This window comes from Sorghum bicolor, chromosome 6 (assembly GCF_000003195.3).
Source record: "Sorghum bicolor cultivar BTx623 chromosome 6, Sorghum_bicolor_NCBIv3, whole genome shotgun sequence".
Taxonomy (NCBI): domain Eukaryota; kingdom Viridiplantae; phylum Streptophyta; class Magnoliopsida; order Poales; family Poaceae; genus Sorghum; species Sorghum bicolor.
Window position 1 is genome coordinate 46,651,260 of NC_012875.2, and position 137,761 is coordinate 46,789,020.

Genomic DNA, 137,761 nt, shown 5'->3' on the forward strand with positions numbered 1-137,761 from the left:
AGGGTGTTTAAAGGGGATATCAAAGACATAAATTGTCCTCTAAACTATACATGAGTTTTTTCTCATGAAAAGATTTTTTCATATTAGTTTACGATGAGGCAATCAACATTATGTGTTATAACTTTCTCCTTTTTCCAAGCGATTTTACGAAACTTTTGATACATATCTACTAGTATTTTTTTCTCGTCTTTATTCTATAGAAATTTTTAGAGGAAGAATACCATTCATTGATCTCAAGGATCAAGGGAGAGTGTTACAAATATCTCAACAGGATGATCTCAACCGACTTCTTGGATTCCCCCTTAGCCTTATCTCCATGACTCTGTATGTGGGGAAGTCTTCCCCGTGAAGACCGCATCTCTAACGGGACGTTCCTCCACTACCGTGAACATGCGTCGACGGCCTTGTTTAGTTCCAAAATTTTTTTTGCAAAACAGGTACTGTAGCATTTTTGTTTGTTTGTGACAAATATTGTCCAATCATGGATTAACTAGGTTCAAAAGATTTATCTCATCAGTTCCAACCAAACTATGCAATTAGTTTTTATTTTCGTCTATATTTAATACTCCATACATGCATCTAAAGATTCGATGTGACAGGGAAATCTGAAAAATTTTGCAAAATTTTTTAGAACTAAACAAGGCCGTGGTTGTGTGAGGGGAGAGTTTCCCCTCTCTGATACTGTGTATATATACCTCTGTAATTAATGAAATAAACATCGAGTTCATTACATTCGCTCCTTACAATTACTTGAAACAAGCAACAACGCTTGGCACAAATGCCTGTTAGAGATGTACACAGTGGAAAAGAAAGGCGCAGCCTTCCTAAGGGCGTCCGCAATGGTCTTCAAATTGCTAACTATTTGATCTCTAGGAAGAATGTTAATGGCTCTCAATGGCAATTTGCAAATAGCTAGCTTAGGAAGTCACTAGCTATTAGAAAGTTGCTAGCTATTGTAGAGAGTATTGTGAAAGAGTTATTTCTAGAAGATCGTGCTAGATTAGCTATTTATGAGTCGCTAGCTATTAAGAAGTCGCTAGCTATTTGATCTCTCTCCTCGATAGCCAATGAGAGTGCTACTTTTTTATTATTTTTATACATCATCTCGTTAGCTATTTGTAAAGTGCTATTAAGAGCCAATAGAATTCCTCCTAGCTAGCTATTTGATAACCATTGCGGATGACCTAAGCGCTTACGTGTACCTGGCCTACACGGTGGCAAAAAAATGCTAGAAGGCAGGCGTCTGCAATGATGCTAGCTACATAGCTAGCTGACGTAGAGGTGAGTGACAAAAACAAAAACTATTTTATACATATTATTTTTTATGTACTATTAAATTCACATGTTTTTTTCTCAAATTTTTGAATTATGTAAATGGAGTAGTGTATTTGTATGTTTTTTATTTTATTAAATGGTTAAATAGATGTAGCCACAACAAACGGTGTGTGCATGCAAATATTATAAATACATAAATCTTCATTAAGGTAAGGCAGGGGCAAAATTGGCATTTGAAACTTCGATTTGTACTCACAATGGCAATGAAATTGGATGGCAATGAAGGAAAGAATAGATGTCCAGGTGACAGTAATGGCAATGAGAGAATAAAATTAAGAAATAGATGGCAATGAAGGGAATTCATTATTTTTTATGATAATAAAGGAATTGATATAAATTTTGATGGCGAATTCTCTCTAATAATAATAGGTCTGTTTAGATTGGTGATGAAAATTTTTTAGGTGTCACATTGGATGTGTCGGAAGGATGTTGGGAGGGGTTTTTAGAAACTAATAAAAAAACAAATTACATAACTCGTCAGGAAACTTAAAACCCCTCCCGACATCCTTCTGACACATCCAATGTGACAACCAAAAAATTTTCATCTCCAATGCCCTAAATACGGCCAGCTAGCGAGTGTTTCGTCGACTATCTGGCACGGCTCCCAAAGCGGTTACAGTCTCTGCTCTCCAGACCAGACTCAGCTTCTGTGTTTTTTTAGGCCTTGTTTAGTTCGTAAAAATTTTCAAGATTTTCCGTCACATCGAATCTTATGGCACATGCATGAAGCATTAAATATAGACGAAAACAAAAACTAATTACACAGTTTGCCTGTAAATCGCGAGACGAATCTTTTCACCCTATTTAGTCTATGATTGGACAATATTTTACCATAAACAAACGAAAGTGCTACAGTAGCGAAATCCAAAAATTTTGGCGAACTGAACCAGGCCTAATGTTTCTGATGCCAAGTCAGCTGACGAAATCGCGATTCGCGGACGCCACTGCTGACGCCCTACCAAACGTAACAACGTCAAAACTCTAGACTAGTCCGATGGGTACATGGACCTTCCCCCGTTTGCAATAAAAGGCGAAGGAAAACGAGAGTTGAGGTCGCCTGTCCGCCACCACGTCCACGTCCACGATTAATTGCAATACTCGTACATAAATCGACACGGCACGGGCTCTCCTGTCCTTGTTCCGCACCGAGACGTGTAACCGCAGCGCACCACTCTGACCTGCAGGCGCATCATGAGCATGGCAGCATCCACGGCGGCGGCGGTGGCGGTGCCGGAGGTGTCCCTGCGGTCGGGCGACGCGAGGCCGATGCCGATGGTCGGCATGGGCACGGCGCAGTTCCCCGTGGTGAACGAGGCCACCAGGAACGCCGTGCTGGCGGCCATCGAGGTGGGTTTCCGCCACTTCGACACGGCCTTCTTGTACGGCACCGAGGAGCCGCTCGGCGAGGCCGCGGCCGAGGCCATCCGCCGCGGCCTCGTCCGGTCCCGGGAGGACCTGTTCGTGACGTCCAAGCTGTGGTGCACGCAGAACCACCCGCACCTCGTCCTGCCGTCCCTCCGGGAAACTCTCAAGTAAGTCCCAATAATTGCTCTACTATCATGTAGCCGGCCGGCCGGTTCCAATTTGTAAATGAAATTTCTTTGTCAACAACAAGAAACGATTATTCGTGCCGTGGCCGTGGGAGCACAGGAACCTGCAGATGGAGTACGTGGACCTGTATCTGATCCACTGGCCGGTGTGCATCAAGCCCGGGCCGCCCAAGTTCCCGAACAAGAAGGAGGACGCGGTGCCGGTGGACTTCGAGGGCGTGTGGCGCGCCATGGAGGAGTGCCAGCGGCTGGGGCTCGCGAGAGCCATCGGCGTCAGCAACTTCACCACCAAGCACCTCGACAGGGTCCTGGCCGTCGCCACGATCCCGCCGGCGGTGAACCAGGTGGAGCTGAACCCGGCGTGGCAGCAGCGGACGCTGAGGGCGTACTGCGCCGACAGGGGCATCCACGTCGCCGCCTACTCGCCGCTGGGCGGGCAGAACTGGGACGGCCAGGGCAACGCCGTGCTGGACTCCGAGGTGCTCGCCGAGATAGCCAAGGCCAGAGGGAAAACCGTCGCGCAGGTACGTACGCTAGCTGCTAATAGTACGTGCTGGCCGGCCGCCGGCTGAATTTTCTTCCTTTTCCATCCACCCACCGCCGGCGGCGAGGTGTGTCACCATTGAGATTGAGACCAGTGATCGTGACTGCCTGACGTCTGCTATATATCTGCCGCTCTCCCCGCATTATATTCAATGGTGCCTTGTCTTCACGTACTTGTTAGGTGGCGTTGCGATGGATACATGAGCAGGGAGTGACGTCCATCGCCAAGAGCTACAACAAGGAGAGGCTGAAGCAGAACCTTGAGATATTCGACTGGGAGCTGACCGAGGAGGACAGGCTCAAGATCAGCCAGATCCCGCAGAGGAAGGTTGTCCAGGCTACCAGCTTGTTCTCGGAAGAGGGTGAGTTCACGTCTGTTGATCCTGAAGAAATGAATATTGCAGAGGAATAGCAACTGAAAAAAATGTTCGGCCTCGATCGGTGTTGCTGCGTAGTAGAGGAGTACTTCGTACTAGTCCAGATATGAATAAGGCAATGTTTCATCCTCAGTGTGTTTCTGTGTGTTGATGATGTTTTCCATCCCCGTTCAGTTCAGTAAATATTGTAATCATAACATTCAGATGTTGCATACTCCAAGTCCAATTCGAGGTTATCATAATTTCGCATACACAAATGATCGGTGGCCATCGTGCTACTGACGCCATTGTTGTCTTTCTCAGTTGTTATTTGTCTTGTCATTTGACACATCACGATGGATGGCGACTCTTCAGTTTGCTTGCTTTGACAGACAAGGGATGCGCAGCTTTCAGGGGCCTGTTCTGTTCGGGGATGCACACGCAAGCTCGCAGCATCCATCTGCTTAAATCAGAAGCACTATTTTAGCCGAGGCCCAAAACCAGCCCAACCAATTTGGGCTAGTTATACCTAGTTATACTGAGCTAGGCCTGAGATGGGTTTCTTCTCAAGCAAAAAATGTAAGTTGGCTTAGTCCTTGTTTAGTTTCCAAAAAATTTTGGTTCAGGGCACTGTAGCATTTTCGTTTGTTTGTAGCAAATTTTCTCTAATTATGGATTAACTAGGCTCAAAAGATTCATCTCGTGATTTACAGATAAACTGTGTAATTAGTTTTTATTTTTGACTATATTTAATGCTTCATGCATGTACCGCAGATTCGATGTGATGGAGAATCTTGAAAAGTTTTTGGTTTTGGGGTGATTAGAGCTATAATTAACTTGCTAAACATATATTTAGCGAGTTAATAACATAAGTAGCAACCTTAATTTATTTCTCTATCGAATAGTTTTCTATATTAGCTTCCTAAACAATTTTGCATTGGCAAGCCCAAACTATTTCTAATCAATCAAACATCTTTTAATAGTTTCTTTTTCTCAGCTGGAACCCTTTATTTTCTTCATTTACTCAGCTGAGAAAAAACATAGGATGAAAAGCGAATACATAGTTCCTTTTGACTGCAGGAACTTACGAGTGGAGAGAATATTTGATATTTTTTTATTTTAAATTAAGGAGCTCTTAGTTGAAGAGGATATTTGATATTTTTTTATTTTAAGGAGCTCTTCTACCAAACTATTGGAGATTTTTTTCCCCTTTTGACATGGAAGGCAGAGACTTGCAGCCTGTACATCGGCAAGAGGAGTGACGGAAACATTTGTACTACTGATGCATGTAATTTCTTCAGATCAACCTACGGGACTTTTTTTTAGGGTAGCACCAAGTTCAAGTATATATGTTAGCAAATACTTAACCCTTGGCGCCTCCTAGTGTATAGTGTTTCATTTGGTCGCCCTGCTGAAAGCACTTAGCAAGTTATGGCCCTAGCCATGAGCATCGAAAATATAAAATGTGACAATTGAATAAACCAAACTAAAACACCCCTGATGTTGAGGGCAGACATATATTGGGTACTTTCTCTTTTAGGTTAGCTTACATGATGGCTTCCTTTGAGGGCAACACCAAGTTGAAACCCTAGTAAAGTCTTTGGAAATCTTGGGTGCCTCCGATCCTAGAGTGAATTACTATTTTATACTCCTAACTCCAAAGTTCGGCTGAGAGAAACCAACCAGTAGCAATTCTATTATCATGCATGTCGTTTCTGATCGTTATGCCATTGCTCCCATTTCCTCGTTCTCTTAATTTTGCATCTCTCTCTCTCTCTCTCTCTCTCTCTCTCTCTCTCTCTCTCTCTCTGCTTTTTGGTAACATAACATCATGGTAGTCCACCAGATGGTTAAACCATGGAGAAGCCAAGTTTTAGTACGAAAATCATTTACGGAGCCGGCCATCAAGTCATCTTTTATGATTTCCTAGAAAGTGAGAGCCAGGTGGAAAGCCATCATATGCATGATGCACCGGGCATATGTACATTCTCTCCGGGATCTACTAATCGAACAATCAAGCAGCCTCCGGAGGCAAGTGAGGCCAGCAAGTAAAGCAGCAGCAGGCAAGCAAGCAAGCAAGGGCAAGACGTGGAAGCGAAGCAGAGTCGCCCCGCAGCAAATAACATTGGACATGGACAAGCAACGCACAAAACACGCTCAAGCTTCCCGTCCTCTTGCAGTCTTTATATAGCGTGTTCATCGATCGTACACAGAGAGAACAGACGAGCAACAATATCTCCTGTTCCTCTTGCAAGGAGAAAAATCAGGAGGAGCAAAGTAACGGCGCTGATTGACATGGTTCTGACGCACGTTCACGACCTCGACGACGCAGCGGCCGCGTCGGCCGTCGTGTTCGCCTCGAGATACGTTCAGGACCCGCTTCCAAGGTCGGATGTCGATTTCTTTCCACGTTTTCTCTACTACCGATCGACCAGAATCAGAATTCAGAAGCGATTAAACGACTCTGATCGATGCATGGGTCGATCCATGGCGCTGGCTCTGAGCATTTCCCGTGTCCGTGTCCACCGGCAGGTACGAGCTGGGGGAGAAGTCCATCTCCAAGGACGCGGCGTACCAGATCATCCACGACGAGCTGCTGCTGGACAGCAGCCCGCGGCTGAACCTGGCGTCGTTCGTGACCACGTGGATGGAGCCCGAGTGCGACAGGCTCATCCTGGAGGGCATCAACAAGAACTACGCCGACATGGACGAGTACCCCGTCACCACCGAGCTCCAGAACCGGTGCGTCAACATCATCGCGCGGCTGTTCCACGCGCCCGCGGTGGGCGCCAGCAGCGACGGCAAGGCCGTCGGCGTCGGCACGGTGGGTTCCTCGGAGGCCATCATGCTGGCCGGTCTGGCCTTCAAGCGGCGGTGGCAGAACCGGCGGAAGGCGGCGGGCAAGCCCTACGACAAGCCCAACATCGTCACCGGTGCCAACGTGCAGGTGTGCTGGGAGAAGTTCGCCAGGTACTTCGAGGTGGAGCTCAAGGAGGTGAAGCTCCGGGAAGGCTGCTACGTCATGGACCCCGACGAGGCCGTGCGGATGGTGGACGAGAACACCATCTGCGTCGCCGCCATCCTCGGCTCCACGCTCACCGGCGAGTTCGAGGACGTCAAGATGCTCAACGACCTGCTCGCGGCCAAGAACGCCGAGACAGGGTGGGACACCCCGATCCACGTGGACGCCGCCAGCGGCGGCTTCATCGCGCCGTTCCTGTACCCGGAGCTGGAGTGGGACTTCCGGCTGCCGCTGGTGAAGAGCATCAACGTCAGCGGCCACAAGTACGGCCTCGTCTACGCCGGCGTCGGCTGGGTCATCTGGAGGAGCAAGGAGGACCTGCCCGAGGACCTCATCTTCCACATCAACTACCTCGGCGCCGACCAGCCCACCTTCACGCTCAACTTCTCCAAAGGCACGGCCATGGAGATCAGTCTCTGTCACAAACATTATAAGATGCTGGACTCTGACATGTTAACTTTGCGCAGGGTCTAGTCAAATCATCGCGCAATATTACCAATTTCTTCGATTAGGCTTCGAGGTACGTACCAGTACCACTTTCATGCTTTGCACCATATAGTTTTATGAATCTTTTTTTTTTCTTTTGGAGGGGAAAATAGTTTTATGATGAATCGATCGATTCCCGGAAAAATGAGCTACTCTGTTACTGCAGGGGTACCGCAACGTGATGGAGAACTGCATGGAGAGCGCTCAGACGCTGCGGGAGGGGCTGGAGCAGATGGGCCGCTTCACCATCATCTCCAAGGAGCAGGGCGTGCCGCTGGTGGCCTTCACGTTCAAGAGCAAGGACGAGACCTCGCTGGCGTTCAAGCTGTCGTCGGAGCTGCGCCGGTACGGGTGGATCGTCCCGGCGTACACGATGCCGGCGAACCTGGAGCACATGGCCGTGCTCCGCGTCGTGGTCTGGGAGGACTTCGGCCGGCCGCTGGCGGAGCGGTTCCTGTCCCACGTGCGGATGGCGCTGGAGGAGCTCGACCACGCGGCCAAGGGCGGGCCCGTGCCCAGGATGCGGGTCACCATCGAGCTCGGACCTCCCGACAGGGGCTCCGGCGAGGAGGCGTCCGCCAGGGTTGTCAAGCGGGAGGCCGTCGTGGTGCCGGTGCACCGCAGCGTGTCGCTCTCCGGCGGGAAGACCAAGGGCGTCTGCTAGAGCGGCAGATCGATGGCCCCAACTCTCGGAGTCTCGGTAGTGGTTTGGGCGGAGTACTGAATAACTACTTGTGTCGACAAAAGGCAATCTCTCGAGCACCCCATGATCGATTGCAAAGCTAAAATTTATCGCCGGTTCTCGTTTCAATGCACTATTTCCAAAATAAATCGGCTGACAGAGCATCAATGAAACGAATAATGAAACAACCTTCACAATGCATGAGTTTCACTTTGACGTTTCCTAGGCTGGGCAAAGCATTTAATTACTACAAAATGATTGGATCACATGCAAGATGGTGAAACAATTTAATCCTCAGTGGGGATTTCATCCCGTTTCACCGCGTGGAAAACAACGTCCGCAGAGTTTCACCATGATGAAACTATTTCCTTCTCTCTCCTCTTCGTTTCATGCAAAAAGTACAGTTTTGCTGACATGGCGCTCTAATAAATGTGCATGACATCCTAGTGAAACCCCCACTGAGACTGGCTTTATGTAAGGTTGGGTCCATTGGAAATTTGGAGTAAAAAAGAAGTCTGTTAAATATAACTCCGACCTCTCGTTGTTGTCTTCTTTTCTGTTTAAACTTTAAAATTAGACGTCTTATTTCTGAACTCTTGAAACCATTCAATTTTTACATCAACTATCCTGATTTGAAGTGGTTTGTATGTGTTTATGTCATTTTTTAAGTTAAAAATGGATAAATACTTGATAAGGTTTAAAAAAAAAAAAACTAGAAGGATTCACCGCGCGTTGCCACGAGTATAAAGAAAGAATATAAATAGATTAGAATGTCAATCACTAAGAATCAGAAGCGTGTTGCCATAGAAAATGTTGATGATTTGAAATAAAATTACTTATACAATGAAATCAACAATTATAAGTTAATGTTAGTGGATGTCGTGGCATGCTGATGTGGACAACTAAATACATGTTAGCGGATGACATGTCATGCTAACATGTAGATCATAATTGCAAATGCTAGTTGGTCGTAAATATATCCGATAGTGGACTGATTAGGTGGACAAGTTGCATGTTTAGAGAAATAGCTAGTGGAGTTTAACTTTATAGAGTTTTATAGATGTCTCTATGTTTTTAAAATATTTTGAAAAAACTAGAGATAAACCGGCGTTGTGCGCTACCTGTCGTCATGTAAAAAGGCTCGGCGTCTATTTGTCTAAGGACATACATGTAAATTCATGAACCAAAGAGGGTAGAGAGAGAGTACCTCCTCCCACTTTATTTATAAATAGAACCCAAGCGCTAAGGACAAGCGTCTCGCACCTGCAGATTCCAGAACCTTAGTTTTCTTCCCCTTCCACTCACTCTTTTCATGTGTGTGCAACTAGAACTCGAGCAAAACAAGTACTAGAAAAAACTATCTAGAACCCGAGCAAAATAAGTACTAGCGAAAACAAAACAAGGACTAGCGAAAACTATCTAGAACATATTTTAGAAGATGTGTGAGGGACAAGAACCATGATAAAACATGGACTTCAGCAAAAACTATCTAGAGCAAAACGGGGACCAAAACCCGAGCAAAACATATTTTAGAGCTCACTAAAATATGTCTAGTTGCTTTAAAAATAGATTTAGTTATAGAAAAATAAAAAATTATTCAGAAAAATATAAAAAAATCTTTGAGGGTATGCTTCGACTCGTTCAGTTTATTGCAGATGAAGATGAGATGGTTTGGCAATTTTCCTCTGAGTTTATTCTTCTCAGTCTCTTTACAAGATAATTAACTTTAGAGGTATTGAGCAAGTTCATGTGTCTGCTGTTTGGAGTCTTAAGATTCCACCTAGAGTCCACATGTTTTTGTGATTGCTCATTAACAATAGATCTCTGACCAGAGACAATTTAGCTAAAAGAAGAAAGGTTGAAGATGAAAGTTGTCTGTTTTGTTCTGAGAAATAAACTTGTCAGCATCTCTTTTTTTTATTGTGTTGTACCTAGTCATTGCTGGTATCTGTTCTCTGAGATCTTACATTTATCTGTGGGAAATAGCATAGTGGATATCGGAAAATATTGGCTTAGTTCTGAAAGATATGTTGTTGTTAACATGGTTACTACGGCTATTCTTTGGTCAATTTGGAAACTCAGGAATGACTTTTGTTTTCAGAAAATAGGTTGGAAAAGCATGGAAGTGCTTCTTTTCAAGATTTTGGGTACTCTCAAGAGCTGGGCAGTACTGTGTCCTGGAGAAAAGAAAGAAATCCTTTCTGGCTACATGGAGGAGATCAAGGAGATGGCAAGAAGAGTGAGATGGCTCGCAGACTTCCAAAAGAGAGATGTTGGATGAGTCAAGCCACGAGTGATACTGGAGTTGAATCTAGAAGGCCCTGGGATGACCAACTGACCTTGAAGAAGACCTTCAATCCAATCTCTTGGTGGAAGGCCCTGCAAGATTATTTGAGAGAGTTGTAAAAGCTCCTTGGTCTGTGAGAAGAGTAACTTTTGTTGTGCTTGTAGCTAGTAGCTTCTTTTTCGGTTCTTTCTTTAGCTCTGTACCTTGGAGTCTTAAGTGGGTCCTTTTGTTTGGCCAGCTCAAGCTGGACTGGAATTTGGATCTTTCTTCTGCGTTGTAACTGAATTAGGTCTTTTGATATCAATTAAAAGGTCGGGGCAGCTGCCCTAGAACTCTAAAAAAATATAAAAAAATATTTAGATGCTTAAAAAATATCTTAGAGGCTGTGTGAGGTTTATTCAATTTTGGTGATTAGGTATGGCATGTATGAGAAGGGAACAATGCCTTATTTAGTTGCAATTTTTTTTGCAAAATGAACACCGTAGAATTTTCATTTGTATTTGACAAAATCTCCAATCATGGACAAAGTAGCGTCAAAAGATTCGTCTCACAAATTACAGACAAATTGTGCAATTAGTTATTTTTATCTAAATTTAATACTCCATGCATGTGCCGAAAGATTCGATATGACGAAAAATTTAAAAAAAAATTGCAAAATTTTTGGGAAGTAAACAAGGCTGAAGTTCTGGAAAGTCGTGGCTTTAATTGGGGGATAGAGGCTATGTATATTTTCATATAAGAATTCAAGACATGAAGAGGTAGGTGGGATGTATTAGGGATGGGGCATTTATCTAGCGGAAGGAGTCAAAACTCTAAACAGGGAAGAGGATGATCGACATCTAGCAGAGAAAGTTCAAACAGTGAAAGTGAAGGGGTGGTATGATTTTTAGACTCATCTTTTGATTATCACTAAATGATGCAATATTTATTCATATATTGATTACGCTTTCTATTTTTTATTGCAATAAATTTTTAAAGACTTTTATACATTGATTACAGTATTTTGAAAAATTTTCTAAGTATTTTTTATCTATTCATGAGCTCTAAATTTTTTAGTTGAATTTTTGGAATGTTTAAAAGTTAGAGATATTTTCTGTGGTTTAGAAACCTTATCATGCATTTACTGAATTTTTTAATCACTAAAGAAAAAAACTTATTCGAGGTGGCTAGATAGTTCCTGATTATTCTAACTTCGGAAGAAGATCTTCTCACGTAAATTGAGAAAAACCATAAACATCTATCTCACCTATATACAGCAACAGCTCAGCTCTATGAGATGAGCTGCCATAGACCTTTACTTTTGATGTAGGGAAGACAAAGGAGTTCTTTCCTCACGAGACTCGAACTTTGATGATAAAATGTTAAAAAAAACTAAAAGAACTCTGACAATAAAATGTCTAGTTTCAAAATTCAATAGTTTAGGAAGGTATACAATATACTTTTTTCAAGTTGGAATGGGAATCACGGGCCAAAGATCCTGGTCACACAAAAGAGACCCCCTTGCGGGATAACAATATCCACGTGGCCTGTCCAAATTGAGTATTGCGTGCAATCTAGCACTGCTAGTTATCAACTTCTCAACCTCGACTTGTGTGCGCGGAAAGGGTCTTTAGGGCACTCACAATGCAAGAGTCCAAAACACTTAATTATTACATATTATTTATGATATTTTGTTGATGTTGCAGGTAATAAATAAATTTAGACTCTATAATAAAGTCTGCATTGTAAGTGCCTTTTACTTGAGTTAATCACCTTGATCCGAAGGTGGGGATCAATGACAGCGCAGCTGTGAGATTAATTGCTGTATGATGGCCGCAAAGCCCCTTGGATAGCTTCACGAGGCCGACAATCTTGAGCACGCAGCAACTGCCCGAAGCACAGCAACTAGCGTCTACCGGTACAAAAGCAAGGAATAAAGCATGTCGATCGCAATGACGACCACACTAGTTTATTCATGGTCCTTCATTTCTTTGCGATCAGATCCTATATAAACACAAATAAATATCATGGAAATGATACGTGCCGAACTCTTGTGAGCTCTTTCCTTATTTTCCTATTCTAATAAAAACCTTCTTTCCATTTCCTCCCGTAAACTAATTAACTCGAAATGATTGTGTGCATAAAGTGTCTGAAATTTTGCCATACCAAAGCTGTCCCTAGAAAGGAAACTAAACGTGCATATAACTACATATATCTCACAAATATAAACTGAGTTTATGACGCGTAAAGGTTTTTTTTAAGAATATACTCCATCTATCCTGAAATATAAAGGATCCAGAGTTCAAATTTTATATGAAAATATAAGGAATTCTACTGCTTAACCACCTCTCTATTCTTTTTGCAAGAAATGTTAAACTTGGTCTCAACCAAAACAAACAACCAATAATTGAACTACTCCCGCAATCCTAGTTAGTGAGGGATGAAAGGCCTTGTTTGGCACGGCTCCACTTCACTAATAAAACTGTTTTTGAGGGCTTCAGCTCCATGAATAGCTTTATCAGTGGAGCTGGAGCCATTTTGATAAACTGTTTGGCAAAACCGCTCTTTTCTTAAAATGTGCTCTCACAGAACGTCATGTAGGATGAGGTAAAGCCGGAAGAAGCCACTATTTTGGCTTCTTCACACCCTAAAGCTCAGAGCACGTTTTTAGGAGCTTCATTGGTGGAGCCATTCTATTTTATCCCGTTTGGCATAAAACGGCTTCAAACGGCTCCTGAAGCCGCTAGAGAAGTCGTATCAAATGGGGCCGAATGGTCTTTTGTTAGGTTTTTATTTTATCTAAAAACTTCTTTCTAAATGTTTTATATTTCTGGACGGAGAAGTAACGTTTTGCACTCCTTTCGTTGTTACATAAAACATTAACTTTGTCGCAAGTCACATATTAATATCTTTGATCATCTATTTCAAAAAAGATCTTTATAGTTTCACAGGATACGAATATATTATGAAAGTATTTCTTATAAGAGCAACTTCAAGAGCTTGACTATTTTTATTGTGCACAGGGTATTTCTATATTCCATTTGTCAAGAAGAAAAGAAAAGATGATGTTGAGCCTATACTTTTTACTTCCTCAATTCTATATACAATGCATTCTAATAAGAAAATTAAGACAACTTAAAAAAATACTTGAATACCATATTTACTCATGGATTGAACCCAATTGAAAAGCTTCTCATCAAATTATGGCTTCAGTATTAATAAACTTTATTAAATCTAAGTATGGACACAAGTACACAACATAGAATACCTTAAAATTTAGTATAAATTTTAAAAGCTATAATATATTTTATATTTTATGACGGAAGTAACTACTGCACGTTGCAATCAAGTACCAAGCTTACGATTGAGATGGAACACAGCCCAATATATACGCAGCAAATTACTGAGAACATACAGATCATATCTGTGCAATGTGCTCACTATTGCACCAACATTCTTTGGACAAAGAACAGGGGAAAGGAACACACTTATTACACTCTACAATAATACAGTCACGCATGCATGCTTCCCCGTTTGGTGCTTTAGGATAGATGGCTGGTTAATTACACGCATGCATGGCAGCCAAATCACAAAAGCCACGCACTTCGACCAACTTGCTCGTTCAACCCAGCTGCTTGCAAGAGAAGAGTGCCGAGCAAACCTCGTGGAAGGCCTGGAGGATGGCGGCGCGGTGCTCGCGCGCGTTCACCGAGACGTAGCAGTTGAGCAGCGCCCGCAGCTCCGCGGGCTCGGCCATCCGCTTCGCCGCGATCACCTCGGCGATGGACCGCCGGAACTCCTCCCGCGGGTCGTGCGTCCTCCGGTCCTCCGCGAGCAGCACGACGCATGTCCGCCTGGTGGCCGCCGCCTGCTCCCGGACGACGCTCTTCTCGTAGCAGCAGCCGCCGCCGCCGCCGTGGGCCCACGCCCGCGGGAGGCCGCGGCGCCGATGCCGCTCGGCGGAGAGCTCATCCGGCTGGCGGCGCGCAGCCGGCGGCCGACCGCCGGTCTCGGCGGCTGCGGCGTCGATCATGGACTGCAGCCGCGCCTGGACCATCCCGTGCGCGAGCCTGGACAGGCCGCGCGGCTGCGCCGGCGGCGGCAGGGGAAGCGGCTCCGGCGCCGCGTCGGCGGACGAGCACGACGCCGACGACGACGACACGCTGAGCCGGGACGCGCCGCAGCACAGCGCGCGGCACTTGCCGCCACCCTTGCTGTGCCGCGTCGTCGTCCCCCCCGCCACGGCGTGGCACTTGCCGCCTCCGCCGACCTTATTGTGCTCCTGCTTGCTCCGGCCAGAGAAAAGCTGCATGGCTGATCGATCTCGCGCCGCCGCCCCTGCTGGTCAGGCTCGGCTCCTGCTACGGCACGCGAGTGTGAGACTGGGAGAGGGACGGTGGCGGCACGCAACTGATGGCAAGGTGATGCAGAGCAGCTCGCGTGGGGGGTGGTGCACTAGAAGAGGACAGTGCGCCATTGTAAAGCGATCAAAGGCGGGCGGGCGCCGCCTTTTTGGTTCTCTGATTGATCAAATTTTCAAGTCGTGGGAAGGGAAAGAGATGATGGTAGGAATGGCTACGTAGCTCGCTTTAGGATGTAGCCGGATCATGCTGTCCCCCTTGGTAGCAGCAACTTGGCATCTCCAGTATGCGGTCATCGCCTTTGATGCCCAATTCTCAATTCGGATTAGCTAGCTTGTCAAGTTAAAAACGTGATTGGGTGCATATTAAAAAAAACCCTAGCTAGGCGTCAATCATGTATCGTAGTCGCCATTGCTTAGTGCCAACACATCATAATTACGGCGACACGCGGTTGGGTTCTTTTAATCGGATGAGTTCAGAGCTGAGCTTTTCGGTGAAGAGAGGATTTAGTGCTGGATTGCATCCAACCAACCTACAATACAACCATGTTTACAGGACTGGATGATAATCTGTTATTAGGCGCTTATTAGCAGCTCAAATGCCGACCTCCAAAGTGCTTAACCCTGCATCAGAATTCAGGAAATCTTTCAAATCTGCCCAACAAATTTCTGGTCTTGCTGACAATGGTAGCTAGTTCGCTCAACTCTGCAACACTAGTTTCCTTAAAAAAAAAAAAAAAAAAACTCTGAACACTAGCAAAGTGTCCAAGAGAAAAATAAGGTTCACCAAATCAATCCCAAAAGGGGAGACAAAGAAGCCTAAAGAATCAAAAAGCAAGGACAGGATTCCAGCTGGTGTAGTGGCCGTCATGTGGCTATCATCCATGGTCAGAAAGCTCTCGTGTCCCCTTTTCTTATCGTGTTCTTAGCATTTCTTTTCCTGTTTCCTTTTTTGGCAAGTTAGTTGGTTGTGTGTCGCCAACCATGCAAAATCAAAATGTACTGCCTTTGCGCCCAAATATTTGCTCGCTTTTCAAAATTCTACTTCCTCCGTTTCAAAATGTAGGTTGTTTTAGTTTATTCTAAGTCAAACTTCTGTAGTTTTAATTACATTTATAAAACTATATAAACATCTAAAATATCAAATAAATGCACCGATAAGACATGGGATATGGTGATTAATGAAATTATTAGTTTAATATTACATATGTTGGAGCATTTTCTATAAACTAAAAGAGTTTGATTTAACAAAACTAAAGTGATATACATTTTGAAACGAATGGACTATCCAAAATCATATATGTGTTTCATGCTAGAAAGTATTCACGTGGGAAGTAGACGCACGAACGATAGCTCATGCCTATAAACCATAGGCACCCTGAGGAGGGGCGGGCCCAGACCTAGGGCCAGTAGGGCCATTGCCCTAGTTGTGGCTTAGAAATTTTAGAAGCAACTCTTTTCCTCCCTCCTCTAGTCCTCTTGCTCGGCGTCGGTGGCCCGACCTGTAGAGTAGTAGGCAGGGGCAGGGCGCCAGTGCACCACCGTCATAGGGCGGTAGGGATTGAGGGCAGGTATTGCGCAAAGGTAAAATGTTATGGGAAGCAAAAAGGATGGTAAGGCTCCGTTTGGATTGAGGGAATTCCAAAGGAAATTTATAAGAATATACAGGATGGAGGAAAGGGACTCAATGTATGCGTTTGGAACACAGGAAGAGCAAATTCCTTTCCTTTGGAATATTGTAGGTAGATACTCATTTCACACGAATCCAAACATCCACTACGATCTCTGGTTTTCTTTTCCTTTGTTTGATGCCCGAGATGGTGCATACAAATAAAGAGATAGACCTGTAGAGGTTAATGATTAAAAATGGGGAGTGAGTACAGAGAGCCGAAAGCAGGAGTCGAGTAGAATAGTGCAAAGTGCTAGTGCATGACTTTTTACTATAGAGTGAGTAGATAAGGACCATGGGTAGAAAAATATTTAAATAAAAATACTTAATATTACCTTTTATGTTGGTTTCCTTTGATATTCATAGACTAATTTAATTATGCATATTTACAGTCTCCTTTCGATTCTAATTCCTAAGTTCCAAACAGCTGCTCCTTCAACTTTCATTTGTTTTTCGTTCCACTGTTTTACATCCTCATTCCTTTCATGTTCCTATGTTTTCTATCTCCTATGTTTATTGTTCCTAAGTTCCAAACACGCCTTGTATATCTTTTAGGCTGTCTTCGGAACAAAGGAAAAATGGAGAAAGTTTGGAGCAAAGGATTTAGTTCGTAGGAATCCTATGACATTCCTATGGAACGGTTTGTTTCATAGGAATTATGGAGAAATTTTACCAAGAAGTTGAACCTCATGGAAAATTTTCTTTGTATCTCTCTCTCTCTCTCTCTCTCTCTCATCGAATTCCTGTGTTTTTTCCTGCAACTCCATCCAAACGTTTAATCTTGCAATTTTGTGTGTTTTCTCAATCCATGAGATTTAAGATGTCACTATTCCTATGTTTTTCACATTCATGTGTTTCTAGAATCCTGCGTTCCAAAGAGGCTTAATCTATTTCATGTTTAGTAACTAAGTGAGGGGGTGGGGTTGTAACTAGGTTTGAGCCCTCTTTCTTTTACTTTAAGTGCATATTTTCTTTTAAAAACCTTGAGCCTTATATCTTCAGTGTACTACACACATGTCCTCACATGCTGTGGATCTGTGTGGATTTTTCTAAGTGCGAATGGACAAACTCAAGCTATGTTTAGACCTTAGACGCACCTCCTAGTTAATAGTTAGCTGCTCGAGTGCTCGGTTGGATCTAAACGGACACAGCTAACTGTTGACTCACTACTACGTAAATGATTTTTAGAACCACATCTAAGAACTGATTCTAAAAGTAGTTTTTGAGCCGAGATCTGCGCCACTAGAAATCGATTTTTAAGAAATGTCTAGCTACATGTAGAAATTCCCTATATTTTTAAAAGGCTACTGGAAAGTCCAACCACCTTTAATTAAAATGGAATTTCTAGAGGAGACGCTAGAAACGGCTAGAATTCCACCTATCTCGAGAAATAGATTTCTTGATAGGTCAGCAATTTGACCCGCCTCTAAAATTAGGTGCAGTACAGTAAAATTTATAACTTTTTTCAAATCAAATTGGATGAAGAAAAAATCTATATCAAAATCATAGTACTCGAAAATATCATTTAGAGCCCAAATATTTTGTTTTAAATGAACAAATTTTCAAAGTTCATATTTCCTAGAGTTTATCAAATAACGTCAGATAGACAAATGACCTACACCAAAATTGTAGTACTCCAAAAGATATAACTTTTTAGTTTAAACTTTTTGAATTTAAATTCATTTAGGGAATCAAATATGCATTATAACATTTTGTAAAGTAATACAAAAGAATCAAATAAGTGACTCATAAGGAAGCAATGTACTCTCTTTGTCCCAAAATAGATGTCAAACATTTTTAACTTTGATCAAATATATCTAAAAGATTATTAATATTTATAATACATAATTATATTATTAGATAGATTGTTGAATATATTTTCATAATAAACTTATTTGGATATATAAATGTTGCATGTATTTTCTACAAAATTAGTCAAAGTTAAGAAAAATTGATCTGCGCATATCTCATAGCGACATCTATTTTCCCATATTTATTTTGGGACAGATGGAGTAGGAGGCTAGTGGTCTTTAGTTTAATCCCCCATGGCCGCACGTGTACAAAAATCGCATGACTTGTGAAACATAGCTTAGGAGGTTGGCAAGTGTGCTTCTCCTGAGATTAATACTTTATTTTGCTATTTTTCCCCCGAGTTGTAATTCTTTAAAACATTTTCTAGACACGGTTGAATACCAGTCTCTAAAAATCATTGAATTCTAGAGACACATTTCTGGGGCCAAGCAGCTGCCTAGACAAATAACCACCCCTAAAAAAATTTCGTAGTAGTGATTGAGACCCTAGCTAACAACTATCGCAACTCAGCTAATAAATTGTAAAAAGACAATTTTGACATCCACGTACGCTACCAATAACAAATAGAAAATAAAGAGCATTATAGACAAAGCAGCAAATTATGAGCCCAAATAGTACCAACCAACTACAGCTATCTCAAAATAGATCATTTCATAGAAGTGCCATAAGTCAAACTATCTCAAGTTTTATCAACATTATAAAAAAGAGTAATAGCATCTATGACACTAGGTAATTATATTATAAACTTTATTTTATTATGCATCTAATAATACTGATTTAAAGTTTTAAATATTCATGTTTTTATAAATTTGGTTAAACTTAAAATAGTTTGGCTTAGAACAATTCTAAAAAATACATGTCAATGAATTCAAATAGGACCTCAGAAACATATGCACATAAGTACATGGTACAAAAAGAAAAAAAAACTTTATTTTAAATTACAAGACATTTTAGCTTTTTAGATATATAAATTTTGCTATGCACTTATTTTTGCAAAGGGAAGGGACTTAAATTAAATCTTATCACTGTACATCCCTAAATTACACATGAAAACATCTAAAATAAAAATACATAATATTCTATCTAGATTCTTCGGTCATCTTCTTCCTCAATGACTTCTCTCGAACACCAAAGCCAATCATTATGCTGAATCCAATGATCAGCCCCAAAACAATAGATATGCCGCAAGATCCATTAAATCGCTGAAAGAATATTGGCAGCTGCATCGTTGGGTATGACATAGGATGTACATTCATCACCTCTATATCTTGAAATCCTCTCTGTTGCCATTAGAGCAACTCCAGTCCAAGTCCTCAAATTAGGTCTCTAAAACTCTATTTGTAGACTGGACTAAAAAAATAAGAACCCAGAATTGCATCCAACTCCAGTCCAACACCCTATCCTCCGCTCGCACCCTATCCTCTGTTGGGGGACGCGACGAACCCTCGCTGTCGGCGAGGCCGCAGCAGCAGGGGAACGCGGACACCCCGCCTGTCCTCACACCGTTGCTGGGGTCGCCAGACGGCGGCGTGCGGCCGTCGACGCTGGCCAACCGGTGCTTCGCCATGGTGTTCATGGTCTTCGTCCCGATGTACTTGTCCGCCAGCCCCTCCCGGTTGCCGCCGTCGCCAATGGTGACGTACACGGGCGTGCAGGGGTCCTCCTTGCCGGCGTAGACGCGCTTGAACCTCTCGTACGCGTGGACGTGTCCGGCGAACACGGCGTCGACACGGGCGCCGTACAGGAGCACCTCCATGGTGTCCCGCATGTTGTCGCCTTCCCCCTGGTGCGCCTCGTTGCTGTTGTACCACGGCGCGTGCACGAGCGCGAGCACAAACGCCGGCGGCCTGCCGCCGCGGCGGCGGCGGTCGAGCGCCGCGAGGTCGGCGCGGAACCACCGGAGCTGCGCGCTTCCGGCGCCGTAGTCGGTGTAGGAGCCGAGCATGACGGCGCGCACGGCGCCGCCAGCGACGTCGAAGGAGTAGTAGAGGTTGTCGCCCGCGGCGGCGCGGCACCGGCGCCGGGGGAGACGGAGACGTCGTACGCCATGCGGTGGCGCGGAGCCGGGCGGCGGCGGCGGCGCGGTTCCGCCGTGCGCTCCCGCGTGCCGGCCGGGGTGGGGAGGGGGAAAAGTGGGGTGGGTCCCACGGGTAGAGGGCTGGTAGATCTAGGGGGGCTCAAACTAAAATTTGGGGGACTTGTAAAATAAGAGCTTAAGTATGGACTCCATTGGAGTTGATTTTTTTGTTAAAACCCCTAAAATTTAGAGTAGGGATTCAAGTAGGACCTGGTCGGAGTTGCTCTTAACGATGAGATCGATGGCCTAGAGTAAACTGTCCTCGTAGGGGCTCCCAAAAGCAACGCTTCCCTTGTAGATAAAGGCCACCAATTGGTCGTCTACCGATGAAATCGACGCCTGCAATGGAGATCTTGTCGTGGCAATTACCGAAGTCATCGCAGGAAACACGATCCTTTTCAGAAATCATCTAATTTCACCGAAAAATTATTTGAACTAAACCCTAAGCAACTAGATATGAAAATTATGGAGAAAAAAGATGGATCCCCTCCCCTTATCCTCAGCAGATGCACCAAAGAGGAAGAAGGAGACAGGCCCTGCGGCGGCGAAAGCGAGCGACTTGGTGGCGGCGGTGTGTAACCTTGGCCTGTTTAAGCTTAAGTTGTGGAAGACGCGTCTAAACGCTTAGACTTAATTTCGCTATACACTTAGATATACAATATACCTAAATATTATAAAAAAATATCTATAAAAGCTAAAAACATCTCGCGGCTCTGAACAGAGGGAGTACTTCGCAGCAACTATGGTCGTACTGCTACAACTTTGATGCTTCATACTTTCAGAACTCGATGACCACTGCAGACTCTTTCCGGCGCTTACTAGCTGTAACGGTAAGTAGCTAGCTAGGTAGAATCGACCTCGCTGTCACTCTTCCAAATACACAACCGAATTCCATTTTTGCAATTCAAGTGACAATGCGGGGAGCTAGGGACAGGTGAACGTGGATGTAAGTATCTCACTGCTCAATGCATACCTGCGTCATGTTTACACCCAGGCGAATGGCTTTGGACGCATTGCAAATTTTGGGACCAGCAGCCATGTGCTGACAGGCCTCTCTCGCGTGTGAGTTTCGCGTGAATTGTGATGTGCCCTGCATGATATTGCTACTGGAACTGCACCGAACAGCATGGTACTCCATGTTCCCATGCTGAAAATAATCGAAACAGAGAACAGTCAAGATGATGTTAGTCTCATGCATGATCGATTCAGCAAATGAACTCAGATGAGAAAAGTTAGTAACGGAAGAAGAAGTGCTGAATTTGAAAGTCGAATTTTTGGCATGGTTTCACAGCGACGGAATTGGTCCGATTCTCTCATAGATACGAAGATATTTTCCATTCAGAACTCAACAGTTTGCGTGTGCAACCATGAAACGGGCCGATGCATGGTTGATGAAAAAGCTCCAGTGCTAGCTGTGCTGCCCGACATTTATGGAAGTTAGATCATGGAAACATTTAAGAAAAAAATGTTATAGGCGTACAACGCATGCCAAAGCCAAATTGACAGCTACAAACATTTCCAAAATTTTGAGGTTCCAGTTAGGGCCTCCACCTCCAGGTGTTCATCAGCTCGTCGATCGCAGCTAGCAACAGCCAGCAAGATTCATCATCACGTCTTACGAAATCTCTTCGGCCTCCATAAATCACTCTTCACAGGCATGCGCCAGCATTAGCAAATCCTTCCTCCCCGAAACACCAGGGCGACCATCGAAACGCGAGAGCCATTGGAGGAATAGGAGGAGGTAGCGACGAGGAAAACGCGAGGTCGTCCAAGAAACTGCGGCTAGCGATGGCGGACGCGCCGTCGCCGTCGCCGACGCCGACGGCGGCCGCCGCGGCGGAGGCGGGGTCCGCGTCGACGCCGCTGCTGCGGCGGCGGGGCTCGTACGCGCGGTCCATGTCGCACGCGCGCGACGAGCTCAGCAGCTTCCGCTCGGGCCTGCGGTGGATGTGCGTCGACCCCTCGGAAGCCGGCGCCGGCCCCGCGGTCTCCTGGCTCGTCTTCGCCGCGCTCGGCGTGGCCGTCCCGGCCGCCGCGCACGCCGCGACGACGCCCGGGCACGCCTACGACACGCAGGTGCAGGTGTCGCTCACGCTCTCCGCCGCGCTCGCCTACGCCACGCTCTACTCCCTCGTCCGCCGCCGTGGGCTGCGCCGGCTGCTCTACCTCGACCGCCTCCGCCACGACTCGCAGGACGTCCGCGCCGGGTACATCGTCCAGCTCGCGGGCTCGTTCCGCCTCCTCGCCTGCTTCGTGCTCCCCTGCTTCCTCGCCGACGCCGGGTACAAGGTGTTCTGGTACTGCGCCAACGCACCCTTCCCGCCCTGGTGGTCGGCCGCGGCGTGCGCGCTGGAGATGGCGTCGTGGATGTACCGCACCGCCATGTTCTTCATGGCGTGCGTGCTGTTCCGCACCATCTGCTACCTGCAGATCCTTCGCATGACCGGGTTCGCGCGGGACTTCGGCCAGTGCGCCGACGTCGCCGCCGTGCTGAGGCAGCACCGCCGGATACGCGTCCAGCTGCAGCGGATCAGCCACCGCTACCGAAGGTTCATACTCTACTCCCTCATCCTCGTCACCGCCAGCCAGTTCACTGCGCTGCTCGCCGCCACCAGACCCCACGCGCAAGTCAACTTCGCCACCGCCGGCGAGCTCGCGGTGAGTGCCATCGACGATGTTTGCGCCCCCTGCATGCTCTGCTCACTCAGGTGTTCTTTCTTTATCCTCACAATGCTGCTCATCCTCATCCATGCGTCTGCTGCTGCTGCAGCTCTGCTCCGTGAGCCTCGTCACGGGCCTGCTCGTCTGCCTCCACAGCGCGGCCAAGATCACGCACAAGACGCAGGCGATCACCAGCGTCGCCGCGGCGTGGCACGCCGACGCCACCATCAACAGCCTGGACCGTGACCAGGAGAACCCCAGGACGCCCAGCAAGGGGTGCCTGCAGCAGCAGCAGCAGGCGCCCACGAGCCCCTTCCCGATGGGGAACGCGTCGTCCGGCGAAGAGTCCGACGACGACGAGTGGCGGAGCGAGGACAGCGTGGACACCTCAAGGTTCACGTCTTTCCACGCCACCAACATCTCCTTCCAGAAGAGGCAGGCGCTAGGTAAGCATGCGTTGCGCACGTGCACGAGCTCTGGATGGACTCTGGTTGTGTGTGTGTTCAGAGTTGCCTGGTGACTGTAGCTGATCATGGCGTTTTCGCAGTGACGTACTTGGAGAACAACCGGGCGGGGATCACGGTGTTCGGTTTCGTCGTCGATCGGACATGGCTGCACGCGCTGTTTATGATCGAGTTCTCGCTGGTAATGTGGCTGCTAGGGAAGACGATCGGCATATCTTGATTCTTGAGGAGATGTATTTACTTGTGATGAATGATACAATCAAGAATTTATCAATCTGCCCTCTACTGTAAAGTCGAATTTAACCCTCTGCCCTTTACTGTAAAGTTCCAAGTAGATTGTGTCATTCTGAATTGTACAGAATTGAGCTCAGATGGTAGTTTTTTGTTTGGTCCCCAAGAATATCGACTCGAGCAGTTACTTACAAGTTACAAGCGTTTTACAAAACCTTGGCTTCTGACAATCTGCTTCGTGGTAGCAACAAAGAGCGCAGAGAACGCAAGCAGTTTAAAAACTAAGTAAAATGCCCACTGGGACAATTGTAAAAACATATATAGTGACCGTTTAAAGATAAATGAGACTGATATTTACAGAGTGGTTTTGTTCAATTCTCTAGCAAAATGACGCCGACTTGACCAGACTTCTTCCATAAACATAACCTATACCTAATTTTACTTTATGGAAAGGAGAATGCCAACCAAATGATCCATCACACACCCTGTGCTCCCTTCATCCTAAATATGCAAGGGCACATCAAAGAAAGGAACATGGTCCAAAAAACCAACAAAAGAACTCAACCCATGTTTCACAGATCTGCAGAATAACAAACTAGAACAAATCTATATCATCAGCTCCATGAATTGATCCAATATCCTGATATTAACTGTTGCGTCGCTGACTCAAAGATCTGTGGACAAAACCAACCCGCAGTGGCCTCCGAGGAGGCAGTCCCCCAACATATGTGAGACTGCGACTTGGTCTTTCCCCATTTCTCCTATAAGCTCTGTCTCTGCGTACAGGATCACTATCATAAAAACCTTGGTCATCACTATCTGAGGATGTGGAGTCACCGAAATCATCTAGAGAGTTGTCACTGTAAGGATCGCTGATATCACTATCTGGATCAATGATGTAGTCCCCCATGATAACGGATCCTGGATTCAAAGCACTGACAATGCTAATCGCATCTTGCCTCTCCTTTTCATTTTCAAACTCCTCCCATTCAGCCAAGCGTGCAGGGTCAACTTCACGAGGCTTTGATGAACGATGCTTGGACTTCACATGTTTTTTGAGTCTCTTATACGTCCCGACAAATGAGCAATCCTCATGCATACAAGCTCTCCTTTTGCGGTTCAGAAATCGCCGCGCAGGTTTGACCACTGTCCACCCTTTAACTTCCCCACGGCAGATAGGGCACGCAAGCAGCATTGTCTTTGGCTTCTGGTTAGTTAGTTCCACTGCAGTTGACACTTCACATGCTGATTTCTCCCTTGAATAAGCATTTTTAAACAGCTCAAGACAATTGGAATGTTTATAATTGGTACCACACATGTATGGTCGACAACCCTTGTTATGAGACGAACAAAGGAGCAGGACAGCATCATGAGGACGTTCCAAGCATATTGAGCATGTGGCATTTTTCCAGTACTTTTCCTCTGGCGTTGATCGCAGTTCATTTTTCCTGCCTGATCTTTTCGTTTTCTTGTAGTTCTTAGGTACAGCATGAGAGGCTGACCTAACATCATGAGCTGCCAGCTTACGCTTTCTTGGACTCCTTGCCATGTCTTCAGAACTCTGGGGAAAAAGACCTGGAAGAATGGTAAAAATTATATTACATTAAGCTAAGATCTTCAGGACAGAAATCTCATTGCATTCTCAGGAAACATGTAGGATTAATCCATACTTCTATGCAAATCACATTGTAATACAAATGGAGCAATACTCTTTTGGATGTTTTATGATGTATCTTAGTCTTGTGGCTCTGTAACAAACATGAATCCAAACAAAATGGTTTTGCAAGCTTGCATGTTTCTATGTGACGAAGGTGAAGGCTGACAAATTATTTTGCAAAATTCTAGGTTTTGTTTCTCCACCATTAATTAGCTTAAGGATACCTTAGAGGCTTTGAAAGTTGAAATCTGTGATGCCGAAGATGATTCAGATTCTTTACTGAGTATTTGTTTCTCCACCATTAATTAGCTTAAGGATCTTTCAAGCATAAGTTAACATTTACATAGCATGACAAAGATCAAGTGAAAAATTCAAGTGTGTGATTTTATCTGCCGTAAGTTCTCCAACTCCATTTACTGAGTATTGCCATATTCAAACATGTAAAATACTAACAATTCATAATTTTGCACAGATGCTAGATAAGACTTTGTTTGCCATTGAGATGGCCTTTCAAAACCACTTCTTCCCTTAGTATTAAATGTGCCAATTAGTTAAGCAATTCTTTAGATGCTTACCCAAAAATCTGCTGAAATTAGTGAATGCTCTTAGCATAGTACAGCAACTGCGCAGACCCTTAATAAGGACAGAAAAGGAACCTGTGAAGTATTGGGGCTAAGCATCAGAATCCTAATTTAAATGAGCAGAAATTAAAAGCATGCATATCACAATAATTATGGGATCACCACAGTTTCAGTACAAATTACGTATAACTATATAAGCATCAAGAGCATAATACATTCCGTGGGCAAATACTAAGACTGGATAGTTCGGTAAAGCAAACAATATCAGACAGCCAAGCATGCTATATATGATTAGGCAAAAGTCAGCAAGAGCAGCTGTGGCAACTAATAACATTTTAGCATACATAAAAACTGCAACAGAGACTGAAAAAATCTCTGATTTCCGATTAGATATCACACCAAATTAAAATCTCTCACTTATAAATGCAACTCAGGATTGATTGACAAAATTCAACTCATCAACTCTAAGGAGGGTATTCTTTACAGTGAGAACAACACTGAGGTCAATTCTGTGTGCATACATAAACACAAAAAACAACATGCAAGCAGCAAAGCTAGTGGAAGTGACTTAGTCTATCGTTAGTCACTTATGAGAATTTTGCTAGCCTCCTTGGTCACATCCAACAAGGTAGAATGTGAAACAAACCATGTCAGAAGTATTCTCTATGTAATTCTATAGTGGAAGCTAAGAACACTAACCACAATGTGAAGGACATGGCTTAGTCCAAATGCTGACATCACAAAATTTGGACTACCATTTAAGGGGAGTTTGCGTCTAGATCTAGAAGACCCCTGCCAACCAAGCATTCTGCTAAGTGCTAAGCATTCAGAGACGCTATTTGTGTCTCTATAAGAAAATACAGAAACTTTGTGATGGACGTGTGACCACGGGCATATATAAGATAGTGTACGCAATGATATGGTAACACAGCCAAACCAAGGCGACATTTCTTATCACAGCATCCAGCTGATCATGTATTCGGGTGCAAACTTAAGTCTTAACGCAAGGAATGGGGAGCGGTGATTAGGTTACACCCCAGGTTTGGATGACCAGCCGGACCAACACCTCGGGTCCAGTCGTATATATACCTCAACTGAGATCAAACTTCTCCCCAAAATAAAGGCACTAACTGAACCACATCAAAATGACCGACAAATAGATGGATTCAGGGGCGGATAAAGTATAGAACATGGGTGTACATATCTACACCCGATATTTTTTTTTTTTTTTGCACAAAAGGAAAATCGAAGTTACTGGGCATATGAATGGAATATAATTGGGACAGAACCAGATACAGATAGCTTACAATAGGGTTTGGGGTGCTCGGTTTTGCACAGCGGGAAGGGAAGGGAAGGGAATGGCGTACCAGGTGCATACTCGCCGCCGGCGAAGGGCCCGGCGAAGAGGGCGGCACCGCTCGGCCAGCTGTCGCCGCCAGGAGAAAAGCCAGAGAGCAGAGAGGTGTAATTAGGTAACCGGCTGTGGCCGGTGGAGGCGAATGGGTGGATGCTCCCTAGGGGAGAGATCTAGCCTATATAGGCCCAGCAGAGAAGCAACGGGCCTACGGATGAAAACAGCCCAGCTCGTGGGAAGGAACAAGCCCGCTTTCTTTTTTTTTCTTCTATTCTTGATTTCCTTCATGTTTTATTTATTTACAAGCAAACGTGTCTGTATGTTGCAACGCGAAGAACAAAAAAAGATTTACGAAAACAACGGCGTGATACATATTCATTTATGTTGTACCATTTTTTTAACATTTAAAAGCTATAACCTATTTTATAATGACCATAGCATCCATCCATAATATAAGTTAATGTGGCAATAATATGAAATACCATACGGAGTTTTAAAAACTTTGGCCTTGGTCTTAATTTCTAAAAATTATAAAATGAATTGGATCTCCCCAGAGTTTTTTCTTTAAAATAATAATATGAAAAATACTCTATTAGACATGTATTAATTGATATGTTGCTATAGTTAATAAGAAGTTTAGTCTTTATTAGTGATTGCAGAGTTATATTTATTTATAATGGATTTGAACAACAAGTTGTTTAAAATTTTCGTTTATGATTTAACTAGTAATCTAGATTCTAATACGATTAAGTTTTTTTGAGAGGTAGTGCTGTCCGCACTTGCCACGTGCTGTGATTAAACTACAAAACAACCTAGTGCTTAAAATCTTTGTTTCATAAAAAGTACAATTGGTTTAATGGTTGAAAGGCCCACAAGTTATATTATATTATTAATTTTTATGTTTATAAGAAAAACAAAAAAGACATAAAAATACAATAGGATGTATAAAAAAGAAACAGTTAAAAAAGCACAGAGGAACAACTAAAAAAGAACTTGCGGAGAACATTTGTTGGATGAAGACATGACTCGTGTTGAAAGCTGGTAGCACATGCAAGGATCAAATTAATGGGTAGATGCATGCATTCAAGTAATTAGGCCTTGTTTAGATACATCAAAAACCCAAAATTTTACAAGATTCCCCATCACATCGAATCTTGCGGTACATGTATGGAACATTAAATATAGATAAAAAAAGATAACTAATTGCACAGTTTATCTGTAAATCACGAGACGAATCTTTTAAGCCTAGTTGCTCCATGATTGGATAATGTTTGTCAAATAAAAATGAAAGTGCTACAGTGTCAAAATCTAAAAAAAATTGATCTAAACAAGGCCTTAATTGTGTGCTGAAAGGATGAAGAGTGATGTAAAAGAGGATGCATGCACACCGGTAGACACTTGATGTATCCTAGTCACAGCCATAAGGGCATGTACAACGCGTCGTTTTGAGTCGTCTGCGTCCTGTATTTTTTGCAAAAACAACCTTGACAGACGCTAGATACAGTGAGCCCGTCGTCTCGCGAGGCGACGACGCGGGCTCGTGCTCCTATGCCAAATCGACACCCTTGACACCCACTGTACGCATTGCGTCGATGTAGCAGGCAGCCTCGGCCAGATTTTTTGCGGCGTCTGGTTGATTTGGCGGGAGAGAAAGAACGCCAGCGCAAGAGAAGACAGGCGTGCGCCGGCACCAGAGCAAATAAGCACGACGGCCGGAGGTAGAGAACAGCTAGAGGTGGAGCGGAGCTAGACCTACCAGTTGCAGAACCTACTGCTCAGCTTCGACCTTGAGAACCATAGGAGGCTGGGAGCCTCACCAAGCTAGAGGTCTAGATCTAGCCGTGCTGCTCCACCCCTGGGCCTCTCTCTGCCCCGCGGCCAGAGATGAACTCCATGCTGGCTATGGCACCGTGGAGTTCGACGAACTCTTTTCTCTTCCCTGGCGCTACTGCTCCTGTGTCTTGCCGCCCCGCCGTGGCCGTCGGCCAAAGGCTGCAGATATGAGGAATGGATAAGGAATGGTCGCCCGTCCGCACATGACCAGAAGTGGTCTATTCTATTCATTTACTTTTATTTTATTACTATTTTAATATTTATTTAGTGATAGTATACTTACTTAGGAGAGAGTAGAAAACTTGCAATGTTTTACCGGTCTACTTTTTCTGTGAGTTCAATTATATATCAATATACATGCATCATTGATATATGTATCTATACATTTTATATAATTTTGAAGAGATTAATATATTTTATTATATTCATAGCTCTTAAGAAATATTATAATTATCTTCATCTTATTTATATATGATCTTTTTTTATCAAAAATCAAGATGCAACAAAATGATGTATACAGATCGTTTCTTTCGTGATCATGGTTGTGTGCATGTATTAAATAGTTTATAGACAACCAAATAGATAATCTGTTGTACGAGTTGTCTGTTTAATTGTCTATGTACGTATTTCAAAAACTTATAGACAACTTTCTGTCTATGAGTTGTACATGCCCTAACCTGGTCAGTTTGAGATATCTCGTTATCAATTTAATTAATGTATGTAGAAGGTCCACACCCTAAGATTTAATACAATATAATTATGGCAATATGCAATATGTTACTCGACGCCGCATGTCCGGCTAGGATTTTAACTCACGACCATATCTTGGTTGGTTTGAGATATCTCAATACCAATTTAATTAATTTAATATATCCAATACGTGGTAGTTAAGGAAAGACAGACCAAAAAATAGGGGTGAGAAATTTTGCCTCTTTATTATTATGTATAGATATGTTATATATATGGAAAATCCTTTTTACTTCCCACGTGAGATTTTTTTAAAAAAAAACTCTCATGTGTGCATCTCAACATCAAGTTGTATATGAACCGATAAAATACGTGTACACAAAGTATGTGATCGTACTAGACCATTTAGAACAATATGTATGTAGGTATGCAAGTATACATAGAGTATATTGTTCTTCTTTCATCTCTACAATATTTGAAGGCATCCTAACGGTTTTTGCCGATTCTAGGACAATTTTGCCTTGATAAGTTCTGTTTTGTACCAATATTTCTGGATCTTAAAGGGATCGAAACGCCTAAGACGAGGTAAATTGAGTCACTTAAAACTAAGACTAAAACTTTTTAAAAAAAACCTAGACAAGTTCAATCTAGATGTCTACTAGATTTTTCTAAATGTTTCTATCTCTAGCACAAGAAAAATCTCCACTCTAAGTTTAAATCCTATCAACTAATCGAACAGGCTAGAATAGGAAGGCAAAGCACGTGCACACGCATCAATGAATACAAAGTAAACTGGAAACGTAAATTGAGTTGAAAAATGCAAACTCTTGCATAACGTTTTTCCCCCAAGACATTGAAAAAAGGTCATGCTTTTCGTTAGTCTTTGTCGGAGTCTCTCGCAAGGGCTAAGCTATCAATTAGGTTAACTCCGCATATAGTTCGCAAGCTTTTCCCACATTAAAAAGAAACTAGCAAGGCCTAGAAGGGGGAGTGAATATAGATCCAGTTCTAAAAAACATAGCTAATTCGAAACTGAGTAGTATCCTTGCGGAGGTTCCGAGCATATATGCGATGGTTTTGCTTGGTAGAGTGCAAAACAAATTACATTGGAATATAAATATATGAAACTTGAATCTACTTTTACACTGGCCTTCCTGGAGTTTGTGTTGAGCTATCTGACAAGAGTACAACATAGGGGTATGCCAAGTCCTCGCAACAAGGGACGACAGTCCAAGTGACCCCTCACTGACTCTCTGAGTCACTTGTAGGCTATATCCATAACGTACCCTCTAGTGAATAAGGATAGCTCGTCAGGCCGTGGATCAACCTTCCCCAAGAAGACCCACGGTTAGAAGGGCAAGCCTGGGCAAGACTAGGCAACCATCGCTTGGGGCTCAGGAGCTTAGCCACAACATTGGGTTGGCCATTGGGGAGCCTGAGTCGAGCCCACCCGCTCCAGCAACCACCTGAGCCTTATCTCGGGGCAAACCCATGTCTCGAGAAGACCAAAAGCTAGCTTCGAAATCTATAAAGTTGTTGAAATCCGAAACTTCACGTCTTTTCTTCGCTTATTTACCTTCTTCGCACCGCTAAGTCTTGTTTTTTGTCACTTATATGTCCTCATCACTTTTGTCGCTACTAGTACTTGAAATCCAAAACGATTCTAGTATTCATTGTCGGTTTTCTACTAGACATGTCAACCTTTTACGAGTTAGATGTAACAACAGTTGTTATCCATATATATACTGCTCAATAATATGTTAAGGATCATATGACTAGAATAAGAAAAAAGTTGTTTTGCATGACTATCAAGCAAAGCAACATAATATCCACTGATTTTATTACGGAGCCTAGAGAAAAATATAAATTATACTTCCTCCATTCCAATTCCAAATTATAAGCCGCTTTTGACTTTCTTGGTTCATCCACTTTGCTATGTATCTAGATATGAATATACCAAAAAAAGTTTATAAATAAAGAGAGTATTTCATTGTTTTGTTCATTAGTATAACATTAGTACACATTAGTATGCCGACACTGTACAAACATCCCTTTTTAAGAAAATATATAGTCATAGTAGGGCCTTTTCAGAGTAATATAGCCTATCATCATCCATCTCTAAAGCTAATAAAGCTAGCATCTAGAATTTCATTTCAATCAACAATATTCTACCAAAAAAACTCGACTACCAAAAATGTACAGGTCGTCCACTATCTCGAGAAGAAGAAGATGATGAAGAGATAAACCCAAATGGAATGGACCACCAGAAACGAGCAACCGTCATCGAACTCGTAGGGAGAGACGGAGCGACACGAGACTACTACGAGAGGAGGGCCGGAGCCGGACCGGAGGGGCGCTGAAAGCCACAGTTTGCTTAGGGTTTCTCTCCCCCCCCCACGCCGAGACAGACAAGTACACCACCACACACACACGCGCCCCCCTCCCTCCCCCACGAAATTCACAAAACCACCGGAGGCACAGAAAATTTTCCCAGGGAAAGGAAAAATCCCGTCCGAAATCCAGCGCTCCAAATCCGTTCGTCCCCTAGGCGCTCCCCCGAACCCGTCCCGAATCCCGCAAATCCTCGCTGAAATTCCCCAATCCTCCGTGCTCGCCCCGCCGCCGCCGCCGCCGCCCGCCGCCGCCGCCTCCTCCCTGCGACCCAGGCCCGCCCCGCCTCCTGTCGCAGCCGCAGCCGCTGCCGCGGATTTCCTCCACCCCGAGGGTTTCGTCTCGCTCTCGCTCTCTCCGCGCTACTGCCGCCACAGATTGGCGCGACCGACCCGTCATCCAGGACCGACCTTCTTCCGCCCGCGAGGCCGGGGGGGCTCCTCCCGCGGAAATTCACTCTCGTCCAGAGGCGGCGGCGCCCTCCTATTCATCGCCGCCCCCGCCCCCGCCCCCGCGCCCTGCTGGTACTCGAGTGGCGTGGGGTGGAGATCCACCAGGGCGTGGATCGGTTCCTCTTCGTTTCTTCGTTCGGTGGTGAGTAACCCTAGCTTGGATTGTTCAAAGGATTTCCTTTCCTTTGTTTTCATGTACCCTAAGGATTTGTTCTCGACGTGATAGCCGGCTAATACAATCTAATCCGTGCATGGCTTGATTATTAGGTTTTTATCCTTCAGGCGCGGAATATCAATCTATATAGGCGCAGTAGGAGTTTATATATATCCCCAATTTTTCGGGGGTTCAACTGAACCCCCATGCCCCACGCTAAGTCCGCCCCTGGTGGTGGTGGACTGGATTGGTGGACGCTACTGATTTTGTCGTGGGCATGGAGCGAAGTGAGCCCTCGTTGAAGCCGGAATGGCTGCTACGGCCCACAGTACCTGCCACGGCTCATAAGCCGGCGACTTCGCCCCGCGCAGGTGAGCTTGTCATGTAAATCTCAATTGTTTATTTATTGATATGGATAGCATCCATGTGCGATTCATTGCAGTTCACATTTATGGATGTTACAGCGAGAAGTTGCAACGGATAGGTTTATATAGTATAGTGACACCGGATAGTATAGTATTACAGTGGCAGTTATCCCATCGGTGCCTACATTTATACGTGCCAATTGGTGCCCTCTTTTGTGCATGCTAGCAACTAGCTCAATTCTATGTCGAGAATTTGCTACCCCAAATTCCATGCTAGTTGCTTCAAAACAAGCTTTCCATATACTGTTTTATTCTTTCATTGCGGTATATCAGCAATATGTGCCTGGCAACTGTTCTATTCATTATGCTGCACGTAAATCAGGATGGTTCGTGGGTGCATGTTATATTAAATTTTTGCTAACTATGGTAACTATTGAGGGAAGCTTTTAGGGAGTCATTGCTTTGGATATCATTATCAGCCTTACCTTGTATACTGTGAAACTGATGTTTCTCAGTTTTTTGTGACAATGTAACTGTACTGACTTTTGTGAAGTTTGGGTTTCTTTGTAAGGAAATTTATGTTAGGAGTAGTTTGGGGTGTTCGTTATAATCTTGGAGGTGGTTCCAAGCATTGTTTTTTCGCTTGTCCATTAGCCCTGTTTTGGTGATGCTTTTGTGGTTCGGGTAGTGGCAATCCATCAACCTCTTCTTTGGTGTGACGAAGGGTTACGGTCAGCTGACACACACAATTCTGCCTCTGTGAGAACACACTTGAGCTCCAACCATCAGTATTGTAAATCACTTTAGCAGCCTGCAAGATGATGATCATCTCGTGCTTTCTGTATCTGGATTTTCTTCATATATTCTTGTCTGTTGTATACTCGTATTATGTAGTGCCCCTTTATATATGCAATTACATTTACTCAGCGAAATCAAGGTTTCATAGGGGCTAAGAGAAGTTTCATAGGTGGGTTAGACATGCCTGCTGGGTTTGCTCATTTACTTCAAAAATACGTTATGGACCAGGTTAGGATGGAGGACCTAGACAGCTTTCAATCAATCATTAGATGCTGGGTGTATGGGTGAGCAGTGCAAGATTAGAAGCTAGGGTGCTTGGTGTAGAGCTGTAGAAATAGAGAAGATCAGGGATTTCCAAGTCTGATGCCTTTACTTTCCACCTGCAATGCAACACTAAGCAAACGGCGAGCATCTGGATTAAACATAAATTGATAACTAGGTAAGCCAGTTCACACCATCTCATGCTTTACACAATTGAGAGCAACTCCAAGAGCCTCTCTATGCCCGATTCATAGGAATGCAGATCTTGGTGAAAAAGTGGTCTCCAACAGCTTCTTTAGTTAGATCTCCAAATATTGCCATCCTCTCATTTATCGCTAGCCAAAGATGGAGAGTGGGGTTGGCTCTCTAGAGTGCGCACAAGATATAGAGAACCTATTGGAGGGTGAAAAGATATAGAGAGCATTTTTTGTTCGAATAGCTCTCCAAATGATAGCTTAGAGAGTGAGTTTAGGAAGTGCTCTTTGAGATGCTCCGATTCGAGCAATTAGCCAATTACATATGGGCCTGGTCTGCATGAAGTGAGGCTAAAGTTTGGAGCATGTTTGCCTGGAGACATGCTTCAACTTAACAAAGAGTGATTGATTGTCCTCCTGCAAGGATGCAGAGGGCTCAAGGTTTCTGGTTACAAGGTGAAATAATGGGTCCTGGGGCGGATGTGTGCACACCCTTTAAATTATAACTAGTGTGTTGTTTGAGCTTTATCCTCATGCGCCTGTATGTTTATTTTTCTGCTTGTGACTTGGCTGCTTATTGGTGATCATCATAGTATAAAGATTATATCTTTATGTTTTTGTGCCGATTAAAAAATGATTCTGCTTATGGAATCTCTTGTCCTTGCGCATAAGGAGAACTCTTCATGTACTTATGATATGTCTTTTGTTCTTACCAAGTATTGTTTTCAATGCGACAATGCTGTCTTACCATGTAAACTATTTAGTAGTTTATTAATGCTCAGTTCACAATTTGCGTTTATGTGCATGAATTGTTCTTTACTTGTCAGTGACACTAATGCACATCATGATACTTCTCTTTTGCCTTATGTACTAAGAAGCTCTTTCTTGGATGATTTTAGATGATCATGGCAGGGGTGCTTCATCAAGAAATCGTTCATCAGGGCGAGATCGTGATCGGAGCTCCCAACAGTCCTCGTCTCGGAGAGGTTCAAACTCTAGTGGTTCAAGGCGGAATGATCGAGATGGTACTGGGAAATCAAGAGGCTATGGTAATTTTGGAAAGCACAGCAAGGAAAGGATACAAGAAAAGGACCTGGACTTTCGTGATCGGGAGAGTAGGTTGGTTCAGCCAGATGATCCTTTACGTGATGGGTTTGAGTCCTTTAGCTCATGCAGATCTGAAAAGGACAGGCTTAACCGTACTCGTTCAAAGGTGGCCATATCAAATCGGGCAGTAGGAGTAAGTTTAGACAATGGTAATGTATCTAAAAAGGATAATGGTGTCATCTCCTTTGAGAGAGAATTCCCACACCTTGGTTCTGAGGACAAAAATGGAAAGCAAGACATAGGTCGAGTTCCGTCTCCTGGAATTAGCACCCCAATTCAGAACATACCATTGGTAGTGTCTGATGGCTGGAATTCAGTGCTTGCAGAAGTACCTATGGTAGGGGATCCAATCATTAACTCTGTTTCCTCTTCTTCATCACCCGCTGGTTCTAGTAAACAGATTGAAGTGTCCAACTCTGGTAGTGCATTAAGCATGGCTGAAACAGTGATGCAGTCGCCGTTAAAGATTTCTACCACACCTCAGGTTGTTAGTCAGTATGAGGTTTATGTTTTCCCATTTGCATTTGATTTAATTTTCTTGTTTTGAATATTGTTTATGGCTTTTTTGTGCCATATTGATTGTTCTTTTTATCCAGTTATCAATTGATGCTCAGAAGATTGAAGAAAGAACTATGAGGCAGTGCATTCTAAGACCCCTTACACCATCATCAAACAAAATATCTGTGAGTACCCTGTTTATTGCCTTTGCCCCAATGAATGCTTAATATCTGTTGTGCTTGCCACTTCATGGATATGTTATAAGCTCATTAGACTGTTCCATCTTGTTTGATCACTATCATGCCCTTTTGAGGAAAGCAATTTACGTAGTACAGTTATGTGCAAAGATTTCTTGAACTCTTAACACTTTCCTTTTTATTTAGTGATTTAACCTTTGATATTTATGTCTGTACAGCAGAATATCAAGTTATGCAGCTTACTATCATGTGATCATATTTTGTTTGTGCTATTAGTTAACAATCATAGTCAAAAAATAGTGTTTGACCCCTGGCCCATTTGATTGCCAGATGTTTTATTTTTGAACTAAGATTTCCCAATGTATTATCTAATCTTCAGTTCACCCATGACATAGTTGTTGGCAATTACCTTAGGAGCTCTTAGAGCTGTCTTTTTTACCAGTCACTTATGCAAACAAAGTTACTGGAGAACTGATTGCTTCGTTGTTTAAACAGACATTGTTAGGGATTGGATCTTTCCTGTTTTAAAAATATAAAATCCTGAATATATTATGACATCTGTTAATTAAATTTGCCAAATTTCATATGAACTATATTTTGCAAGGAACATACTTCACAAATCACTTCTATCAAAATTAGAAAGCTTTTTTTTGTCTGTTCAGCTGTTGCATTAGGTCATCAAACTGCATTAGGTCCTCAAAACTGTGTTGAGCTGCTTTGCCAATTTCACTCGGACAATTAAAGGTCATAAGGGAAACCAGAAATATACTTTGAAACATGTGTGCTCCTGATTATTGATTAATCACAACTCCCCGATATATACTGTCACAGTCCATCCTGACATGGACTTCGTGTTGTGCTCGCAACATTTTCATTGGCACCAATTAACTAACATCTGAAAAGTTTTGAGTGGTGAAATTCTGTATGTTGTGTCGCAATGAATACAAGAAACAAAGCTACTTAGTTTTCAGTTGTAGTTGGTACTCTTTTGATTAAAGCAATGCTTTTGTGATTTGAGCTTAATATTACTATTCTCAGAAGCTGTGATCCGTTTCTACAAGCATTTGATCTCTTGTAACTACTTATTGTGACTATTCCACCTAGTCTAAGCTGGCTATAATTCATCTTGTAGCTACTTATTATGACTATTCAACCTATAGTCTATAATTTATCAAAATCTTCTGAAACGATCTAATTTGGAGCAGGATCCAAGTCTTATGAAAGGAGTTAATTTGAAGCAGGATCTTGTTTCCATATTTTTTTGTGCTATCAATAGTCTGTAGTTGTGGATGCTTTAAGTTACTGTGCATATTATTAAATTTATTGGGCAACTGAATCACTTGGCTAAATGATTTTGACAAAGAGATTATTAGATCAAATTCTAAAATCTGAAGCAGTTGGTCAATATTATTGCTTATCTGAAAACCATCTGTTTATTATTGTATTTCATCATTGGCATTGGAATGTGAATATATTTCCTATCTTCACTCACATGCGGAAGATAGCTATGTTTGGGTGAATATCTGTGTTTGTTTGTTTCACATATTTGTCAAGTAATGTTCTGTTTTGCTGAACAAGGTTATGTTCGTTTGAACTAATTTGCTCAGAACACTGTACAGGCATCTAATTCTTTGGATAAGTTATTAAAATCCAAAGGTGCAAGAGCTGGAGAGTCCAATGGTCCGATCAAGGTTGCTCCACAACTGTCAATACAGCCATCTAGCAGCTCTGTTCGCACTCCAGCCAAAACTGAGCTCGTAAAGCAATCTCAATCAGGCAGCCTTCAAGTCCTTAGTCGTGAGCAGAATGGTACTGTAAATACTGCTGCCAAAGACAGCACCAGCAATCCCGTGAGCCCTGTTCTGGGTCGATCTTCTTCAATGGAACCTATGAGAAAGTCTATTGTCAACCCAAAGCTTAAGGTTGGCAGTAATGGCCGTTCTTTGCATCCACTGCAAGGTTCATTTGCTGACAGAAAAGCAAGTGCAAAAGACAAGTACAAATTTTTTGAGTTGTTGCGGAGCAAGTCTGTAAATGGTTCAGGCACTGCTATTGAGTCTCCATCTGGCCTGACTGATGATCAGCAGAACTCTAGTCTTGATTCGCCTTTCAAGTTTATTGAAAATGGGAGCAGTTCCTGTGAAGAAGCAAATTCTTGTGAGGGTTCTCAGCGACACTTGTCGGACAATGAGGAAATCATTCCACCTTCAGAATCTCATGATGTTTTAGATGAGGGATCTCTGGGGATTCAGGTTGACGACAGGGATGCCAGCTCTTCACCAGTACTTGGTGACATAGAAGATATAGCTTCTAAGAAGCCCCAGCAAGACAATGTTGCTATTATGCCCATCATACCTGCTTATGTAAATGATGGTTCTGTGATGCCCAATTCTGTTGACAATGAAGCAAGTTTGTCGTTGGAGGAAGCCAATCCTGCTCAAGTGTTACAGCACATTGGAGTAAGAGAGGAGAATCCTTGTCCTGCTCAAGAGTTCGAGTCCTTTGGGGCAGGTGGGGAGGAAGAGTTGAACCTCCTGAGATCTATGGGCTGGGATGAGAACGAAGATGTTCAGCCTCTTCAGCAGGAGGAGATTGCTGATTGTGTAAGTGTTTGATACATTCTCTAAACCATCGAGCAAAATTTATTATTATGACATATTGGTTGCAGAGTTTAGGAGGCCCTATCTCATAGTTGATATGGTACTCCTTAGTGCATATTACTGAAGTGATGATGAATGCAGCTGTAACTCTTACCATTTCCCTCACCTTTCTCTTTTGTAGCTAAGGCAGAACGCCAGGCTGCAGCAGAAGCTTCAGGAATGCAGGGGCTGATCGCGGAATCAATGGAGCAACGTCACTGTGCTGTCACCATACTGAGACGATGCTGGTGTGGAGCTGCGTTTTGGTACCTTCCGGTCAACTGATCAGGGAATGATTGTCTCTAGCTTAGCAAATGGAGAGTTTTGTTTTTGTTAATGCTTGTTCAGCATTGCGGGGGGAGGTTTCATGGTAGAGCTGATAATTTTCCCCCATTGAAAAGAGGTTTTAGGGTTTTTCTTCCTCATTTTCCCAGAAGGAATACACCAAATGGAAGTCTTGTCTGGTGTTGGAGGCACATAGGTGTGCGTTGCTCTGAAAGAAGAATAGGTTGTCTTTCTTACTTTTCGTCGCCATCTTTTTGTTTTTTTTTTTGGAAAAAGAAGGGGAAAAAAGAATGATCGAGCTTAACATGAAAAAGGTGCACAGGAATTACCTTATGTTAAATCTTGCGTCCCCCCTTTTTTTATTAGGCTTCGTTTTGCTCTCATTGTATCGACCTCTTCGATTTAGTCCCGTACTCCCGTGACATTACATTTAGCCCCGTTACCTTAGGTTAGCACTGTGACCGGGAGGTTTTATGCGAAATTTTGACTTGGAACAAATTTTGTCAAGGCTATTGCTCTAATCTAATGGGAGGTTAAGCTCCTAGTGTGATAGGGTCTTGTTTGTTCGTTATGGTAGCGCTTGTACACGTTGCTCTCTGTCCACAAGCCTTCACGTTTGTCAATAGCGTTCTCGTGATCCAGTCGTCTGTCATAAGATTCTACGGTGACACGGAATCGTACATCATATGTTTTGAGCACCTGCCCCAGCTAGAGGAGGGGGTGCCAGCAAGATGGACGGCACTGATCTACGTAGCAGATTCGTAGGACCAGTCGTCACGACTCAAAAGAAATTATATATATGGAATACTCTATTTGTTTGCAGGTAAAATGTTGCTGTCTCACCTACACCCATGGACGACTCTCAAAAGGATAGCAAGCAGCTCAGAATTGCTCACCGAACCACAGAACAGCTTCGTGATAAGAAGCTCCCATAAAAAGTTGGCCACTCTTTATTCACCTCTCATCTGCGAAATTTCTGGGAACGTTGATTTCGGGATGTGCTTCATGTAAGACTGGTTTTTACGTGTGGCAAGTTTGGCTGCTGGTTCATACTAAAAACCAGTTGTAGCATAGCATGATCGGTCAATTTTTTATGTTTTGAAAATTGGGTGATTGATGTCTACTGTACTTACGGGCTAGTATGGCAGTATTCAGAAAAAGGCAGTCGTATTCGTACGGATGTGACTCGTCGAGTCTAAAATGATGTTTTCAAGCTGATTTGGACGATTGGGCGTAAGCGTAATTGCGTATGCATTACAGTATTACCACCATAGTGTCGATGCATATATTCTTGGAAAGAGAAGTATACACGGGACATATGATAATTGTATGATCTCTGTGTGTGTGTGTGTGCCTAATCACCCACAAACAAGTGCCATCACAATCATGATTTACTTGCAAGGGAAACAAACCAATCGGGGTAGGCCACTCCTAATAGAAGATGAACATGGTTAGGGGCCAAGCAAGAAGCGAATAATAATAATCTAAAAGTCCCAATTGCACCCGCTCGGTTGCTCACCAACTTGGGCTGTTAGGCTAGGCATCATACCCACGTATATATGTTGGCTACCTAGCCCCTTCCTTTTTGAAAGGAGTCAAACAATGCCATATACAGTATATACTTTTCTTTTTCATTGCAAAAAGCTTAGACCTATCGTATATACACGCATTTCTACCATGAAGCGTTTTTGCTTCTAGAGAGCATGTGTAGAAGCAAAAACTTGCAGGAGCGAACGTTGTAAAAGTTCAAGCGTACGGATCAAATTCGTAACAGTTTGGACCTAAAAGGCCACGCAGGTGCATCCTCTCGAAAGTCTCGACCAGCAAAAGGAAAAATGTCACCGAGTACGAACCAAACTAGCGCAAAGGAGAAGCTTGCTGTGCGATAAAGCAGGCACCTCCAATTAGGTCCAAATCCACACATAACAGTCTCCTTCACGGCTGCTTCATCACTGATGGGCTTCCACACCTTCTCTTTCGTATTCGTATCTATCTCTGTCCTGTTACTCTTGTTTTCTCTTCAGAGCTTGTATTTCTACACTTGTTTATTTTGCATAATATATGGTGGTCACAGAGAGTAAACCTAACTATAACTACCAAATCATCTTTATATATTCGTAGTGACAAATATAAGTATGACACACTCGTCGATCTCACCAAATAGAAGCTCAAGAATTAAGCGCACACACACACGCTAGCCTTCGTCTCTCGCTGCTGCCCATCCAAATTCCAAACTCCAAGTCTCCCTGCCAAAGGATAGGACAGATGGAGTCAGTAGCACGGTTGCTTCTCGTGGTGGCCGTGGTGGTGGCCGCGGCGGCCAGTGGTGGCGCCCTGGCCGCGACGGCGACGCCGCCGCACCACCTCAAGCTCAAGGGCGGCCTGCGGGTGCGCCTGACGCACGTCGACGCGCACGGCAACTACTCGAGGCTGCAGCTGCTGCAGCGGGCCGCGCGCCGGAGCCACCACCGCATGTCGCGCCTCGTCGCGCGTGCCACCGGCGTGAAGGCCGTCGCCGGGGGAGGGGACCTTCAGGTGCCCGTCCACGCGGGGAACGGCGAGTTCCTGATGGACGTGGCGATCGGCACCCCGGCGCTGTCGTACGCGGCGATCGTGGACACCGGCAGCGACCTGGTGTGGACGCAGTGCAAGCCGTGCGTGGACTGCTTCAAGCAGAGCACGCCGGTGTTCGACCCGTCGTCGTCCTCCACCTACGCCACCGTGCCGTGCTCCAGCGCCCTGTGCAGCGACCTGCCCACCTCCACCTGCACGTCGGCGTCCAAGTGCGGCTACACCTACACCTACGGCGACGCGTCGTCGACGCAGGGCGTGCTGGCGAGCGAGACCTTCACGCTGGGGAAGGAGAAGAAGAAGCTCCCCGGCGTGGCGTTCGGGTGCGGCGACACGAACGAGGGCGACGGGTTCACGCAGGGCGCCGGGCTCGTGGGGCTCGGCCGCGGCCCGCTCTCGCTCGTCTCCCAGCTCGGCCTCGACAAGTTCTCCTACTGCCTCACCTCGCTCGACGACGGCGACGGCAAGAGCCCGCTGCTGCTGGGCGGCTCCGCGGCGGCCATCTCGGAGAGCGCGGCGACGGCGCCCGTGCAGACCACCCCGCTGGTGAAGAACCCGAGCCAGCCGTCCTTCTACTACGTGTCCCTGACGGGGCTCACCGTGGGGTCCACGCGCATCACGCTCCCGGCCTCGGCGTTCGCGATCCAGGACGACGGCACGGGCGGCGTCATCGTCGACTCCGGTACCTCCATCACGTACCTGGAGCTGCAGGGCTACCGCGCGCTGAAAAAGGCGTTCGTGGCCCAGATGGCGCTGCCCACCGTGGACGGCTCCGAGATCGGGCTGGACCTGTGCTTCCAGGGCCCCGCCAAGGGAGTGGACGAGGTGCAGGTGCCCAAGCTGGTGCTCCACTTCGACGGCGGCGCCGACCTCGACCTCCCCGCCGAGAACTACATGGTGCTCGACTCCGCCTCCGGCGCGCTCTGCCTCACGGTGGCGCCGTCGAGGGGGCTCTCCATCATCGGCAACTTCCAGCAGCAGAACTTCCAGTTCGTGTACGACGTCGCCGGCGACACGCTCTCGTTCGCGCCCGTGCAGTGCAACAAGTTGTGATGATCATCATCACTCGTGTAGTAGGCGATTGTGTATTGGATTGGTCGTCTTCATGTGACGACGCCCGGCCGGGTGGTTACTGGTCAGTGATCAATATATTGACGTGTAGACGGAGACCTATTTGGTCCATGTCCTGGCTTGCGAATGAAATCCCTGCGTTCTCACTTCTCAGGCGTTCAGCAGCGTTTAGAATTACAACTGGCGAAGAAGGAGAGGTAGTGTTCTCTCTTCTCTGCCTGCTTTGGTTTCTTGTACCAGGCTACATATCACTCTCGGAGCTTTACCGCTTCTGAGATCGATTGATCTTCTGGGAGACGTATCGGACCCTGATATGACTCTCAACTGCTTTATAGCCTTCATTCAATAGGGAAACCAAAATCCATTCGACCTCTCCGACTCGTCGAAGTCCATTTGACATTTTAGCTACTCCAATCAGAAAACCGTTTCGTTTTGTTCATCCCTAATTCTGCAAATGTAGCATCACGTTCGGTCATCTTTCCCTATCCGTAGAATGGAAAACTTTTATTTTGTTTTCGCGCCAATCTTGACCAAATGTTTTAAGGCCTGAAACTAAAAACATTCTACTCTTTATTCCGGCCATGAAATATAGAATTAGAATACTGCTTTTTTTTAACTTACTTTAGTCCTTTGGTTTTAAGAAAATAAACAGGGGTATCCTTCTTTTATTTCATATTTGGTGTCAAATGGATCCTGTAAGAATTATTTTACATTGCGTCACGTCAATCACAAAAGTAAATTGAATATAATATAGTATTGATAGTTTGGGGATCAATTAGATTTTATTAAAAAAGTATATTTTGTTGAAAAATGTATAAAAAGTACATTTTAACATCTTAAAATTCAATTAAATATTAGAAAATACATATGAAATTTATTTGAGCTAGAAGAAATATGAAATCAATCTCATGTGTTCTTTTCTTCTTACTGCTTATGTTGGGATTTATTTGAATCTTATATAGTCATTTTTAGAGTTTATTTATTAATAGATGCTCTTGTTATTTATCATAATTAGTCTATGTTGACAACATAAAAGTTTACACGTGTCATGTAATGCCCTCATATTCGATCATATTTAATATGAACACATGCACACTCATAATATGGAAGCACACACAACAATCCCTTGTGAGCACAATTCTTGAGATTAGCAAGTCGTCAGCACATACATCTTAATGTTGATAGTTCATAATATTTTGTTAATTTATTTTCACATAATTCTCTTTGTATAGTCGTGTCATTATTTTGCTACTATTTCAAATCTAACCAAACATAATTCATTTACATATTTATAAACAAGAAAAATAAGGTGGTATGTAGCTAATGGGGCATGCCAAGTTAACGTAGGATAATTAAACAAATAACTAGAGCATCTAGTAGTAAATAAACATTAAAACGAAGATTCAAATAATTCTAAGCTAATATCATAAGACAGAACATGGTTTTAGAAAAAATAAAACTAATTTTATTTTGTTTCTAAGCAAAAACATTTTTCTACTATTAGATTTGGATTTTAGTTGCCTATTTTAATTAAATATTTAGATTTAGAAAAATATACTACCTCCGTCCTGAAAAGAATGCAACTATAGGTTGTGTGCCACAAAAATTATTCACGTTTGACCAAGTTTTTAATAAATAATATTCATATGTATGGCTTTAAATTAATTTATAATGGAAATATATTTCTTGTTTAATCTAATGGTATTTATTTGGTATCATATACTTTTTTATTTATAATTAGTAAAACTTAAGGTATTGAAATATGACGCTATATTAGAATTGTATTCTTTTAAGGACAGAGGTAGTAATTTTTTTGATAGATTCTAATTGACCTCATGAACTATCAAAGTAGTTCGTTTCAGTTTCCTTGTGGCTAACGTGATGTCATATAATGATGGTTGATGTGGTGCCACATCGGCTAAAATTGTTTCTAAAACCGCCATAGAGAAAATTCGGATGTCTTCAAAAGTACGGCATGTTAAAAACTAGTTTTCCGATGAGGAGACAAATCGGACTCGAATAATAATTGAGGTCTGAGGTCAAATGGCCTAGCTAACTGCGCCAAGCCGACCCTGCAGCCAAGAGGCTACGTGCTGCAGCCCACGCACGGCCCAAAGGTCGCAAACCCGCTGGCACAGCCCATGCTGCTCACCGCGGTCATGTCGAGAGCCTCCGCGGTCCGCGCATTTCGGCCGTGCGCTCTCCACTTTCGTTTCGTCCTCGTGTTTTGAGCTCGTTTCTCTCTGGGAATTTGGGGGAAACATCTAACCCAAAAGCCGAATGTTGTAGCAGTAGCATTCAAAAAAAAAAAAAAAAAAAACTCTCGTGTTCTTTGAGAAATGGCAGCGCGTACGTATACGGTACAAAAGAACACAAAGATGTCATGCCGTGGCCGTGCGACGCGATGCTAACAGCAACCAGCTCGCCTTTGCCGCACCACCTTTGTGTGCCCGAGGAAACCGGCCGCCGTCGTCGCTCGTCTACTTAACCCATTTCCCCGTCAAGCAAAGCACACGTGCTGCGCTCGTTCGAGGACCTGGCTGGCTTGTGCGCCGCCCGGCCTCAACCGCGCCGCCATGGAGCTGCTGGTGCTCCTGCTCTTCCTCGCCCTCCCCGTCCTCCCGGCGCGCGGCGGCGGCGGCTCGTCGTCGGTGCCTCCGCGGCGTTCGCTCCACCTCGAGCTGGCGCGCGTGGACGACGCCGCGGCGGCCGCCAACCTCACGGACCACGAGCTCATCCGGCGCGCCGTGCAGCGCAGCCTCGACCGGCCGGGGGTCGCGGCGCGCAACCGCAAGGCGGTCGTGGGCGAGGCCCCTCTGGTGCCGCGGGGCGGCGAGTACCTGGTCAAGCTCGGGATCGGCACGCCGCAGCACTACTTCTCGGCGGCCATCGACACGGCCAGCGACCTCGTCTGGCTGCAGTGCCAGCCCTGCGTCAGCTGCTACCGCCAGCTCGACCCCATCTTCAACCCCAGGCTCTCCTCCTCCTACGCCGTCGTGCCATGCAGCAGCGACACCTGCTCCCAGCTGGACGGCCACAGGTACGTACGTATACTCGGTACTCGATCAACGACGCACACACTGCACCAAGACGACGACGAGCTGATCGACACGCAAATGCATGTGTGCAGATGTGACGAGGACGACGACCAAGCGTGCCGGTACAACTACAAGTACAGCGGGAACGCGGTGACGAACGGCACCCTGGCCATAGACAAGCTGGCCGTCGGCGGCAACGTGTTCCACGCCGTCGTCCTGGGCTGCAGCGACTCCAGCGTCGGGGGACCTCCGCCGCAGGCCTCGGGGCTGGTCGGCCTCGCCCGCGGCCCGCTCTCGCTGCTGTCCCAGCTCTCGGTCCGTCGGTTCATGTACTGCCTGCCGCCGCCCATGTCCAGGACACCGGGGAAGCTCGTGCTCGGCGCCGGCGCCGGCGCCGACGCCGTCCGGAACGTGTCGGACCGGGTCACCGTCACCATGTCGTCCAGCACGCGCTACCCGTCCTACTACTACCTCAACTTCGACGGGCTGGCCGTGGGCGACCAGACCCCGGGCACGATCAGGAGGCCGACGTCGCCGCCGGCCACGGGTGGAGGAGTAGGCGGCGGCGGCGGCGATGGCGGCAGTGGGGCGAACGCGTACGGGATGATCGTGGACGTGGCGTCGACGATCTCGTTCCTGGAGGCGTCGCTGTACGACGAGCTGGCGGACGACCTGGAGGAGGAGATACGGCTGCCCCGCGCCACGCCGTCGACGCGCCTGGGGCTGGACCTCTGCTTCATCCTGCCGGAAGGGGTGGGGATAGACCGGGTGTACGTGCCGACGGTGTCCATGTCGTTCGACGGACGGTGGCTGGAGCTGGAAAGGGACCGGCTGTTCCTGGAGGACGGCAGGATGATGTGCCTGATGATCGGCAGGACGAGCGGGGTGTCCATCCTTGGAAACTACCAGCAGCAGAACATGCACGTCCTCTACAACCTGCGCCGGGGCAAGATCACCTTCGCCAAGGCCAGCTGCGACTCCTTGCCATAGATAGGCTCAGCATGGACTGGAATCTTGGTCTCATGATCTTGTACTCCGTGCCCGGATTTTAGAGAATTTGCACGTTGGAGATTAGATACTGGTGCTCTGTATTAGCATTCGTCAGAATTTTCTGAACTTTATATGCAGAAACGCGTAACCATTGAGTAATCAGAGTTGCAAAAGGAGTGAACAGCGCTCGAGGAGAAACTCTAAAACTGCTGATGAGATTTTTCTGGTCGAATATGAAATCCGTTTATTAGCATTGACAGTGAGATAAAGTCTACAAGGATGTATAGATTGTGCATCGTTTCTTTGGTTCATTCATCTTTTTTTCTGGTCTCCTTTTATTGCTCATTGCTAGAAGTAGACAGCAAAGCAAAGGATTGCTCTCCTTCTAGCTCAGAAAAAGTGAATAGAAGGGGAAACCAACATTTTTTTTTTTTTTTTTGCAAAGCACAAGTGCACAGGAATATAATCAAAATGTAGCCACTCAAAAAGCAGCTTACAAGAATATATCAATGTTTGGGCATGAATGGATTCTAACTTTATTCATAAATCTTTACCCTCCAAACAAGGGGTAAATGTGATTTTTCACTTAGATAACTCGGTGTCAGAATACTCACGCACAGCATTCGCCAGTTCTTGGACATGTTGGTCTACAACTCCTGACAAGAAATATTTGAACTTTGTAGTCCATGCCATGTTGTGCTATTGTCAATAAAATTTCTATAAAAGAGATGAAACAGAATGTAACCTTACCTAATTTGTTTAAAGCATCCTCAAGTTTGAACACATACTCTCTGTTAGGTCCAGATGGGCCTTGAGCAAGGCAAATTTGCCTAAATACGGCAAGAGTTTTCTTAGGGAACTAAACAGGGCACAGGTTATATACCATAAGCTAACAATAGTTTGCGTTGCACCATCTAGTAATGCAAAAGTTAATGGGATGACATACCTGGCCATTTCATCCAGAGGTGCAGGACCAAGGTAGTTTTCATTGGTCTCCTTATTAGCGGTGGCGAAGTATCTGTTATCCATGTACTTATTCAGTTCTGTCAGTGAAATTTTGGCATGTTGAAATGTTTATTTAAAATTACAGGACCACTTACACCATCACATTTTCGACAGCTGGTACTTTGGGCGATGAATCCTGAAAGTTATTACAACTTAATACTCCTATAGTTACATGCGGAACATTATCAAAAGGGAAATAGATCCAGCCCTCTGTATCATCTTACAGTATACAAGTCCAGGTAAACCTTCTCATCATATTGCTTCTCCCTGACTTCAAGGTACTGCAATTCAAATCTGAAGATAAATGCCAATAGAAGCAATATAAAGCTGTAAGCAACACAATATCAGTTGTGCAGAAACTTGCTGCTACATATACCATCACGATAAACACATATAAGTTCATATATAGAGAAATCTCATAAGCCATTCATGACCTAATCATCATAGTATCTAGATCTAATCAGGCTTTAGGAAAGAATATATGAGTTTTGGTCCATCGACCAATCTCTACATTTCCATAATGACAAGTACGTAGCACCAGCAATATCCCAATCATCAAACATCAAACAATCGAATCAGCATTAGTGAACAAAAGTACAAAACATATCTGCCTGGCTTTCAATAAACATACCTCCATAGCTATCTCCTTATCTTCCTCCTTTATACTATAAGCAACTCCCCACTAAAAGATGTAAAACAGACAGATTAGCTCGCAAAATCAACCGCGTGAACTGTGAAGGAGTTTGCGCATCCTAGTAATCAGGCCGTTCTTAGCAGTTACAATAACAGAGGAGGGTGAACATGAGAAGGGGCGTACGCAGGTCGCTCCGGGCTGGTGCTCGAGGGTGACGGTCCTCCCGGGGAACTGCGGCGTGCCCCTGTGGTCCGTGCTCCCTGTCCACTCGCCGCGCCAAAGGAAGGAAGAGTAATTTGAGGGCGCGGCCGTGAAGACGGACAGATTGCAGGTAAGCAGGGTATGGAGGTTACCCTGGTAGAAGACGCGGCGGTAGTCCCTGACGAAGCCGACGACGCGGGCGTCGTAGGCGAAGCCGGGGTTCCAGATCAGCGAGCCGTACCCGAACACCCAGATCGGAGACATGGCCGCCACGCCTCCTCCCCCCTTCTCCCGGCGTTTCCTTTCCCTCCGGTGGAATCGAGGATGTTGCGCACGGCCACGGCCCACGGGGAAGCGCGGCAGGCCCCGAGTCGCCGCTGCGTGCTGGCTCCTCTGGTTGGTGCGTGCGCGAGTAGCAGCAGTGAGCAGGAAGGCAGGCAGGCGAATCACGCAGAAATCGAGAGGCAGACGACAACTTGCTAGTCATATTCTCTCTTTTATTTATTCCCTTCTCATTTTGTCCCAAAGTGACAAGTGGCTAGAAATGATGTTTTGTTGGTCACGTTTGTGTTACGTCATGGTCTGCTCGCACCTTGTGGATTTGTATCTACTAAAAAAATCCATTTTTTCCCAAGAAAATTCGCACAGCATGATAAACCTCTTCACGTAATAGACTGAAAACACAACCTTCAAGAAACAAGATGACCATTTCGGCCACGCCTGTATGGGTAACAAAGCATAGCAGATACAGCAGATACGCAGGTAAATAATCCATAAACAACTCATCAGTAAAGCTTCCTCATGCAAAATGCCATCAGGCACAAGACAGAAACACAGGAGGCAGATGCTGCTGGTGAGAAACACATGGCATGGTAAAGGCGTTCAAAAAAGGAAACACATGGGAAAGCCAGAAGCATCTTTATGGACCCAATCAATCAGCAAACGTAGTAAGCGAATTGGTAGAAGAAAGTTATGCACAACATATTTGAATAGATGTTTCAGATGAAGAATGCGCTACCAAGTAGTAAGCCAATAACAGAATTCAGTAGACAGTGTCATCAATTTCTCTAGTTTCAATCCGGCGAAATATAAGTATTTGAATAGATGTTTCAGATGACAAAAGCTACCACAAGAGCATTCAGAAATTGTCTCATGTCAGCAACCACCTTTATTTTCTCGAGTACCCCTATATTTTAGTACTCTTCTACTCTTAACTATACCTTATTTACTTCTCTGCATAAGCATAAGCAGAGTAACTATAATGTAGGTTACTAATTAGTAATTAGCAATGGCCATGAAGGATAGACATGCCGGTGGGCATCAAACTACAATACTTAAACTACCTCAGAATCATCAAGCGAAACCTGAATTGATCACAGCTTCAAGCCCCATTGAAGTTCTGAACAGAACTCTGTCAGTCATCACTATCAGTATCATCGAACTCGTAGTCACCTCCACTGCTTGAGTCAGTACCATACTCAGGCTCCCATGGCTCCCTGAATGACTCGAGTGCACAACACCTCTCCTCGATGTCGCCTTCAAGCCTGACATTCCAGCAGCCAAGTATGTCCAGGGTCCGCAGCAGCTGACACTTGGTAAGAATGGCGTTGAGCGCAAGGTCACTGAACAGGCCATAGGCAAGCTCAAGCTGCTCTAGCATCGGCATGGTGTTCGCGACTGCCAGTGCCTCTTCTTCAACCACCTTATTAGCTGCGGTGTTGAAACCTTGAGGAAGGTCTGGAGGGGGCATGTTCCTCTTCAGCTGAACGAGCAACTTGCAGTGCCGGCCTAGTGCCTGGATTCCTTTGGGAGTGATATTCAGGCAGTTACTGATGTCCAGCACTTTAAGTGCAGGAAAGCATTCTGCATGCTTCTCCACGGCTTGATCAGTGATCTCGCTCATTGGGATCCGGAGGACATTGAGCAACTTCCCCCTGTTCAACAGCAGCAAACACTAAACATCATATTACTAACACTAAACTATGTCGATTCAGATACCATATTAACAGGGTACAAAGAACTAAAAAAAGTAATAACTATAAATAACTAAATGCACATGAATAGAGAAAACACAATATCACAAAAACAGTGTTTTCTCACAATTTGATATCCCAGTATATGATGATAAGATATCCTACAGTCTTTCTAAAGTCCTTAGTGAAGCAGTACACCCACAAGGCCACAAGCAATCCATAGATCAAGTAATACGCATCATCAATCAAGAAGTGAAGATGCTGGAAAGCATCGACATGTTAAGACTCCTATGAAAGCCAGAGCTGGCATGCCCAGTTTGGTTCTCACACCACTTAGGCCTTGTTTAGTTCACATAAAAACCCAAAACTTTTTAAAATTTCCGGTCACGTTGAATCTTGCAGCACATGCATGGAGCATTAAATATAGATGAAAATAAAAACTAATTACACAGTTTGTCTGTAAATTGCGAGACGAATCTTTTAAGCCTAGTTAGAGCATCTCCAACAATTTGGTATAATTGACTTGCCAAATCTTGAGTTTTAGCAAGTTGGTAATTTGTTTGGTAAGTGAAAAAAAGATGTATCTCCAACAAGTTGCTATTCTTCACTTGTTAAAATAGAGGATGACATATTGGACCCGTCTGTCATTGCTTGCTCTGTTGCTGGCTTGCTGCTCGTCTGGCCTCCTCCGGCGAACCCAACCACCGCCTGGCCACACACGGGCTGCGCCCTCACGCGACGCCTCCCGCACGCCGTGGGCGAAATTAAGTACGTAGCTAATCGTGTCGCCGTTGTCGTCGGAGTCGTGGATCAGCACAAGACCATTGCAGTGGTCGTCTACGTAGCCCCAGGAATCGGTTGATTTCTGAGGCAGGTAGTCGTGCTTGCCGGAGATGCAGGGCCCGTCCGAGATGGGCGAGAAGAACTCAGAGATGCTGTAGGTGTTGAAGTTCAAGAAGAACCCACCCAGCGACAACGGGAGGAGATCCGCCCGCAGCAGGCGGAGGGCGTCGACGACGGCGGGCTACGCCTTGCAGACACACCTGGACACGGCGAGTCCACGCGGCGGGAGGCGGCGGAGCACGTCCGCTAGCACGTCGTCGGGGAGCAGCGCCAGCGGGCACGTCTTATCCTCCGCCGCAGCCTCGCCCTGCTGGTCCCGGCGATCCATCGATTGATCCGCGCGACGCACACTGGGAAGCAGCGATAGCAACTCAAGTACGCGTGCGGAAGAATACGCGCGCGAGGACGGAGAATAGCAAGTTGGGATAAATACCAAGTTGGTTTAAGGAGTTGTTGGAGAGAGTTTTTTATGTTTTTGCCAAGGAGTTGTTGGAGATGCTCTTACTTCTTGATTGAACAATGTTTGTCAAATAAAAACGAAATTGCTACAGTGTCATTTTCTAAAAAAAAATTAGAACTAAACAAGGCCTTAAACACACAATAAAATGATTTGGTATTAAAGCTGAAAAATGTCAGATAATAAGTTTCACAGAGGACAGCAACAGAGCCTACATTACATTATGACTATAAAAATATTGACTGAACACAAGGTCATGTGAACCTACAGAGTCGATCATTTCATAAATATCCATGATAAGCAGCATTCAAATTAATAAATATGAGCTACAAGCCTACAACCACCAAATGCTCTCCATTAAAGGAATTTTTATATGAATCAAATATTACAGTGCGATGCTCAAAATGGACATCGTCTGGTAGCAGAATCTACCAAATAATAGCCGCAGGCAGTGCTGATTTCTATCCACTAGTAGTACTGTAGTAGGCAGTAAACATTACAATGAGGAAAACTTAAAAGCTTCCATAGAGATCATTATCACACTATGTTTGTACTAAATGTGATGTCAGTGTGTGGTTCACTCGTGTCAGGTGATTAGACAGTGATTAGTGAAATCATTTCAGGGTTCATGTGGCAGGGGGCTGCATGTCAACACAGCATTCTAGTAAACTTTCTGAAGCCAAGAACGAACATCCCAGGCACAGCAAACCAACGATCAGAATGGGCAGCGTGACTTACGAGGCTGCGACATAGGTGAGCGCGGCGTCCCCGACGCGGTAGGCAGAGAGCCTCCGAAGCGTGCCCTGCGCACGGGCGACGAGTTGGCGCACGGCGGCGTCGGCCCTGGCGCGGCAGTTGACGCGGCGGCACCAGGCCTCGATGTCCACGTCCCCCCACATGTCCGGCGACGCCGCGGCCTGCCTCCACGCCCTGCAAACTTGCGCCGCGCCGCGGGCCACGTCGTCCGCGGCGACCCGCCCGCGGAGCACCAGCGCCAGGATCTCCGGGCTCACCGCCTCCGTCCACCTCCACTCGTACGCCGCCACCTCCTCATCGCCTCCCGCGTCTCCTTCCCCGTCGCCGCGAGGCTTCGCCCTTTTCGCTTCTGGCTCCGGCCAGTCCCAGACCTGCGCTCTCTTCCCCCCGCCGGCGGACGTACGCGGCTCCTTCGCCGCCTCCGACCAGCTCGTCCAAAACCCTCCTCTGCTCCCGCAGCTCAGGCTACCAAGCCCCGGCGCCTTTCCAGGACCCAGGATCCCCCTCGACGGCCCTCCTCCACCACCAGCGACGCCGACGACAGCGTCGCCTCCACCGGAGGACCTCTTCTTCATGGCCTCCGCGTGTGACCACCTGACCACGGGCGCTCCCCCGCCGCGCGAGCCGCCGTCAGGCCTCGCCCTTTTCGCCTTCCACCCCTGGCCTACTCCTCCGCTGAAGCTTCCCCAGAATTTTGGGTTTTTGCGCTTCATGTCCGGTGATCGCCGCCGGCCAGGCACGATCGCTGGGGTTTTCCTTCTTGGGAATTGTGGGAGGGGAGGGAGGGGAAGGGACGGGGGTTTTCTGTCGCACACAGTGGAGGAGGAGACGAGAAGCGAAGGAGAGCTAGCTGCTAGCCTTTATAACCAACTTCGTGCTGCGGAGGAATCGGGTGCATCACGCATTCACGCGTGCCTCATCGCCTCATCGGGCGGTTGGAGGTAGTCCGCCTTAATTTTCCACGTCGTCCTGAAACTATGGTTACAAACGTACAGTTATAATTTTGAATCAGGAATTTCGAACCATTTCTAAATCACTCTAAACTTTTATATCCTCTCTCTCGTATGTATGTTTAGATCACGCTCGTTCTATTGATCTTGCCAATAAAAATAGTTTTTTTAGATAATAGATATTGTATACCGGCTTCTTCTATCAAATTATAGAATCAGGCTAATTATTATATAGTTCTGCCAGTGGCACAAACACTTATGCAGTCTACTAGCGGAAAACTAAAACAAAATAAGGTTTAAACTAAAATATGACCAATATATTTTGAGGACAAACATCCATTAAAACTAAAAAAATTGCAAAGCTGATATACCTGCAAGAAAGTTTTTAGGGAACTGTCCAACTTGGACCAGTTGGTCTCTCTGATCATCATGTCGCTGTTGGCTTGCTCACTGTCGGAGCCAATACGTTTCTTGAAGAGTACCTGCAAGAAAGTTTTTAGTCTACATTTATCAAAAACCACTTTGTTTCTAGTTAACCAAATTGCCCAATAAAGTGCAGCTGAGACGGTTAGTAACAATGAGTTGTACTTTTTGTGTCTATTTTTTGACCAAACAAAAAAAAGATCACTCATATCTGTTGGAGGCGTTAAACCAAAAAGTATATGTATAGCACGCCATAAGAATTTGGCGTAAACATAATCAAAAAGAGATAGTTTATTGTTTTCGAAAGATGACAAAAACAACAATAGTTGTCACCCTTTCAGTCTCATCTAAATAAATTATCCTCAGTTGGTATGGTATTTTATAATAAAAAAGAGAAACAAAGTTTCATGATGTCGTTGACCGCCTTAATACATGGAAGGGAATTTGAATCTAGTTTTTCTTTTGATAAGTTAATTTGAATGTAGTTGTCTAAGTATATGGGCACATTGGACACAACTGAAAGTCCAAGTTTGGTTTTGGTAATTAATGACATCAAGTTGCTAATGCCTTATGTTTAAGTGATTTGAGTTAGGCATAGCAACACATGTGATGAAGGTGCATGGTGGCATGGAAAGGTGGCCACATGATCACAAAGGAATGAAGCATGAAGTGAAGATCATGGTGATAGACGAGGAGCAAAGTCGTCAAGGCAAAGGTATAAACATAGGGTTTTACTTTTGCCGGTCTAAGATGAGTAGAGAAGTGATTGACCGGGTTTAGGATAGATAGCCGACTCTCAAGAAGGAAAATCACGGTCATCTCTCTAATCAAGTGCTACTAGGTCCATATCTTGAGCATATGCATTAGGATCTAGTAAAGTGCTAAAGTAACTCATTTGGTGAAAATGTTTGTGAAAAGCTAACACACATGCACTTTGGTGGTGGACACTTGTTGGTGTTAGCACATTTACAAAGGAGGTGGAGTTCCTAGGGTTGAGAGGGGTGTGGGTTCCTCTCGATTCGGCGCTTTTGAGAAAAATAAGTGTATATTTTTTATTGCGCCGATGGGAAATTTGGAGAAGTCGCGGGAGTGTTTTCTCACTGAGAAACACTCACTGGACGCTGGCCTCAGAGTCCGGTGTGCTTGACCCTGCTAGGGTGGAGCACCGGACGCTCTCTGAGTGCGTCCGGTGGTGTGCGTCCGGTGTGAGGAGGTTTTGCAACCCTCTCTGCGCTTTAGTCCGGTGAGCACCGGGCGCTACCAATGGTTAGTGTCCGGTGACCCTACAAGTTTGCGGAACTCTCTGTGCATGAGTTCGGTGTGCACCGGACGCGTTCGGTGTGGACTTGCAGAGCGTCCGGTGCTTTGCAGGTAGCCGTTAGAGACTGACACGCGAGATTCAAGAAGGACACGTGGCCGACCTCAGTGCACCGGACGTAGGGGGTCGAGCGTCCGATGCTCACTTAGTAGCGTCCGGTGCCCCCGTTTTCAGCCCAGTGAAAGTGGTCAACGACTAGTTCTTTGAGGGGACTTATAAATAGAAGGTGGCCCGCTTTGGGAGAAAAACCCTTGCACATTTGATTACTTGAGACATACATTGAGCTAGAGAATACTCCCTCCACTCATCTCCTTGCTTGATTGCTAATTCTAGTGAGATTGAGTGAGATTCAAGTGCATTGCTTTGAGAGTTGCATTTAGTGGCACTTGATTCTTGAGTTTGCTGCGGATTTCTTGTTACTCTTGGGTGTTTCCCGACGCCCTAGACGGCTTGGAGCAGTGGTGGTATTGAGCTCATGATTGGAGATTGTTTCGAGCCTCACCAAGTGATTTGTGAGGGGTTCTTGAGGCTTCCCCGCGGGAGATCGCAATTGGCTACTCTAGTGGATTGCTCGTGGCTTGGAGGATCCCCATCTTGTGAGTGGATGTGCGGCACCCGCTGAGGGTTTGGCTTTGGATTGCCAATTAGCTCATGATCCATCAAGTGGGTGTATCGCCACAACGATGACTAGCTTGCCGGGAAGCAAGTGAACCTCAGTAAAAAATCTTGTGTCATCTCTTGCCGAGGATTCTCTTGTGATTGTGAGTGATTGATTGGATATATCTCTACTCTACAACGTTGGTATAACAATCACTCTCCACTACTTACTTGTATACCTTGCTAGTTGTTTAGCTTGTTTAGTTTAGTCTTCTTGTTTAGGAGTGCAACTAGCCTTCTCTTGTTGTTGTACTTTAGTGTTTAGCTTTGTACTAGTTTGTATAGGTGGCTTGCATAGCTTAGTTGAGCTAGTGCTAGAATTGCTTCGCCATTTGTTTTACTAACTCACTTGCTTAGTGAAGTTTGTAGAAATTTTAAACAGGCTATTCACCCCCCCTCTAGCCATTTGGACCTTTCAACAGCTTCATGAGCCGCTTAAAGTTTTTTTTTGCCAAATTGGTCTTTTGTAAGGCTATCTTCAACAGAGCTGACTCAAACCAAAACATATTCATCCATTTGGGTCACGCACAACGAATGAGCAACGCATCCACAACTGCCATACTCCAACAGCAAACCTAAGCCAAGACCTATTTCTCCACCCTAAGCGTCGGCAGCCTCCTCCCCGTCGAGTGCCGTTGGCATCTCTGCACGCACCACTGGCATCTCTGCACGCGTCGCCGCTCCTTCTCTCCCTCTTTACCCCGGTGCCACATTCTGTCTCTCCCCTCCATTATTGAGCACGACGCCTCTCCCTCCACTCCCTCCGGATCCGGTGGCCGCGAGCGAGGAGGAGCCCAGATCTAGCCGCCGCAGGCGAGGAAGAGCTCGGATCCACTGCCGCGGGCTCCTCATCGTGTTCCTGCTTGGCTAATTCAACATCAGACTCTGCCTGCCTCCCACCCCACCAAGCTCCACCCGCCTCCTCGTCGAGCATCGCTTGCGTCTTGGCCAAGCACATCCGTGGCTCTGCTTGTCTTCGTCCCCGTCAAGCACCGCCGCCTGCCTCCCACCCCGCCTCCTTGTCATCGGGCCCACCACTATGAGCGCGTTCATTTGCGTCGTCTTCCAGAGAGGATGCTTTTTTGCATGTCAATTCGGTCGGTAGGCAAAATAGATCATCTGTTTGAAGGTGTTTTTGGGTAGGCAAAACACTGTGGAGGACCTATTTTAGGTATATGTTGCATTGTTGGAGAAAGTCTAAATAGATTCACCAATGAAGCTCCTTAAACTATGCTCTCACATAGAAATAGGATAGTATGAAGCTGAAAATAGTAGCTTTTCATAGCTAAACCTCACATTTGTGGGGCATGTGTGTGATTCTATAAGAGCATGTGTTTAAGAAAAATTACATAGCTGCTATGTCAAATGATTCACCAAAATAACTTTAGCTTTATCAGTAAGGCTGCTCATAAAGCTAAAGAAAAAAAAACAAACCTAGCTAATTCATTAGTGAAGTTGAATTGTGCCAAGCCAAAGCTTAAATTAGCTAACGTTCACTGAACTTAAACCAGCCAACGAAAGTAACCACACGATTTCTCTTTTTGAATACACTGTTCTTGGATTTTTTTTATAAAAATGTATAGTTATATTCATAACTGTGTGTAATATAGTTTATATAGCATAACTTATGTCCACAACTTCTAATCATAATTTTTCAATATATATTTTGAGATTTTATTTTGACTGAGGTATTAAAGTTTAATAGGTACTGTGGTATTTTTGTCTTACTTGACAATTAGTGTCCAATCATAGATTAATTAGACTCAAAAGATTTATCTTACAAATTACTCTCTAGCTATGATTTTAGTTTCATAAATAATTTATATTTAATACTTTATGTATGTGTATAAGAGACGATAAAACTTACCCAGAAAACAACTTATCGCGACGACTTTCTTGCATGACCTTTGGAACCCAATTTCTCGCTTGTCCAAGGATCGAACTACGCAGGTTACGTGGTGGAGACTGGAGAGTGACCTCGCTCAGCTTCCGTATCCTTCAGACCTGTACCCGTATCTGTACTTGTTTTTCCTTGCCTAATACATGTAGTACTTTTTTTTTTTGATGAGGGGAATACAGGTACGATTCCTAAAAAAAGTTAATGTGATGGGCAACATTTGTCCTCCGGGCCTCGCATTTTAACTGGGCTGGATGAGTTACGTCTCGGCTCAATATTGGGCTACCCACTTGGGCCCATCGAAACACATTTTCATCCGCGTCTCTTTATAAAAGCCCGCCCCTCGCTGGTGGCGGAGAGGTGATTGTTGCCCTAGCAACCCGGGCAGCCACCGGATGTCTTCCTCCCCGGAGCAAGTGGCGGCGGGCCGCACGCCCGCGCGTACAAACGCCGCGCTCGCTCGCGCTGCCGCGATGAGCATCCATCTCACCGAGCCCCCACCCCCAGGCTTAGCCGCGCACCCCCCAGCCGTAAGGAAATCGCTCGGACCGAACCCTGAGCCTGCCCCGGCGCCATGGCGGTCTCCGAGAGCTCGCGGAATGCGCTGCTCCCTAGCTTTCTCTACGCGGCCCCGGCCGCTGCCTCCCCCTTCGCCGCCGCCGCTAGCGTGGGCGGGCGCACGGTCGCCGCGCCGTCTGCGGCGGCGGCGGCGCGGCCCGCTATTTGGGCCCGGGCGCCGAGCGAGCCGGGCCGGAGGATTGAGATGTACTCGCCGGCATTCTACGCGGCGTGCACGGCCGGCGGCGTCGCCAGCTGCGGGCTCACGCACATGACCGTCACGCCCCTCGACCTCGTCAAGTGCAACATGCAGGTGAGCGTTCTCGATGCTGGCTCGATTTGGACAGATGAGTTACTTATGCGAGGTTTCCCATTTCGATTGGTAGGACTATTCGTGATGCGATCTCTCTCTCTCTCTCTCTCTAAAACTATGCGATCTCTATTTTTAGAGTTATTAGACGGTTTTTTGATGCTAGCACATCATTCTCGAACCCTGCTACCGTGCATTAAGTATGCTATCACATTTTCATTGTCGTAGTAGCCTGCACTGAAAGGGTTAAACCTCACAATGATTACATTCCTGCTACTTGTTTATGTTCATTTTCAGTGAATAGTTGTTGTTGTGAACTGATTGCTAATGAAAACCTTTATTGTCTGATTTCTCAGATCGATCCAGCCAAATACAAGAGCATCACATCTGGTTTTGGTGTTTTGTTGAAAGAGCAAGGGCCAAAGGGTTTTTTCAGGGGCTGGGTACCTACCCTACTTGGATACAGTGCTCAGGGAGCTTGCAAGTTTGGTTTCTATGAGTTTTTCAAGAAGTATTACTCGGACATTGCTGGCCCTGAGTATGCCGCCAAGTACAAGACTTTGATATACCTGGCGGGTTCTGCTTCGGCTGAACTCATTGCAGATATTGCCCTCTGCCCCATGGAAGCTGTTAAGGTGCGTGTGCAGACGCAGCCTGGCTTTGCAAGAGGTTTATCAGATGGCCTTCCGAAGTTTGTGAAAGCGGAAGGCTATTCTGGGTGAGTTGAGGTTTGCCTACTTTATTTCTGTATCCATGTCTTCATTTTTTTAACACTGTCAAATTTTCCAGACTGTATAAAGGAATTGTTCCACTCTGGGGCCGACAAATTCCTTGTAAGTACCTACTTCCTGCTTGTTGTCAACTGTCACATAAATTTGAATTGCTTTCCTTTCTACTTTTTTAGTATACTATGTTTGTGCCCCTTTAGAATCGACTGTTGAAATAAATGGTATGTAAGCTTTGAAAAAATAGATTTTGTATTGCTAAGATGATGATCAAACTTATCTTGTTTCTCAAAAGGGTTGCCACTCTAGCGATAAGCATGTTTTGTGATTGTAATCTCAACTGTGATGTTAATAATGCAGTGAAATAAATGGATGATATCTTCTTTAGTATTGGTGATGCAACTTCACTCATGCTACGTGATTCGTGTACATATTTAACTCACCGAGTGTGTAACAAATTTAGTGTTGTAGAATTCATGGAATGACTATCTTCATTATCATTCATATTTGATGATGTCTTTGTTTTTTTATTAGCACAAAAAATTAGTTTTGCTAGAATATTAGTTCTGGTGCACATAGTTCTTCTTGAAATCACATGATGATTTTCAAGATTTTATGTGTGCATATATTGATATTCCACGCTGCTTGAGTCATCTCCACTGTGACATGGACCTAGACTCCAATGAGATGGTGTATATTTGATATTTCTTAGTTCCTAAATGGATTTATGCTTTTGGAGTCACACTGACCATCAGTTTTGAAAATGGTGCCCTTTCTTACTCATCATAAGTCTTATAATCTCACTTGTTGACATTTTGTTTTCTTATTATGGTGTAAATGTTAGTTTTACTAGAATGTAGTTCTGGTGCACATAGTTCTTCTTGAGATCGTGTAATGATTTCCAAGATTTTATGTGTGCATATATAGATATTTCCACACTGCTTGAGTCATCTCCATTATAACTGGACCTAGACTCCAATGAGATGGTGTATATTGGTTAGTTGCTCAAAGGATTTTCATGCATTTGAAATCATTGACTATCAGCTGTAAATAATAATATCATTTCTTTAGGATGACAAGTCTTGTCGGCACCCAATTGTTTATATCTCTCTTTATTTATGTATAAAATATGGTCGCTATAGTATTAGTTTCGATGCATGTAGTTCTTGAAATCATGTATGGCTTCAAGAATTTATGTGTGCAGTGAAATTATCCGCACTGCTTGTGTTTTCTCTTCCATTAGGCTCCAATTTTGTGTGCATTAAAAAACATACCAGGTTTATGTTGTAGAGGATAGAGGATTTGACACTAATTATTTTTAAATTTGTGTATTTGATAGTCAGCTATGAGCATTTGGCGCTTATAGCCAACTAATATCACACATTTTCTTTACACATAATTATCTCTTGTTGTGTTTAACTTATGTACCTGCATGCTAAGGCATGCATTTTCATGCACATAGTTCTTCTTGAAATCACACTATGATTTTCAAGATTTTATGTGTGCGTATATTAATTTACCACACTGCTTGAGCTATCTCTATTGCTATGGAGCTAGACTCCAATGAAGTGGTGTACACTAGTTCATTAATCAAATGCTTACAGCTAGTACTCCCTGACCCTGAGTGCATACCCCCCAAAGGGAAAACGTGACCATACTGCACACATGATTCTTGGGTACTGGTTGTTGTGGATGCCTAGTCTGCTTGTCTCCATTATAGTGGGAGCTAAACTCTAATTACTTGTGGGGAATTGACATGACAATTTTTTATTAGGCCCCTATTTTGCTTGTTGCTACATCAATGACTACATCATATTCGATTTCCTTCACGTGTATGGTGTGAACTAATTTTGGAACATATTAGGACTGTCCAGCATCTTATGGTTTTACTAAATGCAGACACTATGATGAAATTTGCCTCTTTTGAGACTGTTGTTGAGATGATCTACAAGTATGCCATTCCTGCCCCCAAAAACGAATGCAGCAAGAATCTCCAGCTCGGAGTGAGCTTTGCTGGTGGCTACATTGCTGGGGTGTTCTGCGCAATTGTTTCGCACCCAGCTGACAACCTTGTTTCCTTCCTCAACAATGCCAAGGGGGCAACGGTCGGCGATGTATGTTTTCTAGACAATTGGATATTATTTTCTTTGTTTACCTTGTCTTTTGCACTTACCATTTGTGTAATGCTTGCTCAGGCTGTGAAGAAGATTGGTCTAGTGGGGCTATTTACGCGCGGTCTCCCGTTGCGTATCGTGATGATTGGTACCCTCACCGGTGCCCAGTGGGGTATCTATGATGCTTTTAAAGTCATGGTTGGACTGTAAGTATTTCTGTTTGCTGATACTGGTCTTGTCAACATTAACCTGTAGGATTTTTGTTCATTATCACTTAATGGGGGCTATTTTTCAATCCTCCAGGCCGACTACTGGAGGCGCTGCTCCAACACCTGCTGCCACTAAGGCCTGATTCCACACAGCCAGACTTCAGACAAAAACTGGCCTTGATGACCAAATAACTCCTCTTTCTTAGGAGCAATTCTTTTATTCTTTTAGGAACTCTAAAATGATAAAATCTCAGATGAGTCTCAAGCTCAGCCATGCTAATTAGATTGCAAGATTTAGGAAGATGTTCGCTAGATAATCAAGTGGTTCACGATGCCTGGAAACCATGGCATTGTTAAAGAAAAGAAAAAGCTAATTAGAATGCCCAAAACAGAAAAAAAAAGAAAAAGAACATGTTTACTCGCCCATGGACCATTGTTAAAGCTAATGTTTTGCTGGTTCGATTTGTGTAATTTTCACCGGTGTATTTTAGGGCAAGTCAACGAGAGCATCTCTGTGGCAGAGCGTGAAGTTCTTTCTGTTTAATATATGCTGCTTGTTCGTTGCTGTTGATGGCAACATCCTTTATACTGAACAAACCTATTCCTCTTGCGTTTTTGTTTAGACTATGCCTATGCGGCTATGCTTTGTCATCGATGTCAAGCAGATTTATGAAGGTCTTAAGAATTAAGATGTTATTACTCTATTGCTGCAAGTCTTTTTTTGCTGTTTCTAGATCATGACGAGAAATGTTCAAGTTTTCATTGTAAATATCTTCGAACGGTCGCTCTCAGCAACCGAGTCCAACATCAGGGCTTCATAGGGGCGAAAGATAAAGATCAAAGTTCGCCTATGACGTAGCAACTTGCCACGTCTCCGCGCGTGCTTCTCTAGTTGTATGGCCGATCTTTTGTGGAAGCTCAATGCTACGTAAATGTTTGTGGCAGTTCAAAGCATCTCTCAGTACGGCTCTCAGGAGTTGTATAGAAATTTAACAGGAATTAGTTTGTTTTTCACAGGAAAAACGCTGGAACAGTAAAAAAATACTGTATTCCAAAGGGTGCCTAAATGTTGCATGAAAAAATTGGTAGGGTTTCAGTTTCTTTGGAAAACTGTCTCTTTAAAAAAATATCGCTTAAAATGCTAGAAGCTACTTTAAGATTTGGTTGTTTCTCTCACTTAATGAGAGAACTAAATGGTTGGTTTGAATTTTGTGTTTCCTATCGTTCAATTTCTCTTTTACTCCGAGAAAACAAATTAGAAAATCAACTAAATAGAACACGACATGAGGAAGGCCCATTTGTTATTATATGAGCCCATGGGAAAAACCAATCCCTAGCAAAATCTCTACTCCATCTTCCAAAACAGACGACTCTAAAATCACAATCTCTATTATGCTCAGTTGCCCATGCGGCCCTAACTTCCATCCTCGACCCTATTGGAGAAAGATAAGGGTAAATGTTAAGGTTCTAGTTCTACTCGGTGGACCTAAAAAGGTGTGGGAGAGGTGGTTGCGACACAGTGGTGACCCCGTGGTGTAGTGAGGTAGCAAGGACATTGCTAGAGCCGTGGGTGGTAGGAGCAGTGGCGAAGCTACGTTCAGCTTGCCTCATGGCAATGCACCACGGTAAGAAAAAAATTTCACTAGCTAGATAAACTTTCACCATATATTTCTACTAAACTATGAATATCTCCTTAGTTGTGCACCACCATGAATTTAGACTTGGCTTCGCCACTGGGCAGGAGGATTGGTTGGGATGGTAGATAAGATTGGCAGTGAGAGCATAGCTCCTCGACTGGTTAGAGAGCAAGTGTTTATGGGATTTCGGGGTCAAGGTGGCAGCAACAAGAGCTGTCGGTCGCTAGTGGAGGGTTGGAAAGGCTCTGCCAGACAGTTGAAGCCCTAGGAGGCCTCGAGACCAATCACGGATGACGGGAGCACTGTCGAGACAGTGAGGGCAAGGGCACCGTAACGGAGGAAGACAAGGTTGCACACTCCTCAATCGCACTACCAATCGTGCCTTAACCTAGCCCCTCTAGAATTCAATTAAGCTCTCGCTCCAATAGACCCTCTCACGGTCCTTAAAAACCTACCTAAAAGACATGATATAAGATTGCACTAGCTAGTACTATTCAACCAATCACTACTTATCAATTTTATGCTATAAACTACAGTAGTACCACTCGATAAAGGTCTGGATTAGTCGTTTGCATTAGTCTGTATCTAGATTTGTGCGGTGCAGTTTGCCAGTGTTTGGATACTTGTATAGACTCTTTTGTAGACTTGCACAATGCTCAAAAGCATGTCAATGTAGCATTAACTAGTATGCTAATATTTTATTTGATTATGTAGATTCACATATAGATCTATTTTTTTTTAAATTGATCTAAAAATTCTTGTACTCCCTCCATCCCAAATTGTAAGTCATTCCAAGAATCTTAGAGAGTCAAAACAACTCAAGTTTGACCAAATTTATATGATAGGATAATAACATTTGTGATATCAACCAAGTATCATTAGGTTCTTCGTTAATTATATTTTCATAGTATATGTATTTGATGCCACATAACTTTATAATTTTTTCTATAATTTTGGTCAAACTTGAGATGTTTTGACTCTCTAAGATTATTTAAGTGACTTACAATTTGGGATGGAGAGAGTAATAATTTGAAACGGAGTTAGCCTTAGTTAACCCCTACAACAACTGTTGCCCGGTGAGCTACACAATTGCCGCCACAGCGTGTGTCCGCAGAGGATGGTGAGGACATGGCAAGATAAAATCCTGGTCCCGGAGGATCCGTTTCTCCAAATGGGATCAGGTGATTGGCTCCAGTTCCTCCTCCGCTCAGCACCACCAGTCCTCTCTCCTCCTCCTGGCTCCTTTCACAGCCAGACAGCCTCAGCTCAATGGCAAAGTTCCAGAAGCAGAGTTGCATCGGGCAGCACGGCATAACACCTCCCTCCACTGATCCACTTCCAGTCGCCCAACGTCTTCTCCTTCGCAAAGCAAGCTTCCTGTTCAGCTCGATCAGCTGCAGGTCGCCGCGCCCATGGCGCTGCTCTCCGCCACTTCACCCGCCAAGGCGCACTTCTCGGCGCTCCTCTTCTGCCACGACGAGCCGCAGCAGCACCAGCACCAGCACGCGCTCCCCGGCGGCGGTAACAGGGCCAGGCAAAAGCGGGCGCGGGGCAGGTGCGCGGCGGCGCCATCAATGCGGCCTCCCGACGCGTCCGTCGCTCCCGCGCCCGCGGCCGCGGCCGCGGCCGGCGAGGCGCGGCGGAAGAAGAGGCCCCGGGTGCTGGTGGCCGGCGGCGGCATCGGCGGGCTGGTGTTGGCGCTGGCGGCGCGGCGCAAGGGGTACGACGTGACGGTGTTCGAGCGCGACATGAGCGCGGTGCGCGGGGAAGGGCAGTACCGCGGTCCCATCCAGATCCAGAGCAACGCGCTGGCCGCGCTCGAGGCCATCGACATGTCCGTCGCCGAGGAGGTCATGCGCGTCGGCTGCGTCACCGGCGACCGCATCAACGGCCTCGTCGACGGCATGTCCGGCTCCTGGTACGCCCATCCATCTCCTTCCCGCAACTTGCCCTCTACTACTACGTCTCGGGTTCGGATCGCTTCCTCGCTTGCTCTGTTTTCTGCGTGCGCTGTGCTCGCTCGCGCCTTTGCATCTGCCGCCCTAGCCGCCGTCCGTCTGGTGCGCACCGCTACGGCTACGCTAGTACTAGTACGAAGTGCACGAGCATGCCGCGCAGCAAAATCAATTCACACGTTTTTATCACTAGGCATGTCATGTGAGACGTCAGCACCACTGCCGAGTGCCGACCTCGCCACGATAGCCGCACGTGGTGCGCGCAAGGCCAAGCAAGGCCAAGGAGGAAGCGCGAGCGCCGTGCCGCGGGCGAGCCGAGCCGAGCCGACCCGCCCGACGGCACCAAACGATCGAGTTGCCTGCCTCCGGCTAGTTTCCGTGGGAGTATGGACTACTACTACTACCTAGTATGGAGCATCCGGGCATGGCGTATTGGCGTGGCCTGGTCGGCCGGTAAATGGTGCCCGTTTCGTTTTCTAATATCCGGGGTACCCCCACTCCGCGCGGCGGGCAACCCGCGGCCGCCACGTCCCGTCCCCCACCCCGACCGCCCAACCGCACCGAGGCAAAGCTTCCACCAATCCACCACCCCTCCCTGCCTTTGCTGCACTAGAGAGGCCGAAAAGCGACACCGGCCGCAGTTTCGGTCTCAACTGCAAATTCCATTCTTCTCCGGCACCGGCCCTGCCTGCCACCCCCCACCGGCCCACCCCATAAAATTCGCTATCTTGACAGGCGCATCCATTGAAACACTCTTCTGATCTAGACCTTCAGAGACAACGGCCTTCCTCTTCCAGTTCCTAAACTCCCCCCCCCCGTCAGGCCAGCTCGAGAACCAATGCCAAATCGCAAACACAGTTAAAAGTCTCCAGCTAGCAGAGTCATCAGCTGAGGTAGAGTCGTCAGCTGAGGTTTGACTCCAGCTACTGCCTCCCTGACTGACCGGCGATAAAAGCTGTTAGCAGTGTAGCACAGCAGAGAGCAGACCAGCTGCTCACTCCCAAACAGAGGAAAGCTTCCAAACCACCAGTCCACCACCATGCCGGCCACGCTGAGCACAACGCGGGCACCGCCGAGGGCGACCTCCCTCCCCTCGTCTCGGGCGTCTCAGACGGCGATCCTACGCCACCCCGTCTCCCGCCGCAACCGAGCGCTCCGCCTTCTCGCGCTCCCCTCCCCGTCCGCGCCGCGGCAGAGGCGTAGTAGGCCCGGTCTTCTTCCTCCTGCCCGCGCGGGGCTCGTCGCCACCGCGGCAATGCCACCGGCGGCGCCGGAGCCGGAGCGCAAGGCGCGCGTCCTGGTGGCCGGCGGCGGCATCGGCGGCCTGGTATTCGCGCTCGCCGCCAGGCGCAAGGGGTTCGAGGTGCTCGTGCTGGAGCGGGACATGAGCGCCGTCCGCGGGGAAGGGAGGTACCGCGGCCCGATCCAGCTGCAGAGCAACGCGCTCGCCGCGCTCGAGGCCGTCGACGCCGCTGCGGCCGACGAGATCATGGACGCTGGGTGCGTCACGGGGGACCGCGTCAACGGCATCGTCGACGGCGTCTCTGGCTCCTGGTAAGGGAGGCAGTGGAGCGGGGTTCGTTCCCGCCGCGCCAGAACAAAAATTCTTGCGCCTAGTCACCATGAACTTATTGTTTTTGACGCTACCTGGAGAAAATTTTGATTTCCTTTGGCCGGTGCCAGTGGAGTGTGACAAGAGTTCATTGACTGCAGTATTGGCAGTTAGTAGTACGAACCAATTGATGGTTGGGCCTTGTTTAGTTCTGAAAAGTGAAAACCTAACTAGGATCAAAAGATTCGTCTTGTGATTTACAGCTAAACTGTGTAATTAGTTTTTGTTTTCGTCTACATTTAATGTTTCATGCAAGTGCCACAAGATTCGATGTGACGGGGAATCTTGAAAACTTTTTGGTTTTCAGGGTGAACTAAACAAGGCCTTGGCTAGTCGTTATGCCCAGTTTCAGTTGACCGTAGATACTATTGTTAACTCTTATATTACTACTAGATCTAAAGATATATATAGCTGCCGAAATTTTTTTGGTGCTTATTTTACAGGTTTTGTTTGCAAATTTCCATGTTGTGTCTCTTTGCTGGTTAGCTTTAAGATAGATATTCCTCTGCTGGAGGCAGCCATTTGACAGTGCCAAGTTGGATTCAGGTACATCAAGTTTGATACGTTTACTCCTGCAGCTGAGCGGGGGCTCCCAGTCACAAGGGTCATTAGCCGCATGACACTGCAACAAATCCTTGCTCGAGCAGTTGGCGATGATGCTATATTGAATGGAAGCCATGTAGTCGATTTTATAGATGATGGCAGTAAGGTGAATGAGCAAATCTGTTTTTGTGGCCATGTCTACAACTTAAATCTGGCTGCAAGAGTTGCCATTGCCTGTCTCTAAACTTGCAGTATTTGTTGGTTGAGTGTAGGTTACTGCCATATTGGAGGACGGTAGAAAATTTGAAGGCGACCTTTTGGTTGGTGCCGATGGAATATGGTCAAAGGTAATGCAATTAATTCTCCTTTTGGTCAGGAACAAGCACAAACAGAACCTGATTTGAAGTTTCCTTTTCTGGATAGGTGAGGAAGACACTATTCGGGCATTCAGACGCCACCTATTCAGGTTACACTTGCTACACAGGGATTGCAGATTTTGTGCCACCTGATATCGATACAGTTGGGTATGTTACATGGATTATGGAATGATGGGTGTGATTTTCAGATTGCCTGAAATTTCGTTGTGCCATAACCATGTCCTCCATTTTCCTCTGTTGAAGGTACCGAGTATTTCTTGGTCACAAACAATACTTCGTCTCTTCAGATGTCGGTGCTGGTAAAATGCAATGGTATGCTTTTCACAATGAAGAGGCCGGTGGCACTGACCCTGAAAATGGTGAGTCCTTACAGAACTTTTCATGCTTAATTCGTGAAATAGATACTGCCACATGAAGTTGTGATCAAAATGAGAACAATACTTCTGATATGCCCCCCACAAGCTTATCATCTGCTTAATGTTAACAGGCAAAAAGAAAAGATTGCTTGAGATATTTGACGGATGGTGTGATAATGTCGTTGATTTGATAAACGCAACTGATGAAGAAGCGGTTCTTCGCCGGGATATATACGACCGCCCACCTACTATTAATTGGGGGAAAGGTCGTGTCACCTTGCTTGGTGATTCTGTCCATGCTATGCAGCCAAATCTGGGTCAAGGTGGCTGCATGGCTATTGAGGTATGCAATTTCTTAGCCTGCCATGGATATGTTCTGGTGTTGATTTATATCGCGTAACACAATAACAACCTTGTATTTGTTTCCGTAGGATGGTTACCAGCTGGCTGTAGAGCTAGAGAATGCCTGGCAAGAGAGTGTCAAGACTGAAACTCCTATGGACATAGTTTCCTCCTTGAGGCGGTAAGTTTTTCTAGCATGTTTACTAGTATAAAGATAGTGTTTCTTGAAACATCCACTGGATTTTATTTGAATGCTTGAGTTGGCTCCAACTTCAAAGAAATCCTGTTCTTGCATGGATTTTTAACTCTGGTCCATACTATATAGTAAGTTGGCTGACAAGCAAGATATTCATTTGCATATTCGGCCTGCAGTTATGAGAAAGAGAGAAGGCTGCGTGTTGCTGTTATACATGGACTGGCAAGAATGGCCGCAATCATGGCTACCACCTATAGACCTTATTTGGGTGTTGGTCTAGGACCTTTATCGGTATGTAATAAACACACACACAACTCAATGCACAGATCTCATTATCTTTTCAGCAAGATTTAAAATTTGTTATAAAGTATATCACCATCAATTTTATTGGATTTCTGAAATAAGGTTCAGAAATTGGAACTATATTATCTCATAACCATCCTCCTAAGAGCATTACTGAAGAACTCTATACTGAAACAACCTGAACTGCATACTAAAATTATTTACCTGTAGTTTTTGACCAAGTTGCGGATACCACACCCTGGAAGAGTTGGTGGCAGATTCTTCATCAAATATGGAATGCCTGCGATGCTGAGCTGGGTGCTTGGTGGCAACAGGTGCATACCAAAATTATTAATTACTGTCATGTGTTCCCATTTCAAGCACATGTGCAATAGTAATAGGATTCCATTAGTTTAAATGTCTCACGCAAAGAAATAAACCACCCAGGCTTTCTTCTTAGTTCCCAATTACCATATCCGTACTCATCATGCAAATGGAACTTTTCATTGTGCACAGCTCAAAGCTAGAGGGAAGGCCTTTAAGCTGCCGACTTTCTGACAAGGTACGTTGTGAATTTGATTTAGTACCAGCATTTTATATTTACTGACATCTAGCATCATTCTGAAGGCAAATGACCAGCTTTATCGATGGTTTGAGGATGATGATGCGCTGGAACAAGCTATGGGTGGAGAGTACGTTCTTTGTTTCTTCTTTAATTTCATTTCATTTTGTTAAACAAGTGGTTGATTTATTACTTTATTTCAGCAACTTTGAACAAAAATAATCATTCATAATACGATTTGCAGATGGTACCTCTTCCCAACAAGTGAAGGAAACAGCAATAGCTTCCAGCCCATTCGTTTAATTAGGGACGAGCAGAGGTCACTCTCTGTTGGGTATGTCTAAATAGCAAATTCATTTCTGCCCTAATTGCACTCAATCAAGGCTTTATGGAACTAAACAAATGAATTTTCTTTTGCAGAAGCCAGTCAGATCCTAATGACACAGATTCTTCCCTATCATTGCCGTTTCCACAGGTTAGTTAATCGAAATGATGACAGGGTTTTAACGAACTTCTCATTTGTTGCATTGTACAAGGCCTTCTATAGTTTTATCCATAAACTGCTTGTACCAGTCTTCAGTTTTCTGAACTTCATTGCAGATATCAGAAAGGCATGCTACAATCACATGCAAGAATAAGGCTTTCTATCTGACTGATCATGGGAGTGAACATGGTACCTGGATTACCGAGTAAGCCCTGAAAGAACCATGGTTCTATGCCCTTCGTTGAGAATTTTCAGTAACAAGATTTTACTCACTGACCTTCATGTGTTTGTCCAGCAATGAAGGTAGACGTTACCGTGTGCCACCAAACTTCCCAGTTCGTTTCCATCCCTCCGATGTCATTGAGTTTGGTTCTGATAAGAAGGTAGCTATACCGTCCTTTGCCTTTTTTTTTTATTTCTTCTTCACATTAGGTTTGTTCCTCTAATTTACCCAATTTTTCATCCGATGGAGTTCATCCCTGAATTTCTGTGAAACCTTTTCTTCTGAATTATGATCAACTTGTGCAAAACCTACAGGCTATGTTCCGGGTGAAGGTGCTGAACACGCTCCCATATGAATCCGCAAGAAGTGGGAAGCAGCAGGGGCAGCAGCAACAGCAAGTCCTTCAGGCGGCATGAATGGAGACACCGGCCACCACTCCTATCATCAGCCCACACTGTACTATTGTACAGCATCCGGTAAAGACGTGACTCTGCACCACAGAAAGGATATAGAAGATACGTCAAAGCAGATGTGATTTTTGCATCCATCGATGCCAAACAGGATTTTGAATACTAGCACCTAACGGATTGAAAATGATGAGATTGCAGTTCTACGAGAGGAACTGATGAGTTGTACAATAGGGATAGGCAATTCAGCTATTGTCGGACTGTGTACATTATTGTATCATCACCAAAAAATGCTGTACACCTGATCATGTAATATAGTGTATAGTTATTTAACTCTGAGTCAGATAAGATATGATTTGTTCTTCCACCAGCGCCAGCTCCTCGAACTGCTAAAATTTCTTAGAAATTTATGCAGGAATTGAAAAAAAATTGTTGGCCTTGTTTAGTTCACAAAAATTTTCAAGATTCTCCGTCACATCGAATCTTCGGTTGCATGCATGGAGCATTAAATATAAATAAAAATAAAAACTAATTACACAGTTTACCTGTAATTTGTGAGATGAATCTTTTGAGCCTAGTTACACTTTGTTTCGACAATGTTTGTTAAATAAAAACGAAAGTGCTACAGTAGCCAAAACCGAAAATTTTTGCGAACTAAACAAGGCCAGAATTCTTTCACGATCCAATGAAATTCTACATTCCAAACGCCTTGGAGGGACGGGATCTTGCCTGCGAGGCTGTAAGAGATGCGACTCCGGCACCCCGTGCGGCATTTTGAACTACGAAATCATCCCCCGGGAGACGAGGGCCATCGTCGTGCGTCAGGGGCCGCCGCCGCGCTTTCCCGTCCTCCGGCATCGGTCGCCACCGCGCCTTCCCGCCCTCCGGCATGGGGAGTCCGTTGGATCATTTTTGCTCGGTCCAGTTTGACACAGATTGGGCTTTAGATTAGAAAACACAGCCCACTGGCTTCCAGAGTCCCAGGGGCGATGTCAGCCCACGCCGACGCCGGCGGCGGCCGTGGCGGGACCCTGGCCAAGGTCTCCCTCTCGTCGGTCTCGGCCGCCATGGCGGAGGCCTCCACCTACCCCTTAGACGCAGTCAAGACGCGCCTCCAGCTCCACCGCAGCCCCGGCGGCGCGGGCGGGCGCAGCGCAGTCCGGGTCGCGGCCGAGCTCGTCCGCGATGGCGGGGTTTACCGGGGCTTCTCCCCCGCCGTCCTCCGCCACCTGATGTACACCCCACTTCGCATCGTCGGGTACGAGCATCTTCGGTCCACCCTCGCTAGCGAGGGGCGGGAGGTTGGCCTTTTTGAGAAGGCGCTCGCTGGGGGGCTCTCCGGCGTTGCGGCGCAGGTAAAATTTTCTTAGGCTTTGTTTTTTTTGTTGGATTAGCGCTAAATTAAGCAACCCATTGATCTGCATGTACATGCAAAAACAGTAGTTACAATTCACAAATGTGTCCAATGAATACCAAATCTGTAAGTCAGACATGAGATTTGCAGCTTGGTTGTGACTCGTCACTCTCAGTGTAATTAGTGCGAAATTTAGAACTTATTTTGGGCTAGGTTGGCAAAATGTTGATCCAAACCATACTTGGTGTATATTCTACTTATGAATTTAATCTTTTGTTGGTCTACCTATTAAATTGCACATGGACAAGCATCTTATATTCTTAGCCAAAAGTGAGACACACTTTTGACTGGTCTGTCATCAATTCATCATCAGTCTTAATATGTAAGTAGTGTGGTGGATGATAAAGCAACGCGCTGCCTTTTTCTTTTTTTTGGGTTCAGTTGTTTCATGGAATGATGAGCCAATGGCTTCACTGAGCAACAGCAACAGTGAGACGCCTACTTCAGTCTATGTTCAAATTATATCACTGTATCTGTGTGCTTCTATTCTTCACCTCCATAGCATGACCATTTGCTTCCAACACATCTGATCTTCCTTAACAGTCACTGCTGACAAGGCGCTGGTGAACTATCAGATCTAGATCAAAACACGTAAATAGCACTAAGGGGTGTCAGGAATCTAGATCTAGACTTAAGCTATGCACCCATGTGACTCTACATACTGTAGGATGGGATGATACTGGAGCAGCTGGTGACAACCATTTGGGTGAGCGAATATGATTACACAAAATACAGAAAGGCTTTTTGTTCAGACTTACTAGGTTACAAATGGACAAGGAAATCAATTATACATCCTAAAATGGGTTCTACATGTGGGGATCTCTATTTTGATTGATTGAGAACAGATAGGCCTGCAGATTACCATATCCACAAGTCATCTATGTTTGATTAGGCTTTTTCACAGAGTTCCTTGCTAAGCTACTGGGACAATCAGCATACTCAATTTGTGCATTGGTAAAATGGTAGTATGGTACCGTATGAGTAGAAGGTGATGCTCTAAAATCAATATGCCATGGTATTGTTGTTCCCAAATTAATTCCTTTTTGTGTTTGATGAAGTAACTATTTCTTAGCCCATTGTATTGCTATGTAACACCAGAGGTAATTTTGTTCCTGCTACTTTGCAGTGCAGGTGGTGGCAATTTGTGTTTGATGAAGTAACTATTTCTTAGCCCATTGTATTGCTATGTAACACCAGAGGTAATTTTGTTCCTGCTACTTTGCAGTGCAGGTGGTGGCAAGCCCTGCTGATCTCATGAAGGTAAGGATGCAAGCAGACAGCAGGATGTTGAGCCAAGGCATTCAGCCACGGTACACTGGAATCCCAGATGCTTTCACTAAAATCGTACGAGCGGAGGGCTTTCGGGGACTTTGGAAGGGGGTTGTTCCAAATGCACAGAGGGCATTTCTTGTCAACATGGGTGAATTGACGTGCTACGATCAGGCAAAGCGTCTCATCATTGGCAAGCAGATTTGCGATGACAATCTTTATGCTCACACATTGGCCTCCGTCGCATCGGGGCTGTCTGCGACAACCTTGAGCTGCCCAGCGGATGTAATCAAAACAAGGATGATGAACCAAGGTAAGGAGGGTAAAGCTATATACAGGAGTTCTTACGATTGTTTGGTCAAGACTGTCAGACATGAGGGCGCAATGGCACTATGGAAGGGTTTCTTGCCTACATGGGCAAGGCTTGGCCCATGGCAGTTTGTGTTCTGGGTTTCCTATGAGAAACTGCGCCAAGCATCAGGTATTTCATCATTTTGATAATGGAGGCTCTGTTTCATTCGAGAGGTTTCTAGAATACAGAAATTTTCGTTGCTGTAACTTCATTGTGGCTTCATATAATCATATGGGATAGAGCCCTTTTTATTTTAATTTACTGGACTCTGGGTTTTTATCCTTTGTTGTTTCCAAGGGAAAACACAGATGAAGCTGGTATGTCTCACATTGTAATTTGACTATGTACAAGGCTATTAGACTCTACAGAAAACTGAACACCCTCATCCATGCCCCCTTTTAACAAAATTGCTCCCCCAAGCTATATTTGTCTGACTTGTAGCCTCACGTGAGAAGTTATACAAGACGTCCAAAATTTGTCATCTGTAAAGCTTTATTCATAACTTTTAATCACAATATAAGGAGAGGAAAAAAAGTTGAATATGTGGTGTATGAATGAACCAAATAATAGCATGTATAGCTCGTAACTGCAGCAACTGGACGCCCTGTGGGACGTCCTCGCAGTGCGCCGGATGTGCCGGACCATCCTGCCGATGTCACCTCTGGCCTTTGCACGGCAGTCTTAGACTCTTAGTTCGGCGGCGAGTGAAAAACACGGCTCAATCGTTGGGGCCAGCCGGCACGGCGTGTCGGGCGCCTTTCCATGGTCTCAGCCCGGCAAGCCCCTGGCTGACGTAACCGAACGTCGAACGCCGCAGCTCCTCTATGAATCTGATTTGTTCATTAAATTAGTGTTAATTAGTCTTAAATTTTTGTTCAGAGTACTCATTGTATGAGGAAACGACGACCACCGCCTTGCCTTTTGCCGGCCGGGTGCTGGAGCCCACGGCGGTGGTGTTGGCAATGGGCAGGCTGGCGCCGGGGAGGATGTTCTCGTGCTGCGCGCACTTGAGGATCTGCATCTGCTTGTAGAACTCGCGTCAGTGGAGATGGGCGCCCACTTGAACACGTGTACCTGATTCATAGCGTCGGCATTTCGGCAAACTATTCTCCAAAGGGCTAGCAATGGGGCTAGCGCCAAGGATGTAGGAGCTGGTAAAGCCGCGCCGAACAAAATCGAAGGTTGCGGAGTTCATGAAAACTTTAGGGCGGTACGGTTGACTTGCCGCTAGCTACACGTAAAGAGATGCCCATCAAACTCAAGGTCGACCTCCGCAAGGCTTTCGACTCGGTCGTTTCGCCATTCTTGCTGGAAGTTTTGGAGCACGTCAGCTTCCCCGCGATTGTGGCCTTGTTTCAGGTAAAGTTTTCTTTGCCTTTGAGGCTCTCCTACCCATTGGTTTGAGAAGTGTGCAAACACACATCTCAATGCGAATCTGCTTTGAGATGTGTGTTTGCACACTTCTCAATGCGAATCCAATGGGTGAGAGAGTGAGGGCATATGCCTTTAAGGGCAAAAAAACCGCGTTCGCCTTGCTCAGCACTGCCAAGCACCAAAGTGAAGACGAATCTGCCATGCCAAAGGTCTGCGCCACGGTGTCCCGCTGTCGCCATTGTTGTTCGTCATCGTCATGGACGTGCTCAATGCCTTGATCACCCCTGGTCACGCCCTTGATGCAACAATCCAACCACGGCTAGGGACTGAGAGGTGGACCATTTTTTTGTTTTTAAAAAAAAGCCGGACCGAGGCTCTGCTATGCTGCAAACCCAAACATGTAATTGAGTGCTGTCTCATGTGGATAGTGAGCTGCTGACATGGATAGTAAGCTGCTGACGTGGATAATGACTTACATAGATAGCTTAATTAATGAAGAGATAACACCATGTGCTAGCGAGCTACTGACGTACTACTACAGAGTAGGGAGATAAGAGAAAGATACTACTAGAAGTAATTAATTAACGCATAGAGATCAAGGATCATCTTCCGATCCAGCTAATTTTGGTTGTGCCACGAAAGGATCTGCAGATCAGTTATATTCTCTACCACGGCATTTATACTGTTTTCGTCTCCTGCAAAATGTGTCATTGGAATGTTTTGACAAAGTCACGGAGGTTTCGCTCCACACACCCGCCTGCACTGGCTGCTGCTTGCGCCCTCTCTTTCAATCCCTTCATCCTTTCCCTTATCGCCACTGCTCTTGCACCATCACCCATGACCAACTCGATGCACCTTGCCAGCTCTGTCCCCGTGATCACACCGTCGCTGCTTCTCTCTCCTCTGACGCCAACCCCCCACTCTTCCTCCACCAAGTAGGCATTTGTCGGCTGGTCAAACGAATGCGGAACGCTGACTATCGGCACGCCGGACGCCATGGCCTCCACCATCGAGTTCCAGCCGCAGTGCGAGACGAAGCACCCGACCGCCGGGTGTGACAGGACCTCCAGCTGGTCGCACCAGTCCACGACCATGCCCTGCGCCTGGCACTGGCAGCAGCTCTGCGTCTGCGTGTCCTCCAAGCAGCCGCCATGGCTGCTGCTGCTGCCGCTGCTTCCATCATGGTTGTTGCCGTCGTCGTCCTCGAGTCCGTCCTTGCGCACCACCAGCAAGTATGGCCGCCCACACTGCCGCAACCCTGCAGCTACCTCGTCCATCTGCTTCATGGCGACCTTCGTCACGCTCCCGAACGACACGTACACCACCGACCTTTCCGCCGGGTGGGCACGGAGCCAGTCCACGTACCTCTTCTTGTCCACGTCGTCGTCGTGCTTGAACAGATGGATCCGTGCGTCGTCCGTCGAGGACGACCCAACCTGCATGGGGCCGACGGTGACCACGTCCAGGCACCGCCGCTTCATCTCCGCCAGCACGTCTGCCTCCAGCTCCTCCAGTGTGTTCACCAGCACCTTGGGACGCCATCGGTCCATGCTCTCGAACAGTTCCCGGAACATGTCCATGAGGGCCTCGGCCAGCACGCTGCCTGTCGTGTCGAGCAGGAAGGACGGCAAGTCCCGGACCCGGAGAGGATGCCTCAGCCCGGGCAGGCTCACCTCGCCGTGCTCGGGGTCGCCGCCGCCGCAGTAGCCGCCGTGGAAGTAGTGGTACTCGGCGGCGAGGACGGTGGCCGCCTGGATCCAGTACACGGCGAAGGGGATGCCGTGGCTCCTCGCCACGTCGACCATCGCCGGCCCCACCATCGTGAACACGATGCACGTGACGCGCTTCCCGGCGGCGGCGGAGCGGGCGACGATGGCGGAGAGGCTCTCGGCGGTCACGCGGCGCCTGCGGGGCCAGTCCTCGGCGGTCTTGGGCGCGGCGCCGTCGTCGAAGCCGTCCGAGTGGGGAACGTAGGAGATGACGCCGTCGCTGCGGGCCTCCTCCGCGACCGCCTCGCCACCTCCGCCGCCGCCGGTTGATGATGGCGTGGGGAACAGGCGGCGTTGGGCGGCCACCGGCACGGAGAGCGTGGCGAGGATGGAGCGGCGGCCGTCGATGATACGGCTGAGCCGTGCGAGACGGTGAGCCAGGGCGCGTCCTGGGTTCACGTGGCTCTGCATGCCGTAGGCCACCACCAGGAAATGGTGGCCCTGGGGACTACTGTGCTGCTGCTGGTGGTGTTCTTGATTGGCGGCCATGGAGACGGACTGACGGGAGCTACGTACTTACGTACGTACTAGAGGAAAAGAGTGGTTTGGTTTGTTAGCTGTGAGTCCGGACACTGGGCAGGGTGTGTGTCATGTGTGGACATGTGGTGTGGCTGACATCTGATTCTAGCTGGATGCCCATGTCAAGCTTATCCACGCAGCTAGCACGTGTACCTCTAAAATAGTATCCCGAAGTCTGCACGTGTGACGTTTCTTTTTTTGTAAAACGAAGGGCAAACAACGACGCTTCAAAAGTTTACAAAGAAAAAATAACATCTACAAAGGAAAAACAATACTACAAACAACTATGTCAAGACGACGCGACGAACTACTTGCAACAAGAGCAAACAAGGGACCCCCAAATGAAGTTAAACAACTAACTTAAGTGCAAGTGACGTTACGTTAACACTACATGCATTACTCCCTCCAGATCTATGGATCCAAATTCGGCTTCACAACCGAGATTGGACCGACAAAGAGTATCCATATCGATCGACCTTCTTGGACCGTGCTGTGGGTTTCTCATGGCTCCAGCTCCTCCTACATCTAGCAGTGTTTATAGGAGCTATTTTTCTTTCTGATTAAAATAAACTAGGAGTCAAGAAAAGTCATAGCTCCTCCGGCTCTAGCTCCTCTGGTACTGTAAGCCAGGGTTGAAAAGAGCCCTGCTAAACACGTCCGGTGCCTGCTCAGTAATGATAGAATAAGAATCATTTGGGTCAATTCTTTATCTTTATCCTACAGTACGATTACAATATTGACTGCTAGGATGCTAACTTTGCACTTGATAGTGACTTTTATTTCCTAGCTTTCTGTTAATATATTTTATTATAAATAGACCAAGTCCTGTACACCCACCACTACTGGTTATTACCTTGCATTGTATGACATAGCATGTGTTTGGTTGAGCTGTGGATTTGCTGGTGCTGCTATCGCCCTCTACTCATACAGTACCATGGCTTTTTCAGAGTTCCTTATTAAGCTACTGGGACAATCAACATATTCAATTTGTACAATGGTAAAATGATACTATATGAGTAGGCGCTGGTGCTCTAAAATCAATATGCCATGATATTGTTGTTTCCAAATTAATTCCTTTTTATGTTTGATGAAGTAACTATTTCTTAGCCCATTGTATTGCTATGTAACACTAGAAGTAATTTTGTGCCTGCTATTTTGCAGTGTAGGTGATGTCAAGCCCTGTTGATCTCACGAAGGTAAGGATGCAAGCACACATCACAACAGGATGTTGAGCCAAGGCATTCAACCACGTTACACTGGAATCACAGATGCTTTCGCTAAAATCGTTCGAGCGGAGGGCTTTTTGGGACTTTGGAAGGGGTTGCTCCAAATGCACAGAGGGCATTTCTTGTCAGCATGGGTGAATTGACGTGCTACGACGATCAGGCAAAGCATCTCATCATTGGCAAGCAGATTTGCGACGACAATCTTTATTCTCAAACATTGGCCTCCGTCGCGTCGGGGCTGTCTGCGACAACCTTGAGCTGTCCAGCGGATGTAATCAAAACAAGGATGATGAACCAAAGCGAAGGAGCAGGAGTTCTTATGATTGATTGGTCAAGACTGTCAGACATGAGGGCGTAACGGCACTATGGAAGGGTTTCTTGCCTACATGGGCAAGGCTTGGCCCATGGCAGTTTGTGTTCTGGGTTTCCAACAAGAAACTGCGCCAAGCATCAGGTATTTCATCATTTTGATAATGGAGTGTATGTTTCATTCAAGAGGCTTTTTTATTACAGAAATTTTCATCTGTAACTTTATTGTGGCTTCATATAGGATAGAACTCTTTATATTCATTTACAATAAATCAATGTCGCAATTATGTGTTGGGGGCAACAACTATCTCCGCCCTCCATTAACTGGCTCCAGTTCTTCCCTCATCTGCCACCTGTTCCACCATGTTATCGTTCAATTTATCGTCATCTCGTCTGATATCTCATTTCACCATCACACATACGTTTGGTTTTTTACATAGGACACCTTTCCTTCTACATTGATGACCTCTCTCTATCCTCTCCCTCTTCTGTCTCATTTCGTTGTACCTTCTTCGCCCTCTTTCCTTTCTCTCTCTCACTATTTTTTCTTTTCATTATGAGTGTTCTTCTTCAGGTAGGGTTGCCACATCGTCATTTTGTTCTTGGTAATCTTCGCTCGCCCTCTTCAATTATTGCTTCTCATTTTCCCCCAAAATTTTATGTAATCTCGAATCTTGCATTGCCTTAATATGATCTTTTTTTGTTCAATACACCCGTCGCCATTATTACCTTAACCCATGGTCATACGCAAGGTTTAGCCAGATCCAGATGGACAGACACCGGATCCATCGTTACTTCTATCGGATTCATTCACTCCAAACGCATTGTTCGGATCTACATCGTTTCCGCAGCTACACTGTTTTCTCCTCCATATTTTCTTCCTTCTATCAATATATTTTTCTTGTTCTAATGCGAAGCATTCTTACTAATCCCTGTTGTTAGACAATTTAATTGGTATTCCTTTTAAAGTTCGCTACATAAATTTATTTATTCATCTGTATCCTGCATAACTGCCTAATAATTGTCTTGATTAATGTGACTTCATTCAGTCAATCGCACATAGCTACAAAGAGTTATATAGTATAATCGTATTTAGTGTTTGAAACCATCTTATTTTCATTTTGACTGGAAAGGTATACCATGTAGCAATAGTCATTCTCCCAATTTGGATCTTAACCATGCTTGCAGTACAATTTACCTTTTTAGTAATCAATAATTGCACCCAATTTTCACTTTAGTTAACCTTTTTAGTTCTCCCAAATTTACCGTTAACTATGACTTATAATCCCCCACAACCCTATACAATTATTTAATAGATGTCTTCATTGATTACTTCATTCATTTGATCGTCTATAGGTAGAATAATCATGTAATATATATACTCCAATGAAGTAATTGAAATCATCTCGAAGAAGTTTTTTCAATTTGAAAGGTATACCATGCATTTGAATAGTCAATTTCCCATTTTTCACATTTTTCATAAATAGTTGCAATATATCATGTTTATTCCGTCATTTTTTGTTTTGTTACTAGAATCATGGTAATGTAATGTGCATAATCACAATTTAATTAAATGGCAATATCAGGTACCACAATGTTGTACCCTCAATCCAATGTTGCTCACAATTTGTAGGACAAATACCACTCTTTTCATTTACTAGACTCTGGGTTTTTATCCTTTGTTGTTTCCAAGGGAAAACACAGATGAAGTTGGCATGCCTCACATTGTAATTTGACAATATACAAGACTTTTAGACTCCAGACAAAACTGAAAACTCTCATCCACGCTCCCTTTTCGCTTAACAAATTTGCTTGCCCAAGCTATGTTTGTGTGACTTGTAGCCTCACGTGAGGAGGGTCAGCATCATCGCTAGAGGCTCTATACATCAATGACTCCAATCTTGGAGTGTACAACATAAATCGCACAACCAAAACGAAACTGAATACTACCTTCATTTGGTTCAACATAAATCACACAACCATACGACTAGAGTCGGCAAAAGGAATATTAGTGTTAAAACCCATGTCCAAAAACTACTCCTATATACGCGTATCACCTCTCTAACACTTTCGCCCTCGCTTCGTGTAAAGGGGTTAAACCGGAGTTGGTCTTATTGGCATTTTTTGGATGTGATAAAAGCACTAATTCAAAAGAGTTATATATATATATATATATATATATATATATATATATATATATATATAACTAACCTTCTTAAGCCACCTCCTCAACATTTCCCCTTGTATTTTTTGGATTTTGGAGCTCCAAGTCATCACAATTGGAAGGTGACCCGCTAGTGCTTAGCAGCCAGGGAACGGGAATGTGGCCACGTTCCACATTCCGGCAACATCGTTCTGATTCATGGAACGGGAACACGACGGAACACTGTCTCAAAATTCAGTAGAACAAGACCCGGGCGACTTAGGAGCACCCACGGACATCAACTCGTCCTTGTTGCTTGCCACAAGAACTCCGCCGCAACACAGAGCGAAGAACCAGGGAAGAAGCAAGCAAGCAGCAAGGACGGAGAGTGAGAAGAAGCCTGGACGGGGTCAGGGGGGCGGCGGCGAGCAGGCATGGGAACCAACTTATCCCCTGCATGTTCCTATTTAAGTGGTACGTGTTCTAGTATTTGAAGGGACGAGTTGAGGCTGTATACCCTCCGCGTTCCGCCATGTCGGAGTGTGTCGTATCACGTACCATGTTCCCGTACCACATTCCATACGTTCCGGGAACTTGGCTGCTAAGGGCTAGTGTTGGTCGGATGAAGCTGGAAAAAGGTGGTCACTGTATTGACGGTTGAGTAAAGAAAATCGCCAGTGTAAATGTTATATTTCTAGAAACGGTTGATGTACGCGGACTGCCAATGCAAACATGTTTTTATTGGCAGTTGGGTAAAGAAAACTACCAATATAAATGTTACATTTCTACTTGCGGCTATCTTATACGAACCGCCAGTGTAAATGCGTTTGCATAGGCGGTTTGGAGTGAGGGCTACCATTATAACTCTACTTACGCCTGCTCTTTTCAAAATGCCCTTAGAGTGGTGCTAGTAGAAAGCACCAGTGTACTAGTGGAGATATGAGAGAGGCAATAATATATTTAAGCCAAGGTCTTGAACTCTTAATCTACAACAGCTATACAAAGTTTGTGCCTATAAGTATAATAGAAACCCATGTTGTAAGAACCAATATAATGAAACAAAGAAAGAAAACTATTGACAAAATGTATTTTTAATAAAAAAAATCACATATGTTATAGTAGAAAAATTTAGCTTCCCACGCTATTTGCGTGGGTCAGCTGACTTAACTGTTTTTTTTTTTACAGTAACCTCTTAGATTGAATGCTGTATTTATTCCTCACATTTAATCATACTATAACGAGAACCTGGTGTCTGGTGGCTTCCTAATTAACTGCCGATGTAATGTAATGTAACAGTAGTCCGATCATTCCAGCAACTGCACACCCTGCGGGAAGTCCTCGCAGTGTCGGATGTGGCGCACCCTCCTGCCGGCGTCACCTTTCGCTTTCGCCCGACAATCGTAGTCGAGCGGCACATGGAAGCACGGCTCCATGGTGGCGGCGCGCCGGCACGGCGTGTCGGGCGCCTTCTTGTCGACGGGGCTCGTAAGCACCCATGGCCTCAGCCCCGCCAGCCCCTGCCCGACGTACCCAAACGTCGATGCGGCGGAGGTGACCACCGCGTCCGAGAAGCTGAGCAGCACCATCTCCGCGAGCGCCTTCTGGTTGTGCTCCCGCTCGCCGGAGCGCTGCGAGCCCAGGTGCGTCGGCTGGTACACGCTCACCGCTCCTCCGTGCTCGTGGTACATGTCCCTGAGCTTCTCGGAGTACTCCCGGTGCAGGGACACGACGAGCACGGCCTTCTGTTTCCCAGCCTGCTGGCCGCCGTTCCCGGCGCCGGCGGTGCTGCTGCTGCCTTTGGCCGCCGCCGCCGCCGGAACGCCGGGCAGGATGTCCTCGCGTTGCGTGCAGTTGAGGATCTGGCCGAAGAGGTCGTCGGTGGAGATGGGCGCCCAATAGAACCTGCGCACCTGGATGCCGACGCGCTCGTCCGCCGCCTTGGCGAAGAACGAGCGGTGGTACCGGGTCACCATGCCCCACACCGTGTCGCTCGGGTGGAACAGGTAGCGGCCGAGGTGGTGGAACACGACGTCGCGGCGCGGGAACATGCGCGACAGCTCCGCCTCGTGCCGTGGCATCAGGAACAGCCCCGGCACGAAGTAGTTGTCGGACCGGAACACGAGCCACGGCACGGTCCCCAGCTTGGCCTGCGTGTCGTCGCAGAAGAACTGCTGGTCGCGGTTGTCCTTGGTGTAGTCGTGCCGCAGGTGCACGTACAGCCACGGCGCCACGCCGGGGTCCTCGCCGCGCCTCAGCGCGGAGCCAAGGCTGTCGCGGTGCCACCAGCCGGTGAGCTTCTCGATGCCACCGATGGGGAAGCCGCCGTCCTTGTCCTTGTCGTCCGCCGGCGGCGGGATCCTCCACGTGGAGCCCGGGAACGGCTCGCAGAAGAGGTCGTCGAGCTCGTCGCTGCTGCTGTGGAGGAGGAGGACGCGGTCGGTGAGGAGCGCGTACAGGAAGGTAGAGGTGATGGAGAGGATGCGGTTGCCGAGGCCCTCGATCGGCGTCCACACGGCGTAGCTGCACGATCCGGAGGCGGCGGCGGAGGACGAAGTCGTCGTCGTAGCAGCGGAGGCGTTCGCGCGCAGGAGTTCGACGGCGCGCGCGTAGGCTGGAGTGCCGGGGCCGCAGCGGCGGTGCAGCGACTCGTAGCGGCGGAGCGCGGAGACGAGGTAGGAGGAAACGGCGTGCAGTGACGGCCGGCGGTACAGCGCGGCGCTGTAGCGGCTGAGGCAGGAGCTGTCGTCGAAGTCCGGCGAGAGGAGGCCGCCCAGCAGCCGGTCGCTGGGATCCGGCACCGTCGCCAATGGACCACGACCGGTGCCTTGGTCGGACGACACTGCCACGCATGCATGCAGAAAAGCAGTAACCATGAGCACATGCATATTATTTCTGATGACAGGGATACGATTATAGTAGTAACGATTACCACCAACTGCTTGTCGATCATGTGGCTGCATGCTAATGATAGCAAGAAATGTGACTAATAAGCTAGCGAGCCATGCATGCATGCATGACACCGCCGTTGGAGAGTACGTACGTACCAGCTTTCAGGACGACGCGTACTCCGGCCGAGACGCCCGAGGGCGTTAACCGGACGCCGAAGAGGACGACGGCGAGGAGCAGCGCGGCGAAGACGGTCACCGCGATCACAAGAACCGTCGTCGGCCGCGCGGCCGCTTGGCACCACCGCCGTCGCGTCGGCGTCGCCAATCCACGCCACGGTGACAAGTGAGACCTCATCACCTTCTTCTGATCCATGACTCGATATTGACTGCTGCTAATTGCCTAGCTAGCTAGAACTAGGAACAAAACTTTGCTACTGCATGCATGCTGATAGCTAGCGATGGACGTGCTTTATGAAGCGCGGTAGCTTGCAGCCTCAAGACGCAACCGCAACAAGTAGGACAGACTTGCCGGGTCAATGCTTCGACGATCGTGCCAAAGTCCATGGGCGCTAGCCAGTCAGGGAATGTGAATATTGGAGGCACACTATCATTTCCTACTGTCGTAGTGTCGCGTAGGCTTTGGCTTTCCATATATACAAGACGGACCGTAAAACAAATAAACCTAGCGGGTTCGGCGCAATTTGACCTTTCCGAATGAAGCAGCTTGGCGATTCAGCAAAGAGGCACGGAGACATGGTCTTCTCGTCGTTTTATCACATTGTTAACTGCTGCATACTGTATTACTGTCAAAAGTGTCAAGGCTCCGGAAGCTCAGAGAGTCAGATTCATACTAAAACAGTAGGCCGTCAAGGGAAAATAGAAGAGATGGATAACGACGAAGAGATCGTCTCGTCTGCAATCAATGAATCCCCGTTCGATAAGGAGCAGCACCTTTGCTGAACTCGCACGGCTTAACTTCACATAGCCACATCACTACAGCCTAGAATATCACCACATAGATTGTATACCATATATAGTATTTAAATCTGGCCAAACGGCCCATGCAAATAGCGTTGGTAGCTAGAATTTTCTTATTATAGCAATTAGTTTTTTTCTTACTTGAAAATATCCTTTGTAAATAATTGTGTTATTTTGTCAATGAATTCTTTAGGCCTTGTTTAGTTCCTAAAAAATTTTGCAAAATTGTTCAGATTCCCCGTCACATCGAATCTTTAGATGCATGCATGGAGTATTAAATATAGACGAAAATAAAAACTAATTGCATAGTTTGGTCGGAATTGATGAGATGAATCTTTTGAACCTAGTTAGTCCATGATTAGACAATATTTGTCCCAAAGAAACGAAAGTGCTACAGTATCTGTTTTGCAAAATTTTTTAGAACTAAACAAGGCCTTAGACTAAAGCTATTTCTGTGGCCATACAATTTCTACTGGTGCCAAATCAATGTATACCCCATTCTCGGTAAAAAAAAAAAAAGTTGTTAGTGTTTGGCTGCCGCTGAAGCTGATTTATTTTGATAGCAAAATATTATTCCATAGCTAAAGAATAGTGCTGATTTTTGTTCTATGACAATAGTGCTGATAATGTGCTGGAAAAGTCTCACGAATTGTTTAGCTCACGTACTCACCCTCTTCTTCTAAATTTAATTTTTGAATCACCCTGTACCACTGGTAATATGAGCTGGTTTCTGTGTACTACCCATGCAAGGGCGTCCGCAATGGTGTTCAAATTGCTAGCTATTTCCTTTTAGGAAGAATATTATTGGCTCTCAATAGCAATTTGTAAATAGCTAGTTTAGGAAGTCGCTAGCTATTAGAAAGTAGCTAGCTATTGTAGAGAGTATTGTGAGAGAGTTATTTCTAGAAGATCGTGCTAGATTAGCTATTTATGAGTCGCTAGCTATTAAGAAGTCGCTAGCTATTTGATCTCTCTCCTCGATAGCCAATGAGAGTGCTACGTTTTTATTATTTTCATACGCAATTTCGCTAGCTATTTGTAAAGTGCTATTGAGAGCCGATAAAATTCCTCCTAGCTAGCTATTTGATAACCATTGCGGATGACCTAACACACTATTGTCCACCATTAAATATGACCACATTTATTCCCGCCTGTGGCCAGTGTCTTAATAAACCCAGATAATGTATGTTTCTCTTATGAGCTTCTCATGCATACGCATCATAGAGTCAATAGAACAATTACACATAGGGCCCTAGATAGCTGTGGTGAAAGTGGTGAGATTTGAGTCGATTTTGACACGTTATGTTTGGTTGTTTCCAATTTGTGTTGGATTTATTATGGGCTAGACCCATTTAGATTTAATAAATCAATAAACTCTATGATGTGTAATTATGGACAATATATGTTGTACCAAATTGGAAGTCCAAGAGTTGGAGGGTTGGCAGGTGGTGCGGGAGTTTCAACTCAGTTATGTGGGAGTTTCAACTCACTATCTGCTGGTGTTTCGATAGATAACTGAGGAAGTTTCAACTCTGCATGAAAACCCTTCAGATGTCTGTCTCCTCAGCCGCCAACAAGGAGTCTTTTCCTCTCCTCTCCTCTTCAGCCACAAGGATAAATAGGAGACTCTCATTTCTTTGGTACAATAGAGAGAACACGCGGAACATAGTTTCGTTGCAAAGAAGGAATTCTCATCTCGTAACTCCGCGCGTACGGAGGAACGAGAGGGCAAGTGCCTCCAGAGCCCTTGTCGTTCGAGACCTTGCACGGGGGGTCAGCAATTAGGTTTTTAGGGAATGTCTACGTGACTGCCCAACTCCATTGTTGTTGTTCATCTTCTTTCCGAATGTCTCTTGGTGTTGTCGGTCACCGTCTTCTCCTTTCCGGTGATTGGTTTGTCGTCTTCTCCTTCGTCTCTGCTTCATGGCGATCGAGGAAGAACAAGGTTTTGGAAATCCGAATGTGTCGACGAAAGCTGGTCGGCAGTCTACCTTAGGGTATACCCACGGTAGTAGTTTATCGGTAGACGGTGCGCAAACTACGAACTCGATGGTGACGCAAGACACGGACAAGCTTTTTATCCAGGTTCGGCCGCCGAGTTGGCGTAATACCTACGTCCTGCGTCTGGTTGTATTGATTTGTGTTGAGAGAATATGATCTGTATCCTAGGGGGGTCCCTTGCCCCTCCTTATATAGTCTGGAGGGCAGGGTTACAGATCTGGAAACTAATCCTAGTCGGTTACAATTGCCATGGATAATTCGATATCAATTCCTATTCTAACCGACTAGAATCCTGCTTAATCTCCACATCTTGTTTCCTTGCGCGAAACTCCAGGTTGTCGGATCAAGCCTTGAACTCGTCTCGTAATGGGCCAAGCCTCCTGGCGGAAGTCTAGCCGTAAGGGTATAGGGGTTTATACCCCCACAGCTAGTCCCCGAGCACCATGTATTGTGATGTAACACGCCGTCTTGAGCTTCTTCGATCAGTGAGACTTGACGTCTTCAATAAGTTGGAAAGTCGCCCAAACAGTTGCAACAGTATTTTGACCAACTCAAAAAACAGTTGATCAACATTGACATCGAAGAAGCAGGTTGTTTGAAGAATGCATGGTGCTCTAAATTGAAAAAGATTTCTCTCCTGGTGAAGTGTGCCCACTTTACTTTTTTGAAAGGTATAAACATCAAAAAAGCAAGCATATTCACCGCAAGGTGAAGTGTGCCCACTTAGTCCCCGAGCCTGGTAGTAGGTGACGTAGGCACGTGGTGCCAGGGTCAAAATAAAAGTCTTCAAAGAAATTCTGAAACTGAGATGCATCGCCAGATGCATCGTACCGATGTAGTCCCCGAGCTTGCTGGAAGGCGAAGTATGAAGCCTTGTAGCAAGGTCTAAAAAATTGAATTTACCAGTCCGTCTACAATTGAATAGACCAATCGACCAGTCCCCAAGCACCAAGTGCGCTCCTTAGAATTCTGTGTTGCTGTACTGTAGGACCAGTCCCCGAGCATCGAGTGCTCGGTGGTCGGTGCAGGCTTTAAAGCTTCGAGCTGATAGACTGGACGACCAGTCCCCGAGCGTCGAGTACTCGGTGATCGGTGCAGTCCTTGAAGCTTCGAGCTGATAGACTGGACGACCAGTCCCCGAGCGTCGAGTGCTCGGTGGTCGGTGCAGTCCTTGAAGTTCCGAGCTGATAGACTGGGCGACCAGTCCCCGAGCGTCGAGTGCTCGGTGGTCGGTGCAGTCCTTGAAGTTCCGAGCTGATAGACTGGGCGACCAGTCCCCGAGCGTCGAGTGCTCGGTGGTCGGTGCAGTCCTTGGATTGTTGACTCTCTGGCATATGTGTCTTCTTGTTTTTGAAAAGATCTTTCCAGTTAAAGTTGACGTGACGAGACCTCCTGACGGGGTGTCAGATGGATGCATGAAAAATTGCGCCTGGCAACTGTGCAGCCGCCCTTTGCATGGTTTGAGAAAAGGAAACCATCAATTGGTACGAAAACTCCGCCGCATTAATTGTCTATAATCATTGTAAACCGAAACGCCGCAGCACGATAGAGCTACTGAAACAATGCGAGAGTCTCATGGTATGATCTGTTTGTCTTTCCTCAATTTTACGACACTCTGTCTCTGTTTGTTTCAGTAGCTCTATCGTGCAAGTTCAGTAGTTGTGTCATATTTGTTTCAGTAGGTCTGTTTCATTGTTTCGCAAGATATATGTTGTCTGTTCCTGCTATGTTTAAGTTCTGCGTATATGTCTCTGTTCTACAGTTCTGTTGTTTCACTAGTATTTGCATTTCTGTTTCAGTACATCTGCTTATTTGTTTCGATAGCTATATCATGTTTGGTGCTGTTACAGAGAGTTATATATCATGCCATGATTTGATGTTTCATATGCTTTATAGATCATGTTTACATGTCGTAATTATGATTCATGCCATGTTTATATTTATCAATAATATCATATATAGCATCATCATATTGTTAATTTATGAAATTAAAATGACATGAAAATTGCCTAATATTATAACGATCTGTCCATGTCAATAAAAACGCAAAACTTCCCCGGCATACAATGAATGTGGTAGTTTTACTCATTAATACATTAATTTTTTACTTAGGTACTTTTTCCACATAATATGAAAAATATATTTTGCTACAAATTTTAGTTTTCATTTTATCTATTTACTCATTATAATTTATATGGACTCTTTTTTCTTCACGTTCATTTGAAATCAAACTGTTAACTTTTATAGCTTTTATTTAATTTTTTGCCTTCAGAAAATGTGTTTTATATGAATTTGTTTTTAGGTATTTTTGTTTTCAACTCATATGAAAATAAAAAAAACTTAATTTGTTTATTATTTGAAGTTATTTTCTATTAACCGTATTAGGCATGGACTTTTTTTTGTTAATTTAAGCCATCAAAATATCATAAAAGATTAAAATCTAACAACATAGATAATTCTGTTTTGGGATTAGTCCAATAGTCCTGTATTAGGCATAAACTCTTTATTTAATTTAAGCCGTTAGATTATCATGAACCAACGGTGTAGCATGTTTCTTTCAAAAGAAAACGGTGTAGCGTGTTTTTTTCCTATTGATCTCATAATTTTTAAGCCATGATGGCTTTCCTATTCAGTAGTATATAAAACACAGCAGGGCTTGTGGTGGTCGTGGCCTAGCCACCTCATATCATATTCTATGGTAATGGTAATTGTAACACCCGGCCCGGAGCTTAATAGAATTGATATAATATTCATACTAACAAGGTGCAATTTTTTTTTCAGAAAGTTCATCTTTAAAGAACTCTAAAGTTAAGCATGTTTGGCCTAGAGAGATAGGTGACTAACCGAAAAGTACTTCTCGGGTGCACATAAGTGAGGACAAAGTGTGTTGAAAAGACTGGTTTAGGGATGGGTGAGCGAGCGAGAAGTACTTCTCAGTGCACATGAGTGAGGATAGTGTGCAGAAAAGACCGGTGTTAGTTTATAAGGGCTAACTATATTCTAGAAGAAAAACTGTCAAATGTAAGCGGATCTGGCCTCGAAGGTGGGACGTTATAGTAATTTGATGATCAAGTCAATCGGATTCTTTGGCAGCTGCCCATAGAAAGCAATGGAAAGCTACGCTAATTTTTTTTTTAACGAACTGAGTAGGACTGTAGGAGAGCTGTAGATTATATTGATCAAGAAAAAAGCTCAGATTGGGAAAAAAACCTCAGAAGAGTTAACAATGAACAGACAACATCTTGTTTTAAATTGTAAGATTTACACTGAGGTGCCTCGGATTTACAATAGAGACGGAGAGAGAGAAAAAAGTCCTAATCGCTGGCGATGATCCTTTACCACCAATTACCATAAATACTTTTTTATTGCAGTTTTAGCTATTTATTTGTATCTGATATGGATTCTTTATTCGGGTATTTATTTTGCTATTTGTATGCAAATCAAACCACAAAGTTTTCATAATCCCTTTTTAAATTTAGTTGTGTATGTTACCTTTTTTTATGGATTCTTTAAGCTAAATTAATCATGCATTTTTTTTCTTCTTTTTGATTTACTAGGAAATATGCCCGTGCGTTGCTACGGAAGAAAGATTGTATGGTTGGAAATTGCATGATGCACCTCCCAGTTGCCTTCCTCTCTATTGGGCTTCTAGCACCCACAATCGGCACCGATCACTGCCTCACCAACCTTCCACGACGTCCTACCCTAACCATAAGGTTCCTCTCTACCACTCCAGCATGACGCCCCGTCGCTCACCCTACGCAAACTCTTACAATTGTTTGTTGAGGATTAAAAAAAAGAAAAAATGGTTTTAATTATGTTCTTGATTTTCTAGTATCTAGTTAGATTTTGGTTCATCAGGTGTTGGGTTCAAGCCCTCAGATTTGCATAGTTTTTTTTCCCTAATTTGTTATTTATGGGCGGACAGAAAAAGTGGACAGACTAAAATTATTAAATATTAGGTAAAGATTTACATGTTCTCTATTACAATAGATTTTTTATTATTAGTCGGGTCCGTCGATGTCGTGATCAATTTGTTGCATTGTTGGAATTTGAAAACGGATCGGACTCTGTATTCTACTCGAACTCAATTGACCCGGCCGAGCTGTGTTCATATACTATGGACGGAGAGAAAAAGTGAGCAGACTGATTTTTTCATGATTAAATATTAGGTAAAGAATCATAGTCGGATGGACTGGTGAACAGAATTTTTTGGTGAACAAAATTTTATGGTGAACTAAATTTTTTACAATTTATTATTAGGTATAGATTAATTTTTTTATGCTAAGAAACCGTAGAAGCTAATAGCTAGAGATATCCACAAGATAGCTGCTAAATAGGCCATATTTCGCGGCAGCTAAAATCTTATCAGGCCAAGAAAGTCCACCAGCAGCCCAACTAATACGTCCCAACCCACCCAAAAGGCCCCAAGGTAACCCTAGCGTGTATCCAGTCTTCCACTCATCTCTCTTGATAAAAAACGATGGCGGCGGCGGCAGCTTCCGGTCCCCGGAGCCCCAAGCCGCCGGCGGATCGACGACCTTTGTGCAGTTAGTGGAGCCACCAAGCGCGGCTCTAAAGCTCTCAGAGGCCCCAAGCGGCACCAAGCGACGGCAGCGGTTAACAGCGACGCGGTCCTCGGAGCCCCCACGCGATGGCGACGGTTCTGCTGCAGACCTGCAGTCCTGTAGCACGAGCAGCCACCGATCTGCTGCAGCATGGTGGCAGCGGCGCCCACGACGTTCTACTGCAGCACGGCGGCGGTGGCAGGTCTGCTCGAGTTCTCTTCTTCAGATCTGCACTTCTTCTCCAATACAGCTACAACACTGAATTGAAGGCAGATGTGGTCTTTGTGAATTTTGTGGATGTTTGGATCGCTTTGTTAATATGTCCATCTACGGACGTCTGTGATGTGTTGGATTTGGATGCAATTTATTTTCCTTCCTTTTTTTGCAGTGGCTATTCTACTTTGATTTTGGAGTGGAGATTGTTACGAAGTAGGGAGAGGCCAATGTATTACTGACTGACAGAAATTTGTGGCAGACTTGAAATTTTAACAAATATATATTAGGGATAGATTTTGCCAATTCCGTCTAGTTGTCCATGGTTGATTCGATTTGGTTAGATGTTTTTTTTCCTTTGATTTGATTTGGATTTAGACTTGGATTTGATTGGTTGGATGTGATTTCGAGTCTGATTTGGGAGAGAAGTTTCTTTCTTGTCTATGTTGGGTCGGAAGCAATTTTTTATCCGATCTTCACCATTGATATAAGTAGCCAGACCAAAAAAATCCATACCAAAAAAGTGGCGGAAATTTTGCCTCTTTAGTATTACTAGCAAAAGTGCCCGTGCGTTGCAACGGGATAAAACATACTACACAACTATATATCTTTTTCCTTTTTTATAAAATTTGAGTGATTTAAATCTACGCCAGCGACTTCGCTACACCTCTGCTCTGCATGGTCTCTTAGCAGCAACTTTATTCTATTTATGCTCTTCAAATCGAGGACTGGGACTCATCATATGTTGTGCATTGTGGCATACACCACCATGGACTCTGCATGAAGTCCGCCAAACCACTCGCTGGCACGGAGCAGCTGCCCACCAGAATCTCATATTAGAACGCGCAGGCAACCTCTTTTCTTTGCTCCTCGTTGACCAGCTAAATATACAATAGTTTTTCTCTCGTGCAATGCACGAGCATATTTTGCTAGCCTATACTATAGAATTTGTGGGTGTGGCAGGCTTAGGAAGGCTTATGAGTCCCGATCACCTACGCGACCTAATATGTTTTGGAATTGGACTCTGTATCCCGCTAGACAAGAGCTATTCTAACTCGTATAAGCACAGATTATATATAAAGTCTAGGTGGAAGAAACTTTCCACTATCCGACCAAACAAATGGATGGAAGAAAATTAGAACATGAAATTTTGCCAAAATTATAATTACAAATCTTTTAAAAAGCATACTAATATTTGTCTCTGTGAATCTTAAAATTATAATTACAAATCTTTTACAAACTATAGAACTTATTTTGATGGGTTTGACCATGTTTTACTGGGCCCCTCTAATCAATTTTTTGGTTCTGCCACTGATGGAGTCCCTGGCCCCTGGGTGTAGTAGTTGTTTAATAAATAAACACAAACGAAAATACGAAAAAAAATTCTTTAGCCACGTCTTCTCCTCCCAAAATTTGAAGTTCCAAAATCAGGCATTATCCACGTGGACCCGGAGTCCAAGAGGCAGGAAATCCACATGCAAAATTCGCTACCAATTTTTTGTCTCCTCGACGAAAAAAAACAATGCTTCATTTTCCTTCGGAAAGAAAAACGCCTGGGCCTTGGCCTGACGCGGGAAGCTGGCCGGAACCATCCAACTCCGTCGCGTCGTCGCCTTCGTCTCGCGTGCCCACCAAGAACCAAAACGCGAGCCGGCCCGCCTAGAATTCCACGTCCACGGCCCACCCACCTTCTTTTTCTTTTGGATTCGGTTATCTTGTCCCGTACATATTCAAAGAGGGAGAGACGCTGAAATTTTGCTGGTCTTTTTTCACCGAGGAGATGTACACAGAAGCAGGCTGAGGCAGAAGAAAAAAACGGCAGACTGAAATTTTGCCTCTTTATTAATAGGTATAGATTAGGTATAGACTCATAATTCCTAGCCGTCTCGACGTGAGGCTCCTTTTAACATTGTTGTGTATATATATAATATAACAAATATGCCCCATGTAATAAGACCTATTTGGATCCATTAGCACTAAAAATTAGCTAGCTAATAACTGCTATTTTTTAGCTAGCTAATTTTTAGTAGGGTCATTTGGAATAGCTGCTAAAAGGTGGTTAAATAGTAACATATAGGTGCATATAAACTATTAGCACCTATTAGTAACTGCAAATCTGCTAATGAAACTAATAGTTAGCATCCCTCAAACTAATAATTAGCAAGCTTATTTGGTCTATTTAGATCTACTAGTACTAATTTTAGCTGCTAATTTTTTGTGCTAATGGATCCAAACAGACCTATAGCCTCACCGAAGAATCATGGCTGTCTGCAAAGATCTTAGATTTAATTACAGCGTTGAATCATGATCATTGTAGGGCAAGATACATTCTACAATAAGCCAGGCTACGTTGTTGACCTTTAGTTTGAGGTCTGCCCAGACGAATTACAGGGTCTCAATACCTAATCCTAGTCGAGAATTACAAAACCGTGGCTATTTGTCACTTGCACCTCTATACCATGGGTAATTTACATGACTATTGGCCACTGTGGACATTCTTCACTAACAATCTCTTGTCATCATTACCTGCACGAGCTACTGCCACAAGCCCAGCGGTTCCGTGCCATATAACTCCAACATATGCAGGCATGTCACCTTCCAACATCTGTCTCTATCCAATGGTAGTCCATGTAATAGAGGAAGTGCTGCAAGAATGACAACTGCAACAAGAATTAGCTCGTCACACCGCTAGGTGGTTGCCTCAAGATGACTCTTGGATTCAGTCACTATTCACTTGACCCGCTATTTCTTGACGAGGAATCTGCAGATATAAGAATATAAGGTTTGATTTGTCGCTAACACACTATGGATTTGGTAAGCTGTATGAAAAAGAACTAGGGCAGTTTATAGAAATAGAACTAGGACAGTTTATACCTCGTGAGTGACGCTTCCCCTCCATCGCCTCTTTCTTTTCCTGGCAACTGTGACAAAGGAAAGGGCCATCCCAGGGACACAGCTTTCCTGGCTTTGACAAACCCTCGTGTATGGATATGCCTTGACCAGATTCCAATTCAATTTGACAAATTGCACATGCAAAAATTTTGAACATATCTCGAACAGGATATTCAGAATTAAGCCTGCATTCATCCGAAATCAAATGTCAGACACGGCATCATGATCTAAAGTTTTGGATGGTTCTAGAATCCAACTCCACATTTTGATAAAACAAGCTTGTTTTCAACATTTTTTTCTCACAGTATTGCCATGATCGATAGTTCTTGATGAGATACTCTTCATTCCAACAAACATCTACTTCTATTTCGAGACATGAAATGAAAACACTACTGAAAGCAGTTACGTTTTGGGGTTGTCCTAAGTCAACTATTTCAAAATTTGATTGAATATTACTTTCTATGTGTTGAGTTTGGATATTTGAAAAAAAAAATGATGAGTGTTGTCTTGAAATGGGGTTTAGTAAAAGTATGTTGAATATAAATACATTCACAGTATGTTGAACATAAATACTGTTGTAACAAAGGAGACTAGTAAAAGTATTGTTCTGGAGACCAGGTCAATGTCCAAAACGTCACTTCTTTGTGAGTTGTGACTAGAGTAATTGATTACTGTGTGAGGAACTACATGGTTGATTAAGTGTTAACATAACAGCATGCACTTAATGAAGGACAAGCATAGCACATAGTCACAAATTGTACTTAATGAAGGACAAGCATAGCACATAGTCACAAATTGTAATACAATTGACTTCCCTATAGAAATTCAGCCCAAGAATGCAATACCCTGGTTTTTTTCAATATTTTGTGAAGGTGTTATAAACTCCTACTTGACAACACCATTCATTATGCTCTATCAGGAGTTAAACTTTTGTAGACAAGGTATGTTATCCGGCACTATCAAACAATCTAATGTATTTTGTATTTCAGCACATACAACTTCTGCATGCAGGTAAAATACTTCCGGCTCAAGTGGCATCCCGTTAGTAGCAGGAAGCATCATACTTCTTTATTGTAGTAACTACAAGTATCTTAGAACCAGTATTGAAACAGTGCTCCATAGATGACAGTACATTTATTAATTGGAAAGCATAAGTTTATAAGTTTATAGTATAATTATTTGCCAGCTATTATGCATCCATAATCAAGATGAGGTAAGGGTACAAACCTCCTCGAAAGGGATGGGCATCCGTCCTCAAAGACCTCCTCCACTAAATCTGGCTCAGGATAATTATCTTTATCAGCTAGGGATAACGAGTCGGATGCAGTTTTCCTTAAAAAGAATTTTTTTAGAAGTACAAGGCCTTTTCCTGGCGTTTTTGGAGATTCTATAGTGCATTTTGGTTTTTCTGGTGGTATTATGTCAATGACAATGCAAGTTGTATCATCTCTCAATCCTTTTGATTCAACTGCTTCCTGCAAACAGTACACCAGTTAGGAACAGTACAACTGAGGATTTCAGACCTTGTGTTAAGATGGGTGGGGAAGGGTATTAGTACTGTACTTTGACAATTTGCTCAGCTGCAGCCTCAGGAGGAAGCCCTCGTGCACATCTAAAAGCCACTTCCGCGGTCAAAGCATCCCAAACACCGTCACTTGAAATAATAAGACGGCCTCCAGCATTAGACAGCTACAAGCATTGCAATACAACATTATTTTTCAAAATATGATCAGATTAAAATGAACAAAGAATCACTTCAGAGAAAATCACACAATAATCCAATCAGAAAAGAAAACATAACTATAGTTCCATATAACAATGAGCAAACTTTGCAAACAAAGGAAATAAGAACGAAATATGGCAGTCAGTTTATAAATACTGGAAAATATATGTCTAGACATAGTGATGTATCATCTGAATAATCAGGTAACAGGTACAGGATAGAATACAGTTTGACCTCAAACATTAGAGCTAATTTACATGGATAGGTTCATAAAACGACAGAAAATTCAGATGATGATGATAATGAGAATATCCAAACAGCACAACTTCTGGTACTTGAATGTGATATGACTACAGTGAGAGTTTATAATTCAGTTTTCTCCAGAGAAGGTGTAAAGTGACTTTCTGATGGTGTACCTTAATTTGCTTCACATAAGGAACCGGAATGATAAATTCACCTACGTCCTGATCACCAATCGATCTTGAGAGGCATAGACCACCTGGCCAACATCTAAGGGGGCCAATCTGGATGGATAAAAAAAAGGAATTAAGGATCAAAAGAGGGTGTGTATCACATCTACAACCAAAAGATAGGACTCTAAAGGAAAACCTATGGAAGATGTCCAACATACAACAGGTATTAAAATGTTCAAGCCGATACTCACATACAGTTTGATACATCAGTTACATAGATTAAAATAATAAAGATGAGCAAAATTGGGAGTTGGTGGCTAGTTGCACGAGCATAATTTGAAATTTCTCAGTCAATCCAAGAGCTCCATCCAGCTAAGCTACCATCTAGCACGACTTCAAGCCCCACTTACCCAATGAAAATACTATACACGCTTGCTATACACCAAATCAGTCACTGAAAGGCAGCAAACTGCCAAAGCCTTTTTTTTGGAAAAAAAAACACCTTTAAAAAACAGTTAACAGCCTCAGGGACTTCAAGAAAAATGATATTAAATATTGCACCGAAAAACAGGGGGGGAAGCACGTTAGCTGTTTTTCAATGATAAAGAAATCTCTTTTTGCTGCTACCAACTGCATAAATTAGATGGAAAACTTTAGAGTGAGTGAAAAGGCAAAGAGCAACCTCAGCACCACCGACGACATTTAGCCTTCCAACTTCACCTCCGCATTCGGTGACACGTCCAACCCTACAAATCAAAAACTAACAAGTGAGAAGAGCCAAACGTGTAACCAGCTATCTTTTTTTTTTGCGACAACATGTAACCAACTATCGAACAACAGTACAGTACACTGTGAGAAAGCGGTCTTACTCCTCTTCATTAGCGTCAAAGCGATGGTCAGCCGACAAATAGTAGATGGATCCCTCAGCTTCAAGGACACAGCGTGAATCACCAACGGACGCAACAGTTACAACGGAGCCATCAATTATGGCAAGCGTCACGGTTGTCCCCGAGGAATGAGCTGAAAAATGTACACGGAACAAGCAAACGGCTCAGCTCTTGTACTACCAGGGCACCAGACCATCTACACGGTCAATTTGAATGAAACAATCACCTACCGCCTGGCCATATAGATGCCAGGTTGGGCAACAGATGTGCTGGTACTCTACTCAACTAGTAGTACTTGCTATAGTCGCTACGGAGGGCAGGCACGCACCAATCAATTTAGTTACCATGAATGGAAGGAATTCGCCGTTACCTCTCGTTTGGAAATCCTTGTCGGTCTTGACGAACCCCGCGACGAGCGCCCTGGGGAGCGCGGCGAGCCACTCATCCCTGCTCAGATCGGTGGGGACGCAGCTGAGCACGTTGCCGAGGAGGTGCTCCTTGGCGTACACCGCGGCGGCGCTGCCGTTGTGCCCATCGAACAGCTGCGAGAGGAGCGAACGAGACGCAAACACCGGCGGGGCGCCCACTCAGAACCGGGAGCACAGTACGTACGTAGCATAATAATACTACTACCATTGGGGGACATGGAAGACGGGCCGAGGGAGGCGGGGGAGCGCTTACGGCGAAGGCGGAGAAGGAGGTGGACGGCGCGCCGGGGCGTCGCTCGCAGGCGGGCTTGAGCAGCGCGAAGTCCTCGCCTTTCTTCGCCCGGCAGGCCTGCCCCGCCGCGACCGAGGGCCACCGCTCCCGCTCCCGCTCCCGCTCGCCGCCGCCTCCCAACGCGGCCCGCTCCGCCGACGCCTCCCGCCGCAGAAGGTCCCCGAGCGCCACGCTCCCGGTCCGCCTCCTCCCGCTCCGCGACGCCGCCGACGACATCCTTATCAGTCACAGCCAGATCCCGGCGGCGGCGGCCGCGGCGGTAGCAGTAGATCGGCGGGTGAGCATCGCCACCCCCTCGGCGCCTTGCTGGCGCTAGCTAGCTAGCGCGCTGGTCTAGTCTAGTCTGGTCGGGGAGCACGAGCACGAGCGCGCACTAGCCTTTTGCGCCCGCCGCGCTCGCTGCCTCGGCTTTTTGGGGTGGGAGGGGAGAGTTTGGCTGGCCGGGGACCCCGCTCGGCGCGTTGCGGTAGCTTTGCGGGACGAGGGAGGGAGAGGGAGGGAGGGAGCGGCGGGGGCAAGCGAGCGACCTGTCACATGGGGCGCTCGGTACAGGACGCGCAAATCCAGCCCGCTCCCACGCGCGCCGGCCGCTCTCTCGCCCGCCCTCGGGTGGAACGAAACGAAACGGGAAATGAAATCCCGGAAAGGCGAGCGAAGAGGGAGGCGCGCGGAGGCCGCGGCGCACTAATGGCAGAGGGCGGGGGCGCGGCGCGTGCGTTTTTAACGCCGGGACGCGGCAGTCGGGCGGGTGGGTCAGGCAGGTCAGGTGGGGGAGTGGTGTGGCACCTGACCTGACTGACCGGGCAGTGGGAGCGCGGGCGCAGCACCGGTCGTCTTGTTGGTCTTCACTGTGGACGAAGTCAGTGGGTTTTTTTTTTTCTTAGCATTAAATATAGGTAAAAAATAACTAATTAAATAGTTTGCATGTAATTTGCGAGACGAATCTTTTGAACCTACTTAGTCTATAATTGGACAATATTTGTCAAATACAAACGAAAATACTATTGTTCACATTTTGCAAAATTTTTTGCAAGTAAACAAGACCTTGTTTAGTTCCCAAAATTTTTTCAAGAATCCACGTCACATCGAATCTTGCGGTGCATGCATGGTGCATTAAATATATATAAAAATAAAAATTAATTCCACAGTTTGTTTGTAAATCGCGAGACAAATCTTTTAAGCATAGTTACTCCATGATTGGATAATGTTTGTCAAATATAAACGAAAATGTTGTAGTGTTGAAATCCAAAAAATTTTGGAAACTGGACAAGGCTTAGTTCTGAAAAAAAAAATGCAAAATTTTTCAAATTCATGAAAATTATTGTGTTCGGTTACTGTCGTTTGTATTTGATAATTATTGTTTAATCATGAATTAACTAGGCTCAAAGAATTTATCTTACAAATTACAGATAGACTGTATAATTAGTTATTTTTTTATCTATATTTAATGCTTATGTATACATCCAAAAATTCGATGTGACGAAAAATTTTGAAAAAAAAAATTAAAAGAAAGAAGGCCGCATTCCTCCAGTCGTCTAGGTCTTCGGCAGTGTCCTGTAGCTGTACATCAACAAGAATTTTCTGCCTCCTAGCATGTGGTTGTGAAAGCATTATTGTCCTACATGGCAGGATCATATGTGCATGTAGATTCCTGGAACCATTTTTCCCAGAGTCCAACGGTAGCGTTGGCGTGGGCCTTTCTCCATTGGCTGATGCACGGGCTAACTGACATGGCATCCTTAAACCACCCAACATTTTTTACTGGAGAAGCCGACATAAGCTACGGAGTATGTTTAGGGGCGTATAGGAATTTCATAAGAATCAGCTCATTAAAAAAAGCACCAAACATGAAAGTTTCTCCTGTTCTAAAGAGACCTTAATATGGAGATAGGAGTGGTTTTGTCCTTAATTTTGGCAATAAGATTGTCTCATCTCAACGTTTAACAAGGGAATACCAATTTGTCACTGTTTTGCGTTTGCTTAGAGGGGTGTGGTTAAATGTTTATGATTCTTATGTGAACCTCTAGAATCCCTATTATATAATCTATTTAGTGCAATCCGTCACTGGTTTGTGTTTGTTTAGAGGGGTGTGGTTAAATGTTTATGATTCCCAAGTGAACCTCTAGAATCCCTATCATATACTCTATTTAGTGCAACGATTATCTGTTGATTGATAGCCAAATTGTTTCGAACTAGGAGTGAGGATTTAGTGTTTTGTAGTGCTTATAGTCCAATTCAAGAATAATATTGATTGATAGCCAAATTGTTTCATTTATTCTTGCCAAATAATTATATTTCAATAGATAAACATTTCATCAGATAGTTTGAATTTGAAATATTTCTATAAGAATATGAATTCCTAGCAAACACACTCTAAAAGTAGAGATATTCCTAGCGAAGATTGTCTTCGGATTGGTTGAAGCGGGAGTAGTCAAAGATTGTGGTTGCTTGGCGCAATGGCAGAAAAAAGGGTGAGCAGCGAGGACGAATGAGTGCTAAAGAAACATGGCTGAGTTGTTGAAGTGTTGAAAAAGTCATGTGTGTATGTGTTTTTATGTGGATACGAGAGTACTGATGATTTATGAGTCAGCTCTCTCTTTTATTACATAGTTGTCTCTTCCCTTGACATAAGTCATTGCACTGCCATGGATGTAAGGTCGTTGGACAAACATTAAGGTGACTTAGGCCACATACAACGCTGACGCTTGGAGTGGCGCTTAACAGGAGTTCATGCAATTTTTGCCACCGTGTACGTATGCCAGGCGCTTGGCGTCCTTAATGCTCACATTTAACCATCAACTAATCATGGAAAAGGATCCAAATGCAACCAACACCTAGACTTAGGGTTTTATCTGACAGAATTCCACGAGTTTTGGTGTTTGTCTATTTCTGCAGGGGGTTATCAGGAAATATGGAGGAAAGGCCCACACGTCGGGATTACATAGAGATATTAACGTGCCGCGTAATTTTCTACCATCTAGAAGACTCCAGAAGCCACGGGAACGAACGAGAAGGCGATCGGGCTCGGAGGCAGGGCGCCCGCCCTACTCTCCTGGGCGCCCGCCCTGCTACAGTGCCCAATCAGGGTCAACTTCGCGGATCGTGCTCCACTGACTCTAAGGATCGAGGAAAATCACACGATTAAGGTCGGTTTGATCGGATGGTGGAGAATAACGTGGAAATTCCTTGGGAGCTACTCTTCCTAGATTTCTTGGGAGCTACTCTTCCTAGATTTCTTGAGGGCTACTCTTCCTGGACTATATAAGCAGACCCCCACCAGCCCCTGGAGGCATACCTCTTCTACAGAATCAAAGCTAGGGTTTCAATTCTTCATCCAAGTAGAGAGGATCCCTCTAGTTCTTCTAGTTCTACCTCTAGTTCATCTAGATCTAGTTCTAGTTCATCTAGTTCTAGTTCTAGTTCCTCTAGTTCTAGTTCTAGTTAGTTCTAGTTGTAATCTAGAAAATAGGGAGAGAGAAGAGGAGAGCGGAGGAGGAGGAGCCGGATCTGTCGGATCTTCCTCAACATTGTACTTTTGCAGCAACTGGTTCGTTCTTCATCGTTCTCCAGGTTCTTCAATTCATAATTTCTGAGTTCTTTAATTACTTTTATTTACATTCAAGTTATTTATTGGATTCCCGCTTGCATCAAGTGCTCTAATCTTTGCAACATTAGAGTAGTAATTAATAGATTAGACGTGGTGTTTAGTCTTGCAATTACCTGGAATTGCACCCAATCCTGCGGATTGTTGTGGTAGCCTTAGGGTAGTGACAGCCCTAACGGTCGACGTATTCCACCTCGTTCGGATCGGTGTTTGTAGGACCGTAGTCAGAGCTTCCTAGCCCCCTTCTCATCTCTTTCTGTGGTTAGTGTTCTGATGTCCCGAAATAGATAATCTTGAAGTAATTCTTGATTCTTAGATCAACTAGAGAACTCTCAGGAAACTTCCTCTCTTCCCACCAAAAATAATTATATAGTTATCCTTGGGCGATCTTGAGTCTTAATTAGTACACTCACGTTCCCTGTGGAAAATTGATACTCTGGAATACTCCCGGGTGAAGGCTACATCGGTATCCGTGCGCTTGCGGATTTTTCTGTTTGCGTTTAAAATACCCAACAAGCTTTCTGGCGCCGTTGCCGGGGAACGGTAGCTGTGCTAGTTTCGAACCAAGTCGTCCGTGTATCCTTTTTCTTTTCCCTTTTACCACACTCACCTTACCATTTTCACCACACCACATAGATTTCACTCCTATCTATAAATTCTTTGCTCCAAAGGGGGAGTTATTAGAGCCACCACCATCATCACATCCAATTCTTACAAATGGCTACGACCTCGGCCCTGATCTAATAGCCATGATTCAGGAGCAACCCTTCTCTGGGCAAGTAGATGAAGATCCATACACCCACCTTAGAGAATTTGAGCAGTTGTGCTCTTGCCGATCTATTTCCGGCATGACACAAGAAACCCTTAAATGGAAATTATTTCCGTTCTCCCTTTTGGGAAGAGCAAAAAAGTGGTATGCTCATTCTGTAGGAGGCGTTAATGGAAATTGGGATGAACTTCGGGACAACTTTTGTCTCGCTTTCTTCCCACTTTTTCGAATCGCTGACCTTAGAATCGAAATTCTTACATTCAAACAAAGAGAGAAGGAAACTTTAGGAGCAGCTTGGGCTAGGTTCACAAGCCTTACCAATTCCGGTCCAAACCTTTCTCTGCCTGACCATGTACTGTACTACCACTTCTATCGTGGTCTAAACAAGGAAGCTGCTCTTCACCTCGACATTGCTTCAGGAGGCTCATTCACACACAAACTCACAGATGAGGGGAGAGCCATCCTAGAAAGAATCCTTGAAAATACCCCTTACACAGGCACTTATGATGAGTTTCCTGAAGAAGAAAAAGAAGTCGAGCCTAATCCTAAACCAAAAGATGAGGAACTTGCAACCGAGTTAGAAATTCCACCTGACCCATCAATTAATTTGGTTGTAGAGAAACCTCCTGATAAAGGAATGCAAAACCAACTAAGGGATGATGAACCACCACCTTTAGAGCATCCCTTTGAATTCGAGGAAGATCTTTTTGAAGATTATGGAAACACCTCGAATTTTCCTATCCAAACACGACCTCTAGCAAGGACCACTCAATCCATTCTAAGAGTAGAATCTGTTGACATAGAACACATCAAAAGCCTTTTGGCTATTCTGAGTTATGAATGGCTAACAGAAGCAGAGCTGTCTCTTGAGGTAGCTCGAATCATCACTCCTTCAACCATTCTTCTGTGCCAAATTAGAGGGTCCCCTAGGAAGGTCCACTACAATCCGTATGTTGGGATAAATGTTATTTCCAAGGAATTAGCTGACACTCTTTATCCCAACAAGTCCATAACCCCATCTCAAAAACTTTTACAAAGTCCATCTGGATTAATTCTAGAAAGCCATGGGGTATTAAGGGCAGTTCCTGTTAGAATCAAGGACTCTGGAATATGTCTAGATTTCCACATTTTTGACATATCGGAGATTCCTCTCTTGATTGGTAGACCAATCATGAAACTTCTACAAGAACAACCACAACGAGGTCATTTAGACTTCAAAGTTGGGAATTCCACTATTGTTGTTCCTCTAGCTAGATCAATTAACACGATAGTGGAACACAAACTTGACCCAGATCCTATTGAGGAGATCTTAATGGTGACTCAAGAGGAGATGACCCAACCATTCTTTAATCATGAACACTTTGTTCAAGAAGAAGAAGAGTTGGTAGAACCCGTTGAGCTAGATAAAAATGAACAACCTTCACCTCCTTTGATAGAGTTAAAACCTCTTCCTTCTGGCCTTAGATATGTCTTTTTGCACAACAACCCAAAAACTCCAGTAATTATCAGTGACAAGATTTCCGATTATGAAACACAACAACTTGTCACTGTTCTTGAAAGGCATAGATCAGCATTTGGCTACTCTCTCGAAGATCTCACGGGCATTAGTCCCATTCTCTGTACTCATCGTATCCCTATTGATCCCAATTCTACACCTTCAAGGGAACCACAACGGAGACTTAACAATGCTATGCGAGAGGTTGTTAAGAAAGAGGTCCTCAAACTCTATCGTGCTGGGATTATTTATCCTGTGCCACATAGTGAGTGGGTTAGCCCTGTCCAAGTAGTGCCAAAGAAAGGGGGAATGACGGTCGTTAGGAATGAGAAGAATGAACTCATCCCTCAACGAATTGTCACTGGGTGGCGTATGTGTATTGACTATCGAAAACTCAATAAGGCTACAAAGAAAGATCATTTTCCGTTACCCTTCATTGATGAAATGTTGGAACGGCTTGCAAACCACTCTTTCTTTTGTTTCCTTGATGGTTATTCTGGATATCACCAAATCCCAATCCACCCAGATGACCAAGAAAAGACTACCTTTACATGCCCGTATGGAACTTATGCATACCGACGAATGTCGTTCGGATTGTGCAATGCTCCAGCTTCTTTCCAACGGTGCATGATGTCTATTTTCTCGGACATGATTGAGAAGATCATGGAGGTTTCAATGGATGATTTTACCGTCTATGGCAAAACCTTCGATCATTGTTTGGAGAATTTAGACAGAGTCTTGCAGAGATGTGAAGAAAAACACTTAATCCTGAACTGGGAGAAATGCCATTTTATGGTTCAGGAAGGAATAGTGCTAGGACATAAAGTGTCCGAACGTGGTATAGAGGTGGACAAAGCAAAGATTGAAGTTATTGAAAACTTCCACCTCCCACGAATGTGAAAGGAATCCGTAGCTTTTTGGGACATGCAGGGTTCTATAGACGCTTTATTAAGAACTTCTCTCAAATTGCTAGACCCCTAACTAGTCTCCTAGCTAAGGATGCACCTTTCATCTTTAGTGATGAGTGTCATGAATCTTTTCAAACTCTTAAGAAAGCACTCATCTCAGCCCCAATCATCCAACCACCTGATTGGAATCTTCCTTTTGAGATCATGTGCGATGCTAGCGATTTTGCGGTTGGTGCCGTTTTAGGACAAACCAAGGATAGAAAGCATTATGCCATATCCTACGCTAGCAAAACCTTGTCTGGACCACAGCTCAATTACACTACAACTGAAAAAGAGCTTTTGGCTGTTGTCTTTGCTATAGACAAGTTTAGATCTTACTTAGTGGGGGCAAAGATAATCATCTATTCAGACCATGCTGCTGTCAAGTACCTCCTCACTAAGAAAGATGCTAAGCCTCGTCTAATTCAATGGATTCTTCTACTCCAAGACTTTGACATAGAAATCCGAGATAGGAAGGGAGTAGAGAATTCTGTAGCCGACCACTTATCTAGGCTTCAATATAAGGAAACACATGATGAGCTTCCCATAAATGACTACCTAAGGGATGACACCCTGCTTAAGATAACACATGCAGATCCATGGTACGCAGACATCGTAAACTTTATAGTAAAAGGCTATGTCCCACCTGGTGCAAACAAAAGGAAGTTGCTTCACGATAGTCGTTTCCACCTTTGGGATGAGCCATATCTTTTCCGAGTCTGCGCTGATGGACTCTTGAGAAGGTGTGTTCCTATGGCCGAGGCTACTGAAATTATGGAAAGATGCCATGCCTCACCATATGGAGGACACTATGGAGCATTCCGGACACATGCTAAAATTTGGCAAAGTGGCTTTTTCTGGCCAACGATGTATGAAGATACAAAGGACTTTGTCAGGAGATGCCACCGATGTCAAAAACATGGGAATATCAATTCACGAAATGAAATGCCTCTCACAAATAACCTTCAAGTAGAACTTTTCGATGTATGGGGCATTGATTTCATGGGGCCATTCCCTATGTCTGGGAATTGCGAGTATATCTTAGTAGCTGTGGACTACGTGTCCAAATGGGTAGAAGCCCTACCTTGTCGATCAGCTGATTCAAAACATGCCAAGAGAATGTTCCATGAAGTAATCTTTCCTCGCTTTGGTATACCCCGGATAGTTATAAGCGATGGAGGTTCCCACTTCATCGACAAAATCTTCCGGAAGTACCTAGCCGATCATGGAGTTCGACACAACGTCGCAACACCATACCATCCTCAGACTAGCGGTCAAGCCGAAACATCTAACAAACAAATCAAAAATATTTTACAAAAGACCGTAGATGAGATGGGTAAGGGGTGGAAGGACAAACTTCCTGATGCACTTTGGGCATATAGAACTGCATTCAAAACACCCATAGGCATGTCACCTTATCAACTTGTATATGGAAAAACTTGTCACTTGCCTGTGGAAGTAGAGTTTAAGGCTCATTGGGCACTCAAGAAATGGAACATGGATCTCCACCTCGCTAGCGAGAATCGTCTTATGCAACTATCTGAGCTAGAAGAATGGAGAGAGAAAGCCTACCACAATTCAAGGATCTATAAAGAGAGAACAAAATGATGGCATGATAAGAGAATCAAGCACAAGGAGTTTAAGCCTGGAGATAAGGTTCTACTATTCAATTCAAGAGTTAAGCTCTTTGGGCATGGTAAGCTACGAAGTAAGTGGGATGGACCATACAAGGTTATTGACACTTCAACTCATGGAGCCATTACCATCCAAGACGACATAGGTAACACTTTTAAGGTAAATGGTCAACGCTTGAAAATCTATCTCGAGCCACAAAATAATCTGGTAGAGGAACTTGATGTGATTGAGTTCATAGAATTCTCGTATTAAGCTCTCATAAGCTCTAGACAATTACCTAACCCTTAACATGCTCCACAAGTTTTGTTGTCTATTTGGGTTGTGCAGGATTTTGAGGCTTAAGAAGAGTGAGACCGAACATGCAGGCCACAAGAGTGAACGACTATGTCAACATCCAGCTTGGGGGAGGCACCCCCACGTGTATCTAGATAAGTATTACTTCTTCTTTCTTGGTTTTATTTACAAGTATTCAGTAATAAATAAAAAATAATAATGCATAATCATGAACCAAACAAAGTTTTTCTTTTGAGTAATATACAATAGTTTTGTGTAATCCTAAGTTTTAAATAAAATAAAAAGAAAGTTTGATTCAAGTCTAGGTAATTGACAAACATGATATGAGCAGGTCTGAGCTACTATTTAACTTGTTCTGAGTTTTGCTAGAGTTCTGGAGATTTTATCTTTTGAAAATCTAAAAATTCATAATATATATATATATATATATATATATATATATATATATATATATATATATATATATATATATGAAATCATAATACCTAGAGTCTTATAAGATATAAATATTAAAACTGTGGGCACTTGCTTTGTTTAAGCCATTGTTAATTCTTGTAGTTTTGGTTGAGAGAATTATCATACTCCCAAGATCAAGATCTTTTTGTTTTAAAAATATAAAAGATTCACTCTTCCGAAGTATTATTGCGTTAGAGACATGGGACTATGCAAAAATTTTCGAAAAAAAAAGAGTGAGACGAGAGGTAAAAATGGACAAGTGTCCGAAGTAGAATTAGGGGTACAAAGATACCCACCTGAGTGGAAAAAAATAGACATGTGTCCGACAGTAGAATTAGGGGTACTTGTTGCCCACTTAAAAAAAGAGACTGAAAAAAAAGAGAGAGAAAAAAAGAAAAAAAAATGATAGCCCATGGTCCCTCTAATAAGCAATATGCCAGTAAGAGATGACAAACTTTTCAAAAAGGTCAAAGGTCTTGATCTAGGAGTATGACATTCCACTCCCTTGCTCCAAGCATTGACATAGCAAAATGCAAAGTAAGTATGCTAAAACTTTTAAAGCTCTACTTAAAAATCTTTCGAGAAGAAGGCAAATGCCTCAGTTTTATTTTGCGGACTTATAAAAAAAAACTCCAGAACAAAAGTAAGACAGAAGAACTTGAGACATAGTGCTTGACTTGATCGTTCTGTTTTTCAATCACTTAAGACCTTAAAAACCCTGTAGTAAGAGGCATAAAAGTAACCCCTGTTTTCTTGCTGATTTTAGCTTTGCTCAGGGACGAGCAAAGGTTAAGCTTCGGGGAGCTTGTTGACGGTCCTTAATGCTCACATTTAACCATCAACTAATCATGGAAAATGATCCAAATGCAACCAACACCTAGACTTAGGGTTTTATCTAACAGAATTCCACGAGTTTTGGTGTTTGTCTATTTCTACAGGGGGTTATCAGGAAATATGGAGGAAAGGCCCACACGTCGGGATTACATAGAGATATTAACGTGCCGCGCAATTTTCTACCATCTAGAAGACTCCAGAAGCCACGGGAACGAACAGGAAGGCGATCGGGCTCGGAGGCAGGGCGCCCGCCCTACTCTCCTGGGCGCCCGCCCTGCTACAGTGCCCAATCAGGGTCAACTTCGCGGATCGTGCTCCACCGACTCTAAGGATCGAGGAAAATCACACGATTAAGGTCGGTTTGATCGGATGGTGGAGAATAACGTGGAAATTCCTTGGGAGCTACTCTTCCTAGATTTCTTGGGAGCTACTCTTCCTAGATTTCTTGAGGGCTACTCTTCCTAGACTATATAAGCAGACCCCCACCAGCCCCTGGAGGCATACCTCTTCTACAGAATCAAAGCTAGGGTTTCAATTCTTCATCCAAGTAGAGAGGATCCCTCTAGTTCTTCTAGTTCTACCTCTAGTTCATCTAGATCTAGTTCTAGTTCATCTAGTTCTAGTTCTAGTTCCTCTAGTTCTAGTTCTAGTTAGTTCTAGTTGTAATCTATAAAATAGGGAGAGAGAAGAGGAGAGCGGAGGAGGAGGAGCCGGATCTGTCGGATCTTCCTCAACATTGTACTTTTGCAGCAACTGGTTCGTTCTTCATCGTTCTCCAGGTTCTTCAATTCATAATTCCTGAGTTCTTTAATTACTTTTATTTACATTCAAGTTATTTATTGGATTCCCGCTTGCATCAAGTGCTCTAATCTTTGCAACATTAGAGTAGTAATTAATAGATTAGACGTGGTGTTTAGTCTTGCAATTATCTGGAATTGCACCCAATCCTGCGGATTGTTGTGGTAGCCTTAGGGTAGTGACAGCCCTAACGGTCGACGTATTCCACCTCGTTCGGATCGGTGTTTGTAGGACCGTAGTCAGAGCTTCGTAGCCCTCTTCTCATCTCTTTCTGTGGTTAGTGTTCTGATGTCCCGAAATAGATAATCTTGAAGTAATTCTTGATTCTTAGATCAACTAGAGAACTCTCAGGAAACTTCCTCTCTTCCCACCAAAAATAATTATATAGTTATCCTTGGGCGATCTTGAGTCTTAATTAGTACACTCACGTTCCCTGTAGAAAATCGATACTCTGGAATACTCCCGGGTGAAGGCTACATCGGTATCCGTGCGCTTGCGGATTTTTCTGTTTGCGTTTAAAATACCCAACAGGCACAGAGCGTCGCTGCTCACATAAGCAGCCGGCGCTAGATGGCTTTGTAGTTCAAAAAGGGTCACGGTTTCAAAGATAGATAAATAGATTTGCAGTTAAAATTTAGTGTTTCCCATTGTAGATTAGGGCTCTTATATAATTGTTTGATTATTCTCTTCCCTTAAGAGCCTATGGGGTTGTACATACCCTTAGAGAGCTAAGCCACTAACACACTAAATGATATCCTCGGCCACTATTGTTATTGCCACTGCCATTAACTTGGTAACGCTCTAACATGCACTTAAATTGCACACATTTATTAATAATAATAAAACTAATTTAAACTAATTTTCTAAATTTGTATCTAGATTGATTTCCATCATTAAAATTAATATAAAGCAGCTTATAGCTTGTATCTAACCATTGAAAATTAATTTAAAGGTAAATCCTAAGTCAACATCTAAATTATGTAGTCATTCTGTCATTAGGAACTGTAGCTTAAAGTAATAATCGTAAACCCGCATTAAATTACACTTATATTCCATTTTGAAAAGCAAACTTAAAGTAATTTTCTTTATCTGGATCTAAATTCCTAGCATTTATAGTTATGAGAAATAATCTAAAGTGACTTCAGAATTTTGCATCAAAATTTCTCACATATGCTACACTCCTAAATTAGCGGGATGCATATGTCACTGTTAAAAAATAATCCAAAGTGCTCTCTATGTACACTTCTGAATTAGCGGGATCTGGCCATTATTAGACATTTGCATATTTTGCACTTTGTAGGTTGTTGCAATCTGCCAAATGAAACAAATTGGCTGCAGTTTGCAACTATACATAGGCCAATAATTGCTACAATCCAACAATTTGCTTCTCTCTATCACAATGGTTCTTAAAAATAAAAACCCTACATATGCATTGCCTACCACTTATATTATAATATGTATCCTAAGTACACTACACATGGTTATATATAACGCACATCTCCCACGACCCACTGCCATTATGGAGAGAAAAAACTAAAGCCAAAGTGTACGTGCCTGCTGCTTGCCACATCGTCCTTGTGTACATGTGTATGCATGAAGCAATGGGCATGTTGGTTTTCGTAAAAAAGAAAAATACATAGCTCAAACTAAAATGTCAACTAAACATATGTCAACACACATGGAGGTGCCATATAAAGTGGGAAAAACTACAATAGGGATGGAAAATCACGTAGAGTAATTGGTTACTAAAGTGTATCACAACTAGAATACATAAATTTCACTATATATGCACCATCCCTGATACAAGTATATACACCCACAAGACAAATGCACCATCCTTCAATTTGCTCTAGCTTCGCCACTGATTTTGTATACATATACGATGCCGAATTCCACCATATAGACCGGATATACATGCATGGGGGAGAAATGAGCATGTCAATTGCTTTTATTCATGAAACATGATAGATGTTTTCTGAATGATTTACATATTAAACAACAGTAACGCTCGATGATGTTGCATTTTATATTAATAAAGTGTCTTAGTTGCTTCTACAGGTAGATTTATTTATTGTATTTTGACGAAAACATCATAATAACTTATATGCTTTGATAACTCAATTATAAACACCACAGATTTTAAGAAAGATATATGACTAGTTTATATTGACAAAGAAAATTCAGAACCTGTGCACTCGGTTGTGCAACACCTATTATTCCATTCCATTTAATCTAGAACTAGAATCCAGATTCTTAACATGAATAGAGAGTGTGTGACAAGTAGTGTTAGGGATTCGTTGTAACATGCAAAGGAGAAAGCTTTTGACCTTTTGTTAAAAGTTGCAACTGTTAAGATGAAAAGCCAGTGTCAACGGGAAATATTTCCTGATTTATTCTAAGACTTAAAGCGAAGGGTAATCAAGAATAGCTAGCTTTCGTTCGGCTTTCTCTGTGAGTTTGCGTGGATGCAACCAACCGAGACTGACTCCTCCTCGTTTCCTGCCTCGCGTCAACTTGGCGGGATCGACGCGAGCTGCCTGCTCCATGACTCGATCCAAAACAGCAACGCTTTTGTGCTATTCCTGTCAGTGTCACCTCACTTTCGAGCTCAGGACCGATTAAAACCCCTCTTGTATATATGTTCATCCAAGATGAAAGGGCCCTACTGTGTTTTATACTAGTAATTCTTGTTTGGTGTCTCTGTTTTATGACTTGGTGGTTGCTCTCCATGGTGGGTGACTGGGGTCTTGTTCATTTCCACCCCAAAACTTAAATTTTTTTAACATTCTGTCACATCGAATCTTTTGACACATGCATGAAATATTAAATATAGACAAAAATAAAAACTAATTACACAGTTTGATCGAAATTTACGAGACGAATTTTTTCATCCTAGTTCATAAACAAACCAAAGTGCTACATTGTCGCGAAATTTTTCGGTTCGCGAACTAAACACTGCCTGGGCGTGGGTGGAGAGACGACGGAGCCCGTGGGAGGCCGGCCGCTGACTGCAACGGCTGCGGCAGTATGGGCAAACATTTGGGAGTCGCGCTGCCATGGATGTGACGACCGGCGATCGTCGCCGACTGTCACCGTGCCGTTGATTGATAACGCTATGCACTAGGAATTTCGTTGGAGTTTCAGGCGAGGCGACGGTCTCGACTGAAACACATAATACACATTCATTAGTGACAGCAGGCCGGGCATTACCGAGAACTTATATGTGTGATCAGAATAATCAGTTTCAGGGCCCCCAGTTTCAACGACAAATCCGAGATGTCCAGCTGGTACTCACCTGACACCTCCAAATGGCCGGGCCGGGGCACACAAGAAAATTCTGCTACCAGACGAGACGAGGTCAAGGACAGACGGGCTTAATCCCCCGTGAATCTCGCCGGGATTTGCCGAGCGGAGGAGAAAAAATCTGGGTGTTTTACACTTTATTGCCAGGAACGGATGAGGCTGATCCGGCTGTTGGTTTGGTTCTGGATGGCAGCTGAGCTGGATCTGGTTACTTCCAAGTCGGGGCACGCTTGCACATGCCCAAGATTTTTGTTTGGTTTCAGCACCGGCAGCCAGCCGGCAGACGCTACCATTCGCTTGCTGCTGTAATGCCAGGTGCCACCGTGCCAGCTTTCGACAGGCACTCGACGAACCGTGTGACAAGAGGCTGCAAGAGATAAATAAAAGAACAGCACAGGTGCATTGGATCGACAGGCTATATACAGTACAAAAGAAAATGTGTACTACAATTGTGCAAGCAGTGCAGCGGCTGGCTTTAATAAGTCTGAACTCTGAAGCTTTGGCACGTGAACACGCTTGATCAGCATCTGCAATGGACAAGGAGCGCCTATCTCCTGTAACGACGACTAGTGTTCTACAAAAACCTCACTAGGCTTGAATTGAAACACACGAAGGCACTAACAACGGCGTGCGAAAGATTATATTTACTGAAGGGGGAGACAAAAACAAAAGGAACTGGATCTACCTGATTCTAGAAACAGCTTAATTACAATTGGAAATTGCTTGCTTCCCATAAATTACACATCCAGTTGTGTTATCTCAAAGTAGGAAGCCGAGTGCCCTGAAGCCGACGAGCTTTCCCTCTCGATGGAGTAGGCGATGAGCAGCTTCACGACGTTCCTGTATCTCCTCCTGTACGTCGGGAACTTCGACATGCTCCTCACAATTCCAACCAGCCTGCCCCAAAAAAAAAAAAATATCGGCAGGCGGCAGCATTACATTAGAACAACAAGGAGAAAAAATGGCACAGACTTCAGCACACACAATGTCATGAAGAAGTGAGTGTGAATAGTTCTACTGAAATCAGCAGAAACCATGGTCCTCATTCAGCACACAACACAGGAAGATGCAGCATGCATACAGTACCTTCTACTGATGGCCTGAATCTGTGCCAACCTCACAGGATCCTGGGGCATCTGGACACCATTATCCCACCCACCAGCGCTGGCAGCGGCGTTGCCAACGAAGACGGTCAGCTTCTCCAGGAACCTCACTTCCTCCTCGGTCATCTTCAGCGCCTGTATCTGCTCTTTCAGCACCAGCACGGGGTGGAAGAACCAGTCCAGCAGCCGGTCCTGGGGCCTGTTGTGCTGGTTCACCTCGAAGTTGCCCAGTACCAGCCCTCCGGAGCCGGCCTTGATCGATTGCAGCACGGTGCACAGCAGGGAGTACGAAGGCAGGCCCAGGCTTATGGTCTCGTGGCCGCTCTCCTTTGCCCTTAACCACTCTGTCAGGGCGGCGGTTGTTATGACATTCAGGTTCAGAAGGTCCCTGCCCCTCTGTTCGCATGACTTCATCATGTTTTCCCATATCTGCAAAGCAAGGAACCGAATTAGGACTTCAGGCGTCTTTTAACTCGATGAAATTACAGGCAAAGGACGATGTAGAATTGTAGATTGACTGCATGTATAATTGTCTATCTTTGCGTAGAGTAAGCCAAATTGCTTGTCACAGTTATTTACAGTTGGCTACAGTATAAAGCAAACACGTATATAAAATGCACAGCAGTTGCATCTCTTGTGAGGTTCCTTTCATTGGTGAATCATGATATTGCTTCACTTAGAGCAGATATAATAATGGGCTTATAGCCAAGCTAATGCTGATGTGGAGGAGAGAAGAGAGGAGAGAGATCATAACTTGGCTCTTATGTAAGCACCAAGCTGGGCACGGATGCATAGATAGTGGTGGGCCCAAATAACAAGTGTTGTGAGAAGGAATAGGAAAGAGAAGGTGTTTTAGAGACAAGTATAAAATAACTTACTGTATAACTTGGCTCTAATCACTTGGCTTATAGCCAAACACTTGGCTCTATTATTGACCTTGCTCTTAGAACTAGCCCGCCTAATCTATATTCTATGGTACCATAAATGACAATTAAACTGTCTACCTGTATCTACTCTTGCATGCCCATATCATTTATCCCATTTCCTGAACTAGAACTGGCTCACCTACCCAAGAAAGCATGACAACAGCAACTGCAACACAAACCTGTGTTGCTATCCCCTACTTGGAGCAGTACAGTTCCATTCATGAAATTAACTTTCTTGGATACAAAAGATAGCATGGACACAACTAGAAAAAGGGTGTGTCTTTATTTTTGTGTCGTTAACATACATAAAGTACTGCAGAAGGAAAGGCCCTTTGAAATCTTTGGCAACACTGTCTTTACTCTGAAAACAGGGGAAACATTGAAAGGGTAGGAGAATTTCCCTCTTCAAAATACGCTGGAGGAATACTGAATACGTTAACTCATTAGGCATAAAATGACTGAAATACAACTACCAGATAGTTACACAGAAGGACGTGAAACACACGTCTTTTTACCAAGTTTGTAGTGGGTACTAAAATTTTTTGTCAGGTGAATGTGTGAATCAAGAATGTGTCTGAAAATTTTGCGTGCAGACTGCAGACAAGCTGGGGAAATGGAATGCCACGAAAGGAACATACCTGGACCATTTTGACTTCCTGTATAGCCTCTCTTACTGATCTTGCAGGAGCCAAATTCGGGACCAACATTGCCGGTGCTTCACTAGGACCAGTTCCTTTGACAGAGGCATTTGTTCTCACTGAGAATTCTGTGGAGTTGGATGATTTTCTCTTTCTATAGGACGGCCTGTTTTTTTTCCAAAACGCAAAAGGTTAAACAATTACACAGCAAGGAAGCAGCACATGACAGAGGACATCAGGATTGTCAGATCGGAAAAAATCAAGGGGAAATGCAATACTTTGGGAGAACAGTTCCTTCGCGGAGGTAAAGCCAGTCATTGGTGTACTCATCAAACTCTGCAACCATGGCCACAACATACGAAACTCCCCTTTGAAATGACTTCTCCTGCGACATTAAGGTAACAAAATTTGTAAGTGCTTGCATCACAAAATCATTCACACAAAAATTGCTGGTGTGGCAAATTGTTAATAATGTAGCAACCTGGAAAACAATGACTGCTCCGTAGAGCCCCACAAAAATGCTCGAGACGATAGCCAACAGAACACTCCCAACTACCACCAGTGGCCAGAAAAGGATAGCAAGGCCAGCGATTGGCACACAAACTGTTTCAAGGAACGGGCCTTCTCGGCTTATAAGGTCATGCAGCAGCCTCTGCCAGCCTTTGAAGAGCATATACGGGCTCTTGATTAGTGCAATCACTGTGTAAAGCGGTATGTCAACGATTAGCCCCAGGAGAGCAACAACTATACATGAGGGCACATCCAGCAACCTGCAAGAACAACATTAAAGACTGTTATACCGATAAGAATCTAATATAATTCACAGTAATCTCTTGCCATCCTTTTTTGAGAAAAAATAGCATCCACAACCAGCAGTACATTTTATTTTATTACGGTAATCTAACAATTACAATGTTAAGTTTCAATTTCAAGCAACTGCAGTGTGAGATCATGCAAAAAGAAAAAAGATTCACAATGATAGAATTTGTAGAGAATATACTTAAGTAACACTAACACGACACATGACACACTGCCCGAGCAGGGTATTTTATGGAAAAAGGTTAATCACGTCCTTGTCATGACAATCCCATCCTTGTCACAAGGATTACACAGCACAGAGCTAATCCTAAAACAACCGAAAGAATGGTGGCTAGTGGGAGGACAGATACCTTATGGAATGGGGCTCACGATTCTGGCAGCTCTCGCGCAGCTCCTTGAGGTAGACGGGGTAGGAGTGGAAGCATATGTCGGCGAAGTCCCTAACCACCGTGCAGCTGCCCTTGATCGTGCCCCACGTCCCGTCCTGCTCAAACCAGAACCATCTCAGACAGTGTTGTTGGGAGGCATGGTTAACAGCTGCGGCACCTGAATGTTTTGAGTGACCTGCGTCGTGCAGGAGATGCTCTGATGTCTGATGCAGTAGTATGTCTTACCACAATGCCGTGCACGAACTTCTTGGCCTCGCTTTCCTGCCGGAACGCCTCGAAGGTGGAGATCCACGGCGTGAAGAAGCCGTACCCGAGAGCCACCAGCGCGCTGCCGAAGATGCCGAGCCCCAGCCAGAGGCCGAACAGCACGGGCAGCGTGAAGAGCACGGCTAATTTCAGGCCCGTGTTGACGCGGTCAGTCCTGGATTAAGAATGCAGATTGCAGGGCAACAACTATCAGTCAAACAGTATGACCATCTATTGATCTCGAGAAGATGCAATTGGCGACAGAAGGAATTTTGGAAAGAATAAAGGTGCAAGAAGATCAAGTTTATTAATTCAGAAGAAGTATCGAACAACGGATTTTGCTGGAATGGAGTAACCAACTAATTAATAAAGCAAGAACACAAAGGACTAGTTGCTGGGCGGCTTACTTGACGAGCGAGTAGATTGTCCACCAGACGTGCGCCGGGAAGAGGACGAGTATGACGCCGACGTTGCCCACTATCATCAGCGCGGCGGCAACGGGTCCGACCACCATCGCTGCACATCATCCATTTGAGAGAAGTCAGCAACAAAAATAAGAGCAGGCGGGTGCAGAGCCCCCTCGAGCAAGCGAAGCAAGGCTCCAAAATCAGAACATGGCAAGGCAAGACGCGATTGATTACAAGAAAGGGCGTGCCTTTGATGCCGCCGAGGAAGAAGGCGGCGCAGAAGGAGAAGACGACGTAGGCGACGCGCAGCGAGTGCTGCATCGACGCCATGGCCTCCGCGTAGTTGGCCGCCACCCACCCCTTCACCGTCTCCATCGGTCGGCCGCCGGCGGCGGCGGCGACGGCGACGGCGACGTCGGGAGACGGTCGCTCTGTCCGAATCCGAGGCCGCGCGCGGGGCCGCCCTCACATGCAGGGCCTCCGCTCCGCCGCCGGAATCAAGAAACGAACAGCGATTCCCAGACTATCTTCGCGCGCCGCTTTTGCCGGAACGGAACGGACGGAGAGCACGAGAGACAAGGACAGGGAATGAACGAAAGAAAGAAGGCGTACTCCGCCGGCGCCGTCCGGTCCCTCGCTTTCGAACGCGGGAATCTGAGACCGAGGAAGCAGGCGGAGGCAGCCGGCGCGGGAAAACTCGAGCGACTTGCGTGACAAGACGTTCCCCGGAGAAACCGCTTTATAAGCTCGCGGGCGGGTCAAACCGGCTGCCGCGGCCACGCCTCCCCCCTCGTGTTGTTGCGGGAGGACGACGAGAGGGAGGGCGGAGGGGGTGGGTCGCTTTTGCCTCTCCCTTTTTTTTTCGGATTTTATTTTTATGCGTTAACTGCCAAGCTGCAAGCAGCCTGACGGCTTGGGCTGTACTAGTATATTACTGTTTTTTTTATGTGCATTCGGTGGGCCCTAGATGACTGACGGGCTGACGCCTGACGGCGTTCAGCAAGGAGGGAAAGGGACACCAAGAGCAAGAGAGGTCAGAGGCTTTGTTTAGTTTCGAAAAGTGAAAAGTTTTCGGTACTTAGTATTTTCGTTTGTTTATGATAAATATTATCCAATCATGGACTAACTAGGATCAAAAGATTTGTCTCGTGATTTACGACTAAACTGTATAATTAGTTTTTATTTTTGTTTATATTTAATATTTCATGCATTTGGCACAAGATTCAATGTGACGAGGAATCTTGAAAACTTTTTGTTTTTCAGGTGAACTAAACAAAGCCAGAGTTAACGGCAGGGCACGGCACGGCAGGTAAATGTTGACATGACACGATCGCCAGGGTTATCCGCAAGCGATGCGTGAAGTGACAGGCATGATCATATTAAAGCGTGCTGGGATGTGATTAATCTCTGGCTCTAGTCTTCTAGATTCTCCTAATAATTTTCACTACCTCTAGAGCGTTGACGAAATTGGCAAATTTTCTTTATAGTGTGTACAGTGTACACCATTCTACTCCCTCCCCCCCCTCCAATAAAAAATATCTAAGAAGTCAAAGATTTTTAACTTTAAATAACTCTATATATTACAAAATATTAATATTATAATATATAATTAGTATTATTAAATAAATCGTTGAATAAATTTAATAATAAATTTATTTGAAAATATAAAAATTGTTAATATTTTCTAGGGGAACTTAAAAATATTAAATCAGCACAAGTCCAATAGCAATGGAACGGAGTAGTACAAACCTGTACGGTCGTGTTCTATCACACGTCAAAAGGTCGAAGCAGCAGTATTAAAAAGCACATATTGTACCACTGATATGGCAGATGCATAGACCATTAAATATAGACGAAAATAAAAATTAATTATATATTTTGTCTGTAAATCGCGAGACGAATCGTTTGACTCTAGTTACTCTATGATTAGACAATGTTTGTCAAATAAAAATAAAAGTGCTACAATAGCAAAATCTAAAAAGTTTTCACAACTAAACAAGTTTCCACCAAAATCTAAAAAGTTTTTAAGATTCCCTGTCACATCAAATCTTACAACACATAAATGGAGCGCTAAATGTAGATGAAAAAATAACCAATTACATAATTTACTTGTAAATTGCGAGACGAATCTTTTGAGCCTAGTTAGTACATAATTAAACAATATTTGTCAAATACAAACGAAAATACTACAGTAGCGAAATCCAAAAAAATTCACAACTAAGGCCATACTTATTAGGCCTTGTTCAGTTCACAAAAACTTCTGAAAAACGGCACGGTAGCACTTTCGTTTTTATTTGACAAACATTATCCAATCATAGAGTAACTAGGCTCAAAAGATTCATCTCACGGTTTACAGATGAACTGTGCAATTAGTTTTTGTTTTTATGTATATTTAATGCTCCATGCATGTGCCGCAAGATTCGATGTGACGGTAAATCTTGAAAATTTTTGGGAACTAAACAAGGCCTTAGTCGGATGGAAAACATGCTGCTTTCATAGGCACACCCAAGCAACAAACAAAAAGGAACGAAAGGAGTACATGTTTTTGGTTAAAATAGACATTAAATTATTGGAACAAGTTCTAATGGTTTCATTAAAGAATCCCTATCTCATGTTCTCATCTAATACTCTCATCGTCTAAAATAAGTGCACATATATATCATTTTTAAATAGTCGAATGTTTAGAAGTTTAACCATAAATATACAAAATATACTAATATTTCTGATACATGATAAGTATCACTAGATTGATCATGAAATATTTTTTTCATAATAATACTAATTATTTAGATATATAAATGTTGATATTATTTTCTATATGTTTAGTCATTGTTTTATTTTAAAGGAAGACTTTTTAAGGAACAACATGTGTAATTATTTTGGAATGGAGCGAGTATATTATATTCTATGTGGATTCGAATGCATAGATTCGAAGATCTTGGAATCCAAGAGAATCTAGATAGTAGTTCTCAAATTCACTATCCAATCCAAACAATGTCCAAGTAGATAAAACGTCTCACTTGAATCCTACTATCACAAAAGAATTAAGGTATCGAAGGTTTCAATTTTATCTGAAATCATAAGGTATTCTATATAGCTCAACCTATATGTGTTTGCCTTTTCAACCTAATACATGCCATGCATGTGTCTTAAACAACATTTTGCCCAAAATGACTCTTGTAATTGACAGCCCGAAATATGCGACATGTATGCATACCTTTTTAAGCTATATGTTACTAGGAAATTAAGCAACAAGTTGACAGCCAAATTAGTGAGAGACAAGCTAATCTTTTATATAAAGATCTAATCTTCTTCAATGAGCATGTGTCTTAAACAACATTTTGCCCAAAATGACTCTTGTATTTGACAACCGAAGATTGATGTGATGGGGAATGTTGAGAATTTTTGGGAACTAAACCGACCTTAGTACTCCCTCTGTATTGTTAAAAAACGACGTCGTGACTTCTATAGTGATTTGCGAATTAAATGACGTCGTAGCGCAGTAGCCCGTTTCTTGGACTTTTTTGCCCCTAATGCATCGATCTACGCATGCAGTAACTCCGCGCCGCACACCTCGATTCCCATCTCTGCCGCACGGCTCCCCCTCTCGCATCGCCTCTATTAAACCCGTTCGTCGGTCGACAAACGAACGGTGCACAAAGGCGCCCTCCTCGCTCCCAGTCGAAAAAAACTATGGGCGTCAGGAGTGTCGAACTCGGGTTGACTGCCTATCACCTCAATGTGCTAACCAGTTGATCTAAGAAACTTTCTCATATGGAACGCACGCGGGGACATAGTTAATAGGGGCAAGCAGAGAAAACTCTACCCTAATTAATCACTCCTTGGTATGCTAACTGTTGGCCTAAACATCATTTTTTACCAGTATGGAGGAAGTATTCAATTAGTAGCCAAAATTGGTCAGTACTAGTTTTTTTTTTTGGCGATCCGTACATTTTTCAATCTTTCACGATACATTGACTTGGGCTTTGTTTAGTTCCGAAAAGATTTCGTATTTCGGTACTGTAGCACTTTCGTTTGTTTGTGACAAATATTATCCAATTATGGACTAACTAGGATCAAAAGATTCGTCTCGCGATTTCCAGCTAAACTGTGTAATTAGTTTTTGCTTTCATTTATATTTAATGTTTCATGCATGTGCCACAAGATTCGATGTGACGGGAAATCTTGAAAACTTTTTGCTTTTTGGTGAACTAAACAAGGCCTTGGTCGCCAGTTGGCCAGCTGCTCCGCTCGACTCATGTATTTGTCTCGTTCATACTCCAGATCAACGGTGCACAAAGGCGCCCTCCTCGCCAGCTTGGAGTACCTGATCAACCGTCAGCACGTAAAATACATCGCCAGATCGTCGAAGTCGAGCTACTCCTGCGCAGCCCGGGCCCCGGGGCTGCGCTGGCGGTAGCGGTAGCGGGAAACCGAAACGCCGTCAGGCGGGCGGGGCCGTCCGGCTCGACACCCCGCGCGTCATTGGACACCGATTTTTTGTCCTGGCCTTGCACGCTTCCTTGTCCGCTTTCCCTGGGGCTGCCTGCTTTGCCTGGCCTCTCTGGTGCTGGTGCTGGTGCTGGTGCTGGCTGCGCAGCCTGGAACAGTGGAACTGGAACATGCTGCGCATCCGTGATACTTGCATTCCTCCTGCCGAGCTGGGGCTGCAGCACGCCTCCATCACGACGGAGAAGTCAGGGGCTACAGGACTGGTCATGAGGTTGCCTATGAGAATTCTTTTAGGCCTTGGCCTTGTTTAGTTTCCAAAAAAAAAATTTGCAAATTTTTCAAAAATTTTTAAATTTCCGGTCACATCGAATCTTTAGACGCATGCATAGAGTATTAAATATAGACAAAAATAAAAACTAATTGCACACTTTGGTCGGAATTGACGAGACAAATCTTTTGAGCCTAGTTAGTCTATGATTAGACAATATTTGTCAAATACAAACGAAAGTGCTACAGTGTCGATTTCCAAAAAATTTTGGAACTAAACAAGGCTTAGGCTCCGTTCTCATCCTATGATTGCTAAGGGCATATTTAGATGCACTCAAAAACTAAAAAAATTACAAGATTCTCCATCACATCGAATCTTGCGGCACATACATAGAGCATTAAATATAAATGAAAAATAGCTAATTGTATAGTTTACCTGTAAATTGCAAGATAAATCTTTTAAGCCTAGTTACCCCTTGATTGGACAATGTTTGTCAAATACTCTACAAACGAAGCGCTACAGTGTCAAAATCGAAAATTTTTTTGCATCTAAACAAGTCCTTAGACACATGCATAAACCAATAAATATAAATAATTAAATTACATAGTTTGTATGGAAATTATGAGACAAATCTTTTAAGTCTAATTAATTTATGATTAGCTATAATTGCTACACTAACAAATATGTGGTAATAACAGAGTAATTAGGCTTAATAAATTCGTCTCGCGGTTTCCAGACGAGCAGACGAGTTATATAATTAATTTTATAATTAATATCAAACATACCTTCTAATATACCATAAAACATCCGATGTACACAAAAAAAACTTTTCTTCAAACTTCGGTATCTGAAATGACCCCACTTTTCTAAGCAAAAGAAAGCTTACTACAGCACGGTCTTACGTCCAGGAATGGAACGTACTAGCGGAACCCAGGCCGATTGGGGCCTCAAAAGTTTTTTTGTTGCAAAATATTAGTAGACTCAAACCGTATGTAACATCCCCTCATTAAAAAAAAAACTGCAAGTAAACTGTCTCCTGCAAGTGCCATCAGAGTGTACGTGATCGTCATATCTCATATCGTCACATGCCAGCATTTTAATTTGTTTTCCTCCGTGGAAGTCAAGACTCCGCAGCGTCACCGTACCCGTTCTAGAAGAAGAAAACCAATGATGCGTAGGAGTACACTGTTAGTTCCGGATCGGATAAAATAAACTGCCGGCAACGACAGCACAGAGAGGACTAACGAGCCCCAACAACAACAGCACGGTTGGTTGGCTCGATATCGCGTAGTAACCAACAAATTAACGGTTAGGAGCTACGTAGCACTAGCCACGTACTATAGACCAATTGGAAATTTCACCCGGATGCTCCTGTCACAGCTCACAGCTCACAGGCAGGAGCAGGAAGAAATCTCCCAATTGCGCAGAAGCTTCCACGGAAACATCTCCTGATCATTCATAAACCTGAGACGCAAAATGATCAAGAGGGAGCGAGAGAGCTCGCAGTCGCAGCCTGCCGGCCGCTGCTGACTTTGTTAGGTTTGGCCGTTTCGGTGAGAATGTGCGAGATAAATACTCCCCTTTGTGAAGCGTTATCCCCTTTTGTTTTTTCGTCCATCCCCTTGGCACGTTCAGAGTTCAGACACCGATGGTTGTCAAACGCGCGTATGCGAGTCGGACGCGAAGGCATGCAGTCGTGTCGTGGGATCACTTGACGAGGCTGCTGCCTTGCTGCGCACTCTACACAGCCTCCATCCAGGCATTAAAGAACTCCGATCCATGGCCGTCGTCATCCGGTAGATGATCCATTGGCATCCATCCAAGCAAGCAGTTGGGATTTAGGAGATACTATATATTTAGAGAGGTTCAATTTGAAATGATGGTCAGTTCATATCGACTGGATGCACTCCATGGATCCGACATCCGCGTCCGCGGGGGATTGGTGGTCATCTCCTGCTTTCTTTTACGAGCAGATATGCAAATTTGCTGGTGGCTTGCTTGCTGAATTGCTGATCATCCACTGTCTGCCTTTTTCTATTGGTGCTCAGGTTATTAATTGCTAGCGCAACAAGCGAATTATAGGCAAGTTTCAGTGAGGGTTTCACCAGGATGTCATGCACATTTATTAGAGCGTCATATCAACAAAATTGTACTTTTTGTATGAAACGAAGAGGCGAGAGAAGGAAGTAGTTTCACCATGGTGAAACCCCGCGGGCGTTGTTTCCCATGCCGTGAAACATGATGAAATCTCCACTGAGGGCTAAATCGTTTCACCATCTTGCATGTGATCCAATTATTTTGCAGTAATTAAATGCTTTGTCCAGCCTAACAAACGTCAAGGTGAAACTCATGCATTATGGAGGTTGTTTCATTATTCTCTTCATTGATGCTCTGTAAACGAATTTGTTTTGGAAACAATGTATTGAAACGGGCCACTGAAGACTAGGCTAACTACACAACGAACCGAACAAAAGGGAATTCCCTCGCGAGAAAAAGATCAGTAAATGCATGCATGCATCGAATTGTGATGATCAGCTGAAGTCGTTGTGGGGGACAAACTGCGCATCACACACGTAGACAGATTAGTCGATTAGACATAAAACAAGATCACATTCCGATTTTTCCAGACAGCTGGTGGGCCTGCATGCAGGCCCGATCGAGCCTTCCCTTCTCCATCATATAGTCCATTCCTGATTCCACGGCTAGCTAGACCGGTGCGACGACAGGCGCAGGTTGCCAACCGACCACGCCAGATGGATCACTACCGTACCTCTACCTGGCAGCTGCTTACTGGACGGCGACTGGCGACTGCGACGGAGAAAGCATTGGATGCCTGAGGGCACTCACAATGTAAAACTTTATTACAAAGTCGAAGATAATTAATTATATATTATTTATAGTATTTTGCTGATATGGCAGCTGTTGGTTCAAAAGTTGATCTGCAAACACAAAGAGCTAATACCCGATTCAAACGTTAAGGCGTGCCAGCCGATTTGACCTTACTATCGGCAAAGGTGGTAACTCGAATACTTTAGTCCTGACAACAGCGATGCGCCCCGATGTCACGGCTAAGAAGTACTCACGCGGAACTTGAAAACGCGCCGAGCTTAAGTCGACGAATTCCTAAGAACTCGTAATGAAAAAGAAAAAGTATGACGAAGTCGTCGAAAAAGTAGATGCTGGAATATGAGTAAAAACGTGTGTTTGATTGATTGATAGATATCTCATTACAAGGCCCTAGGGTCTATATTTATACCCTGCTCAAAGAGCTACAACCAGACACGACTAGAATTCGAATTCCAGATTACACAGAATCCGTATACAAAACGATTTAAATAACTAAGGAAAACATAAAACTATCCCCCCGTGACAAACTGGAACACCTCCACAAACCGATCGGCAGCTTCCGGACTCTCCCTCCGTATCATCGGCAGACTCCCCTGTCATAGCCATCGGCAGACTTCCTTGTCGTGGCCATCGGTACAGATACATCACCACCTATAGACTTAGTCATATCCAACCCCTCCTTTATCGGCAACCATCCTGTAGACAAAACACCGCCGTCTTGTCCTGCCTGCCTGCACTCCACCAAATATGGACACGTGCCCAAAAACGGTGTCAACACATGCCCCCCAATTTCGGAGTATGAAATCATTAACACTCCGAAATACTCTGCAGTAATGATGCTTTCCCCGCAATTAATGCTCCTAATCTGGTAACCGACAACCTCAACCTGAACAACTCTGATCCTATTCTTTTGCAGATCCTTCGAAATCCTCAACTTCCCAAACAGACATTTCCCTTTTAATCGCACATCGGCAATATTACCGTTACAAGGATTTGCCGATGGATTGATCAGGATGTTCATACAAACGGCTATCTCCACTTTATTTGTCCATCGGCAATATGACCGTTACAGGACGCTGCCGATGGACCGACCAGGAGATCCCGCATAGTAAAGTATCTCTGGATAATGACCGCTTCCTGTCAAATCACCTACACAATCCCTTGATTACCGTGCGAACAGTTACCATATCTTCCTGAGTACCCTCGGATTTCTCGGATGCGGCAAAGAGATAAGTCAGATTTACCCTTGCCCGTTTTGTCCTATGAATAGTTCCTTCTCGGGTACTCCTTCTCCATCACATCATTCCACAACTCCAACCTCACCTTTCCAGCGGCGGCGCTGTCCAAAAGCTCCAAGATCCTCAACGAAGTCCCTCCTTCACCAACTCCGAAACTCTCAAGTATCTCCTCCGTGGCAAAAATGGCCGTCAACTTCATCATCCCTGAGGTCAGTCCTTCGCACCATCTCTTGTACTTTTCTCGCACCCTTGTTCATCTGCAATCCGCCGTACTTAATACTTTTCCCCCTTCTTTTCTTGTGTTTTTTTATATCTCAAAAACCATTAGGAATCGGCTAACAAAATTGTCATCCCCACTGATCGACCACATCTCCAATGCCTTGGCCCGTTAGGGGATCCAGATCCAACCAACCTCATAAACGCAGAAACCAACAGGATCCCTTTTAGAGCAGAGAACTTTTCTTTGGATCTGTGGAAGGATACTTTTCGTTCCTGGCCCAGCCCTACCGTGGGGTGGATAGATTGGTTTTTGAGGGTCAGCAACTCAAACGAAGTCCAATGGGGTGAAAGAAATCTAGCCCAATGCATTAGGTTGTCCATTGCCGATATGCATAGGAACGAGTCACTGTTAATAGCTGCATCATACTTCTGGTCAGACACGCTCAACGCCTTTGTCTTTGGCCATGGCCCTGTTTCCCCCACTCTCGCCGATGTGGCTATGCTCACCGGGTTAGATATTTCTTCTGCCGATAGCACTCACTTCTTTGACACCAAACCCAGTGCTAAGGTAGAAACTCGCTCCATCGGCGGCTGGTCAGGGTATACCCAAAAATACCGCAAAACAGGCCCTGTTGACATGAAGGAGCAGACCTGCTTTCTGAACATGTGGTTAGATAAATTCGTGTTTTGCGGTCGATCGGCAGGACCAACTTCCGTTAATCTAGCAGCAGCAGAAAATCTGGCCAATGGTGGCCGATTTCCCCTCGGCCGATACCTGCTTGGAGCAGCCTATCACCTCCTCCACCAAGTGACTAAGAAGCTCTTGCTTGGCCAGTCTATCGGCAACCTGGGAGGCCCCTGGTGGTTTATCAATATGTGGCTCAATCTACATCTGCACAAGCGCCTTGAATTTAACCTGTTTACACAGCGTTTCCCAAGAGACATAGCTGAAAATCATGTGTTGGGTGAAGAGGAATCGGCAACACGTGCTCCCTTGAACTTTGACGAAGCTGTCATAGTTTTGCTTGGTTCAGGGGGTAATCCAGATCAGGTCAGCCGATTCTTCCAAACTCTGTATGAGGGCTTGGCCAGAGATGAGCGAGCATGGTTGGCCTATGATGATCCAGACAGTATGCTTCCCCTGGTTTTCAACCCATTTGACGAAGCTCTTGACCGGGACAATGAAGTAATGATGGCAATAGTGACTCCCAGAGCCATACCAGTGAATTTCTTTGGTAGTGGGAAAACCTCCCCCCAGACTTATGAATTTTATAACCCATCGGCACTAGCCTGTCAGTTAGCTTTCGGCCAGCTGCCGATCGCACTCTGCTATGCCGATGTGATAAAGCCCAGGGAAACCATCAACAGTCTCCTTGAATGGATCCGAGTGGCCCAACTGCCATCGAGTGCCGATACAAACGTGGATTTATCAGAGTGGGTTCCAGCTGCTTTCATCACTCAGGCATACAAGCAGTGGTGGGCAGAATGGAAGGAGCATCTGTTCTGCAAATCGGCCCTTACGTACCGCGGCATGATTGACCCTGAGTACGAAGTTCCCAATGACACTGTAAGTGTTTTCAAGCCGATGTTTCAATTCTTTCAATTCTATTTCTATCGGTGATTTACTTTTGTACTTTTCTGCAGGTTGATGATACCCCTCCATCGGTCAGCAAAAGCGGCAAGCCGATTGATCTATATTTAGTGCTCCATACAAGAAACTGTATAATTAATTATTTCTTTTATCTATATTTAGTGCTCTATACATATGCCGCAAGATTCGATGTGATGAGAAATGTGAAAAAATTTACAAAATATTTTAGAAACTAAACAAGGCCAATTATCCCAACGCAAATGAATGCTCTCCTCTGACACACTGCTAGCCTACGACTACAAGGGTTCCGTCTTTCGTACTGTGGTCTCTTGAAAAAGAGTGGTGAGGGTGCTACTCTAGCTCTCCAATGCAGGCGAGCAGACGAAGCACTCGGCGCTCTGCGAGACAGCTGATGGATGTGAGATGGACAACAATTGTATACGTGGAGGTTGAGGCTAACAATCACCGTGTAGCGTTGGGGAAGCCCTGATGGGTGGTGATCCTGATCGATCCGTCAATCACACTTGAGAAGATTTGTGACACGGAAATGGCACGAGTTTGGGGGCGCAGGTGAGGGCCAATGGAACAGGAGAATTGGCCCGCGCGAGACGGACGTACGTGGTTGTGGAACGCTCTTGGGACACCGTGCATATCGTCCATATGTATCAGGCGATGGCCGGATTTGTTCACAGGTCACAGACTCACAGGTGGTCGGTCTCTTCAACGGCCCACACGATTATTCCTTAACGCGAGTCGCCATGCTGACATGTCACTCGTTTGTTTTTATTAGCCAAATCTGTTATCTATTCAACAGTGTTTTTTATAGTAAATTAGTTAATTGTATTTTCTGTCATAATTTATAAGCCAAATGAGTATTGGGTGGTGGGTGTCACTGTGTCACTGTCACCGCGGCAAAGATAAGGATGGGCAGAGCCTGGCCATATATCGCTGTAGAAGCCCTCGTCTGCCAGCCTTTTCCATGTCACGGGCTGCTACTATAGGGCGATCGAGCTGCCTAGTGTCACGGCTTCCGACCCATCACACGCGGCGAGTAAAATATGGGATAGTGATTTCTTTTTGTCAGCTGCAAGAGAGACGTGTACTCCCCGTGGTTTGCGTACGTACGTACGTACGTGTCATGTACGTAACATAAGAAGGTGAAGGTTAATTGTTTGCAATAACCAACAAAGATCAACTGTAGTAGTTGGTACTGGTACCTTGTACGTGTCGAGTCGATCAATGGATGCGTTTCGCCGTATACATACTCCGTACATACACACGCGCCGCCGATCGATGGAGATCGAGGTGAGAACGAACACACGGGTGTCAGGGTGTGCATCACGGTCGCACGTACAGACATCCGTCGTCGTCCACGCATGCTTCGACGACTGTTCAAGTCCCGGCACGTATACTGTCAGGTCATGTGTGTGATTGATCGCAATTCGCAAATAAAGGAGATCCGGAGAGGCCAGAGATCGACCAGGTGTGGTGTGTGGACTGTGAGGCCGGGCATGTGTGATCGATCGCGCATCATGTGCAGACTCGGGACGTGAAGGACCAAAGGATGCCGGCCCGTCAAAGTGCGTCCAGAAGCCCGGTGGGCGGTGGCCGTCGTCGTTCTAGATGCGCACAGCCGGCGCAGGGCGCACCAACAGTTTGTCTCAGTCTCAGTGGGTTGGAGACAAGGCACGGTCATCGGAGGGTCACTGCGCCACCCGGTAGCAGGTGTGTGCAACCGAGCAGGCAACTCGGCTTTATTTAGTTCACGAAACATATCAAATATTACAACACATATTTAAGCATTAAATATAGATTAAAAATAATTAATTATATAATTTATCGATAATTTACGAGACATATCTTTTAAACATATTTAACCCATGATTAGAGAATATTTACCAAATACGAACGGAAATGTTATAATACCCAAAATTAAAATAAATTTGCCAACTAAACAAGGCTCCAGTCTCGGTCATGCAGAAGAGTCATCAGCGACTTCGCAGACGAATTGGCCTTCTTTACTTCAGTCCAAAAACAAAAAAACTTTTTAAAATTCTCCATCACATTGTATCTTGCAGTTGCAGCACATGCATGGAGCATTCAATATAAATAAAAACAATAACTAATTACACAGTTTACCTATAAATCGCGAGATAAATTTTTTAAATCTAACTACTTTATGATTAAATAATATTTATCAAATAAAAATAAAAGTGCTATAGTGTTAGAATAAAAAAAAGACTTTTTTTTATCTAAAGGCCGAACAAAAAAACTGACACACATGAGCTAAACGTGGCACGAACGAAATAATCGAGGCGTAGAATTAGAAGCAAAGATCCTTATTTTCCATCCTAGCCCATGGGCCTCGGTTCTGCGAGACGGGCTTCAACGAAGTCATGGCTTCATAACCGCTGCTGTTATTAGAAATAGATTGACATCGTCCTTTTATCTCTATCTCTACAACTAAAAATTATGGATAAAACTCGTCTACCATACTTACGATGAAACCACAACTTTTGTCTCTTTTACTGTGCCATGATAGGCTATCCCATCAATCCAGACCCCACTTACTAATGCATGCAAAATTGTTTCAGCGAATTAAAAAAAGTCATAACTCTTAAACCGAAGATATAAATTAAATTCCGATTGCACCATCAAATTTCTTGTAGCAAATCCTTCAAAACAAGATCACACATGGATATATTTAGATAAAATTTTGTTAAAAATATTTATCTCTACAACTAAAAAAATATGAAGATGACCCGTCCACAACTCTCATCCCTTTGTTCGTTTTTTTCACTGCGCGATGACACGTTATCCTATCAACCTAGACCGCACTCACCTATGCATACAAAATTGTTTTAGCGAATTAAAAAAAGTCATAACTCCTAAACCAGAGATATAAATTATATTCCGATTATGCCATTAAATTTCTTATAACAAATCTTTCAAAACAAGATCACACATGGATATATTTAGATAAAATTTTATTAATGAATATTTATCTTATAAAGATAAAATATTTTCTTTTATTAAGTAAAGACAATATTCTAGGTTCAACAGACAATATTCTGTCTTTGTAAAAATGTTATCGATTTAGAAGAATAGTATTTTGGTTTTAGGTTTATGAAACTGATATTACAATATACATAAAAATACATAAATACATGACATAGATAAAAATAATAATAAAATCTAGAGTAAAAAGCATAAGAAAAAAATAAAAACACAAAATGGAGAAAAATTTCAAATAATGTCAAAGTGTTAATTTTCAAATATTATAAATATATTTATAGAACATTTATCACTAACTACATCATAGAACATCATTAAATATACTATAGAACATCACATCTATTATAAATTACATGTATACTAAGTGAACATCATAAGAAACATCATAGAACATCACATGTATACTACGTAAACATGACATAACACAACATAGAACACTAAATATATACTACATAAATATCACATATATATAGAAAATAAAACAAAAAAATAAAATTACTAAGAAGAAAAATATAAAAACTAACATGATTAATAAATGATGAAAAGTGCATAAGGCAAATAAAAATAAATAATTGTCATGTAGAAGGTTTTAAACTGCTATATGTTACTCAATCCATCTCAAATTATAAGACGTTTGACTTTTTGAACATCAAGTTTGATCGCTTGTCTTATTCAAAAATTTATACAAAATATTATTTTTTAATTGTGGCTTGGTTTATTAATAAAAGTTCTTTAAGAATGACTTAAATTTAACTATTTTTGCATAAATTTTTTGAATAAGACAAACAGTCAAACTTGAGGTAAAAAAGTCAAATGTCTTTATAATTTAGGATGGAGTAAGTAGCTTTGTATGAGATATAATTGAATTTAGTTGGTCTAGCTCTCTTTGACCCAACCTCGCTAAATATATTTTTTTGGATCCGCCACTGCCAGCACTAGTTACTAGCAAGCTCACTAGGAGTTCAAGCAATACTAATGCGAAAATAAAAGGACATCAATTCAACGGCACGACTTTTGCCTCTAATAATGATTGGCATACTATAACTATCTTGCCTTTCGTAGCATATATATATCCTTGCACGGCAACTGGGTCTAAATCGAAACTAATGCGGCAATGCGTCCCTAAACGGACACCCAACTCGACTAAATTTCTCAGTTATAGACGAACGTCAACTATCACAAGATTATATGACTTTTGAGATCTAAGAGAGAGAGAGAGAGAGAGAGAGAGAGAGAGAGAGAGAGAGAGAGAGAGAGATTACGACGGGACGTGTTGCCGGTATCGCTTACAGCATTTCTCAATGAATGACGCTTGTCAAACAATGCCTCAAACATGCATGCATAAAAGGAAGCAAGGCCCAATACGAGGAGTTCACTGCGTAGTAGCGGGGCAGACAGCAGGCTTGAATAATTTTTGGAAAGTACTCAAAAATTTTTTTGAAGGTAAAAAGTACTCAAATTTAGGCATCTGGTTTATGTAGTACTACAACTGTACAAGGCTAGTACAGGGCCTCAAATTTTGAGTAATGTACGGTCACCTCAAATTCCCATAAAACCTTCAACGGAGCAAGACTATCCGGTAGGGCATATTGGAGCCGTGTGGAGGGCATCTCCGTTCCAATTCCAGAGCTTTTTACCTGTATGCCATTATAAAAAATCGACCAAACCAGGAAGCCACTAAAAAGTTGTTTCGCACTGTTATACCCAACTTCATCTTCGGCTATACCCGTGTGTCATTCCGTCCATTTTAAAGCCTAACGGCAGTTAAGTGGCCTGGCAAAAGACTTGAATGCCCCTGGGCTACTTGGTCTCGATAACAAAATTTTCTTGTCCCCAGTGCCACTTACTACCAATTTTGGATACCGCTATGAACGAGCCAATCAAAATACCGTGTGCCACTGACTGCCTATTTTGGATACTACCATGGTAAATGCAGGATATGGTGTATGGTTAAAATATCGTGTGTCAAATTTTCGTGTATATTTAATGCTCCATAAATACGTCTAAAAATTCGATTTGATGAAAAATTTGAAAAATTTTATAATTTTTTTGAACTAAATAAGGCCTTAATCTGGGTGCTCTAAAAGTTAGGTGAGGCTCCGCGGTTTCCAAAAATTTTTGGATAAATGACACTGTAGTATTTTTGCTTGTATTTGACAAATATTGTCCAATCATAGACTAACTAGGCTCAAAAGATTCGTCTCGTCAATTCCGACCAAACTGTGTAATTATTTTTTATTTTTGTCTATATTTAATACTCCATGTATATGTCTAAAAATTTGATGTGATGGAGAATCTGAAAATTTTTGCAAAATTTGTTGGGAACTAAACAAAGCCTTGATCTCTGGAACTCAAATTGGCAAGACATCCCGTCCTGCATGGGAAAGCAGCGGCACGCCGGCACCTGCTGTCTAATCATGAATTATGTTTGTTTGTTTTTTTTCGTATTGCTACGCCAAACAAGCAAAACAAAAGATCACGGAGCTGATGTTACCTAAACTAAAAAAGTTTTTTAGCCGTTAAACTGTGTGATTAGTTTTTATTTTCATCTATATTTAATGCTTTATGCATGTGCCGTAAGATTCGATGTGACAAGGAATCTTAAAATTTTTTTGGTTTTCAGAGTGAACTAAACAAGACCATAAAATAAAAAAATAAAAAAAATGAATAATGCACGAAAAAAAAGAAAGAGAAAAAATAAAAAAGCAAAATAAAAATCAAAAGGCATAATGAAAAATCACACAAAACAAAAAAAGAATAAAATTAAAAAATCAAGATTATAAATAAAATATTAAAACGGAAAGAAAAGAAAAGAAAAAATAAATAAAAGAAACATAAAATGGAAAATTAATATAATAATAATAATCACTTAAAACAAAAAAAGAAATGTAAATAAAAATAAAAATATAAAAGAAGAGGAAAATAAAGAAATGAGAATAATAACAAAAATGGAAAACAAAAGAAAGCCGATCCCGCGACATGAAACACGAAAAAAAAGTAGATACAAAAAAGAAAAGAAAAGAAAAATTAAATAAAGAAAGAATAAGAAAAAAAAAAGTAACATACTCGTACCTGTTGTCGACTCCTGCGCCTCGGAGAAACACCGCCCGCGCCGCGTGGGAGACATTTTTCTATATGGGACCCATGTGTCAGATTCCTTAAACGTCACAAAATAAACGGAACTGAGACGGAATGGCACACGGGTATAGTCGAAGATGAAGTTGGATGCAGCGGTACGAAACAACTTTTTAGTGGCCTGCTGGTTTGGTCAATCTTTTATAATGGCGTACGTAAAAAGCTCCCAATTCCAACCGGCGCACGGCGCACAAGGAAACCAGCGAAGACCAACAACGCATGAACTACCGGCCCCTGGCAAAGTGACCGCATTCGTGTGACTCACCCACCTGCGCGCCAACACCACCCTCCCTCGCTTCGCAGTCCTCGCCAGTCGCCAGCTTCCGTCTACAAATAGCGGAACAGACGACGCATGCTCTCGATCGCGCCGCCGGATCACGCACAGCACAGCCTGGTAACACACACAATAATGTCGAGCGCCACGACGACGGCCGGTGCAGGGGACGACGACGGCGACGAGGTCGTGCACGACTTCGCCCCGCTACTCCTGGTGTACAAGAGCGGCCGCCTCGAGCGGCCACTCGCGATGCCTCAGGTCCCGCCGGGCCGCGACGCCGCCACGGGCGTCGTGTCCAAGGACGTGGCCCTCTCGCCGCACACCTTCGTGCGCCTGTACCTCCCGCCCGCCGCCGCCGTAGCGGAAAGGGAACGGAAGCTCCTCCCCGTGGTGGTCTACTTCCACGGCGGCGGCTTCGTGATCGGGTCGGCCGGGTCCGCCGCGTACCACCGCTGCCTCAACGACCTCGCCGCGGCCTGCCCGGCAGTGGCCGTCTCCGTGGACTACCGCCTCGCGCCGGAGCACCCGGTCCCCGCCGCGTACGAGGACTCCCTGGCGGCGCTCAAATGGGCGCTGTCGTCGCTGTCGTCGTCGTCGTCCGCGGCCGAGGCCGACCCGTGGCTCGCGGCGCACGGCGACCCCGCACGCGTGTTCCTCGCCGGCGACAGCGCGGGGGCCAACATCTGCCACCACCTCGCGATGCACCGGGACATCCGAGACGCCGGCGGACTCAAGGGCGTCGTGCTCATCCACCCCTGGTTCTGGGGCAAGGACCCCATCGGCGGGGAGCCGCGGAGCCCCTCGAAGCAGAAGGAGCAGCAGAAGGGCCTGTGGGAGTTCGTGTGCCCCGGCGCGGTGGACGGCGTGGACGACCCGCGGATGAACCCGACGGCGCCCGGCGCGCTGGGGCTGGAGAACCTGGCGTGCCGGAAGGTGATGGTGTGCGTGGCTGAGGGGGACGTCCTTCGGTGGCGCGGGAAGCTGTACGCGGAGGCGGCGGCGCGGGCCAAGAAGGACGTGGAGCTGTTCGAGTCCCATGGAGTCGGGCATGTGTTCTACCTGCTGGAGCCCGCCAAGGAGAAGGCCAAGGAGCTGCTGGACAGGATCGCGGCATTTGTCAGTACGGAATGAGGACTTGAGGAGCAGGATATGCGTTGGTGGTCAACAGTGGACGACATCGTGTTGGATAAGAAGGCCTTGTTTAGTTCACTCAAAATTCAAAAATTTTGTGGCACATGCATAAAGTACATTAAATATAGACAAAAATAAAAAACTAATTACACAGTTTATTTATAATTTATAAAATAAATCTTTTGAACTAAGTTAGTCTATAGTTAAACAATAATTATCAAATATAAATGAAGGTACTACAATGTCAAAATCTAAAAACTTTTCATAATTAAACAAGACCTAAATTTACGTACGGTGGAACGGCAGAAAATAAAAAACGGTTTAGGGACGTTTGGTTTGAGTTGTTAAAGTTTAATATGTACTATAATATTTTGTTTTATTTGATAATTAATGTTTAATTATGGATTAACTAGTCTTAAAAAGATTCGTCTCATAATTTACTTTCTATCTATGTTCTTAGTTTTATAAATAATATATTTAATACTTCACATATGTATCTAAATGGAGTAGGTACTACGTGTACCATATCACACAGTTCAAGCACTGGTGTCAGTGACATCACGTCACATGCATACGAATTTACGAGCAGCCAGAGGTTCTGTCCTTGTGAAAGGATCGCAACTATTTAGTTTAACTCAAAATTTCAAAAATTTTCGAGATTTTTTGTCACATTAGATCTGTAGAGTTTGAAGTTTTTGCATTTGAGATCACTGAGATGCTAAAAAATATAAGAACTTGTACGTGATTATACGATGCTAGAACTTTATATTGTTTTTTAGCATTTAATTGATCTCAAATAGAAAAACTCAAAACTATAAATTTGTAAATCTCATTAAGATCTACAACTTGCGTATATAGAAAGTAACTCTATTTCGCATCACATAAGAAATATATGATTTTTTTAAGACGATAAGCGGTTGTACGCGATTAATGTGATTCTGAAATTTTATATTATTTTTTTGTGCGACCTCAAATAAAAAACTTAAAACTAGTTGTCGATCTCATCAAGGATACAATTTTTATGTTGGGATCATCTTCATCCAAGATTGTATGAAAAAACAATTTTATATATTATGTCATCTCAGCTCAACGCTAAGTTGACTGCTAATGTAGTAGTCTTGCCGCGCCACTATTCGTGGCGCGGCAGTGTGTTGTTTTGTCGTGCCATATGGCGTGGCTAAAAGGGTTAATTTTTTTAAAAAAGTTAGGTAGTGTTAGATTTAAAAATAGTGTTACACAGTGTTAGAAATAAAAAGATGCTATATTGATATCGTCCGCTCGCAGGCTGACAGCAGCCTGATAAGGAAATGGAACCGATGAATTGAGGACATTCATGGCTCACCAGTCCCACGACAGCCCCCCTTCCATCCAGCACATGCGTCGCCATGAAGGGCGCCCACATCTCTTCTCAGCCTACAAGTAGCGGTTACTAGAGAGTCTGAAGCCACACAGAAAAAAGACCAGCAGATACTCCGGCGAGTTGTCACCCTTGCACACACACACAAGTACGCAATGCCGGCCGCCACGGTCGTCGTCGCGGGAACCAACGGCGACAACGAGGAGGTCGTCCACGACTTCTCCCCGCTCCTCCTGGTGTACAGGAGCGGGCGCCTCGAGCGGCCCCTCATCATGCCGTTCGACTCGCCCGGCCACGACGCCGCCACAGGCGTCGAGTCCAAGGACGTGCCCCTCTCGCCCTCCACCTTCGTGCGGCTGTACCTCCCTCCCGAAGCCAGAGCCAGCTCAGACGGCGACGTCGACGACGACGGTGACAAGAAGAAGGCCGGCGGCAAGCTCCCCGTGGTCGTCTACTTCCACGGCGGCGGCTTCGTGATGGGTTCAGCGGGCTCCTGCGTGTACCACCGCTTCGTGAACGACCTCGTCGCCGCATGCCCCGCGTTGGCCGTCTCCGTCGACTACCGCCTCGCGCCGGAGCACATGCTCCCCGCCGCGTACGAGGACTCCCTCGCGGCTCTCAAGTGGGTGCTCTCGGCCACGGACACGTGGCTGGCCACGCACGGCGACCTCGGCCGCGTGTTCCTGGTCGGCGACAGCGCCGGCGGCAACATCTGCCACCACCTCGCCATGCACCCGGACGTCAAGGGCGCAGGCGCAGGCGCGGGAGCGGGCCTGAAGGGCATCGTGCTCATCCACCCGTGGTTCTGGGGCAAGGAGCCCATCGGCGGGGAGCAGGAGCACAGGAGGCCCCGGCCCCGGCCCCGGGCGAAGCGCGCGGACGACGCGGAGGAGGGCCGCGGGAGGAAGAAGCACCTGTGGGAGTTCGTGTGCCCCGGCGCGGTCGACGGCGTGGACGACCCGCGGATGAACCCGACGGCGCCCGGCGCGCCGGCGCTGGAGAGCCTGGCGTGCGAGAAGGTGATGGTGTGCGTGGCCGAGGGTGACCACCTGCGGTGGCGCGGTAAGGCGTACGCCGACGCCGTGGCGCGGGCGAAGAAGAAGGGTGGCGAGCCGCCGCCGCCGCCGGCTGTGGCGGCACGAGCTGAGGTTCTGGCCGATACGGCGGTGGTGGCGTGCGTGAAGGGCGGCGGCCAGCCGGCGGCGGTGGACGTGCTGGAGTCGGAGGGGGTCGGCCACGTCTTCTTTCTGCTGGATCCCGAGATGGA

The 137,761-nt window shown here is 44.7% G+C and overlaps 20 protein-coding genes and 1 pseudogene across 27 annotated transcripts in view; 12 read left to right on the forward strand and 9 right to left on the reverse strand.

Moving 5' to 3' along the window:
• On the forward strand, positions 2,384–4,062 carry LOC110436329 (NAD(P)H-dependent 6'-deoxychalcone synthase-like). Its single transcript, XM_021463106.1, has 3 exons — positions 2,384–2,867; positions 2,986–3,409; positions 3,610–4,062. Exons 1-3 carry the CDS (start codon positions 2,527–2,529, stop codon positions 3,838–3,840), a joined length of 996 nt encoding a protein of 331 aa, XP_021318781.1. The 5' UTR covers positions 2,384–2,526; the 3' UTR covers positions 3,841–4,062.
• On the forward strand, positions 5,888–8,484 carry LOC8073378 (glutamate decarboxylase 2). The gene is made up of 4 exons (XM_002446517.2): positions 5,888–6,171; positions 6,317–7,200; positions 7,274–7,326; positions 7,459–8,484. Exons 1-4 carry the CDS (start codon positions 6,080–6,082, stop codon positions 7,954–7,956), a joined length of 1,527 nt encoding a protein of 508 aa, XP_002446562.1. The 5' UTR covers positions 5,888–6,079; the 3' UTR covers positions 7,957–8,484.
• On the reverse strand, positions 12,608–14,955 carry LOC8073379 (probable transcription repressor OFP9). The gene has a single exon (XM_021464003.1). The coding sequence runs from the start codon at positions 14,550–14,552 to the stop codon at positions 13,863–13,865; it is 690 nt and encodes a 229-aa protein (XP_021319678.1). The 5' UTR covers positions 14,553–14,955; the 3' UTR covers positions 12,608–13,862.
• LOC8057431 (purple acid phosphatase 22) lies at positions 19,400–21,586 on the reverse strand. Its single transcript, XM_002447877.2, has 2 exons — positions 21,545–21,586; positions 19,400–20,074 (listed from the first exon to the last, which is right to left on the reverse strand). Exons 1-2 carry the CDS (start codon positions 21,584–21,586, stop codon positions 19,400–19,402), a joined length of 717 nt encoding a protein of 238 aa, XP_002447922.2.
• On the forward strand, positions 21,932–23,680 carry LOC8057432. Its single transcript, XM_002446518.2, has 3 exons — positions 21,932–22,816; positions 22,929–23,265; positions 23,367–23,680. The coding sequence occupies exons 1-3, from the start codon at positions 21,947–21,949 to the stop codon at positions 23,501–23,503; spliced, it is 1,344 nt and encodes a 447-aa protein (XP_002446563.2). The 5' UTR covers positions 21,932–21,946; the 3' UTR covers positions 23,504–23,680.
• Positions 23,821–27,254, reverse strand: LOC8073380. 2 transcript variants are annotated; one of them, XM_021462499.1, is made up of 3 exons: positions 27,120–27,254; positions 25,747–25,827; positions 23,821–25,089 (listed from the first exon to the last, which is right to left on the reverse strand). In XM_021462499.1, exons 2-3 carry the CDS (start codon positions 25,781–25,783, stop codon positions 24,161–24,163), a joined length of 966 nt encoding a protein of 321 aa, XP_021318174.1. In that variant the 5' UTR covers positions 25,784–25,827; positions 27,120–27,254; the 3' UTR covers positions 23,821–24,160. The 2 variants fall into 2 exon arrangements, with proteins under 2 accessions (XP_021318174.1, XP_002447923.1); XM_002447878.2 differs by lacking the exon at positions 25,747–25,827 and having other exon boundaries at positions 27,120–27,243.
• Positions 31,988–39,328, forward strand: LOC8073381. 2 transcript variants are annotated; one of them, XM_021462852.1, is made up of 6 exons: positions 31,988–32,611; positions 32,737–32,994; positions 35,141–35,832; positions 35,945–36,031; positions 37,663–38,646; positions 38,825–39,328. In XM_021462852.1, the coding sequence occupies exons 2-6, from the start codon at positions 32,901–32,903 to the stop codon at positions 38,873–38,875; spliced, it is 1,908 nt and encodes a 635-aa protein (XP_021318527.1). In that variant the 5' UTR covers positions 31,988–32,611; positions 32,737–32,900; the 3' UTR covers positions 38,876–39,328. The 2 variants fall into 2 exon arrangements, with proteins under 2 accessions (XP_021318527.1, XP_002446565.1); XM_002446520.2 differs by having other exon boundaries at positions 32,752–32,994.
• LOC8073382 (aspartic proteinase nepenthesin-1) lies at positions 40,794–42,939 on the forward strand. The gene has a single exon (XM_002446521.2). The coding sequence runs from the start codon at positions 41,233–41,235 to the stop codon at positions 42,589–42,591; it is 1,359 nt and encodes a 452-aa protein (XP_002446566.1). The 5' UTR covers positions 40,794–41,232; the 3' UTR covers positions 42,592–42,939.
• LOC8073383 (aspartyl protease 37) lies at positions 45,149–46,637 on the forward strand. The gene has a single exon (XM_021464168.1). The coding sequence runs from the start codon at positions 45,186–45,188 to the stop codon at positions 46,635–46,637; it is 1,452 nt and encodes a 483-aa protein (XP_021319843.1). The 5' UTR covers positions 45,149–45,185.
• Positions 47,095–48,942, reverse strand: LOC8073384 (gamma-glutamylcyclotransferase 2-3). Of its 4 annotated transcripts, none has more exons than XM_002447879.2 (8): positions 48,630–48,942; positions 48,460–48,536; positions 48,274–48,324; positions 47,867–47,923; positions 47,738–47,778; positions 47,584–47,655; positions 47,388–47,467; positions 47,095–47,293 (listed from the first exon to the last, which is right to left on the reverse strand). In XM_002447879.2, the coding sequence occupies exons 1-8, from the start codon at positions 48,739–48,741 to the stop codon at positions 47,220–47,222; spliced, it is 564 nt and encodes a 187-aa protein (XP_002447924.1). In that variant the 5' UTR covers positions 48,742–48,942; the 3' UTR covers positions 47,095–47,219. The 4 variants fall into 4 exon arrangements, with proteins under 4 accessions (XP_002447924.1, XP_021319846.1, XP_021319845.1 ...); XM_021464171.1 differs by having other exon boundaries at positions 47,095–47,312; positions 47,388–47,496; positions 48,630–48,941; XM_021464170.1 differs by having other exon boundaries at positions 47,388–47,496; positions 48,630–48,939.
• On the reverse strand, positions 49,500–53,307 carry LOC8057434 (F-box protein FBW2). Its single transcript, XM_002447880.2, has 2 exons — positions 52,489–53,307; positions 49,500–50,411 (listed from the first exon to the last, which is right to left on the reverse strand). Exons 1-2 carry the CDS (start codon positions 53,217–53,219, stop codon positions 49,892–49,894), a joined length of 1,251 nt encoding a protein of 416 aa, XP_002447925.2. The 5' UTR covers positions 53,220–53,307; the 3' UTR covers positions 49,500–49,891.
• On the forward strand, positions 58,115–62,371 carry LOC8057435 (mitochondrial phosphate carrier protein 3, mitochondrial). Its single transcript, XM_002446523.2, has 6 exons — positions 58,115–58,622; positions 58,976–59,337; positions 59,409–59,452; positions 61,244–61,458; positions 61,540–61,664; positions 61,762–62,371. Exons 1-6 carry the CDS (start codon positions 58,326–58,328, stop codon positions 61,808–61,810), a joined length of 1,092 nt encoding a protein of 363 aa, XP_002446568.1. The 5' UTR covers positions 58,115–58,325; the 3' UTR covers positions 61,811–62,371.
• Positions 64,519–71,013, forward strand: LOC110436123 (zeaxanthin epoxidase, chloroplastic). 2 transcript variants are annotated; one of them, XM_021462362.1, is made up of 16 exons: positions 64,519–65,222; positions 67,418–67,580; positions 67,687–67,761; positions 67,838–67,938; positions 68,035–68,150; positions 68,279–68,490; positions 68,579–68,670; positions 68,862–68,976; positions 69,199–69,302; positions 69,484–69,529; positions 69,595–69,659; positions 69,774–69,863; positions 69,950–70,004; positions 70,130–70,218; positions 70,309–70,396; positions 70,551–71,010. In XM_021462362.1, the coding sequence occupies exons 1-16, from the start codon at positions 64,717–64,719 to the stop codon at positions 70,650–70,652; spliced, it is 2,019 nt and encodes a 672-aa protein (XP_021318037.1). In that variant the 5' UTR covers positions 64,519–64,716; the 3' UTR covers positions 70,653–71,010. The 2 variants fall into 2 exon arrangements, with proteins under 2 accessions (XP_021318037.1, XP_021318036.1); XM_021462361.1 differs by lacking the exon at positions 64,519–65,222 and adding an exon at positions 66,100–66,813 and having other exon boundaries at positions 70,551–71,013.
• Positions 71,343–74,085, forward strand: LOC8073385 (mitochondrial uncoupling protein 3). Its single transcript, XM_002446524.2, has 2 exons — positions 71,343–71,998; positions 73,288–74,085. Exons 1-2 carry the CDS (start codon positions 71,633–71,635, stop codon positions 73,822–73,824), a joined length of 903 nt encoding a protein of 300 aa, XP_002446569.2. The 5' UTR covers positions 71,343–71,632; the 3' UTR covers positions 73,825–74,085.
• LOC8073386 (cyanidin 3-O-rutinoside 5-O-glucosyltransferase) lies at positions 75,454–77,547 on the reverse strand. Its single transcript, XM_002447881.2, has one exon. It carries the CDS (start codon positions 77,308–77,310, stop codon positions 75,760–75,762), a length of 1,551 nt encoding a protein of 516 aa, XP_002447926.1. The 5' UTR covers positions 77,311–77,547; the 3' UTR covers positions 75,454–75,759.
• Positions 78,510–79,037, forward strand: LOC110436183 (annotated as a pseudogene).
• On the reverse strand, positions 82,106–84,336 carry LOC8057436 (probable fucosyltransferase 7). Its single transcript, XM_002447882.2, has 2 exons — positions 84,063–84,336; positions 82,106–83,857 (listed from the first exon to the last, which is right to left on the reverse strand). The coding sequence occupies exons 1-2, from the start codon at positions 84,277–84,279 to the stop codon at positions 82,323–82,325; spliced, it is 1,752 nt and encodes a 583-aa protein (XP_002447927.1). The 5' UTR covers positions 84,280–84,336; the 3' UTR covers positions 82,106–82,322.
• On the reverse strand, positions 93,932–98,991 carry LOC110436374 (probable protein phosphatase 2C 40). Of its 2 annotated transcripts, none has more exons than XM_021463371.1 (9): positions 98,215–98,991; positions 97,952–98,123; positions 97,564–97,714; positions 97,377–97,440; positions 96,698–96,805; positions 96,122–96,247; positions 95,786–96,033; positions 94,541–94,743; positions 93,932–94,427 (listed from the first exon to the last, which is right to left on the reverse strand). In XM_021463371.1, exons 1-9 carry the CDS (start codon positions 98,515–98,517, stop codon positions 94,393–94,395), a joined length of 1,410 nt encoding a protein of 469 aa, XP_021319046.1. In that variant the 5' UTR covers positions 98,518–98,991; the 3' UTR covers positions 93,932–94,392. The 2 variants fall into 2 exon arrangements, with proteins under 2 accessions (XP_021319046.1, XP_021319047.1); XM_021463372.1 differs by having other exon boundaries at positions 98,263–98,990.
• LOC8057437 (uncharacterized membrane protein At3g27390) lies at positions 112,818–117,814 on the reverse strand. The gene is made up of 9 exons (XM_002447883.2): positions 117,213–117,814; positions 116,965–117,073; positions 116,537–116,732; positions 116,273–116,406; positions 115,585–115,873; positions 115,382–115,488; positions 115,104–115,269; positions 113,523–113,968; positions 112,818–113,333 (listed from the first exon to the last, which is right to left on the reverse strand). The coding sequence occupies exons 1-9, from the start codon at positions 117,337–117,339 to the stop codon at positions 113,174–113,176; spliced, it is 1,734 nt and encodes a 577-aa protein (XP_002447928.1). The 5' UTR covers positions 117,340–117,814; the 3' UTR covers positions 112,818–113,173.
• Positions 134,082–135,253, forward strand: LOC110436486 (probable carboxylesterase 13). The gene has a single exon (XM_021463600.1). It carries the CDS (start codon positions 134,082–134,084, stop codon positions 135,135–135,137), a length of 1,056 nt encoding a protein of 351 aa, XP_021319275.1. The 3' UTR covers positions 135,138–135,253.
• Positions 136,600–137,761, forward strand: part of LOC110436267 (probable carboxylesterase 13) — a 1,579-nt gene continuing 417 nt past the window's right edge. The window contains exon 1 of the mRNA XM_021462827.1: positions 136,600–137,761. This exon is cut by the window's right edge and continues 417 nt beyond it. Within this exon, the coding sequence (XP_021318502.1) occupies positions 136,650–137,761 (1,112 nt within the window). The 5' untranslated portion in view covers positions 136,600–136,649.

Excerpts from the sequence above, each read along its gene's own strand:
- LOC110436329 (XM_021463106.1), top strand. The coding sequence starts at position 2,527 with ATGAGCATGGCAGCATCCACGGCGGCGGCGGTGGCGGTGCCGGAGGTG. Across the intron at positions 2,868-2,985 it reads TCCCTCCGGGAAACTCTCAA|GAACCTGCAGATGGAGTACG; the intron begins GTAAGTCCCAAT and ends GTGGGAGCACAG. Across the intron at positions 3,410-3,609 it reads GAGGGAAAACCGTCGCGCAG|GTGGCGTTGCGATGGATACA; the intron begins GTACGTACGCTA and ends CGTACTTGTTAG.
- LOC8073378 (XM_002446517.2), top strand. The coding sequence starts at position 6,080 with ATGGTTCTGACGCACGTTCACGACCTCGACGACGCAGCGGCCGCGTCG. Across the intron at positions 7,201-7,273 it reads CACGCTCAACTTCTCCAAAG|GGTCTAGTCAAATCATCGCG; the intron begins GCACGGCCATGG and ends AACTTTGCGCAG. Across the intron at positions 7,327-7,458 it reads TTCTTCGATTAGGCTTCGAG|GGGTACCGCAACGTGATGGA; the intron begins GTACGTACCAGT and ends CTGTTACTGCAG.
- LOC8073379 (XM_021464003.1), bottom strand. The coding sequence starts at position 14,552 with ATGCAGCTTTTCTCTGGCCGGAGCAAGCAGGAGCACAATAAGGTCGGC.
- LOC8057431 (XM_002447877.2), bottom strand. The coding sequence starts at position 21,586 with ATGTCGGGCAGCACAGCTAGCACTGGAGCTTTTTCATCAACC. Across the intron at positions 20,075-21,544 it reads CTGGAGCTTTTTCATCAACC|AACCTCTACTACTCCTTCGA; the intron begins ATGCATCGGCCC and ends GCCGCGGGCGAC.
- LOC8057432 (XM_002446518.2), top strand. The coding sequence starts at position 21,947 with ATGGCGGACGCGCCGTCGCCGTCGCCGACGCCGACGGCGGCCGCCGCG. Across the intron at positions 22,817-22,928 it reads CCACCGCCGGCGAGCTCGCG|CTCTGCTCCGTGAGCCTCGT; the intron begins GTGAGTGCCATC and ends CTGCTGCTGCAG. Across the intron at positions 23,266-23,366 it reads CCAGAAGAGGCAGGCGCTAG|TGACGTACTTGGAGAACAAC; the intron begins GTAAGCATGCGT and ends GCGTTTTCGCAG.
- LOC8073380 (XM_021462499.1), bottom strand. The coding sequence starts at position 25,783 with ATGCTAAGAGCATTCACTAATTTCAGCAGATTTTTGG. Across the intron at positions 25,090-25,746 it reads TAATTTCAGCAGATTTTTGG|GTCTTTTTCCCCAGAGTTCT; the intron begins GTAAGCATCTAA and ends CCATTCTTCCAG.
- LOC8073381 (XM_021462852.1), top strand. The coding sequence starts at position 32,901 with ATGGAGCGAAGTGAGCCCTCGTTGAAGCCGGAATGGCTGCTACGGCCC. Across the intron at positions 36,032-37,662 it reads CATCATCAAACAAAATATCT|GCATCTAATTCTTTGGATAA; the intron begins GTGAGTACCCTG and ends AACACTGTACAG. Across the intron at positions 38,647-38,824 it reads AGGAGGAGATTGCTGATTGT|CTAAGGCAGAACGCCAGGCT; the intron begins GTAAGTGTTTGA and ends TCTCTTTTGTAG.
- LOC8073382 (XM_002446521.2), top strand. The coding sequence starts at position 41,233 with ATGGAGTCAGTAGCACGGTTGCTTCTCGTGGTGGCCGTGGTGGTGGCC.
- LOC8073383 (XM_021464168.1), top strand. The coding sequence starts at position 45,186 with ATGGAGCTGCTGGTGCTCCTGCTCTTCCTCGCCCTCCCCGTCCTCCCG.
- LOC8073384 (XM_002447879.2), bottom strand. The coding sequence starts at position 48,741 with ATGTCTCCGATCTGGGTGTTCGGGTACGGCTCGCTGATCTGGAACCCC. Across the intron at positions 47,924-48,273 it reads ATAAGGAGATAGCTATGGAG|TACCTTGAAGTCAGGGAGAA; the intron begins GTATGTTTATTG and ends TTTGAATTGCAG. Across the intron at positions 47,656-47,737 it reads GCTGTCGAAAATGTGATGGT|ATACTTCGCCACCGCTAATA; the intron begins GTAAGTGGTCCT and ends CATGGATAACAG.
- LOC8057434 (XM_002447880.2), bottom strand. The coding sequence starts at position 53,219 with ATGAAGCGCAAAAACCCAAAATTCTGGGGAAGCTTCAGCGGAGGAGTA. Across the intron at positions 50,412-52,488 it reads CTCACCTATGTCGCAGCCTC|GGGGAAGTTGCTCAATGTCC; the intron begins GTAAGTCACGCT and ends GCTGTTGAACAG.
- LOC8057435 (XM_002446523.2), top strand. The coding sequence starts at position 58,326 with ATGGCGGTCTCCGAGAGCTCGCGGAATGCGCTGCTCCCTAGCTTTCTC. Across the intron at positions 58,623-58,975 it reads TCGTCAAGTGCAACATGCAG|ATCGATCCAGCCAAATACAA; the intron begins GTGAGCGTTCTC and ends CTGATTTCTCAG. Across the intron at positions 61,665-61,761 it reads TTTAAAGTCATGGTTGGACT|GCCGACTACTGGAGGCGCTG; the intron begins GTAAGTATTTCT and ends TCAATCCTCCAG.
- LOC110436123 (XM_021462361.1), top strand. The coding sequence starts at position 66,299 with ATGCCGGCCACGCTGAGCACAACGCGGGCACCGCCGAGGGCGACCTCC. Across the intron at positions 68,491-68,578 it reads GTGGCTGCATGGCTATTGAG|GATGGTTACCAGCTGGCTGT; the intron begins GTATGCAATTTC and ends TTGTTTCCGTAG. Across the intron at positions 69,660-69,773 it reads GAACAAGCTATGGGTGGAGA|ATGGTACCTCTTCCCAACAA; the intron begins GTACGTTCTTTG and ends TACGATTTGCAG.
- LOC8073385 (XM_002446524.2), top strand. The coding sequence starts at position 71,633 with ATGTCAGCCCACGCCGACGCCGGCGGCGGCCGTGGCGGGACCCTGGCC. Across the intron at positions 71,999-73,287 it reads TCTCCGGCGTTGCGGCGCAG|GTGGTGGCAAGCCCTGCTGA; the intron begins GTAAAATTTTCT and ends TTTGCAGTGCAG.
- LOC8073386 (XM_002447881.2), bottom strand. The coding sequence starts at position 77,310 with ATGGCCGCCAATCAAGAACACCACCAGCAGCAGCACAGTAGTCCCCAG.
- LOC8057436 (XM_002447882.2), bottom strand. The coding sequence starts at position 84,279 with ATGGATCAGAAGAAGGTGATGAGGTCTCACTTGTCACCGTGGCGTGGA. Across the intron at positions 83,858-84,062 it reads ACGCGTCGTCCTGAAAGCTG|TGTCGTCCGACCAAGGCACC; the intron begins GTACGTACGTAC and ends CATGCGTGGCAG.
- LOC110436374 (XM_021463371.1), bottom strand. The coding sequence starts at position 98,517 with ATGTCGTCGGCGGCGTCGCGGAGCGGGAGGAGGCGGACCGGGAGCGTG. Across the intron at positions 98,124-98,214 it reads GTCTTCCATGTCCCCCAATG|CTGTTCGATGGGCACAACGG; the intron begins GTAGTAGTATTA and ends CTCCTCTCGCAG. Across the intron at positions 96,248-96,697 it reads CTTATGTGAAGCAAATTAAG|CTGTCTAATGCTGGAGGCCG; the intron begins GTACACCATCAG and ends CAATGCTTGTAG.
- LOC8057437 (XM_002447883.2), bottom strand. The coding sequence starts at position 117,339 with ATGGAGACGGTGAAGGGGTGGGTGGCGGCCAACTACGCGGAGGCCATG. Across the intron at positions 113,969-115,103 it reads AGGAAGTCAAAATGGTCCAG|ATATGGGAAAACATGATGAA; the intron begins GTATGTTCCTTT and ends CTTGCTTTGCAG. Across the intron at positions 113,334-113,522 it reads ATTCAGGCCATCAGTAGAAG|GCTGGTTGGAATTGTGAGGA; the intron begins GTACTGTATGCA and ends TTTTTGGGGCAG.
- LOC110436486 (XM_021463600.1), top strand. The coding sequence starts at position 134,082 with ATGCTCTCGATCGCGCCGCCGGATCACGCACAGCACAGCCTGGTAACA.